The sequence below is a fragment of the Tenrec ecaudatus genome, chromosome 15 (assembly GCF_050624435.1).
Source record: "Tenrec ecaudatus isolate mTenEca1 chromosome 15, mTenEca1.hap1, whole genome shotgun sequence".
NCBI classification, from domain to species: domain Eukaryota; kingdom Metazoa; phylum Chordata; class Mammalia; order Afrosoricida; family Tenrecidae; genus Tenrec; species Tenrec ecaudatus.
Genome location: NC_134544.1, coordinates 116,593,494 through 116,737,672, shown reverse-complemented (window position 1 = coordinate 116,737,672; position 144,179 = coordinate 116,593,494).

Sequence of the window (144,179 nt, the reverse complement as noted above, 5' to 3'; positions counted from 1 at the left end):
TTAAAAAATCAAGGGAAAAGAATTGGGCCAAAAACATGACGTAAAATTTGCAACTATTTATAGATGATGTGATTTCATATATAAAAAGAAACATGTATTCTCTAAAAAGATGGCTGGAATGAATGGAGGTATTTTGGAAAACCCTTGAGATTAATACGTAAAAATATATTGGATTTCTGTATACTAGTCGAGAGAGCTCTGAAAAAGTTATTAAAAAGCAATACCACTTATCAAAGTTATACAAAGATGAATTACTTCGTGAGAAACCTAATTAAAGAAACAAATGACTCTCCAAAGTAAACTAGGTGACTTTATTACAAGAAACCAAGAGACCTACACAAATGCAAAAGCATCCAATGTTTATGGATATGGTGACTTATCATTGTGAAAATATCAATGCTACCCAGAGATTTTTATAAATACAATGCAATTGCAATGCAAATCCCAATGTCATTCTTTGTGAAATGGAAAAAAATAATTACCGACGTCATTTGGAGATATCAGAGACCTAGGATAAGCAAAGAACTCCTTAGACAGAACAACACAGGAACTCTTACGCTACCTACCTCAACACCTATGACAACCACATTAGTCCAAACAGGCTTGTAATGGTGTAATGATAGATGTATAGACTAATGCATGAGGGGGAAAAAATGCCCAGAGAAGTAAACCCATCCAAATACAGGCAAGTGATCTTTGACAAAGGACCAAATCCGTGAAATTGTTACGTGACAGCCTCTTCAACAAATGGGGCTGGAGAAATTAGATCTCCATCTCCATGTACCAGAGGACCCCTCCCTAATCCAAGGCACACAAATGAACTCAAGATGGATTAAAGACATGAGTTCAACCCCAGAGCAATAAGGATCATCAATGAGAACACTGGGAAAACCTGCACAGTTCTATTGCAGGGCATACACAGACTACCAAATATAATATAAAGGAAAGCGCACAAAGTGGGAGACAAAATAGATAACCGAGACCTACTGAAAACAAGTTACACACATTAAGACTTTACCAAAAGAGTAAAATGAGAGACCAATGTACTGGGAATAAATCTTGAGCAAAGACACAACAAACAAGGCCCGGATTACTAAAATCTATACAATTGTGTAATACCTCAATAAGGGGGGAAATCCCATTCAAAAGTGGGCAAAAGACATAGTACACCAAAGATGACACTCACGTGGCTCACAAACACATGTCAAAATGCTACTAGTGATCACTAATCATCTGAGAGATGTAAATTAAAATAAAGATGAGATCTCACCGTGAACCCATGATGATAGCCAAATAATGTTCAGTTTTGATAGTGTCCCAGGGTGTCCTTTAGACAGCGTCAGCCATGCAAGAAATATCTCAGCAGTCAGCAATCGCCATTCTCAGGAATCTGCCAGGTCTCCTTGACGTTTTAGATAACTTCCGTAACAGGACAGGGTCGCGTCACATATCAGCTTCTCTCCTTTCCTCTGGGCCTTGCTGGCAGAAGAGAAATCCACCTATCTATCTCCTTTGCCTGTGAAAAATATAAACAAATAGCCCCTCTCTCTGGGGAGTCATGAACCTGAAAAAGGAATTATGATGAATAGTGGGTGGCTTCTCTATCTCTTCCCTGTCCATCTTTCTCCAAACATGGTTGCGTCCTTCTAAGGAGAGGCCCACAGCTTTCTTCTGTAAAAACAGAATTGCATAGCCTCTTCTCCAGGTGAATGGACCTGGATCCCAAACGCGGTTTCCATCGTCTTCGGATTTCTTAGGATTAATTTCCTCTGTAGAATTGAAAACGTGTTTCTCTGCCCTCATTTTGTCACGCACTTTTAGTAAGGAGGAAAAAAAAATTTGCTTAAAATCACTAAATGAAATTTGTCACACACGATATTCGTCTTTTCCCACTTCTGTTTTACCAATGTAAATATTAAAATATTGCTAGCACTCTCCATTACCTGGCTAGGTCTTGAACCAGTGAAACTACTTGTTAGATAGCCTCCATTGTTAAGTGAATCTTGGCTTTCGGCTCTCAGAGAATTAAGAGAGCTAAATTGAGAGAACCTCTTACCATACTTTGAAAGACTGAAAGAATTTTTAAGCGATTTTGTTCAGCTGTTCTTTAAGTAATTTACCAAACAGACATTTTTTTCTCTCTCCAAGGTTACCAATAAGGTTGTAGGCTCAATTAAACCACTTTGCCCTTCAGGCTTCTTACACTGTATGATTTTACAATCTTGCAATCGTCTCTCTTGGTTAACTTCACTCATTCCTTCCATGCTGGATGTAGAGGAAGTTCTTGGGAGGGTCTTAGGTCCTCCTGAATGCCCTAAAGAATTGACCCTGTATCCAAAGTTTAAAACCATTTTCCCTTCAATCTCTAATTCCGTGGGAGGTGGTTAGGTGGGGGGGTAGGGGTGGGGGTGGTAAGCGCTGTCGTTTCCCCACAACAGCATTCCCAAAGACCCCTTGATTTAAAGGGTGGTCAGACTTCTCATGTACTCTTTCCTGATAGACATACAATTTTACTCTAGGGAAGAAAGGAAGCCAAAATTGGCTTAAGCGATCTTCTTTTATAAACCATGATATATCAGAATTCATCACTGCCTTAACTTTTTCATAATCTCGTTCAATAATTCCAGCAACCGCCAGAACACCTTGAGGATTTACATTAGACTTTCCTAATCGACATCCTTTAGTTCTTTGAGGTAGCGAACCCCAATTACTGCTCTTAACAATTTCTGATATAATCACAGCTTTTGGCTTTACTTCACAACTCTGATCGACTCCAGTATCAATTTGAATTTCTTGAGTACTCAGGTTAAAACTTCCTGATAAAAAGTGTATTCCTCTTTCAATAAGAGGCTCCTGTTCTTTAGCATCAGCAAACTGCTGTGAGGGCTCCTGAGCCTTCTCTTGGTTAATCAAGGTTATAGCAGCCAGAACAGGGGCTGGGGTTCTGCAAGTTTGGCTAGGTCTGGTCTCCTGCTGTGAGATTGGGGGATGCCTGCAGCTTCTCTTGAAGATCTTTGCTCGGGCCGGCAGACACCTTGCCTCCCATGTTCTGCTGGGTGGGGTCTGTATCCTCTATTACCTGCGCCCCGCTGCCCGTTTCTGGGCTTGGCGTTACTTCCAGGTAAATGGCCTCAATTGCTAAACTTTGAATGACCACCCTCTGCCCAGTGACTACCTCTCTCGCAGCAGGGGCAGAGTCCAGTTGCCTCGGACTCTCTCCCTGGATCTTCTCCGCTGTGAATCGTCCAGTTCTTTTGCGACATTCGCCTGCAGTCTCTCTGGTAATGTCCCTCGACTCCAGGTGGGCGTGGTCACGTGCGGAGGTTGGCGTGGTCAGGTGCGCTTGTGTCTGTGGTGAGGTACTCAGGTGCGCGTGGTCATGGTGGCAGGTGTCTGTGGGTAGGTGCACAGGCGAGCATGGTAAAGTGCGCAGGTGTACGCGGTCACGTGCAGAAGCCGGCATGGTCACGTGCGGAGGCGGGCGTGGTCCCTGTCGTGGGTGGGCGTGGCCTCGGTTGCGGCTGAGCGTGGCCACACGCGGGTGGGCGTGGCCACGAGTACGTGTGGGTGTGGTCATGTGCGCGGGTGGGCGTGGCCATCACCCCTTTACCCTGAACACTTTATACTTTATAAAGAATTATTTTATCTTATCTTACACTGCCCGGCGTCTCCGCTCACCCACCTCCCCATTGCCCATCTCCCAGAGAGGAGGTTCCCCATAGATCCCCAAGATCGGTTTTCTCTTTCTACACCCCCTTGCCTCCAGGTGTCGACACTGCCACCGCTGGTCCTGCGGGGCTCAAGCGTCGTAGGGCGTGACCAAGGCCAAGGTAACTGAGAGGAATTACTGAAACCAGAATGAAACTGAACATGGTATAGGTTGTAACTCTCCATGGGAGCAGAAAGCCTCATTTTTCTTGCATGAAGGTTTGGAGAGTTTGAACCGCTGACCCTGTGCTTCACAGTGCAATATGCTAAATCAGCTAATGAAAACTTTACGGTTCATAAGGATCTGATCTGCAATTACTTGGTGGAAGAGAAAAATAGCAAGAGGATAAAGCTGGAAGAGAATGAATTGTGGTTAAAATAACCAAAACAAAGCAAAAAAAAAAAATCTCTCCTACAAACTCACAGCCATCAAGTTGATTCAGACTCGTAGTGATCTTGTAGAACAGAGCAGGACTTCCCTCTTTTTCCCAGACTATAAGCAATCTTCAGAGGGACAGAGCTTCACCAGATGGAATGCAAAGAAACCAAACTGACTAAAAAAGACACCATGGAGAAGCTCAATATCAGCACCTTAAATGAAGGCAGGGGCTTAGTGTAATGCATCAGTTGCTCATGAGCATGATCAAATTCAAGTTGAAGAAGAATAAAACAAACCCACGAGAGTCCAAATACAACAGGTATATCTCACTTAAATTTTTCACAAAAATAAATTCATTCATTCAACACTAATGACAGAAGACCAAATGATCTGTGCAATGATACCAGATGAGAAAACTATTATAAAAGACAGAAAAAAATATATCAAAATGGATGTCAAAAGGGATTCTTTAACCTAGTCTTGACTACACCATAGCTAAAACATGAGTAAGAAATGATGACACACTAGCTCAAAAGCAATAAAGCACACAGGGAAGAAGCACACTAGCCTGTGCGATCACACGGTACCAAAGGGGAGAGGTGTAAGGTATCATGCAAAAAAAACCCCAATATATATCTATATATATGTGTGTGTGTGTGTGTGTGTGTGTATACGTATATATATGCCAAAGTGAATGAATGGGGAAGTGCAGAGTGGAGACCCAAGGCCCATTTGTCAGCCCCTGGAGATCCCCTCATAGAGGGGTTTAGGAGAGGAGATGGGTCAGTCAGGGTGTGATGTAGTACCGAGGAAGAACACAGATTTCCCCCAGATCCTGGATGCTTCCTCTCCCCAACTACCATGATCCGAATTGTACCTTGCAGGACTGGATGGGGCAGAGATTGTACACTGGTGCATATGGGAGAAGAGGCACAGGGAATCCAGGGTGGATGATACCTTCAGGACCAGAGCTGTGAGGGGCGGTGTTGGGAGAGTGGAGGGTTAGTGGGTTGGAAAGAAGGAACTGATGACAGGGATCCGCATGTGCCCACCTCCCTGGGAGAGTGACGGCCGGGAAGGCGGGGAAGGGAGATTTCGGATAGGGCAAAATATGACAAAATAGCAATCTATAAATTATCAAGGGCCCGTGAGGTAAGGGGGAGCAGGGAAGGAGGGAGAAAACAAAAGAGGACCTGATGCAAAGGGTTTACGTGGTGAGCAAATGCTTTGAAAATGATTAGGGCAAAGAATGTATGGATGTGCTTTATACAATTGATGTATGTATATGTATGCATTGTGATAAGAGTTGTATGAGGCCCTAATAAAATGTAATAAAAAAAGATTTTTAAAAAATGAAAGAAAAGAGGTGAACAGAAAATTTCAAAGGACAACATATGAAGACAAAATAAAGTACTAGAGTGAAATGTACAAATTGCTGGAGTTGGAAAGCCCAACATGAAGAATATGCACACCATTTATCGACCTCAAAAAAAGAAAAAAAGTAGTGAAAGCCTCACGTTTCAATATTGAAAGCTTTTCAGGGGCAAAATTCTACTGGCAAAGCCTTGGGATTATATGGATCATTAAAAAAAAACTACAGATAGCTTTGAGAAGAACGATAATTCCACAACACTTCGTTGTTGTCATGCGGGAGCTTTCCATTAATTGAGACTGCTGTGTGTTTCTGAACTGAACAAGAAAATACTGCATGGTTAATTTTGTATATTAAATTTTGAAAGGTATACATCATGGTTGAATCCTCTCACCATCGTCAATTAATCTGTATACTGAGCAAATCATCAGAGATGCTGGCTTATATGAAGAAAAATGTGGCATCAGGACTGGAAGAAGGCTTATTAACAACCTTCCATATGCACATGACAAACTGACTTGCTGAAAATAAGGAGGATCTGAAACACTTGCTGATGATAATCACGGATTTTCGGCTTCAATGTGGATTACTCCAGTAGTTTGGAAGATGTAGAAGAAATGGATTGATATCTTGAGATACACAATACACCCAAATCGACGGAGAAAATATGGAAAAATAACAGCTCAATAACAAAATATTAAATAGAATAGGTTATGAAGAAAGTTCCAACCAAGAAAAGCCCAGGACCAGAAGGCTTCTAAGGGGAATTCTACCAATTATTCAGGGAAGAGTTATCACCAAATCTACACAGACTATTCCCGAATATGAAAAGGGGAAGCAAACTCTGAGAGACATTCTATGAATTGAGGGTAACACTGATCCAGAAACTAGGCAAAGACCCCACAAATACAGAACACTATAGACCAATATGCCTCATCAACATAGACTCTAAACTTCTCTGTAAAATGTTGGCAAATAAAATCCAAGAGCTTTTTTTTTTTTTAAGTGGAAAAAAATCCACCATAGTCTGGTGGGATTCCGATAGGGACAAAAAATGTTGGCTCACCCTTTGAAAAATAATTATTGTAATACACCAAAGAAAAAGACAATGTGTAAGAAGGCATGATAATAACAATAAATACCGAAAAAGCATTTGAAAATATGCAACAGGCGTTTCTGTTATAAAAAACACTCTGGGAAATAGGAACAGAGAGAAATTCATGAACATAATAAAGGATAAAGCCATATATACTAAGAAAAAAAGGTCAAAATCATGCGCAAAGAGAAAAATATTGAAAACATACCCCTTCAGAACCAGAACCAAACAAGACTGTCCACATCACTACACTTATTTAACACTACCCTTTTGGCTCGAAGGCTTAGCCAGAACAATTAAAAAAGAATTAAGCCATTAAAAAATCAAGGGAAAAGAATTGGGCCAAAAACATGACGTAAAATTCGCAACTATTTATAGATGATGTGATTTCATATATAAAAAGAAACATGTATTCTCTAAAAAGATGGCTGGAATGAATGGAGGTATTTTGGAAAACCCTTGAGATTAATACGTAAAAATATATTGGATTTCTGTATACTAGTCGAGAGAGCTCTGAAAAAGTTATTAAAAAGCAATACCACTTATCAAAGTTATACAAAGATGAATTACTTCGTGAGAAACCTAATTAAAGAAACAAATGACTCTCCAAAGTAAACTAGGTGACTTTATTACAAGAAACCAAGAGACCTACACAAATGCAAAAGCATCCAATGTTTATGGATATGGTGACTTATCATTGTGAAAATATCAATGCTACCCAGAGATTTTTATAAATACAATGCAATTGCAATGCAAATCCCAATGTCATTCTTTGTGAAATGGAAAAAAATAATTACCGACGTCATTTGGAGATATCAGAGACCTAGGATAAGCAAAGAACTCCTTAGACAGAACAACACAGGAACTCTTACGCTACCTACCTCAACACCTATGACAACCACATTAGTCCAAACAGGCTTGTAATGGTGTAATGATAGATGTATAGACTAATGCACGAGGGGGAAAAAATGCCCAGAGAAGTAAACCCATCCAAATACAGGCAAGTGATCTTTGACAAAGGACCAAATCCGTGAAATTGTTACGTGACAGCCTCTTCAACAAATGGGGCTGGAGAAATTGGATCTCCATCTCCACGTACCAGAGGACCCCTCCCTAATCCAAGGCACACAAATGAACTCAAGATGGATTACAGACATGAGTTCAACCCCAGAGCAATAAGGATCATCAATGAGAATACTGGGAAAACCTGCACAGTTCTATTGCAGGGCATACACAGACTACCAAATATAATATAAAGGAAAGCGCACAAAGTGGGAGACAAAATAGATAACCGAGACCTACTGAAAACAAGTTACACACATTACGACTTTACCAAAAGAGTAAAATGAGAGACCAATGTACTGGGAATAAATCTTGAGCAAAGACACAACAAACAAGGCCCGGATTACTAAAATCGATACAATTGTGTAACACCTCAATAAGGGGGGAAATCCCATTCAAAAGTGGGCAAAAGACATACTACACCAAAGATGACACTCACGTGGCTCACAAACACATGTCAAAATGCTACTAGTGATCACTAATCATCTGAGAGATGTAAATTAAAATAAAGATGAGATCTCACCGTGAACCCATGATGATAGCCAACAATGTTCAGTTTTGATAGTGTCCCAGGGTATCCTTTAGACAGCGTCAGCCATGCAAGAAATATCTCAGCAGTCAGCAATCGCCATTCTCAGGAATCTGCCAGGTCTCCTTGACGTTTTAGATAACTTCCGTAACAGGACAGGGTCGCGTCACATATCAGCTTCTCTCCTTTCCTCTGGGCCTTGCTGGCAGAAGAGAAATCCACCTATCTATCTCCTTTGCCTGTGAAAAATATAAACAAATAGCCCCTCTCTCTGGGGAGTCATGAACCTGAAAAAGGAATTATGATGAATAGTGGGTGGCTTCTCCATCTCTTCCCTGTCCATCTTTCTCCAAACATGGTTGCGTCCTTCTAAGGAGAGGCCCACAGCTTTCTTCTGTAAAAACAGAATTGCATAGCCTCTTCTCCAGGTGAATGGACCTGGATCCCAAACGCGGTTTCCATCGTCTTCGGATTTCTTAGGATTAATTTCCTCTGTAGAATTGAAAACGTGTTTCTCTGCCCTCATTTTGTCACGCACTTTTAGTAAGGAGAAAAAAAATTTTGGTTAAAATCACTAAATGAAATTTGTCACACACGATATTCGTCTTTTCCCACTTCTGTTTTACCAATGTAAATATTAAAATATTGCTAGCACTCTCCGTTACCTGGCTAGGTCTTGAACCAGTGAAACTACTTGTTAGATAGCCTCCATTGTTAAGTGAATCTTGGCTTTCGGCTCTCAGAGAATTAAGAGAGCTAAATTGAGAGAACTTCTTACCATACTTTGAAAGACTGAAAGAATTTTTAAGAGATTTTGTTCAGCTGTTCTTTAAGTAATTTACCAAACAGACATTTTTTTCTCTCTCCAAGGTTACCAATAAGGTTGTAGGCTCAATTAAACCGCTTTGCCCTTCAGGCTTCTTACACTGTATGATTTTACAATCTTGCAATCGTCTCTCTTGGTTAACTTCACTCATTCCTTCCATGCTGGATGTAGAGGAAGTTCTTGGGAGGGTCTTAGGTCCTCCTGAATGCCCTAAAGAAATGACCCTGTATCCAAAGTTTAAAACCATTTTCCCTTCAATCTCTAATTCCGTGGGAGGTGGTTAGGAAGGGGGGTGGGGGTGGGGGTGGTAAGCGCTGTCGTTTCCCCACAACAGCATTCCCAAAGACCCCTTGATTTAAAGGGTGGTCAGACTTCTCAAGTACTCTTTCCTGATAGACATACAATTTTACTCTAGGGAAGCAAGGCAGCCAAAATTGGCTTAAGCGATCTTCTTTTATAAACCATGATATATCAGAATTCATCACTGCCTTAACTTTTTCATAATCTCATTCAATAATTCCAGCAACCGCCAGAACACCTTGAGGATTTACATTAGACTTTCCTAATCAACATCCTATAGTTCTTTTAGGTAGCGAAACCCAATTACTGCTCTTAATAATTTCTGATATAATCACAGCTTTTGGCTTTACTTCACAACTCTGATCGACTCCAGTATCAATTTGAATTTCTTGAGTACTCAGGTTAAAACTTCCTGATAAAAAGTGTATTCCTCTTTCAATAAGAGGCTCCTGTTCTTTAGCATCAGCAAACTGCTGTGAGGGCTCCTGAGCCTTCTCTTGGTTAATCAAGGTTATAGCAGCCAGAACAGGGGCTGGGGTTCTGCAAGTTTGGCTAGGTCTGGTCTCCTGCTGTGAGATTGGGGGATGCCTGCAGCTTCTCTTGAAGATCTTTGCTCGGGCCGGCAGACACCTAGCCTCCCATGTTCTGCTGGGTGGGGGTCTGTATCAAGCTCCTTCCTCTATTACCTGCGCCCCGCTGCCCGTTTCTGGGCTTGGCGTTACTTCCAGGTAAATGGCCTCAATTGCTAAACTTTGAATGACCACCCTCTGCCCAGTGACTACCTCTCTCGCAGCAGGGGCAGAGTCCAGTTGCCTCGGACTCTCTCCCTGGATCTTCTCCGCTGTGAATCGTCCTGTTCTTTTGCGACATCCGCCTGCAGTCTCTCTGGTAATGTCCCTCGACTCCAGGTGGGCGTGGTCACGTGAGGAGGTTGGCGTGGTCAGGTGCGCTTGTGTCTGTGGTGAGGTACGCAGGTGCGCGTGGTCACGGTGGCAGGTGTCTGTGGGTAGGTGCACAGGCGAGCATGGTAAAGTGCTCAGGTGGGCGCAGTCACGTGCAGAAGAAGGCGCGGTCACGTGCAGAAGCCGGCGTGGTCACGTGCGGAGCCGGGCGTGGCCCCGGTTGCGGCTGAGCGTGGCCAAACGTGAGTGGGCGTGGCCACGAGTACGTGTGGGCGTGGTCATGTGCGCGGGTGGGCGTGGCCATCACCCCTTTACCCTGAACACTTTATACTTTATAAAGAATTATTTTATCTTATCTTACACTGCCCGGCGTCTCCGCTCACCCACCTCCCCATTGCCCATCTCCCAGAGAGGAGGTTCCCCATAGATCCCCAAGATCGGTTTTCTCTTTCTACACCCCCTTGCCTCCAGGTGTCGACACTGCCACCGCTGGTCCTGCGGGGTTCAAGCGTCGTAGGGCGTGACCAAGGCCAAGGTAACTGAGAGGAATTACTGAAACCAGAATGAAACTGAACATGGTATAGGTTGTAACTCTCCATGGGAGCAGAAAGCCTCATTTTTCTTGCATGAAGGTTTGGAGAGTTTGAACCGCTGACCCTGTGCTTCACAGTGCAATATGCTAAATCAGCTAATGAAAACTTTACGGTTCATAAGGATCTGATCTGCAATTACTTGGTGGAAGAGAAAAATAGCAAGAGGATAAAGCTGGAAGAGAATGAATTGTGGTTAAAATAACCAAAACAAAGCAAAAAAAAAAATCTCTCCTACAAACTCACAGCCATCAAGTTGATTCAGACTCGTAGTGATCTTGTAGAACAGAGCAGGACTTCCCTCTTTTTCCCAGACTATAAGCAATCTTCAGAGGGACAGAGCTTCACCAGATGGAATGCAAAGAAACCAAACTGACTGAAAGAGACACCATGGAGAAGCTCAATATCAGCACCTTAAATGAAGGCAGGGGCTTAGTGTAATGCATCAGTTGCTCATGAGCATGTTCAAATTCAAGTTGAAGAAGAATAAAACAAACCCACGAGAGTCCAAATACAACAGGTATATCTCACTTAAATTTCTCACAAAAATAAATTTCATTCATTGAACACTAATGACAGAAGACCAAATGATCTGTGCAATGATACCAGATGAGAAAACTATTATAAAAGACAGAAAAAAATATATCAAAATGGATGTCAAAAGGGATTCTTTAACCTAGTCTTGACTACACCATAGCTAAAACATGAGTAAGAAATGATGACACACTAGCCCAAAAGCAATAAAGCACACAGGGAAGAAGCACACTAGCCTGTGCGATCACACGGTACCAAAGGGGAAGGTGTAAGGTATCATGCAAAAAAAAAACCCCAATATATATCTATATATATATGTGTGTGTGTGTGTGTATATGTATATATATGCCATAGTGAATGAATGGGGAAGTGCAGAGTGGAGACCCAAGGCCCATTTGTCAGCCCCTGGAGATCCCCTCATAGAGGGGTTTAGGAGAGGAGATGGGTCAGTCAGGGTGTGATGTAGTACCGAGGAAGAACACAGATTTCCCCCAGATCCTGGATGCTTCCTCCCCCCAACTACCATGATCCGAATTGTACCTTGCAGGACTGGATGGGGCAGAGATTGTACACTGGTGCATATGGGAGAAGAGGCACAGGGAATCCAGGGTGGATGATACCTTCAGGACCAGGGCTGTAAGGGGCGGTGTTGGGAGAGTGGAGGGTTAGTGGGTTGGAAAGAGGGAACTGATGACAGGGATCCGCATGTGCCCTCCTCCCTGGGAGAGTGACGGCCGGGAAGGGGGGGAAGGGAGATTTCGGATAGGGCATGATATGACAAAATAACAATCTATAAATTATCAAGGGCCCGTGAGGTAAGGGGGAGCAGGGAGGGAGGGAGAAAACAAAAGAGGACCTGATGCAAAGGGTTTACGTGGTGAGCAAATGCTTTGAAAATGATTAGGGCAAAGAATGTATGGATGTGCTTTATACAATTGATGTATGTATATGTATGCATTGTGATAAGAGTTGTATGAGGCCCTAATAAAATGTAATAAAGATTTTTAAAAAATGAAAGAAAATAGGTGAACAGAAAATTTCAAAGGACAACATATGAAGACAAAATAAAGTACTAGAGTGAAATGTACAAATTGCTGGAGTTGGAAAGCCCAACATGAAGAATATGCACACCATTTATCGTCCTCAAAAAAAGAAAAGAAGTAGTGAAAGCCTCACGTTTCAATATTGAAAGCTTTTCAGGGGCAAAATTCTACTGGCAAAGCCTTGGGATTATATGGATCATTAAAAAAAAACCACAGATAGCTTTGAGAAGAACGATAATTCCACAACACTTCGTTGTTGTCATGCGGGAGCTTTCCATTAATTGAGACTGCTGTGTGTTTCTGAACTGAACAAGAAAATACTGCATGGTTAATTTTGTGTATTAAATTTTGAAAGGTATACATCATGGTTGAATCCTCTCACCATCGTCAATTAATCTGTATACTGAGCAAATCATCAGAGATGCTGGCTTATATGAAGAAAAATGTGGCATCAGGACTGGAAGAAGGCTTATTAACAACCTTCCATATGCACATGACAAACTGACTTGCTGAAAATAAGGAGGATCTGAAACACTTGCTGATGATAATCACGGATTTTCGGCTTCAATGTGGATTACTCCAGTAGTTTGGAAGATGTAGAAGAAATGGATTGATATCTTGAGATACACAATACACCCAAATCGACGCAGAAAATATGGAAAAATAACAGCTCAATAACAAAATATTAAATAGAATAGGTTATGAAGAAAGTTCCAACCAAGAAAAGCCCAGGACCAGAAGGCTTCTAAGGGGAATTCTACCAATTATTCAGGGAAGAGTTATCACCAAATCTACACAGACTATTCCCGAATATGAAAAGGGGAAGCAAACTCTGAGAGACATTCTATGAATTGAGGGTAACATTGATCCAGAAACTAGGCAAAGACCCCACAAATACAGAACACTATAGACCAATATGCCTCATCAACATAGACTCTAAACTTCTCTGTAAAATGTTGGCAAATAAAATCCAAGAGCTTTTTTTTTTTTTTTTTAAAGTGGAAAAAAATCCACCATAGTCTGGTGGGATTCAGATCAGGGACAAAAAATGTTGGCTCACCCTTTGAAAAATAATTATTGTAATACACCAAAAAAAAGACAATGTGTAAGAAGTCATGATAATAACAATAAATACCGAAAAAGCATTTGAAAATATGCAACAGGCGTTTCTGTTATAAAAAACACTCTGGGAAATAGGAACAGAGAGAAATTCATGAACATAATAAAGCATAAAGCCATATATACTAAGAAAAAAAGGTCAAAATCATGCGCAAAGAGAAAAATATTGAAAACATACCCCTTCAGAACCAGAACCAAACAAGACTGTCCACATCACTACACTTATTTAACACTACCCTTTTGGCTCGAAGGCTTAGCCAGAACAATTAAAAAAGAATTAAGCCATTAAAAAATCAAGGGAAAAGAATTGGGCCAAAAACATGACGTAAAATTCGCAACTATTTATAGATGATGTGATTTCATATATAAAAAGAAACATGTATTCTCTAAAAAGATGGCTGGAATGAATGGAGGTATTTTGGAAAACCCTTGAGATTAATACGTAAAAATATATTGGATTTCTGTATACTAGTCGAGAGAGCTCTGAAAAAGTTATTAAAAAGCAATACCACTTATCAAAGTTATACAAAGATGAATTACTTCGTGAGAAACCTAATTAAAGAAACAAATGACTCTCCAAAGTAAACTAGGTGACTTTATTACAAGAAACCAAGAGACCTACACAAATGCAAAAGCATCCAATGTTTATGGATATGGTGACTTATCATTGTGAAAATATCAATGCTACCCAGAGATTTTTATAAATACAATGCAATTGCAATGCAAATCCCAATGTCATTCTTTGTGAAATGGAAAAAAATAATTACCGACGTCATTTGGAGATATCAGAGACCTAGGATAAGCAAAGAACTCCTTAGACAGAACAACACAGGAACTCTTACGCTACCTACCTCAACACCTATGACAACCACATTAGTCCAAACAGGCTTGTAATGGTGTAATGATAGATGTATAGACTAATGCATGAGGGGGAAAAAATGCCCAGAGAAGTAAACCCATCCAAATACAGGCAAGTGATCTTTGACAAAGGACCAAATCCGTGAAATTGTTACGTGACAGCCTCTTCAACAAATGGGGCTGGAGAAATTGGATCTCCATCTCCATGTACCAGAGGACCCCTCCCTAATCCAAGGCACACAAATGAACTCAAGATGGATTACAGACATGAGTTCAACCCCAGAGCAATAAGGATCATCAATGAGAACACTGGGAAAACCTGCACAGTTCTATTGCAGGGCATACACAGACTACCAAATATAATATAAAGGAAAGCGCACAAAGTGGGAGACAAAATGGATAACCGAGACCTACTGAAAACAAGTTACACACATTAAGACTTTACCAAAAGAGTAAAATGAGAGACCAATGTACTGGGAATAAATCTTGAGCAAAGACACAACAAACAAGGCCCGGATTACTAAAATCGATACAATTGTGTAACACCTCAATAAGGGGGGAAATCCCATTCAAAAGTGGGCAAAAGACATAGTACACCAAAGATGACACTCACGTGGCTCACAAACACATGTCAAAATGCTACTAGTGATCACTAATCATCTGAGAGATGTAAATTAAAATAAAGATGAGATCTCACCGTGAACCCATGATGATAGCCAACAATGTTCAGTTTTGATAGTGTCCCAGGGTATCCTTTAGACAGCGTCAGCCATGCAAGAAATATCTCAGCAGTCAGCAATCGCCATTCTCAGGAATCTGCCAGGTCTCCTTGACGTTTTAGATAACTTCCGTAACAGGACAGGGTCGCGTCACATATCAGCTTCTCTCCTTTCCTCTGGGCCTTGCTGGCAGAAGAGAAATCCACCTATCTATCTCCTTTGCCTGTGAAAAATATAAACAAATAGCCCCTCTCTCTGGGGAGTCATGAACCTGAAAAAGGAATTATGATGAATAGTGGGTGGCTTCTCCATCTCTTCCCTGTCCATCTTTCTCCAAACATGGTTGCGTCCTTCTAAGGAGAGGCCCACAGCTTTCTTCTGTAAAAACAGAATTGCATAGCCTCTTCTCCAGGTGAATGGACCTGGATCCCAAACGCGGTTTCCATCGTCTTCGGATTTCTTAGGATTAATTTCCTCTGTAGAATTGAAAACGTGTTTCTCTGCCCTCATTTTGTCACGCACTTTTAGTAAGGAGGAAAAAAAATTTGCTTAAAATCACTAAATGAAATTTGTCACACACGATATTCGTCTTTTCCCACTTCTGTTTTACCAATGTAAATATTAAAATATTGCTAGCACTCTCCGTTACCTGGCTAGGTCTTGAACCAGTCAAACTACTTGTTAGATAGCCTCCATTGTTAAGTGAATCTTGGCTTTCGGCTCTCAGAGAATTAAGAGAGCTAAATTGAGAGAACTTCTTACCATACTTTGAAAGACTGAAAGAATTTTTAAGAGATTTTGTTCAGCTGTTCTTTAAGTAATTTACCAAACAGACATTTTTTTCTCTCTCCAAGGTTACCAATAAGGTTGTAGGCTCAATTAAACCGCTTTGCCCTTCAGGCTTCTTACACTGTATGATTTTACAATCTTGCAATCGTCTCTCTTGGTTAACTTCACTCATTCCTTCCATGCTGGATGTAGAGGAAGTTCTTGGGAGGGTCTTAGGTCCTCCTGAATGCCCTAAAGAAATGACCCTGTATCCAAAGTTTAAAACCATTTTCCCTTCAATCTCTAATTCCGTGGGAGGTGGTTAGGAAGGGGGGTGGGGGTGGGGGTGGTAAGCGCTGTCGTTTCCCCACAACAGCATTCCCAAAGACCCCTTGATTTAAAGGGTGGTCAGACTTCTCAAGTACTCTTTCCTGATAGACATACAATTTTACTCTAGGGAAGCAAGGCAGCCAAAATTGGCTTAAGCGATCTTCTTTTATAAACCATGATATATCAGAATTCATCACTGCCTTAACTTTTTCATAATCTCATTCAATAATTCCAGCAACCGCCAGAACACCTTGAGGATTTACATTAGACTTTCCTAATCAACATCCTATAGTTCTTTTAGGTAGCGAAACCCAATTACTGCTCTTAATAATTTCTGATATAATCACAGCTTTTGGCTTTACTTCACAACTCTGATCGACTCCAGTATCAATTTGAATTTCTTGAGTACTCAGGTTAAAACTTCCTGATAAAAAGTGTATTCCTCTTTCAATAAGAGGCTCCTGTTCTTTAGCATCAGCAAACTGCTGTGAGGGCTCCTGAGCCTTCTCTTGGTTAATCAAGGTTATAGCAGCCAGAACAGGGGCTGGGGTTCTGCAAGTTTGGCTAGGTCTGGTCTCCTGCTGTGAGATTGGGGGATGCCTGCAGCTTCTCTTGAAGATCTTTGCTCGGGCCGGCAGACACCTAGCCTCCCATGTTCTGCTGGGTGGGGGTCTGTATCAAGCTCCTTCCTCTATTACCTGCGCCCCGCTGCCCGTTTCTGGGCTTGGCGTTACTTCCAGGTAAATGGCCTCAATTGCTAAACTTTGAATGACCACCCTCTGCCCAGTGACTACCTCTCTCGCAGCAGGGGCAGAGTCCAGTTGCCTCGGACTCTCTCCCTGGATCTTCTCCGCTGTGAATCGTCCTGTTCTTTTGCGACATCCGCCTGCAGTCTCTCTGGTAATGTCCCTCGACTCCAGGTGGGCGTGGTCACGTGAGGAGGTTGGCGTGGTCAGGTGCGCTTGTGTCTGTGGTGAGGTACGCAGGTGCGCGTGGTCACGGTGGCAGGTGTCTGTGGGTAGGTGCACAGGCGAGCATGGTAAAGTGCTCAGGTGGGCGCAGTCACGTGCAGAAGAAGGCGCGGTCACGTGCAGAAGCCGGCGTGGTCACGTGCGGAGCCGGGCGTGGCCCCGGTTGCGGCTGAGCGTGGCCAAACGTGAGTGGGCGTGGCCACGAGTACGTGTGGGCGTGGTCATGTGCGCGGGTGGGCGTGGCCATCACCCCTTTACCCTGAACACTTTATACTTTATAAAGAATTATTTTATCTTATCTTACACTGCCCGGCGTCTCCGCTCACCCACCTCCCCATTGCCCATCTCCCAGAGAGGAGGTTCCCCATAGATCCCCAAGATCGGTTTTCTCTTTCTACACCCCCTTGCCTCCAGGTGTCGACACTGCCACCGCTGGTCCTGCGGGGTTCAAGCGTCGTAGGGCGTGACCAAGGCCAAGGTAACTGAGAGGAATTACTGAAACCAGAATGAAACTGAACATGGTATAGGTTGTAACTCTCCATGGGAGCAGAAAGCCTCATTTTTCTTGCATGAAGGTTTGGAGAGTTTGAACCGCTGACCCTGTGCTTCACAGTGCAATATGCTAAATCAGCTAATGAAAACTTTACGGTTCATAAGGATCTGATCTGCAATTACTTGGTGGAAGAGAAAAATAGCAAGAGGATAAAGCTGGAAGAGAATGAATTGTGGTTAAAATAACCAAAACAAAGCAAAAAAAAAAATCTCTCCTACAAACTCACAGCCATCAAGTTGATTCAGACTCGTAGTGATCTTGTAGAACAGAGCAGGACTTCCCTCTTTTTCCCAGACTATAAGCAATCTTCAGAGGGACAGAGCTTCACCAGATGGAATGCAAAGAAACCAAACTGACTGAAAAAGACACCATGGAGAAGCTCAATATCAGCACCTTAAATGAAGGCAGGGGCTTAGTGTAATGCATCAGTTGCTCATGAGCATGTTCAAATTCAAGTTGAAGAAGAATAAAACAAACCCACGAGAGTCCAAATACAACAGGTATATCTCACTTAAATTTCTCACAAAAATAAATTTCATTCATTGAACACTAATGACAGAAGACCAAATGATCTGTGCAATGATACCAGATGAGAAAACTATTATAAAAGACAGAAAAAAATATATCAAAATGGATGTCAAAAGGGATTCTTTAACCTAGTCTTGACTACACCATAGCTAAAACATGAGTAAGAAATGATGACACACTAGCCCAAAAGCAATAAAGCACACAGGGAAGAAGCACACTAGCCTGTGCGATCACACGGTACCAAAGGGGAAGGTGTAAGGTATCATGCAAAAAAAAAACCCCAATATATATCTATATATATATGTGTGTGTGTGTGTGTGTGTATATGTATATATATGCCATAGTGAATGAATGGGGAAGTGCAGAGTGGAGACCCAAGGCCCATTTGTCAGCCCCTGGAGATCCCCTCATAGAGGGGTTTAGGAGAGGAGATGGGTCAGTCAGGGTGTGATGTAGTACCGAGGAAGAACACAGATTTCCCCCAGATCCTGGATGCTTCCTCCCCCCAACTACCATGATCCGAATTGTACCTTGCAGGACTGGATGGGGCAGAGATTGTACACTGGTGCATATGGGAGAAGAGGCACAGGGAATCCAGGGTGGATGATACCTTCAGGACCAGGGCTGTAAGGGGCGGTGTTGGGAGAGTGGAGGGTTAGTGGGTTGGAAAGAAGGAACTGATGACAGGGATCCGCATGTGCCCTCCTCCCTGGGAGAGTGACGGCCGGGAAGGGGGGGAAGGGAGATTTCGGATAGGGCATGATATGACAAAATAACAATCTATAAATTATCAAGGGCCCGTGAGGTAAGGGGGAGCAGGGAGGGAGGGAGAAAACAAAAGAGGACCTGATGCAAAGGGTTTACGTGGTGAGCAAATGCTTTGAAAATGATTAGGGCAAAGAATGTATGGATGTGCTTTATACAATTGATGTATGTATATGTATGCATTGTGATAAGAGTTGTATGAGGCCCTAATAAAATGTAATAAAGATTTTTTAAAAATGAAAGAAAATAGGTGAACAGAAAATTTCAAAGGACAACATATGAAGACAAAATAAAGTACTAGAGTGAAATGTACAAATTGCTGGAGTTGGAAAGCCCAACATGAAGAATATGCACACCATTTATCGACCTCAAAAAAAGAAAAGAAGTAGTGAAAGCCTCACGTTTCAATATTGAAAGCTTTTCAGGGGCAAAATTCTACTGGCAAAGCCTTGGGATTATATGGATCATTAAAAAAAAACCACAGATAGCTTTGAGAAGAACGATAATTCCACAACACTTCGTTGTTGTCATGCGGGAGCTTTCCATTAATTGAGACTGCTGTGTGTTTCTGAACTGAACAAGAAAATACTGCATGGTTAATTTTGTGTATTAAATTTTGAAAGGTATACATCATGGTTGAATCCTCTCACCATCGTCAATTAATCTGTATACTGAGCAAATCATCAGAGATGCTGGCTTATATGAAGAAAAATGTGGCATCAGGACTGGAAGAAGGCTTATTAACAACCTTCCATATGCACATGACAAACTGACTTGCTGAAAATAAGGAGGATCTGAAACACTTGCTGATGATAATCACGGATTTTCGGCTTCAATGTGGATTACTCCAGTAGTTTGGAAGATGTAGAAGAAATGGATTGATATCTTGAGATACACAATACACCCAAATCGACGCAGAAAATATGGAAAAATAACAGCTCAATAACAAAATATTAAATAGAATAGGTTATGAAGAAAGTTCCAACCAAGAAAAGCCCAGGACCAGAAGGCTTCTAAGGGGAATTCTACCAATTATTCAGGGAAGAGTTATCACCAAATCTACACAGACTATTCCCGAATATGAAAAGGGGAAGCAAACTCTGAGAGACATTCTATGAATTGAGGGTAACATTGATCCAGAAACTAGGCAAAGACCCCACAAATACAGAACACTATAGACCAATATGCCTCATCAACATAGACTCTAAACTTCTCTGTAAAATGTTGGCAAATAAAATCCAAGAGCTTTTTTTTTTTTTTTTTAAAGTGGAAAAAAATCCACCATAGTCTGGTGGGATTCAGATCAGGGACAAAAAATGTTGGCTCACCCTTTGAAAAATAATTATTGTAATACACCAAAAAAAAGACAATGTGTAAGAAGTCATGATAATAACAATAAATACCGAAAAAGCATTTGAAAATATGCAACAGGCGTTTCTGTTATAAAAAACACTCTGGGAAATAGGAACAGAGAGAAATTCATGAACATAATAAAGCATAAAGCCATATATACTAAGAAAAAAAGGTCAAAATCATGCGCAAAGAGAAAAATATTGAAAACATACCCCTTCAGAACCAGAACCAAACAAGACTGTCCACATCACTACACTTATTTAACACTACCCTTTTGGCTCGAAGGCTTAGCCAGAACAATTAAAAAAGAATTAAGCCATTAAAAAATCAAGGGAAAAGAATTGGGCCAAAAACATGACGTAAAATTCGCAACTATTTATAGATGATGTGATTTCATATATAAAAAGAAACATGTATTCTCTAAAAAGATGGCTGGAATGAATGGAGGTATTTTGGAAAACCCTTGAGATTAATACGTAAAAATATATTGGATTTCTGTATACTAGTCGAGAGAGCTCTGAAAAAGTTATTAAAAAGCAATACCACTTATCAAAGTTATACAAAGATGAATTACTTCGTGAGAAACCTAATTAAAGAAACAAATGACTCTCCAAAGTAAACTAGGTGACTTTATTACAAGAAACCAAGAGACCTACACAAATGCAAAAGCATCCAATGTTTATGGATATGGTGACTTATCATTGTGAAAATATCAATGCTACCCAGAGATTTTTATAAATACAATGCAATTGCAATGCAAATCCCAATGTCATTCTTTGTGAAATGGAAAAAAATAATTACCGATGTCATTTGGAGATATCAGAGACCTAGGATAAGCAAAGAACTCCTTAGACAGAACAACACAGGAACTCTTACGCTACCTACCTCAACACCTATGACAACCACATTAGTCCAAACAGGCTTGTAATGGTGTAATGATAGATGTATAGACTAATGCATGAGGGGGAAAAAATGCCCAGAGAAGTAAACCCATCCAAATACAGGCAAGTGATCTTTGACAAAGGACCAAATCCGTGAAATTGTTACGTGACAGCCTCTTCAACAAATGGGGCTGGAGAAATTGGATCTCCATCTCCATGTACCAGAGGACCCCTCCCTAATCTAAGGCACACAAATGAACTCAAGATGGATTACAGACATGAGTTCAACCCCAGAGCAATAAGGATCATCAATGAGAACACTGGGAAAACCTGCACAGTTCTATTGCAGGGCATACACAGACTACCAAATATAATATAAAGGAAAGCGCACAAAGTGGGAGACAAAATGGATAACCGAGACCTACTGAAAACAAGTTACACACATTAAGACTTTACCAAAAGAGTAAAATGAGAGACCAATGTACTGGGAATAAATCTTGAGCAAAGACACAACAAACAAGGCCCGGATTACTAAAATCGATACAATTGTGTAACACCTCAATAAGGGGGGAAATCCCATTCAAAAGTGGGCAAAAGACATAGTACACCAAAGATGACACTCACGTGGCTCACAAACACATGTCAAAATGCTACTAGTGATCACTAATCATCTGAGAGATGTAAATTAAAATAAAGATGAGATCTCACCGTGAACCCATGATGATAGCCAATAATGTTCAGTTTTGATAGTGTCCCAGGGTATCCTTTAGACAGCGTCAGCCATGCAAGAAATATCTCAGCAGTCAGCAATCGCCATTCTCAGGAATCTGCCAGGTCTCCTTGACGTTTTAGATAACTTCCGTAAAAAGACAGGGTCGAGTCACATATCAGCTTCTCTCCTTTCCTCTGGGCCTTGCTGGCAGAAGAGAAATCCACCTATCTATCTCCTTTGCCTGTGAAAAATATAAACAAATAGCCCCTCTCTCTGGGGAGTCATGAACCTGAAAAAGGAATTATGATGAATAGTGGGTGGCTTCTCCATCTCTTCCCTGTCCATCTTTCTCCAAACATGGTTGCGTCCTTCTAAGGAGAGGCCCACAGCTTTCTTCTGTAAAAACAGAATTGCATAGCCTCTTCTCCAGGTGAATGGACCTGGATCCCAAACGCGGTTTCCATCGTCTTCGGATTTCTTAGGATTAATTTCCTCTGTAGAATTGAAAACGTGTTTCTCTGCCCTCATTTTGTCACGCACTTTTAGTAAGGAGGAAAAAAAATTTGCTTAAAATCACTAAATGAAATTTGTCACACACGATATTCGTCTTTTCCCACTTCTGTTTTACCAATGTAAATATTAAAATATTGCTAGCACTCTCCGTTACCTGGCTAGGTCTTGAACCAGTGAAACTACTTGTTAGATAGCCTCCATTGTTAAGTGAATCTTGGCTTTCGGCTCTCAGAGAATTAAGAGAGCTAAATTGAGAGAACTTCTTACCATACTTTGAAAGACTGAAAGAATTTTTAAGAGATTTTGTTCAGCTGTTCTTTAAGTAATTTACCAAACAGACATTTTTTTCTCTCTCCAAGGTTACCAATAAGGTTGTAGGCTCAATTAAACCACTTTGCCCTTCAGGCTTCTTACACTGTATGATTTTACAATCTTGCAATCGTCTCTCTTGGTTAACTTCACTCATTCCTTCCATGCTGGATGTAGTGGAAGTTCTTGGGAGGGTCTTAGGTCCTCCTGAATGCCCTAAAGAAATGACCCTGTATCCAAAGTTTAAAACCATTTTCACTTCAATCTCTAATTCCGTGGGAGGTGGTTAGGTGGGGGGTGGGGGTGGGGGTGGTAAGCGCTGTCGTTTCCCCACAACAGCATTCCCAAAGACCCCTTGATTTAAAGGGTGGTCAGACTTCTCAAGTACTCTTTCCTGATAGACATACAATTTTACTCTAGGGAAGCAAGGAAGCCAAAATTGGCTTAAGCGATCTTCTTTTATAAACCATGATATATCAGAATTCATCACTGCCTTAACTTTTTCATAATCTCGTTCAATAATTCCAGCAACCGCCAGAACACCTTGAGGATTTACATTAGACTTTCCTAATCGACATCCTTTAGTTCTTTGAGGTAGCGAACCCCAATTACTGCTCTTAACAATTTCTGATATAATCACAGCTTTTGGCTTTACTTCACAACTCTGATCGACTCCAGTATCAATTTGAATTTCTTGAGTACTCAGGTTAAAACTTCCTGATAAAAAGTGTATTCCTCTTTCAATAAGAGGCTCCTGTTCTTTAGCATCAGCAAACTGCTGTGAGGGCTCCTGAGCCTTCTCTTGGTTAATCAAGGTTATAGCAGCCAGAACAGGGGCTGGGGTTCTGCAAGTTTGGCTAGGTCTGGTCTCCTGCTGTGAGATTGGGGGATGCCTGCAGCTTCTCTTGAAGATCTTTGCTCGGGCCGGCAGACACCTAGCCTCCCATGTTCTGCTGGGTGGGGTCTGTATCAAGCTCCTTCCTCTATTACCTGCGCCCCGCTGCCCGTTTCTGGGCTTGGCGTTACTTCCAGGTAAATGGCATCAATTGCTAAACTTTGAATGACCACCCTCTGCCCAGTGACTACCTCTCTCGCAGCAGGGGCAGAGTCCAGTTGCCTCGGACTCTCTCCCTGGATCTTCTCCGCTGTGAATCGTCCAGTTCTTTTGCGACATCCGCCTGCAGTCTCTCTGGTAATGTCCCTCGACTCCAGGTGGGCGTGGTCACGTGCGGAGGTTGGCGTGGTCAGGTGCGCTTGTGTCTGTGGTGAGGTACGCAGGTGCGCGTGGTCACGGTGGCAGGTGTCTGTGGGTAGGTGCACAGGCGAGCATGGTAAAGTGCGCAGGTGTACGCGGTCACGTGCAGAAGCCGGCATGGTCACGTGTGGAGGCGGGCGTGGTCCCTGTCGTGGGTGGGCGTGGCCTCGGTTGCGGCTGAGCGTGGCCACACGCGGGTGGGCGTGGCCACGAGTACGTGTGGGTGTGGTCACGTGCGCGGGTGGGCGTGGCCATCACCCCTTTACCCTGAACACTTTATACTTTATAAAGAATTATTTTATCTTATCTTACACTGCCCAGCGTCTCCGCTAACCCACCTCCCCATTGCCCATCTCCCAGAGAGGAGGTTCCCCATAGATCCCCAAGATCGGTTTTCTCTTTCTACACCCCTTTGCCTCCAGGTGTCGACACTGCCACCTCTGGTCCTGCGGGGTTCAAGCGTCGTAGGGCGTGACCAAGGCCAAAGTAACTGAGAGGAATTACTGAAACCAGAATGAAACTGAACATGGTAAAGGTTGTAACTCTCCATGGGAGCAGAAAGCCTCATTTTTCTTGCATGAAGGTTTGGAGAGTTTGAACCGCTGACCCTGTGCTTCACAGTGCAATATGCTAAATCAGCTAATGAAAACTTTACGGTTCATAAGGATCTGATCTGCAATTACTTGGTGGAAGAGAAAAATAGCAAGAGGATAAAGCTGGAAGAGAATGAATTGTGGTTAAAATAACCAAAACAAAGCAAAAAAAAAAATCTCTCCTACAAACTCACAGCCATCAAGTTGATTCAGACTCGTAGTGATCTTGTAGAACAGAGCAGGACTTCCCTCTTTTTCCCAGACTATAAGCAATCTTCAGAGGGACAGAGCTTCACCAGATGGAATGCAAAGAAACCAAACTGACTAAAAAAGACACCATGGAGAAGCTCAATATCAGCACCTTAAATGAAGGCAGGGGCTTAGTGTAATGCATCAGTTACTCATGAGCATGTTCAAATTCAAGCTGAAGAAGAATAAAACAAACCCACGAGAGTCCAAATACAACAGGTATATCTCACTTAAATTTTTCACAAAAATAAATTCATTCATTCAACACTAATGACAGAAGACCAAATGATCTGTGCAATGATACCAGATGAGAAAACTATTATAAAAGACAGAAAAAAATATATCAAAATGGATGTCAAAAGGGATTCTTTAACCTAGTCTTGACTACACCATAGCTAAAACATGAGTAAGAAATGATGACACACTAGCTCAAAAGCAATAAAGCACACAGGGAAGAAGCACACTAGCCTGTGCGATTACACGGTACCAAAGGGGAGAGGTGTAAGGTATCATGCAAAAAAAACCCCAATATATATCTATATATATGTGTGTGTGTGTGTGTGTATACGTATATATATATCCCAAAGTGAATGAATGGGGAAGTGCAGAGTGGAGACCCAAGGCCCATTTGTCAGCCCCTGGAGATCCCCTCATAGAGGGGTTTAGGAGAGGAGATGGGTCAGTCAGGGTGTGATGTAGTACCGAGGAAGAACACAGATTTCCCCCAGATCCTGGATGCTTCCTCTCCCCAACTACCATGATCCGAATTGTACCTTGCAGGACTGGATGGGGCAGAGATTGTACACTGGTGCATATGGGAGAAGAGGCACAGGGAATCCAGGGTGGATGATACCTTCAGGACCAGAGGTGTGAGGGGCGGTGTTGGGAGAGTGGAGGGTTAGAGGGTTGGAAAGAGGGAACTGATGACAGGGATCCGCATGTGCCCTCCTCCCTGGGAGAGTGACGGCCGGGAAGGCGGGAAAGGGAGATTTCGGATAGGGCAAGATATGACAAAATAACAATCTATAAATTATCAAGGGTCCGTGAGGTAAGGTGGAGCAGGGAGGGAGGGAGAAAACAAAAGAGGACCTGATGCAAAGGGTTTACGTGGTGAGCAAATGCTTTGAAAATGAGTAGGGCAAAGAATGTATGTATATGTATGCATTGTGATAAGAGTTGTATGATGCCCTAATAAAATGTAATAAATAAAGATTTTTAAAAAATGAAAGAAAAGAGGTGAACAGAAAATTTCAAAGGACAACATATGAAGACAAAATAAAGTACTAGAGTGAAATGTACAAATTGCTGGAGTTGGAAAGCCCAACATGAAGAATATGCACAACATTTATCGACCTGAAAAAAAGTAGTGAAAGCCTCACGTTTCAATATTGAAAGCTTTTCAGGGGCAAAATTCTACTGGCAAAGCCTTGGGATTATATGGATCATTAAAAAAAAACTACAGATAGCTTTGGGAAGAACGATAATTCCACAACATTTCGTTGTTGTCATGCGGAAGCTTTCCATTAATTGAGACTGCTGTGTGTTTACGAACTGAACAAGAAAATACTGCATGGTTAATTTTGTGTATTGAATTTTGAAAGGTATACATCATGGTTGAATCCTCTCACCATCGTCAATTAATCTGTATACTGAGCAAATCATCAGAGATGCTGGCTTATATGAAGAAAAATGTGGCATCAGGACTGGAAGAAGGCTTATTAACAACCTTCCATATGCACATGACAAAACTGACTTGCTGAAAATAAGGAGGATCTGAAACACTTGCTGATGATAATCACAGATTTTCGGCTTCAATGTGGATTACTCCAGTAGTTTGGAAGATGTAGAAGAAATGGATTGATATCTTGAGATACACAATACACCCAAATCAACGCAGAAAATATGGAAAAATAACAGCTCAATAACAAAATATTAAATAGAATAGGTTATGAAGAAAGTTCCAACCAAGAAAAGCCCAGGACCAGAAGGCTTCTAAGGGAATTCTACCAATTATTCAGGGAAGAGTTATCACCAAATCTACACAGACTATTCCCGAATATGAAAAGGGGAAGCAAACTCTGAGAGACATTCTATGAATTGAGGGTAACACTGATCCAGAAACTAGGCAAAGACCCCACAAATACAGAACACTATAGACCAATATGCCTCATCAACATAGACTCTAAACTTCTCTGTAAAATGTTGACAAATAAAATCCAAGAGCTTTTTTTTTTTTTTTTTAAGTGGAAAAAAATCCACCATAGTCTGGTGGGATTCAGATCAGGGACAAAAAATGTTGGCTCACCCTTTGAAAAATAATTATTGTAATACACCAAAAAAAAGACAATGTGTAAGAAGTCATGATAATAACAATAAATACCGAAAAAGCATTTGAAAATATGCAACAGGCGTTTCTGTTATAAAAAACACTCTGGGAAATAGGAACAGAGAGAAATTCATGAACATAATAAAGCATAAAGCCATATATACTAAGAAAAAAAGGTCAAAATCATGCGCAAAGAGAAAAATATTGAAAACATACCCCTTCAGAACCAGAACCAAACAAGACTGTCCACATCACTACACTTATTTAACACTACCCTTTTGGCTCGAAGGCTTAGCCAGAACAATTAAAAAATGCATGTGAATGGGATCGTCTAGATCAGAAAGGATTCAATTGGAATGTTTTCAGAATGTGTTTACTATCTGACTGTATTAGGATTACATCGATCTTTTCTATCTATTTTTATTGCTATAACGCATCATAGAAATGATTCGTGGGAAATATGAATCGAACATCTGGCCACGGACACCTGTGGACCTAGTTCACAGGGACTAGAGTTGCAAACAAGAGCAGATTGCCTGGTCTCAAGTTGAAAGAGCTGTGGGAACCTGAGCCTATGACATGACTTAGCACAAGGGGGCTAAGGTGGGTGAGTATTTGTGACAGGGACTCTCGGTCAAAAGTCAAGACAGCCCATGGGCACCTGAGTGAGGCCAAGTGAGGTGGCCCACAACGAGTCGACCAAATGAAGAAAAGATTTTTGAGCTTGTGAATCGGTGCATCTTCCTGCTGACTTTAGGGATGGCCTGTCCTGGTTTCACTTTGACGATGGATGCAGACACGCAGGTGCCAACTAGAATGAGATTCTTCACATCAACGAAAATGCTTGTATCCTCAGAGTACTGGCTTGCTAGAAGGGGCGGTAGAGACATTGGACACCCGGAATGTGGAAGATAAAGGCACGAAGATGGTGGCTTACCAACGTGGATGGGTGGGGGGAAATGTTGATAGGATTACAGAATGATGCTGTAGGTGTTCCCATAATTGCAATGTTCGGCCTAGAATATTTTTGTTTTGTTTACTTATAGAATTTAAATGGCCTACTTCTAGTATTTAAATTGTTTTGTTTACTTATAGTATTTCAATGAGGCTGGCACATTTTGAGTAGTATGCATTTTAGTTTGATACTGTTAGATGCAACCATGATTTTATGATTGTTTTGTTTTGAAATTATCTATGGTTAAAGAGTTGTGGAAAGGTGTTAAGTTCATCAGGGGTGGTCTGTGCTAGTTACATAAGTTCGTGTCAACTTGAAGGTTTCTAAAAGGACAGGAGGGGAGTCTAGCTTGTCAATCGGGTCACAGCATGGTGGTACCTCCTTGTGGGCATGGCCTTGTCATCAGGAAGGCCCTGGGAACCTCTTCCTATCTCTCTGCCTTCATTCTTGCCGCCTGACCCCGATGGCTGCAAGAGCTCCGGTGATGTGTACACAGCCATCGGATCCACACGACTTTGCATCCACTGGCCTGTGATATTCCTGCATCCGGCATTGTTTCATGTGGCTTTGTGAGTCTAAAGAGGAACTTATGGACTAGTGTAGGACTTAGGAACTTGAGTTTGCCTGGGCTGGGATGTTTTCTTGATATATAATGCTCCTCGATAGAAAGCTCCTTCTTATACATACATGAGTGTTGCTGGGTTTTTTTCTCTAGTCAACCTGGCCGAGCACACTCACTTTCATCTTTTTTTTTTTTTTTGGTAGAGCTACTTAACGTTTCAGATTTATTCTGCTTACCCTTATATATTATTCTCAAAATATATCAATTTAATGTATTTCAGGCTCAAAAAGATATACTTCTTTCAAGGAAACATTTGTAAAACAATATCCCTACCTTGCTTTATCTGTTTAGTGAAAAAAAAGTTTAAGCTGTGCACTCTCCATGTGTCTACCCAAAATCACTCTTTACAAGGCTCTCTGTGAATCTGACGATGACTTGACCCAGGAAGGGATTATTTGAAAATGACATATGCTACTCTAGGCAAGGGGAATTAGATGCAATTTGTGCGAAAGTAATTATACTATCATACAAATGAGATGTGTAATATGACCCATCAATAAAATATATTTATATATATGCAACAAAAATGTTCTGAGGGTTCTCGCTCCGATTTTTGGATTTCTCCATCTTAGAATTCTCTGAGAATTATTTCCAGGTGACATACATTTCATTTTCCTTCAAGTCACTTGATTGCATTATAACTTCAGTTATATTCTCAGAGAAGATCTCACTCATTACTGTTCATAGAAAGTAACTTATGGAATTATTTTCAGTGAAAATTCCCATACGGCATACCTTAATGAATAATATCTGAAGGTCTTTGCCTTATATGTATTTCAAATTGCTGCTCACTTTGATTAAATTGGTGAGCCCCAGTCTTGTTTTATTTGTAATATTTCCTTTTATCTGTTTATCAAGTTTATTCATTTATTTTACGTTAAAATATTTTCCCAGTAGGCTAAAAGTTTTAGACAATACTTTCTGATTGGAGCTGCAAACCCCACAGTCAGCAGTTTGAATCCACCACTCAATCCCAGTGGGAAAGATGGAGAGAGACCTCTGTCCCTCTGAAGATTTACAGTCTGGGAAAACGAGGGAGGTCCTGCTCTGTTCTACAAGATCGCTATGAGTCTGAATCAACTAGATGGCTGTGAGTTTGTAGGAGAGATTTTTTTTTGTTGCTTTGCTTTGGTTATTTTAACCACAATTCATCCTGTTCCAGCTTTATCCTATTTCTTTTTTGCTATTCCAACAAGTAATTGCAGATCAGATCATTATGAACCATAAAATTTTCATTAGCTGATTTAGCATATTGCACTGTGAAGCACAGGGTCAGCAGTTGAAACTCACCAACCCTTCCTGAAAGAAAAATGAGGCTTTCTGCTCACATTAAGAGTTACAACCTATCCCATGTTCAGCCTTCATTCTGGTTTCAGTAATTGCTCTCAGTTACCTTGGCCTTGGTCACTCCCTACGACGGATGAAACCCTCAGGAGCAGCGGTGGGAGTGGCGACACCGAGAAGCAAGGTGGTGTAGAAAGAGAGAACCGATCTTGGGGATCTATGGGGAAGCGCCTCGCTGGGAGATGGGCAATGGGAAGGTGGGTGAGGGGAGACGGCGAGCACTGTAAGATAAAAGAAAATAATTATTTATAAACTATTAAATGTTCAGGGAAAAGGGGGGCGTGACCAGGCCCACTTGCTCACGTGACCACCCCCACATCCGCAGGTAACCCTGCCCGCCTGCGCACGTGACCACGCCCACCCCCACACGGACCACCCCTACGAGCGCACGTGACTCCGCGCACCTGCGCACGTGACCAGGCTCACCCGCGCACGTGATCATGACTACACCTGCACGTGACCACGCCACCTGCGCAGGTGACCCGTCAACCAGCGCACGTGACCACGCCCACCTGTGCACATAACCGCGCCCGCCTGGGCACGTGACCGCGCCAAACAGCTCACGTGACCGCTGGCGCGAGTGCACGTGACCACGCCCACTTGCGCACATGGCCTGCCAACCAGCGCACGTGACCACGCCCACCTGTGCACGTGACCTGCCAACCAGCGCACGTGACCAGGCCCGCTTGTGCACGTGGCCCGCCAACCAGAGCACGTGACCACGCCGCCTGGGCACGTGACCTGCCAACCAGCTCACGTGACCAAGCCCACCTAAGCACGTGACCCGCCAACGAGTGCACGTGACCACGCCGCCTGGGCACGTGACCCACCAACCAGCTCACGTGACCACGCCCGCCTGGGCACGTGACCCGCCAACCAGTGCACGTGACCACGCCAGCCTGTGCACGTGACCTTCCAACCAGCTCACGTGACCAAGCACGCCTGAGCACGTGACCCGCCAACCAGCGCACGTGACCAAGCCAGCCTGGGCACGTGACCCTCCAACCAGCTCACGTGACCACGCCCATCTGAGCATGTGACCCGCCAACCAGCGCACCTGACCACGCCCGCCTGGCCACGTGACCCGCCAACCAGCGCACGTGACCACGCCCACCTGCGCACGTGACCACGCCCACCTGCGCACGCGACCAAGCCCACCAGGGCACGTGACCACGCCCACCTGTGCACGTGACCTGCCAACCAGCGCACGTGACCAGGCCCGCTTGTGCACGTGGCCCGCCAACCAGCTCACGTGACCACGCCCACCTGAGCAAGTGACCCGCCAACCAGCGCACGTGACCACGCCGCCTGGGCACGTGACCCGCCAACAATCTCATGTGACCACGTCCCACCTGAGCACGTGACCCGCCAACCAGCGCACGTGACCACGCCCACCTGCGCACGTGACCACGCCAACCAGGGCACGTCACCACGCCCACCTGTGCACGTGACCTGCCAACCAGCGCACGTGACCAGGCCCGCTTGTGCACGTGGCCCGCAAACCAGCTCACGTGACCACGCCCACCTGAGCACGTGACCCGCCAACCAGAGCACGTGACCACGCCGCCTGGGCACGTGACCCGCCAACCAGTGCACATGACCACGCCAGCCTGTGCACGTGACCCTCCAACCAGCTCACGTGACCAAGCCCACCTGAGCACGTGACCCGCCAACCAGCGCACGTGACCAAGCCAGCCTGAGCACGTGACCCGCCAACCAGCGCACGTGACCACGCCCGCCTGGACACGTGACCCGCCAACCAGCGCACGTGACCACGCCCACCTGCGCACGCGACCAAGCCAAACAGGGCACGTGACCACGCCAATGTAATTAACATTAATTTCATTATCAGTATGTTCATGCCACTCTATAAAATAATTCTATACATTAGTTAGCAATATTATTATTCATATTTTTCTGAACATTACATGGGAAATTAACTTAGCAAAGCCTAGAAACTAATAACTTCATAGCTGTTTTTTTTAAAACTTACTCTGTCTTCTTTAGATGTCTACATCATCTTATTAGCATCTTACTTCCCAGTACGAATACAAATGCACATCATCTCATGTCAACTTGAAGATTTATCAAAGTACAGGGTGGAGTGCAGCCTTCCAATTATGCCTGATGGTATCTCCTTGTGTTGTGTGCGTGGCCTCCTACTACGGAGAGTTCTGGGAACCTCCTCCTCTCTCTCTGGCTTCAGCTTCCTGTTGCCTGACCCTGATGGCTGCAAGACCTCTGGAGATGTGCGCACAGCCATTAGATCCACAAGAAGTTGCACCCACCAACCTGCGACATTCCTGCATTCAGCGACAGTGCATGTTGCTTCACGAGTCTGGGAAGAACTAGTATTAGGCTTATGGACTAGTATTAGACTTATGGACTTCAGTTGGACTGGGTTGGGATGTTTTCCTGATTCACAATTACTTCTTGATAGAAAGCTTTTTCTTCCACATATATGAATCTCACTGCATTTGTTTCTCTAGTCAACCTGGCCTTACACCATATGGTACCTAGGGAGTGGAATACTAGAGAAACAAATCATGAAGGCGGAGAGAGGATGCTTGCCTGACCTCTGCTTTCTGGTAGTCTTTTCTCTTTGACTAGTTGGAGGTCAAATACAGTCCTGTATCTTACTTGTTCTCCTCAGGAGAAGGACATGGGAAGTGAAGGTTCTGATGCCCAGAAGTTGTATTTGGTTATTTCTGTCTGAAACTTTGTAAAAATGAATGTGACGGGTGTAAATTTGGAGTGCGTGGGGGCAAAAATACCCTTCGAACGTCTCTGAGGCCATGCTGGTTAGTCAAACTGGGTGACCAAAGGCCTGGTCCTAGCTTGGTGCCACCAGAGGCCCAAGACCATAATGCATGTGAATGGGATCGTCTAGATCAGAAAGGATTCAATTGGAATGTTTTCAGAATGTGTTTACTATCTGACTGTATTAGGATTACATCGATCTTTTCTATCTATTTTTATTGCTATAACGCATCATAGAAATGATTCGTGGGAAATATGAATCGAGCATCTGGCCACGGACACCTGTGGACCTAGTTCACAGGGACTAGAGTTGCAAACAAGAGCAGATTGCCTGGTCTCAAGTTGAAAGAGCTGTGGGAACCTGAGCCTATGACATGACTTAGCACAAGGGGGCTAAGGTGGGTGAGTATTTGTGACAGGGACTCTCGGTCAAAAGTCAAGACAGCCCATGGGCACCTGAGTGAGGCCAAGTGAGGTGGCCCACAACGAGTCGACCAAATGAAGAAAAGATTTTTGAGCTTGTGAATCGGTGCATCTTCCTGCTGACTTTAGGGATGGCCTGTCCTGGTTTCACTTTGACGATGGATGCAGACACGCAGGTGCCAACTAGAATGAGATTCTTCACATCAACGAAAATGCTTGTATCCTCAGAGTACTGGCTTGCTAGAAGGGGCGGTAGAGACATTGGACACCCGGAATGTGGAAGATAAAGGCACGAAGATGGTGGCTTACCAACGTGGATGGGTGGGGGGAAATGTTGATAGGATTACAGAATGATGCTGTAGGTGTTCCCATAATTGCAATGTTCGGCCTAGAATATTTTTGTTTTGTTTACTTATAGAATTTAAATGGCCTACTTCTAGTATTTAAATTGTTTTGTTTACTTATAGTATTTCAATGAGGCTGGCACATTTTGAGTAGTATGCATTTTAGTTTGATACTGTTAGATGCAACCATGATTTTATGATTGTTTTGTTTTGAAATTATCTATGGTTAAAGAGTTGTGGAAAGGTGTTAAGTTCATCAGGGGTGGTCTGTGCTAGTTACATAAGTTCGTGTCAACTTGAAGGTTTCTAAAAGGACAGGAGGGGAGTCTAGCTTGTCAATCGGGTCACAGCATGGTGGTACCTCCTTGTGGGCATGGCCTTGTCATCAGGAAGGCCCTGGGAACCTCTTCCTATCTCTCTGCCTTCATTCTTGCCGCCTGACCCCGATGGCTGCAAGAGCTCCGGTGATGTGTACACAGCCATCGGATCCACACGACTTTGCATCCACTGGCCTGTGATATTCCTGCATCCGGCATTGTTTCATGTGGCTTTGTGAGTCTAAAGAGGAACTTATGGACTAGTGTAGGACTTAGGAACTTGAGTTTGCCTGGGCTGGGATGTTTTCTTGATATATAATGCTCCTCGATAGAAAGCTCCTTCTTATACATACATGAGTGTTGCTGGGTTTTTTTCTCTAGTCAACCTGGCCGAGCACACTCACTTTCATCTTTTTTTTTTTTTTTGGTAGAGCTACTTAACGTTTCAGATTTATTCTGCTTACCCTTATATATTATTCTCAAAATATATCAATTTAATGTATTTCAGGCTCAAAAAGATATACTTCTTTCAAGGAAACATTTGTAAAACAATATCCCTACCTTGCTTTATCTGTTTAGTGAAAAAAAAGTTTAAGCTGTGCACTCTCCATGTGTCTACCCAAAATCACTCTTTACAAGGCTCTCTGTGAATCTGACGATGACTTGACCCAGGAAGGGATTATTTGAAAATGACATATGCTACTCTAGGCAAGGGGAATTAGATGCAATTTGTGCGAAAGTAATTATACTATCATACAAATGAGATGTGTAATATGACCCATCAATAAAATATATTTATATATATGCAACAAAAATGTTCTGAGGGTTCTCGCTCCGATTTTTGGATTTCTCCATCTTAGAATTCTCTGAGAATTATTTCCAGGTGACATACATTTCATTTTCCTTCAAGTCACTTGATTGCATTATAACTTCAGTTATATTCTCAGAGAAGATCTCACTCATTACTGTTCATAGAAAGTAACTTATGGAATTATTTTCAGTGAAAATTCCCATACGGCATACCTTAATGAATAATATCTGAAGGTCTTTGCCTTATATGTATTTCAAATTGCTGCTCACTTTGATTAAATTGGTGAGCCCCAGTCTTGTTTTATTTGTAATATTTCCTTTTATCTGTTTATCAAGTTTATTCATTTATTTTACGTTAAAATATTTTCCCAGTAGGCTAAAAGTTTTAGACAATACTTTCTGATTGGAGCTGCAAACCCCACAGTCAGCAGTTTGAATCCACCACTCAATCCCAGTGGGAAAGATGGAGAGAGACCTCTGTCCCTCTGAAGATTTACAGTCTGGGAAAACGAGGGAGGTCCTGCTCTGTTCTACAAGATCGCTATGAGTCTGAATCAACTAGATGGCTGTGAGTTTGTAGGAGAGATTTTTTTTTGTTGCTTTGCTTTGGTTATTTTAACCACAATTCATCCTGTTCCAGCTTTATCCTATTTCTTTTTTGCTATTCCAACAAGTAATTGCAGATCAGATCATTATGAACCATAAAATTTTCATTAGCTGATTTAGCATATTGCACTGTGAAGCACAGGGTCAGCAGTTGAAACTCACCAACCCTTCCTGAAAGAAAAATGAGGCTTTCTGCTCACATTAAGAGTTACAACCTATCCCATGTTCAGCCTTCATTCTGGTTTCAGTAATTGCTCTCAGTTACCTTGGCCTTGGTCACTCCCTACGACGGATGAAACCCTCAGGAGCAGCGGTGGGAGTGGCGACACCGAGAAGCAAGGTGGTGTAGAAAGAGAGAACCGATCTTGGGGATCTATGGGGAAGCGCCTCGCTGGGAGATGGGCAATGGGAAGGTGGGTGAGGGGAGACGGCGAGCACTGTAAGATAAAAGAAAATAATTATTTATAAACTATTAAATGTTCAGGGAAAAGGGGGGCGTGACCAGGCCCACTTGCTCACGTGACCACCCCCACATCCGCAGGTAACCCTGCCCGCCTGCGCACGTGACCACGCCCACCCCCACACGGACCACCCCTACGAGCGCACGTGACTCCGCGCACCTGCGCACGTGACCAGGCTCACCCGCGCACGTGATCATGACTACACCTGCACGTGACCACGCCACCTGCGCAGGTGACCCGTCAACCAGCGCACGTGACCACGCCCACCTGTGCACATAACCGCGCCCGCCTGGGCACGTGACCGCGCCAAACAGCTCACGTGACCGCTGGCGCGAGTGCACGTGACCACGCCCACTTGCGCACATGGCCTGCCAACCAGCGCACGTGACCACGCCCACCTGTGCACGTGACCTGCCAACCAGCGCACGTGACCAGGCCCGCTTGTGCACGTGGCCCGCCAACCAGAGCACGTGACCACGCCGCCTGGGCACGTGACCCGCCAACCAGCTCACGTGACCAAGCCCACCTAAGCACGTGACCCGCCAACGAGTGCACGTGACCACGCCGCCTGGGCACGTGACCCACCAACCAGCTCACGTGACCACGCCCGCCTGGGCACGTGACCCGCCAACCAGTGCACGTGACCACGCCAGCCTGTGCACGTGACCTTCCAACCAGCTCACGTGACCAAGCACGCCTGAGCACGTGACCCGCCAACCAGCGCACGTGACCAAGCCAGCCTGGGCACGTGACCCTCCAACCAGCTCACGTGACCACGCCCATCTGAGCATGTGACCCGCCAACCAGCGCACCTGACCACGCCCGCCTGGGCACGTGACCCGCCAACCAGCGCACGTGACCACGCCCACCTGCGCACGTGACCACGCCCACCTGCGCACGCGACCAAGCCCACCAGGGCACGTGACCACGCCCACCTGTGCACGTGACCTGCCAACCAGCGCACGTGACCAGGCCCGCTTGTGCACGTGGCCCGCCAACCAGCTCACGTGACCACGCCCACCTGAGCAAGTGACCCGCCAACCAGCGCACGTGACCACGCCGCCTGGGCACGTGACCCGCCAACAATCTCATGTGACCACGTCCCACCTGAGCACGTGACCCGCCAACCAGCGCACGTGACCACGCCCACCTGCGCACGTGACCACGCCAACCAGGGCACGTCACCACGCCCACCTGTGCACGTGACCTGCCAACCAGCGCACGTGACCAGGCCCGCTTGTGCACGTGGCCCGCAAACCAGCTCACGTGACCACGCCCACCTGAGCACGTGACCCGCCAACCAGAGCACGTGACCACGCCGCCTGGGCATGTGACCCGCCAACCAGTGCACATGACCACGCCAGCCTGTGCACGTGACCCTCCAACCAGCTCACGTGACCAAGCCCACCTGAGCACGTGACCCGCCAACCAGCGCACGTGACCAAGCCAGCCTGAGCACGTGACCCGCCAACCAGCGCACGTGACCACGCCCGCCTGGACACGTGACCCGCCAACCAGCGCACGTGACCACGCCCACCTGCGCACGCGACCAAGCCAAACAGGGCACGTGACCACGCCAATGTAATTAACATTAATTTCATTATCAGTATGTTCATGCCACTCTATAAAATAATTCTATACATTAGTTAGCAATATTATTATTCATATTTTTCTGAACATTACATGGGAAATTAACTTAGCAAAGCCTAGAAACTAATAACTTCATAGCTGTTTTTTTTAAAACTTACTCTGTCTTCTTTAGATGTCTACATCATCTTATTAGCATCTTACTTCCCAGTACGAATACAAATGCACATCATCTCATGTCAACTTGAAGATTTATCAAAGTACAGGGTGGAGTGCAGCCTTCCAATTATGCCTGATGGTATCTCCTTGTGTTGTGTGCGTGGCCTCCTACTACGGAGAGTTCTGGGAACCTCCTCCTCTCTCTCTGGCTTCAGCTTCCTGTTGCCTGACCCTGATGGCTGCAAGACCTCTGGAGATGTGCGCACAGCCATTAGATCCACAAGACGTTGCACCCACCAACCTGCGACATTCCTGCATTCAGCGACAGTGCATGTTGCTTCACGAGTCTGGGAAGAACTAGTATTAGGCTTATGGACTAGTATTAGACTTATGGACTTCAGTTGGACTGGGTTGGGATGTTTTCCTGATTCACAATTACTTCTTGATAGAAAGCTTTTTCTTCCACATATATGAATCTCACTGCATTTGTTTCTCTAGTCAACCTGGCCTTACACCATATGGTACCTAGGGAGTGGAATACTAGAGAAACAAATCATGAAGGCGGAGAGAGGATGCTTGCCTGACCTCTGCTTTCTGGTAGTCTTTTCTCTTTGACTAGTTGGAGGTCAAATACAGTCCTGTATCTTACTTGTTCTCCTCAGGAGAAGGACATGGGAAGTGAAGGTTCTGATGCCCAGAAGTTGTATTTGGTTATTTCTGTCTGAAACTTTGTAAAAATGAATGTGACGGGTGTAAATTTGGAGTGCGTGGGGGCAAAAATACCCTTCGAACGTCTCTGAGGCCATGCTGGTTAGTCAAACTGGGTGACCAAAGGCCTGGTCCTAGCTTGGTGCCACCAGAGGCCCAAGACCATAATGCATGTGAATGGGATCGTCTAGATCAGAAAGGATTCAATTGGAATGTTTTCAGAATGTGTTTACTATCTGACTGTATTAGGATTACATCGATCTTTTCTATCTATTTTTATTGCTATAACGCATCATAGAAATGATTCGTGGGAAATATGAATCGAGCATCTGGCCACGGACACCTGTGGACCTAGTTCACAGGGACTAGAGTTGCAAACAAGAGCAGATTGCCTGGTCTCAAGTTGAAAGAGCTGTGGGAACCTGAGCCTATGACATGACTTAGCACAAGGGGGCTAAGGTGGGTGAGTATTTGTGACAGGGACTCTCGGTCAAAAGTCAAGACAGCCCATGGGCACCTGAGTGAGGCCAAGTGAGGTGGCCCACAACGAGTCGACCAAATGAAGAAAAGATTTTTGAGCTTGTGAATCGGTGCATCTTCCTGCTGACTTTAGGGATGGCCTGTCCTGGTTTCACTTTGACGATGGATGCAGACACGCAGGTGCCAACTAGAATGAGATTCTTCACATCAACGAAAATGCTTGTATCCTCAGAGTACTGGCTTGCTAGAAGGGGCGGTAGAGACATTGGACACCCGGAATGTGGAAGATAAAGGCACGAAGATGGTGGCTTACCAACGTGGATGGGTGGGGGGAAATGTTGATAGGATTACAGAATGATGCTGTAGGTGTTCCCATAATTGCAATGTTCGGCCTAGAATATTTTTGTTTTGTTTACTTATAGAATTTAAATGGCCTACTTCTAGTATTTAAATTGTTTTGTTTACTTATAGTATTTCAATGAGGCTGGCACATTTTGAGTAGTATGCATTTTAGTTTGATACTGTTAGATGCAACCATGATTTTATGATTGTTTTGTTTTGAAATTATCTATGGTTAAAGAGTTGTGGAAAGGTGTTAAGTTCATCAGGGGTGGTCTGTGCTAGTTACATAAGTTCGTGTCAACTTGAAGGTTTCTAAAAGGACAGGAGGGGAGTCTAGCTTGTCAATCGGGTCACAGCATGGTGGTACCTCCTTGTGGGCATGGCCTTGTCATCAGGAAGGCCCTGGGAACCTCTTCCTATCTCTCTGCCTTCATTCTTGCCGCCTGACCCCGATGGCTGCAAGAGCTCCGGTGATGTGTACACAGCCATCGGATCCACACGACTTTGCATCCACTGGCCTGTGATATTCCTGCATCCGGCATTGTTTCATGTGGCTTTGTGAGTCTAAAGAGGAACTTATGGACTAGTGTAGGACTTAGGAACTTGAGTTTGCCTGGGCTGGGATGTTTTCTTGATATATAATGCTCCTCGATAGAAAGCTCCTTCTTATACATACATGAGTGTTGCTGGGTTTTTTTCTCTAGTCAACCTGGCCGAGCACACTCACTTTCATCTTTTTTTTTTTTTTTGGTAGAGCTACTTAACGTTTCAGATTTATTCTGCTTACCCTTATATATTATTCTCAAAATATATCAATTTAATGTATTTCAGGCTCAAAAAGATATACTTCTTTCAAGGAAACATTTGTAAAACAATATCCCTACCTTGCTTTATCTGTTTAGTGAAAAAAAAGTTTAAGCTGTGCACTCTCCATGTGTCTACCCAAAATCACTCTTTACAAGGCTCTCTGTGAATCTGACGATGACTTGACCCAGGAAGGGATTATTTGAAAATGACATATGCTACTCTAGGCAAGGGGAATTAGATGCAATTTGTGCGAAAGTAATTATACTATCATACAAATGAGATGTGTAATATGACCCATCAATAAAATATATTTATATATATGCAACAAAAATGTTCTGAGGGTTCTCGCTCCGATTTTTGGATTTCTCCATCTTAGAATTCTCTGAGAATTATTTCCAGGTGACATACATTTCATTTTCCTTCAAGTCACTTGATTGCATTATAACTTCAGTTATATTCTCAGAGAAGATCTCACTCATTACTGTTCATAGAAAGTAACTTATGGAATTATTTTCAGTGAAAATTCCCATACGGCATACCTTAATGAATAATATCTGAAGGTCTTTGCCTTATATGTATTTCAAATTGCTGCTCACTTTGATTAAATTGGTGAGCCCCAGTCTTGTTTTATTTGTAATATTTCCTTTTATCTGTTTATCAAGTTTATTCATTTATTTTACGTTAAAATATTTTCCCAGTAGGCTAAAAGTTTTAGACAATACTTTCTGATTGGAGCTGCAAACCCCACAGTCAGCAGTTTGAATCCACCACTCAATCCCAGTGGGAAAGATGGAGAGAGACCTCTGTCCCTCTGAAGATTTACAGTCTGGGAAAACGAGGGAGGTCCTGCTCTGTTCTACAAGATCGCTATGAGTCTGAATCAACTAGATGGCTGTGAGTTTGTAGGAGAGATTTTTTTTTGTTGCTTTGCTTTGGTTATTTTAACCACAATTCATCCTGTTCCAGCTTTATCCTATTTCTTTTTTGCTATTCCAACAAGTAATTGCAGATCAGATCATTATGAACCATAAAATTTTCATTAGCTGATTTAGCATATTGCACTGTGAAGCACAGGGTCAGCAGTTGAAACTCACCAACCCTTCCTGAAAGAAAAATGAGGCTTTCTGCTCACATTAAGAGTTACAACCTATCCCATGTTCAGCCTTCATTCTGGTTTCAGTAATTGCTCTCAGTTACCTTGGCCTTGGTCACTCCCTACGACGGATGAAACCCTCAGGAGCAGCGGTGGGAGTGGCGACACCGAGAAGCAAGGTGGTGTAGAAAGAGAGAACCGATCTTGGGGATCTATGGGGAAGCGCCTCGCTGGGAGATGGGCAATGGGAAGGTGGGTGAGGGGAGACGGCGAGCACTGTAAGATAAAAGAAAATAATTATTTATAAACTATTAAATGTTCAGGGAAAAGGGGGGCGTGACCAGGCCCACTTGCTCACGTGACCACCCCCACATCCGCAGGTAACCCTGCCCGCCTGCGCACGTGACCACGCCCACCCCCACACGGACCACCCCTACGAGCGCACGTGACTCCGCGCACCTGCGCACGTGACCAGGCTCACCCGCGCACGTGATCATGACTACACCTGCACGTGACCACGCCACCTGCGCAGGTGACCCGTCAACCAGCGCACGTGACCACGCCCACCTGTGCACATAACCGCGCCCGCCTGGGCACGTGACCGCGCCAAACAGCTCACGTGACCGCTGGCGCGAGTGCACGTGACCACGCCCACTTGCGCACATGGCCTGCCAACCAGCGCACGTGACCACGCCCACCTGTGCACGTGACCTGCCAACCAGCGCACGTGACCAGGCCCGCTTGTGCACGTGGCCCGCCAACCAGAGCACGTGACCACGCCGCCTGGGCACGTGACCCGCCAACCAGCTCACGTGACCAAGCCCACCTAAGCACGTGACCCGCCAACGAGTGCACGTGACCACGCCGCCTGGGCACGTGACCCACCAACCAGCTCACGTGACCACGCCCGCCTGGGCACGTGACCCGCCAACCAGTGCACGTGACCACGCCAGCCTGTGCACGTGACCTTCCAACCAGCTCACGTGACCAAGCACGCCTGAGCACGTGACCCGCCAACCAGCGCACGTGACCAAGCCAGCCTGGGCACGTGACCCTCCAACCAGCTCACGTGACCACGCCCATCTGAGCATGTGACCCGCCAACCAGCGCACCTGACCACGCCCGCCTGGGCACGTGACCCGCCAACCAGCGCACGTGACCACGCCCACCTGCGCACGTGACCACGCCCACCTGCGCACGCGACCAAGCCCACCAGGGCACGTGACCACGCCCACCTGTGCACGTGACCTGCCAACCAGCGCACGTGACCAGGCCCGCTTGTGCACGTGGCCCGCCAACCAGCTCACGTGACCACGCCCACCTGAGCAAGTGACCCGCCAACCAGCGCACGTGACCACGCCGCCTGGGCACGTGACCCGCCAACAATCTCATGTGACCACGTCCCACCTGAGCACGTGACCCGCCAACCAGCGCACGTGACCACGCCCACCTGCGCACGTGACCACGCCAACCAGGGCACGTCACCACGCCCACCTGTGCACGTGACCTGCCAACCAGCGCACGTGACCAGGCCCGCTTGTGCACGTGGCCCGCAAACCAGCTCACGTGACCACGCCCACCTGAGCACGTGACCCGCCAACCAGAGCACGTGACCACGCCGCCTGGGCACGTGACCCGCCAACCAGTGCACATGACCACGCCAGCCTGTGCACGTGACCCTCCAACCAGCTCACGTGACCAAGCCCACCTGAGCACGTGACCCGCCAACCAGCGCACGTGACCAAGCCAGCCTGAGCACGTGACCCGCCAACCAGCGCACGTGACCACGCCCGCCTGGACACGTGACCCGCCAACCAGCGCACGTGACCACGCCCACCTGCGCACGCGACCAAGCCAAACAGGGCACGTGACCACGCCAATGTAATTAACATTAATTTCATTATCAGTATGTTCATGCCACTCTATAAAATAATTCTATACATTAGTTAGCAATATTATTATTCATATTTTTCTGAACATTACATGGGAAATTAACTTAGCAAAGCCTAGAAACTAATAACTTCATAGCTGTTTTTTTTAAAACTTACTCTGTCTTCTTTAGATGTCTACATCATCTTATTAGCATCTTACTTCCCAGTACGAATACAAATGCACATCATCTCATGTCAACTTGAAGATTTATCAAAGTACAGGGTGGAGTGCAGCCTTCCAATTATGCCTGATGGTATCTCCTTGTGTTGTGTGCGTGGCCTCCTACTACGGAGAGTTCTGGGAACCTCCTCCTCTCTCTCTGGCTTCAGCTTCCTGTTGCCTGACCCTGATGGCTGCAAGACCTCTGGAGATGTGCGCACAGCCATTAGATCCACAAGACGTTGCACCCACCAACCTGCGACATTCCTGCATTCAGCGACAGTGCATGTTGCTTCACGAGTCTGGGAAGAACTAGTATTAGGCTTATGGACTAGTATTAGACTTATGGACTTCAGTTGGACTGGGTTGGGATGTTTTCCTGATTCACAATTACTTCTTGATAGAAAGCTTTTTCTTCCACATATATGAATCTCACTGCATTTGTTTCTCTAGTCAACCTGGCCTTACACCATATGGTACCTAGGGAGTGGAATACTAGAGAAACAAATCATGAAGGCGGAGAGAGGATGCTTGCCTGACCTCTGCTTTCTGGTAGTCTTTTCTCTTTGACTAGTTGGAGGTCAAATACAGTCCTGTATCTTACTTGTTCTCCTCAGGAGAAGGACATGGGAAGTGAAGGTTCTGATGCCCAGAAGTTGTATTTGGTTATTTCTGTCTGAAACTTTGTAAAAATGAATGTGACGGGTGTAAATTTGGAGTGCGTGGGGGCAAAAATACCCTTCGAACGTCTCTGAGGCCATGCTGGTTAGTCAAACTGGGTGACCAAAGGCCTGGTCCTAGCTTGGTGCCACCAGAGGCCCAAGACCATAATGCATGTGAATGGGATCGTCTAGATCAGAAAGGATTCAATTGGAATGTTTTCAGAATGTGTTTACTATCTGACTGTATTAGGATTACATCGATCTTTTCTATCTATTTTTATTGCTATAACGCATCATAGAAATGATTCGTGGGAAATATGAATCGAGCATCTGGCCACGGACACCTGTGGACCTAGTTCACAGGGACTAGAGTTGCAAACAAGAGCAGATTGCCTGGTCTCAAGTTGAAAGAGCTGTGGGAACCTGAGCCTATGACATGACTTAGCACAAGGGGGCTAAGGTGGGTGAGTATTTGTGACAGGGACTCTCGGTCAAAAGTCAAGACAGCCCATGGGCACCTGAGTGAGGCCAAGTGAGGTGGCCCACAACGAGTCGACCAAATGAAGAAAAGATTTTTGAGCTTGTGAATCGGTGCATCTTCCTGCTGACTTTAGGGATGGCCTGTCCTGGTTTCACTTTGACGATGGATGCAGACACGCAGGTGCCAACTAGAATGAGATTCTTCACATCAACGAAAATGCTTGTATCCTCAGAGTACTGGCTTGCTAGAAGGGGCGGTAGAGACATTGGACACCCGGAATGTGGAAGATAAAGGCACGAAGATGGTGGCTTACCAACGTGGATGGGTGGGGGGAAATGTTGATAGGATTACAGAATGATGCTGTAGGTGTTCCCATAATTGCAATGTTCGGCCTAGAATATTTTTGTTTTGTTTACTTATAGAATTTAAATGGCCTACTTCTAGTATTTAAATTGTTTTGTTTACTTATAGTATTTCAATGAGGCTGGCACATTTTGAGTAGTATGCATTTTAGTTTGATACTGTTAGATGCAACCATGATTTTATGATTGTTTTGTTTTGAAATTATCTATGGTTAAAGAGTTGTGGAAAGGTGTTAAGTTCATCAGGGGTGGTCTGTGCTAGTTACATAAGTTCGTGTCAACTTGAAGGTTTCTAAAAGGACAGGAGGGGAGTCTAGCTTGTCAATCGGGTCACAGCATGGTGGTACCTCCTTGTGGGCATGGCCTTGTCATCAGGAAGGCCCTGGGAACCTCTTCCTATCTCTCTGCCTTCATTCTTGCCGCCTGACCCCGATGGCTGCAAGAGCTCCGGTGATGTGTACACAGCCATCGGATCCACACGACTTTGCATCCACTGGCCTGTGATATTCCTGCATCCGGCATTGTTTCATGTGGCTTTGTGAGTCTAAAGAGGAACTTATGGACTAGTGTAGGACTTAGGAACTTGAGTTTGCCTGGGCTGGGATGTTTTCTTGATATATAATGCTCCTCGATAGAAAGCTCCTTCTTATACATACATGAGTGTTGCTGGGTTTTTTTCTCTAGTCAACCTGGCCGAGCACACTCACTTTCATCTTTTTTTTTTTTTTTTGGTAGAGCTACTTAACGTTTCAGATTTATTCTGCTTACCCTTATATATTATTCTCAAAATATATCAATTTAATGTATTTCAGGCTCAAAAAGATATACTTCTTTCAAGGAAACATTTGTAAAACAATATCCCTACCTTGCTTTATCTGTTTAGTGAAAAAAAAGTTTAAGCTGTGCACTCTCCATGTGTCTACCCAAAATCACTCTTTACAAGGCTCTCTGTGAATCTGACGATGACTTGACCCAGGAAGGGATTATTTGAAAATGACATATGCTACTCTAGGCAAGGGGAATTAGATGCAATTTGTGCGAAAGTAATTATACTATCATACAAATGAGATGTGTAATATGACCCATCAATAAAATATATTTATATATATGCAACAAAAATGTTCTGAGGGTTCTCGCTCCGATTTTTGGATTTCTCCATCTTAGAATTCTCTGAGAATTATTTCCAGGTGACATACATTTCATTTTCCTTCAAGTCACTTGATTGCATTATAACTTCAGTTATATTCTCAGAGAAGATCTCACTCATTACTGTTCATAGAAAGTAACTTATGGAATTATTTTCAGTGAAAATTCCCATACGGCATACCTTAATGAATAATATCTGAAGGTCTTTGCCTTATATGTATTTCAAATTGCTGCTCACTTTGATTAAATTGGTGAGCCCCAGTCTTGTTTTATTTGTAATATTTCCTTTTATCTGTTTATCAAGTTTATTCATTTATTTTACGTTAAAATATTTTCCCAGTAGGCTAAAAGTTTTAGACAATACTTTCTGATTGGAGCTGCAAACCCCACAGTCAGCAGTTTGAATCCACCACTCAATCCCAGTGGGAAAGATGGAGAGAGACCTCTGTCCCTCTGAAGATTTACAGTCTGGGAAAACGAGGGAGGTCCTGCTCTGTTCTACAAGATCGCTATGAGTCTGAATCAACTAGATGGCTGTGAGTTTGTAGGAGAGATTTTTTTTTGTTGCTTTGCTTTGGTTATTTTAACCACAATTCATCCTGTTCCAGCTTTATCCTATTTCTTTTTTGCTATTCCAACAAGTAATTGCAGATCAGATCATTATGAACCATAAAATTTTCATTAGCTGATTTAGCATATTGCACTGTGAAGCACAGGGTCAGCAGTTGAAACTCACCAACCCTTCCTGAAAGAAAAATGAGGCTTTCTGCTCACATTAAGAGTTACAACCTATCCCATGTTCAGCCTTCATTCTGGTTTCAGTAATTGCTCTCAGTTACCTTGGCCTTGGTCACTCCCTACGACGGATGAAACCCTCAGGAGCAGCGGTGGGAGTGGCGACACCGAGAAGCAAGGTGGTGTAGAAAGAGAGAACCGATCTTGGGGATCTATGGGGAAGCGCCTCGCTGGGAGATGGGCAATGGGAAGGTGGGTGAGGGGAGACGGCGAGCACTGTAAGATAAAAGAAAATAATTATTTATAAACTATTAAATGTTCAGGGAAAAGGGGGGCGTGACCAGGCCCACTTGCTCACGTGACCACCCCCACATCCGCAGGTAACCCTGCCCGCCTGCGCACGTGACCACGCCCACCCCCACACGGACCACCCCTACGAGCGCACGTGACTCCGCGCACCTGCGCACGTGACCAGGCTCACCCGCGCACGTGATCATGACTACACCTGCACGTGACCACGCCACCTGCGCAGGTGACCCGTCAACCAGCGCACGTGACCACGCCCACCTGTGCACATAACCGCGCCCGCCTGGGCACGTGACCGCGCCAAACAGCTCACGTGACCGCTGGCGCGAGTGCACGTGACCACGCCCACTTGCGCACATGGCCTGCCAACCAGCGCACGTGACCACGCCCACCTGTGCACGTGACCTGCCAACCAGCGCACGTGACCAGGCCCGCTTGTGCACGTGGCCCGCCAACCAGAGCACGTGACCACGCCGCCTGGGCACGTGACCTGCCAACCAGCTCACGTGACCAAGCCCACCTAAGCACGTGACCCGCCAACGAGTGCACGTGACCACGCCGCCTGGGCACGTGACCCACCAACCAGCTCACGTGACCACGCCCGCCTGGGCACGTGACCCGCCAACCAGTGCACGTGACCACGCCAGCCTGTGCACGTGACCTTCCAACCAGCTCACGTGACCAAGCACGCCTGAGCACGTGACCCGCCAACCAGCGCACGTGACCAAGCCAGCCTGGGCACGTGACCCTCCAACCAGCTCACGTGACCACGCCCATCTGAGCATGTGACCCGCCAACCAGCGCACCTGACCACGCCCGCCTGGCCACGTGACCCGCCAACCAGCGCACGTGACCACGCCCACCTGCGCACGTGACCACGCCCACCTGCGCACGCGACCAAGCCCACCAGGGCACGTGACCACGCCCACCTGTGCACGTGACCTGCCAACCAGCGCACGTGACCAGGCCCGCTTGTGCACGTGGCCCGCCAACCAGCTCACGTGACCACGCCCACCTGAGCAAGTGACCCGCCAACCAGCGCACGTGACCACGCCGCCTGGGCACGTGACCCGCCAACAATCTCATGTGACCACGTCCCACCTGAGCACGTGACCCGCCAACCAGCGCACGTGACCACGCCCACCTGCGCACGTGACCACGCCAACCAGGGCACGTCACCACGCCCACCTGTGCACGTGACCTGCCAACCAGCGCACGTGACCAGGCCCGCTTGTGCACGTGGCCCGCAAACCAGCTCACGTGACCACGCCCACCTGAGCACGTGACCCGCCAACCAGAGCACGTGACCACGCCGCCTGGGCACGTGACCCGCCAACCAGTGCACATGACCACGCCAGCCTGTGCACGTGACCCTCCAACCAGCTCACGTGACCAAGCCCACCTGAGCACGTGACCCGCCAACCAGCGCACGTGACCAAGCCAGCCTGAGCACGTGACCCGCCAACCAGCGCACGTGACCACGCCCGCCTGGACACGTGACCCGCCAACCAGCGCACGTGACCACGCCCACCTGCGCACGCGACCAAGCCAAACAGGGCACGTGACCACGCCAATGTAATTAACATTAATTTCATTATCAGTATGTTCATGCCACTCTATAAAATAATTCTATACATTAGTTAGCAATATTATTATTCATATTTTTCTGAACATTACATGGGAAATTAACTTAGCAAAGCCTAGAAACTAATAACTTCATAGCTGTTTTTTTTAAAACTTACTCTGTCTTCTTTAGATGTCTACATCATCTTATTAGCATCTTACTTCCCAGTACGAATACAAATGCACATCATCTCATGTCAACTTGAAGATTTATCAAAGTACAGGGTGGAGTGCAGCCTTCCAATTATGCCTGATGGTATCTCCTTGTGTTGTGTGCGTGGCCTCCTACTACGGAGAGTTCTGGGAACCTCCTCCTCTCTCTCTGGCTTCAGCTTCCTGTTGCCTGACCCTGATGGCTGCAAGACCTCTGGAGATGTGCGCACAGCCATTAGATCCACAAGAAGTTGCACCCACCAACCTGCGACATTCCTGCATTCAGCGACAGTGCATGTTGCTTCACGAGTCTGGGAAGAACTAGTATTAGGCTTATGGACTAGTATTAGACTTATGGACTTCAGTTGGACTGGGTTGGGATGTTTTCCTGATTCACAATTACTTCTTGATAGAAAGCTTTTTCTTCCACATATATGAATCTCACTGCATTTGTTTCTCTAGTCAACCTGGCCTTACACCATATGGTACCTAGGGAGTGGAATACTAGAGAAACAAATCATGAAGGCGGAGAGAGGATGCTTGCCTGACCTCTGCTTTCTGGTAGTCTTTTCTCTTTGACTAGTTGGAGGTCAAATACAGTCCTGTATCTTACTTGTTCTCCTCAGGAGAAGGACATGGGAAGTGAAGGTTCTGATGCCCAGAAGTTGTATTTGGTTATTTCTGTCTGAAACTTTGTAAAAATGAATGTGACGGGTGTAAATTTGGAGTGCGTGGGGGCAAAAATACCCTTCGAACGTCTCTGAGGCCATGCTGGTTAGTCAAACTGGGTGACCAAAGGCCTGGTCCTAGCTTGGTGCCACCAGAGGCCCAAGACCATAATGCATGTGAATGGGATCGTCTAGATCAGAAAGGATTCAATTGGAATGTTTTCAGAATGTGTTTACTATCTGACTGTATTAGGATTACATCGATCTTTTCTATCTATTTTTATTGCTATAACGCATCATAGAAATGATTCGTGGGAAATATGAATCGAGCATCTGGCCACGGACACCTGTGGACCTAGTTCACAGGGACTAGAGTTGCAAACAAGAGCAGATTGCCTGGTCTCAAGTTGAAAGAGCTGTGGGAACCTGAGCCTATGACATGACTTAGCACAAGGGGGCTAAGGTGGGTGAGTATTTGTGACAGGGACTCTCGGTCAAAAGTCAAGACAGCCCATGGGCACCTGAGTGAGGCCAAGTGAGGTGGCCCACAACGAGTCGACCAAATGAAGAAAAGATTTTTGAGCTTGTGAATCGGTGCATCTTCCTGCTGACTTTAGGGATGGCCTGTCCTGGTTTCACTTTGACGATGGATGCAGACACGCAGGTGCCAACTAGAATGAGATTCTTCACATCAACGAAAATGCTTGTATCCTCAGAGTACTGGCTTGCTAGAAGGGGCGGTAGAGACATTGGACACCCGGAATGTGGAAGATAAAGGCACGAAGATGGTGGCTTACCAACGTGGATGGGTGGGGGGAAATGTTGATAGGATTACAGAATGATGCTGTAGGTGTTCCCATAATTGCAATGTTCGGCCTAGAATATTTTTGTTTTGTTTACTTATAGAATTTAAATGGCCTACTTCTAGTATTTAAATTGTTTTGTTTACTTATAGTATTTCAATGAGGCTGGCACATTTTGAGTAGTATGCATTTTAGTTTGATACTGTTAGATGCAACCATGATTTTATGATTGTTTTGTTTTGAAATTATCTATGGTTAAAGAGTTGTGGAAAGGTGTTAAGTTCATCAGGGGTGGTCTGTGCTAGTTACATAAGTTCGTGTCAACTTGAAGGTTTCTAAAAGGACAGGAGGGGAGTCTAGCTTGTCAATCGGGTCACAGCATGGTGGTACCTCCTTGTGGGCATGGCCTTGTCATCAGGAAGGCCCTGGGAACCTCTTCCTATCTCTCTGCCTTCATTCTTGCCGCCTGACCCCGATGGCTGCAAGAGCTCCGGTGATGTGTACACAGCCATCGGATCCACACGACTTTGCATCCACTGGCCTGTGATATTCCTGCATCCGGCATTGTTTCATGTGGCTTTGTGAGTCTAAAGAGGAACTTATGGACTAGTGTAGGACTTAGGAACTTGAGTTTGCCTGGGCTGGGATGTTTTCTTGATATATAATGCTCCTCGATAGAAAGCTCCTTCTTATACATACATGAGTGTTGCTGGGTTTTTTTCTCTAGTCAACCTGGCCGAGCACACTCACTTTCATCTTTTTTTTTTTTTTTGGTAGAGCTACTTAACGTTTCAGATTTATTCTGCTTACCCTTATATATTATTCTCAAAATATATCAATTTAATGTATTTCAGGCTCAAAAAGATATACTTCTTTCAAGGAAACATTTGTAAAACAATATCCCTACCTTGCTTTATCTGTTTAGTGAAAAAAAAGTTTAAGCTGTGCACTCTCCATGTGTCTACCCAAAATCACTCTTTACAAGGCTCTCTGTGAATCTGACGATGACTTGACCCAGGAAGGGATTATTTGAAAATGACATATGCTACTCTAGGCAAGGGGAATTAGATGCAATTTGTGCGAAAGTAATTATACTATCATACAAATGAGATGTGTAATATGACCCATCAATAAAATATATTTATATATATGCAACAAAAATGTTCTGAGGGTTCTCGCTCCGATTTTTGGATTTCTCCATCTTAGAATTCTCTGAGAATTATTTCCAGGTGACATACATTTCATTTTCCTTCAAGTCACTTGATTGCATTATAACTTCAGTTATATTCTCAGAGAAGATCTCACTCATTACTGTTCATAGAAAGTAACTTATGGAATTATTTTCAGTGAAAATTCCCATACGGCATACCTTAATGAATAATATCTGAAGGTCTTTGCCTTATATGTATTTCAAATTGCTGCTCACTTTGATTAAATTGGTGAGCCCCAGTCTTGTTTTATTTGTAATATTTCCTTTTATCTGTTTATCAAGTTTATTCATTTATTTTACGTTAAAATATTTTCCCAGTAGGCTAAAAGTTTTAGACAATACTTTCTGATTGGAGCTGCAAACCCCACAGTCAGCAGTTTGAATCCACCACTCAATCCCAGTGGGAAAGATGGAGAGAGACCTCTGTCCCTCTGAAGATTTACAGTCTGGGAAAACGAGGGAGGTCCTGCTCTGTTCTACAAGATCGCTATGAGTCTGAATCAACTAGATGGCTGTGAGTTTGTAGGAGAGATTTTTTTTTGTTGCTTTGCTTTGGTTATTTTAACCACAATTCATCCTGTTCCAGCTTTATCCTATTTCTTTTTTGCTATTCCAACAAGTAATTGCAGATCAGATCATTATGAACCATAAAATTTTCATTAGCTGATTTAGCATATTGCACTGTGAAGCACAGGGTCAGCAGTTGAAACTCACCAACCCTTCCTGAAAGAAAAATGAGGCTTTCTGCTCACATTAAGAGTTACAACCTATCCCATGTTCAGCCTTCATTCTGGTTTCAGTAATTGCTCTCAGTTACCTTGGCCTTGGTCACTCCCTACGACGGATGAAACCCTCAGGAGCAGCGGTGGGAGTGGCGACACCGAGAAGCAAGGTGGTGTAGAAAGAGAGAACCGATCTTGGGGATCTATGGGGAAGCGCCTCGCTGGGAGATGGGCAATGGGAAGGTGGGTGAGGGGAGACGGCGAGCACTGTAAGATAAAAGAAAATAATTATTTATAAACTATTAAATGTTCAGGGAAAAGGGGGGCGTGACCAGGCCCACTTGCTCACGTGACCACCCCCACATCCGCAGGTAACCCTGCCCGCCTGCGCACGTGACCACGCCCACCCCCACACGGACCACCCCTACGAGCGCACGTGACTCCGCGCACCTGCGCACGTGACCAGGCTCACCCGCGCACGTGATCATGACTACACCTGCACGTGACCACGCCACCTGCGCAGGTGACCCGTCAACCAGCGCACGTGACCACGCCCACCTGTGCACATAACCGCGCCCGCCTGGGCACGTGACCGCGCCAAACAGCTCACGTGACCGCTGGCGCGAGTGCACGTGACCACGCCCACTTGCGCACATGGCCTGCCAACCAGCGCACGTGACCACGCCCACCTGTGCACGTGACCTGCCAACCAGCGCACGTGACCAGGCCCGCTTGTGCACGTGGCCCGCCAACCAGAGCACGTGACCACGCCGCCTGGGCACGTGACCCGCCAACCAGCTCACGTGACCAAGCCCACCTAAGCACGTGACCCGCCAACGAGTGCACGTGACCACGCCGCCTGGGCACGTGACCCACCAACCAGCTCACGTGACCACGCCCGCCTGGGCACGTGACCCGCCAACCAGTGCACGTGACCACGCCAGCCTGTGCACGTGACCTTCCAACCAGCTCACGTGACCAAGCACGCCTGAGCACGTGACCCGCCAACCAGCGCACGTGACCAAGCCAGCCTGGGCACGTGACCCTCCAACCAGCTCACGTGACCACGCCCATCTGAGCATGTGACCCGCCAACCAGCGCACCTGACCACGCCCGCCTGGGCACGTGACCCGCCAACCAGCGCACGTGACCACGCCCACCTGCGCACGTGACCACGCCCACCTGCGCACGCGACCAAGCCCACCAGGGCACGTGACCACGCCCACCTGTGCACGTGACCTGCCAACCAGCGCACGTGACCAGGCCCGCTTGTGCACGTGGCCCGCCAACCAGCTCACGTGACCACGCCCACCTGAGCAAGTGACCCGCCAACCAGCGCACGTGACCACGCCGCCTGGGCACGTGACCCGCCAACAATCTCATGTGACCACGTCCCACCTGAGCACGTGACCCGCCAACCAGCGCACGTGACCACGCCCACCTGCGCACGTGACCACGCCAACCAGGGCACGTCACCACGCCCACCTGTGCACGTGACCTGCCAACCAGCGCACGTGACCAGGCCCGCTTGTGCACGTGGCCCGCAAACCAGCTCACGTGACCACGCCCACCTGAGCACGTGACCCGCCAACCAGAGCACGTGACCACGCCGCCTGGGCACGTGACCCGCCAACCAGTGCACATGACCACGCCAGCCTGTGCACGTGACCCTCCAACCAGCTCACGTGACCAAGCCCACCTGAGCACGTGACCCGCCAACCAGCGCACGTGACCAAGCCAGCCTGAGCACGTGACCCGCCAACCAGCGCACGTGACCACGCCCGCCTGGACACGTGACCCGCCAACCAGCGCACGTGACCACGCCCACCTGCGCACGCGACCAAGCCAAACAGGGCACGTGACCACGCCAATGTAATTAACATTAATTTCATTATCAGTATGTTCATGCCACTCTATAAAATAATTCTATACATTAGTTAGCAATATTATTATTCATATTTTTCTGAACATTACATGGGAAATTAACTTAGCAAAGCCTAGAAACTAATAACTTCATAGCTGTTTTTTTTAAAACTTACTCTGTCTTCTTTAGATGTCTACATCATCTTATTAGCATCTTACTTCCCAGTACGAATACAAATGCACATCATCTCATGTCAACTTGAAGATTTATCAAAGTACAGGGTGGAGTGCAGCCTTCCAATTATGCCTGATGGTATCTCCTTGTGTTGTGTGCGTGGCCTCCTACTACGGAGAGTTCTGGGAACCTCCTCCTCTCTCTCTGGCTTCAGCTTCCTGTTGCCTGACCCTGATGGCTGCAAGACCTCTGGAGATGTGCGCACAGCCATTAGATCCACAAGACGTTGCACCCACCAACCTGCGACATTCCTGCATTCAGCGACAGTGCATGTTGCTTCACGAGTCTGGGAAGAACTAGTATTAGGCTTATGGACTAGTATTAGACTTATGGACTTCAGTTGGACTGGGTTGGGATGTTTTCCTGATTCACAATTACTTCTTGATAGAAAGCTTTTTCTTCCACATATATGAATCTCACTGCATTTGTTTCTCTAGTCAACCTGGCCTTACACCATATGGTACCTAGGGAGTGGAATACTAGAGAAACAAATCATGAAGGCGGAGAGAGGATGCTTGCCTGACCTCTGCTTTCTGGTAGTCTTTTCTCTTTGACTAGTTGGAGGTCAAATACAGTCCTGTATCTTACTTGTTCTCCTCAGGAGAAGGACATGGGAAGTGAAGGTTCTGATGCCCAGAAGTTGTATTTGGTTATTTCTGTCTGAAACTTTGTAAAAATGAATGTGACGGGTGTAAATTTGGAGTGCGTGGGGGCAAAAATACCCTTCGAACGTCTCTGAGGCCATGCTGGTTAGTCAAACTGGGTGACCAAAGGCCTGGTCCTAGCTTGGTGCCACCAGAGGCCCAAGACCATAATGCATGTGAATGGGATCGTCTAGATCAGAAAGGATTCAATTGGAATGTTTTCAGAATGTGTTTACTATCTGACTGTATTAGGATTACATCGATCTTTTCTATCTATTTTTATTGCTATAACGCATCATAGAAATGATTCGTGGGAAATATGAATCGAGCATCTGGCCACGGACACCTGTGGACCTAGTTCACAGGGACTAGAGTTGCAAACAAGAGCAGATTGCCTGGTCTCAAGTTGAAAGAGCTGTGGGAACCTGAGCCTATGACATGACTTAGCACAAGGGGGCTAAGGTGGGTGAGTATTTGTGACAGGGACTCTCGGTCAAAAGTCAAGACAGCCCATGGGCACCTGAGTGAGGCCAAGTGAGGTGGCCCACAACGAGTCGACCAAATGAAGAAAAGATTTTTGAGCTTGTGAATCGGTGCATCTTCCTGCTGACTTTAGGGATGGCCTGTCCTGGTTTCACTTTGACGATGGATGCAGACACGCAGGTGCCAACTAGAATGAGATTCTTCACATCAACGAAAATGCTTGTATCCTCAGAGTACTGGCTTGCTAGAAGGGGCGGTAGAGACATTGGACACCCGGAATGTGGAAGATAAAGGCACGAAGATGGTGGCTTACCAACGTGGATGGGTGGGGGGAAATGTTGATAGGATTACAGAATGATGCTGTAGGTGTTCCCATAATTGCAATGTTCGGCCTAGAATATTTTTGTTTTGTTTACTTATAGAATTTAAATGGCCTACTTCTAGTATTTAAATTGTTTTGTTTACTTATAGTATTTCAATGAGGCTGGCACATTTTGAGTAGTATGCATTTTAGTTTGATACTGTTAGATGCAACCATGATTTTATGATTGTTTTGTTTTGAAATTATCTATGGTTAAAGAGTTGTGGAAAGGTGTTAAGTTCATCAGGGGTGGTCTGTGCTAGTTACATAAGTTCGTGTCAACTTGAAGGTTTCTAAAAGGACAGGAGGGGAGTCTAGCTTGTCAATCGGGTCACAGCATGGTGGTACCTCCTTGTGGGCATGGCCTTGTCATCAGGAAGGCCCTGGGAACCTCTTCCTATCTCTCTGCCTTCATTCTTGCCGCCTGACCCCGATGGCTGCAAGAGCTCCGGTGATGTGTACACAGCCATCGGATCCACACGACTTTGCATCCACTGGCCTGTGATATTCCTGCATCCGGCATTGTTTCATGTGGCTTTGTGAGTCTAAAGAGGAACTTATGGACTAGTGTAGGACTTAGGAACTTGAGTTTGCCTGGGCTGGGATGTTTTCTTGATATATAATGCTCCTCGATAGAAAGCTCCTTCTTATACATACATGAGTGTTGCTGGGTTTTTTTCTCTAGTCAACCTGGCCGAGCACACTCACTTTCATCTTTTTTTTTTTTTTTGGTAGAGCTACTTAACGTTTCAGATTTATTCTGCTTACCCTTATATATTATTCTCAAAATATATCAATTTAATGTATTTCAGGCTCAAAAAGATATACTTCTTTCAAGGAAACATTTGTAAAACAATATCCCTACCTTGCTTTATCTGTTTAGTGAAAAAAAAGTTTAAGCTGTGCACTCTCCATGTGTCTACCCAAAATCACTCTTTACAAGGCTCTCTGTGAATCTGACGATGACTTGACCCAGGAAGGGATTATTTGAAAATGACATATGCTACTCTAGGCAAGGGGAATTAGATGCAATTTGTGCGAAAGTAATTATACTATCATACAAATGAGATGTGTAATATGACCCATCAATAAAATATATTTATATATATGCAACAAAAATGTTCTGAGGGTTCTCGCTCCGATTTTTGGATTTCTCCATCTTAGAATTCTCTGAGAATTATTTCCAGGTGACATACATTTCATTTTCCTTCAAGTCACTTGATTGCATTATAACTTCAGTTATATTCTCAGAGAAGATCTCACTCATTACTGTTCATAGAAAGTAACTTATGGAATTATTTTCAGTGAAAATTCCCATACGGCATACCTTAATGAATAATATCTGAAGGTCTTTGCCTTATATGTATTTCAAATTGCTGCTCACTTTGATTAAATTGGTGAGCCCCAGTCTTGTTTTATTTGTAATATTTCCTTTTATCTGTTTATCAAGTTTATTCATTTATTTTACGTTAAAATATTTTCCCAGTAGGCTAAAAGTTTTAGACAATACTTTCTGATTGGAGCTGCAAACCCCACAGTCAGCAGTTTGAATCCACCACTCAATCCCAGTGGGAAAGATGGAGAGAGACCTCTGTCCCTCTGAAGATTTACAGTCTGGGAAAACGAGGGAGGTCCTGCTCTGTTCTACAAGATCGCTATGAGTCTGAATCAACTAGATGGCTGTGAGTTTGTAGGAGAGATTTTTTTTTGTTGCTTTGCTTTGGTTATTTTAACCACAATTCATCCTGTTCCAGCTTTATCCTATTTCTTTTTTGCTATTCCAACAAGTAATTGCAGATCAGATCATTATGAACCATAAAATTTTCATTAGCTGATTTAGCATATTGCACTGTGAAGCACAGGGTCAGCAGTTGAAACTCACCAACCCTTCCTGAAAGAAAAATGAGGCTTTCTGCTCACATTAAGAGTTACAACCTATCCCATGTTCAGCCTTCATTCTGGTTTCAGTAATTGCTCTCAGTTACCTTGGCCTTGGTCACTCCCTACGACGGATGAAACCCTCAGGAGCAGCGGTGGGAGTGGCGACACCGAGAAGCAAGGTGGTGTAGAAAGAGAGAACCGATCTTGGGGATCTATGGGGAAGCGCCTCGCTGGGAGATGGGCAATGGGAAGGTGGGTGAGGGGAGACGGCGAGCACTGTAAGATAAAAGAAAATAATTATTTATAAACTATTAAATGTTCAGGGAAAAGGGGGGCGTGACCAGGCCCACTTGCTCACGTGACCACCCCCACATCCGCAGGTAACCCTGCCCGCCTGCGCACGTGACCACGCCCACCCCCACACGGACCACCCCTACGAGCGCACGTGACTCCGCGCACCTGCGCACGTGACCAGGCTCACCCGCGCACGTGATCATGACTACACCTGCACGTGACCACGCCACCTGCGCAGGTGACCCGTCAACCAGCGCACGTGACCACGCCCACCTGTGCACATAACCGCGCCCGCCTGGGCACGTGACCGCGCCAAACAGCTCACGTGACCGCTGGCGCGAGTGCACGTGACCACGCCCACTTGCGCACATGGCCTGCCAACCAGCGCACGTGACCACGCCCACCTGTGCACGTGACCTGCCAACCAGCGCACGTGACCAGGCCCGCTTGTGCACGTGGCCCGCCAACCAGAGCACGTGACCACGCCGCCTGGGCACGTGACCCGCCAACCAGCTCACGTGACCAAGCCCACCTAAGCACGTGACCCGCCAACGAGTGCACGTGACCACGCCGCCTGGGCACGTGACCCACCAACCAGCTCACGTGACCACGCCCGCCTGGGCACGTGACCCGCCAACCAGTGCACGTGACCACGCCAGCCTGTGCACGTGACCTTCCAACCAGCTCACGTGACCAAGCACGCCTGAGCACGTGACCCGCCAACCAGCGCACGTGACCAAGCCAGCCTGGGCACGTGACCCTCCAACCAGCTCACGTGACCACGCCCATCTGAGCATGTGACCCGCCAACCAGCGCACCTGACCACGCCCGCCTGGGCACGTGACCCGCCAACCAGCGCACGTGACCACGCCCACCTGCGCACGTGACCACGCCCACCTGCGCACGCGACCAAGCCCACCAGGGCACGTGACCACGCCCACCTGTGCACGTGACCTGCCAACCAGCGCACGTGACCAGGCCCGCTTGTGCACGTGGCCCGCCAACCAGCTCACGTGACCACGCCCACCTGAGCAAGTGACCCGCCAACCAGCGCACGTGACCACGCCGCCTGGGCACGTGACCCGCCAACAATCTCATGTGACCACGTCCCACCTGAGCACGTGACCCGCCAACCAGCGCACGTGACCACGCCCACCTGCGCACGTGACCACGCCAACCAGGGCACGTCACCACGCCCACCTGTGCACGTGACCTGCCAACCAGCGCACGTGACCAGGCCCGCTTGTGCACGTGGCCCGCAAACCAGCTCACGTGACCACGCCCACCTGAGCACGTGACCCGCCAACCAGAGCACGTGACCACGCCGCCTGGGCACGTGACCCGCCAACCAGTGCACATGACCACGCCAGCCTGTGCACGTGACCCTCCAACCAGCTCACGTGACCAAGCCCACCTGAGCACGTGACCCGCCAACCAGCGCACGTGACCAAGCCAGCCTGAGCACGTGACCCGCCAACCAGCGCACGTGACCACGCCCGCCTGGACACGTGACCCGCCAACCAGCGCACGTGACCACGCCCACCTGCGCACGCGACCAAGCCAAACAGGGCACGTGACCACGCCAATGTAATTAACATTAATTTCATTATCAGTATGTTCATGCCACTCTATAAAATAATTCTATACATTAGTTAGCAATATTATTATTCATATTTTTCTGAACATTACATGGGAAATTAACTTAGCAAAGCCTAGAAACTAATAACTTCATAGCTGTTTTTTTTAAAACTTACTCTGTCTTCTTTAGATGTCTACATCATCTTATTAGCATCTTACTTCCCAGTACGAATACAAATGCACATCATCTCATGTCAACTTGAAGATTTATCAAAGTACAGGGTGGAGTGCAGCCTTCCAATTATGCCTGATGGTATCTCCTTGTGTTGTGTGCGTGGCCTCCTACTACGGAGAGTTCTGGGAACCTCCTCCTCTCTCTCTGGCTTCAGCTTCCTGTTGCCTGACCCTGATGGCTGCAAGACCTCTGGAGATGTGCGCACAGCCATTAGATCCACAAGACGTTGCACCCACCAACCTGCGACATTCCTGCATTCAGCGACAGTGCATGTTGCTTCACGAGTCTGGGAAGAACTAGTATTAGGCTTATGGACTAGTATTAGACTTATGGACTTCAGTTGGACTGGGTTGGGATGTTTTCCTGATTCACAATTACTTCTTGATAGAAAGCTTTTTCTTCCACATATATGAATCTCACTGCATTTGTTTCTCTAGTCAACCTGGCCTTACACCATATGGTACCTAGGGAGTGGAATACTAGAGAAACAAATCATGAAGGCGGAGAGAGGATGCTTGCCTGACCTCTGCTTTCTGGTAGTCTTTTCTCTTTGACTAGTTGGAGGTCAAATACAGTCCTGTATCTTACTTGTTCTCCTCAGGAGAAGGACATGGGAAGTGAAGGTTCTGATGCCCAGAAGTTGTATTTGGTTATTTCTGTCTGAAACTTTGTAAAAATGAATGTGACGGGTGTAAATTTGGAGTGCGTGGGGGCAAAAATACCCTTCGAACGTCTCTGAGGCCATGCTGGTTAGTCAAACTGGGTGACCAAAGGCCTGGTCCTAGCTTGGTGCCACCAGAGGCCCAAGACCATAATGCATGTGAATGGGATCGTCTAGATCAGAAAGGATTCAATTGGAATGTTTTCAGAATGTGTTTACTATCTGACTGTATTAGGATTACATCGATCTTTTCTATCTATTTTTATTGCTATAACGCATCATAGAAATGATTCGTGGGAAATATGAATCGAGCATCTGGCCACGGACACCTGTGGACCTAGTTCACAGGGACTAGAGTTGCAAACAAGAGCAGATTGCCTGGTCTCAAGTTGAAAGAGCTGTGGGAACCTGAGCCTATGACATGACTTAGCACAAGGGGGCTAAGGTGGGTGAGTATTTGTGACAGGGACTCTCGGTCAAAAGTCAAGACAGCCCATGGGCACCTGAGTGAGGCCAAGTGAGGTGGCCCACAACGAGTCGACCAAATGAAGAAAAGATTTTTGAGCTTGTGAATCGGTGCATCTTCCTGCTGACTTTAGGGATGGCCTGTCCTGGTTTCACTTTGACGATGGATGCAGACACGCAGGTGCCAACTAGAATGAGATTCTTCACATCAACGAAAATGCTTGTATCCTCAGAGTACTGGCTTGCTAGAAGGGGCGGTAGAGACATTGGACACCCGGAATGTGGAAGATAAAGGCACGAAGATGGTGGCTTACCAACGTGGATGGGTGGGGGGAAATGTTGATAGGATTACAGAATGATGCTGTAGGTGTTCCCATAATTGCAATGTTCGGCCTAGAATATTTTTGTTTTGTTTACTTATAGAATTTAAATGGCCTACTTCTAGTATTTAAATTGTTTTGTTTACTTATAGTATTTCAATGAGGCTGGCACATTTTGAGTAGTATGCATTTTAGTTTGATACTGTTAGATGCAACCATGATTTTATGATTGTTTTGTTTTGAAATTATCTATGGTTAAAGAGTTGTGGAAAGGTGTTAAGTTCATCAGGGGTGGTCTGTGCTAGTTACATAAGTTCGTGTCAACTTGAAGGTTTCTAAAAGGACAGGAGGGGAGTCTAGCTTGTCAATCGGGTCACAGCATGGTGGTACCTCCTTGTGGGCATGGCCTTGTCATCAGGAAGGCCCTGGGAACCTCTTCCTATCTCTCTGCCTTCATTCTTGCCGCCTGACCCCGATGGCTGCAAGAGCTCCGGTGATGTGTACACAGCCATCGGATCCACACGACTTTGCATCCACTGGCCTGTGATATTCCTGCATCCGGCATTGTTTCATGTGGCTTTGTGAGTCTAAAGAGGAACTTATGGACTAGTGTAGGACTTAGGAACTTGAGTTTGCCTGGGCTGGGATGTTTTCTTGATATATAATGCTCCTCGATAGAAAGCTCCTTCTTATACATACATGAGTGTTGCTGGGTTTTTTTCTCTAGTCAACCTGGCCGAGCACACTCACTTTCATCTTTTTTTTTTTTTTTTGGTAGAGCTACTTAACGTTTCAGATTTATTCTGCTTACCCTTATATATTATTCTCAAAATATATCAATTTAATGTATTTCAGGCTCAAAAAGATATACTTCTTTCAAGGAAACATTTGTAAAACAATATCCCTACCTTGCTTTATCTGTTTAGTGAAAAAAAAGTTTAAGCTGTGCACTCTCCATGTGTCTACCCAAAATCACTCTTTACAAGGCTCTCTGTGAATCTGACGATGACTTGACCCAGGAAGGGATTATTTGAAAATGACATATGCTACTCTAGGCAAGGGGAATTAGATGCAATTTGTGCGAAAGTAATTATACTATCATACAAATGAGATGTGTAATATGACCCATCAATAAAATATATTTATATATATGCAACAAAAATGTTCTGAGGGTTCTCGCTCCGATTTTTGGATTTCTCCATCTTAGAATTCTCTGAGAATTATTTCCAGGTGACATACATTTCATTTTCCTTCAAGTCACTTGATTGCATTATAACTTCAGTTATATTCTCAGAGAAGATCTCACTCATTACTGTTCATAGAAAGTAACTTATGGAATTATTTTCAGTGAAAATTCCCATACGGCATACCTTAATGAATAATATCTGAAGGTCTTTGCCTTATATGTATTTCAAATTGCTGCTCACTTTGATTAAATTGGTGAGCCCCAGTCTTGTTTTATTTGTAATATTTCCTTTTATCTGTTTATCAAGTTTATTCATTTATTTTACGTTAAAATATTTTCCCAGTAGGCTAAAAGTTTTAGACAATACTTTCTGATTGGAGCTGCAAACCCCACAGTCAGCAGTTTGAATCCACCACTCAATCCCAGTGGGAAAGATGGAGAGAGACCTCTGTCCCTCTGAAGATTTACAGTCTGGGAAAACGAGGGAGGTCCTGCTCTGTTCTACAAGATCGCTATGAGTCTGAATCAACTAGATGGCTGTGAGTTTGTAGGAGAGATTTTTTTTTGTTGCTTTGCTTTGGTTATTTTAACCACAATTCATCCTGTTCCAGCTTTATCCTATTTCTTTTTTGCTATTCCAACAAGTAATTGCAGATCAGATCATTATGAACCATAAAATTTTCATTAGCTGATTTAGCATATTGCACTGTGAAGCACAGGGTCAGCAGTTGAAACTCACCAACCCTTCCTGAAAGAAAAATGAGGCTTTCTGCTCACATTAAGAGTTACAACCTATCCCATGTTCAGCCTTCATTCTGGTTTCAGTAATTGCTCTCAGTTACCTTGGCCTTGGTCACTCCCTACGACGGATGAAACCCTCAGGAGCAGCGGTGGGAGTGGCGACACCGAGAAGCAAGGTGGTGTAGAAAGAGAGAACCGATCTTGGGGATCTATGGGGAAGCGCCTCGCTGGGAGATGGGCAATGGGAAGGTGGGTGAGGGGAGACGGCGAGCACTGTAAGATAAAAGAAAATAATTATTTATAAACTATTAAATGTTCAGGGAAAAGGGGGGCGTGACCAGGCCCACTTGCTCACGTGACCACCCCCACATCCGCAGGTAACCCTGCCCGCCTGCACACGTGACCACGCCCACCCCCACACGGACCACCCCTACGAGCGCACGTGACTCCGCGCACCTGCGCACGTGACCAGGCTCACCCGCGCACGTGATCATGACTACACCTGCACGTGACCACGCCACCTGCGCAGGTGACCCGTCAACCAGCGCACGTGACCACGCCCACCTGTGCACATAACCGCGCCCGCCTGGGCACGTGACCGCGCCAAACAGCTCACGTGACCGCTGGCGCGAGTGCACGTGACCACGCCCACTTGCGCACATGGCCTGCCAACCAGCGCACGTGACCACGCCCACCTGTGCACGTGACCTGCCAACCAGCGCACGTGACCAGGCCCGCTTGTGCACGTGGCCCGCCAACCAGAGCACGTGACCACGCCGCCTGGGCACGTGACCCGCCAACCAGCTCACGTGACCAAGCCCACCTAAGCACGTGACCCGCCAACGAGTGCACGTGACCACGCCGCCTGGGCACGTGACCCACCAACCAGCTCACGTGACCACGCCCGCCTGGGCACGTGACCCGCCAACCAGTGCACGTGACCACGCCAGCCTGTGCACGTGACCTTCCAACCAGCTCACGTGACCAAGCACGCCTGAGCACGTGACCCGCCAACCAGCGCACGTGACCAAGCCAGCCTGGGCACGTGACCCTCCAACCAGCCCACGTGACCACGCCCATCTGAGCATGTGACCCGCCAACCAGCGCACCTGACCACGCCCGCCTGGGCACGTGACCCGCCAACCAGCGCACGTGACCACGCCCACCTGCGCACGTGACCACGCCCACCTGCGCACGCGACCAAGCCCACCAGGGCACGTGACCACGCCCACCTGTGCACGTGACCTGCCAACCAGCGCACGTGACCAGGCCCGCTTGTGCACGTGCCCCGCCAACCAGCTCACGTGACCACGCCCACCTGAGCAAGTGACCCGCCAACCAGCGCACGTGACCACGCCGCCTGGGCACGTGACCCGCCAACAATCTCATGTGACCACGTCCCACCTGAGCACGTGACCCGCCAACCAGCGCACGTGACCACGCCCACCTGCGCACGTGACCACGCCAACCAGGGCACGTCACCACGCCCACCTGTGCACGTGACCTGCCAACCAGCGCACGTGACCAGGCCCGCTTGTGCACGTGGCCCGCAAACCAGCTCACGTGACCACGCCCACCTGAGCACGTGACCCGCCAACCAGAGCACGTGACCACGCCGCCTGGGCACGTGACCCGCCAACCAGTGCACATGACCACGCCAGCCTGTGCACGTGACCCTCCAACCAGCTCACGTGACCAAGCCCACCTGAGCACGTGACCCGCCAACCAGCGCACGTGACCAAGCCAGCCTGAGCACGTGACCCGCCAACCAGCGCACGTGACCACGCCCGCCTGGACACGTGACCCGCCAACCAGCGCACGTGACCACGCCCACCTGCGCACGCGACCAAGCCAAACAGGGCACGTGAACACGCCAATGTAATTAACATTAATTTCATTATCAGTATGTTCATGCCACTCTATAAAATAATTCTATACATTAGTTAGCAATATTATTATTCATATTTTTCTGAACATTACATGGGAAATTAACTTAGCAAAGCCTAGAAACTAATAACTTCATAGCTGTTTTTTTTAAAACTTACTCTGTCTTCTTTAGATGTCTACATCATCTTATTAGCATCTTACTTCCCAGTACGAATACAAATGCACATCATCTCATGTCAACTTGAAGATTTATCAAAGTACAGGGTGGAGTGCAGCCTTCCAATTATGCCTGATGGTATCTCCTTGTGTTGTGTGCGTGGCCTCCTACTACGGAGAGTTCTGGGAACCTCCTCCTCTCTCTCTGGCTTCAGCTTCCTGTTGCCTGACCCTGATGGCTGCAAGACCTCTGGAGATGTGCGCACAGCCATTAGATCCACAAGACGTTGCACCCACCAACCTGCGACATTCCTGCATTCAGCGACAGTGCATGTTGCTTCACGAGTCTGGGAAGAACTAGTATTAGGCTTATGGACTAGTATTAGACTTATGGACTTCAGTTGGACTGGGTTGGGATGTTTTCCTGATTCACAATTACTTCTTGATAGAAAGCTTTTTCTTCCACATATATGAATCTCACTGCATTTGTTTCTCTAGTCAACCTGGCCTTACACCATATGGTACCTAGGGAGTGGAATACTAGAGAAACAAATCATGAAGGCGGAGAGAGGATGCTTGCCTGACCTCTGCTTTCTGGTAGTCTTTTCTCTTTGACTAGTTGGAGGTCAAATACAGTCCTGTATCTTACTTGTTCTCCTCAGGAGAAGGACATGGGAAGTGAAGGTTCTGATGCCCAGAAGTTGTATTTGGTTATTTCTGTCTGAAACTTTGTAAAAATGAATGTGACGGGTGTAAATTTGGAGTGCGTGGGGGCAAAAATACCCTTCGAACGTCTCTGAGGCCATGCTGGTTAGTCAAACTGGGTGACCAAAGGCCTGGTCCTAGCTTGGTGCCACCAGAGGCCCAAGACCATAATGCATGTGAATGGGATCGTCTAGATCAGAAAGGATTCAATTGGAATGTTTTCAGAATGTGTTTACTATCTGACTGTATTAGGATTACATCGATCTTTTCTATCTATTTTTATTGCTATAACGCATCATAGAAATGATTCGTGGGAAATATGAATCGAGCATCTGGCCACGGACACCTGTGGACCTAGTTCACAGGGACTAGAGTTGCAAACAAGAGCAGATTGCCTGGTCTCAAGTTGAAAGAGCTGTGGGAACCTGAGCCTATGACATGACTTAGCACAAGGGGGCTAAGGTGGGTGAGTATTTGTGACAGGGACTCTCGGTCAAAAGTCAAGACAGCCCATGGGCACCTGAGTGAGGCCAAGTGAGGTGGCCCACAACGAGTCGACCAAATGAAGAAAAGATTTTTGAGCTTGTGAATCGGTGCATCTTCCTGCTGACTTTAGGGATGGCCTGTCCTGGTTTCACTTTGACGATGGATGCAGACACGCAGGTGCCAACTAGAATGAGATTCTTCACATCAACGAAAATGCTTGTATCCTCAGAGTACTGGCTTGCTAGAAGGGGCGGTAGAGACATTGGACACCCGGAATGTGGAAGATAAAGGCACGAAGATGGTGGCTTACCAACGTGGATGGGTGGGGGGAAATGTTGATAGGATTACAGAATGATGCTGTAGGTGTTCCCATAATTGCAATGTTCGGCCTAGAATATTTTTGTTTTGTTTACTTATAGAATTTAAATGGCCTACTTCTAGTATTTAAATTGTTTTGTTTACTTATAGTATTTCAATGAGGCTGGCACATTTTGAGTAGTATGCATTTTAGTTTGATACTGTTAGATGCAACCATGATTTTATGATTGTTTTGTTTTGAAATTATCTATGGTTAAAGAGTTGTGGAAAGGTGTTAAGTTCATCAGGGGTGGTCTGTGCTAGTTACATAAGTTCGTGTCAACTTGAAGGTTTCTAAAAGGACAGGAGGGGAGTCTAGCTTGTCAATCGGGTCACAGCATGGTGGTACCTCCTTGTGGGCATGGCCTTGTCATCAGGAAGGCCCTGGGAACCTCTTCCTATCTCTCTGCCTTCATTCTTGCCGCCTGACCCCGATGGCTGCAAGAGCTCCGGTGATGTGTACACAGCCATCGGATCCACACGACTTTGCATCCACTGGCCTGTGATATTCCTGCATCCGGCATTGTTTCATGTGGCTTTGTGAGTCTAAAGAGGAACTTATGGACTAGTGTAGGACTTAGGAACTTGAGTTTGCCTGGGCTGGGATGTTTTCTTGATATATAATGCTCCTCGATAGAAAGCTCCTTCTTATACATACATGAGTGTTGCTGGGTTTTTTTCTCTAGTCAACCTGGCCGAGCACACTCACTTTCATCTTTTTTTTTTTTTTTGGTAGAGCTACTTAACGTTTCAGATTTATTCTGCTTACCCTTATATATTATTCTCAAAATATATCAATTTAATGTATTTCAGGCTCAAAAAGATATACTTCTTTCAAGGAAACATTTGTAAAACAATATCCCTACCTTGCTTTATCTGTTTAGTGAAAAAAAAGTTTAAGCTGTGCACTCTCCATGTGTCTACCCAAAATCACTCTTTACAAGGCTCTCTGTGAATCTGACGATGACTTGACCCAGGAAGGGATTATTTGAAAATGACATATGCTACTCTAGGCAAGGGGAATTAGATGCAATTTGTGCGAAAGTAATTATACTATCATACAAATGAGATGTGTAATATGACCCATCAATAAAATATATTTATATATATGCAACAAAAATGTTCTGAGGGTTCTCGCTCCGATTTTTGGATTTCTCCATCTTAGAATTCTCTGAGAATTATTTCCAGGTGACATACATTTCATTTTCCTTCAAGTCACTTGATTGCATTATAACTTCAGTTATATTCTCAGAGAAGATCTCACTCATTACTGTTCATAGAAAGTAACTTATGGAATTATTTTCAGTGAAAATTCCCATACGGCATACCTTAATGAATAATATCTGAAGGTCTTTGCCTTATATGTATTTCAAATTGCTGCTCACTTTGATTAAATTGGTGAGCCCCAGTCTTGTTTTATTTGTAATATTTCCTTTTATCTGTTTATCAAGTTTATTCATTTATTTTACGTTAAAATATTTTCCCAGTAGGCTAAAAGTTTTAGACAATACTTTCTGATTGGAGCTGCAAACCCCACAGTCAGCAGTTTGAATCCACCACTCAATCCCAGTGGGAAAGATGGAGAGAGACCTCTGTCCCTCTGAAGATTTACAGTCTGGGAAAACGAGGGAGGTCCTGCTCTGTTCTACAAGATCGCTATGAGTCTGAATCAACTAGATGGCTGTGAGTTTGTAGGAGAGATTTTTTTTTGTTGCTTTGCTTTGGTTATTTTAACCACAATTCATCCTGTTCCAGCTTTATCCTATTTCTTTTTTGCTATTCCAACAAGTAATTGCAGATCAGATCATTATGAACCATAAAATTTTCATTAGCTGATTTAGCATATTGCACTGTGAAGCACAGGGTCAGCAGTTGAAACTCACCAACCCTTCCTGAAAGAAAAATGAGGCTTTCTGCTCACATTAAGAGTTACAACCTATCCCATGTTCAGCCTTCATTCTGGTTTCAGTAATTGCTCTCAGTTACCTTGGCCTTGGTCACTCCCTACGACGGATGAAACCCTCAGGAGCAGCGGTGGGAGTGGCGACACCGAGAAGCAAGGTGGTGTAGAAAGAGAGAACCGATCTTGGGGATCTATGGGGAAGCGCCTCGCTGGGAGATGGGCAATGGGAAGGTGGGTGAGGGGAGACGGCGAGCACTGTAAGATAAAAGAAAATAATTATTTATAAACTATTAAATGTTCAGGGAAAAGGGGGGCGTGACCAGGCCCACTTGCTCACGTGACCACCCCCACATCCGCAGGTAACCCTGCCCGCCTGCACACGTGACCATGCCCACCCCCACACGGACCACCCCTACGAGCGCACGTGACTCCGCGCACCTGCGCACGTGACCAGGCTCACCCGCGCACGTGATCATGACTACACCTGCACGTGACCACGCCACCTGCGCAGGTGACCCGTCAACCAGCGCACGTGACCACGCCCACCTGTGCACATAACCGCGCCCGCCTGGGCACGTGACCGCGCCAAACAGCTCACGTGACCGCTGGCGCGAGTGCACGTGACCACGCCCACTTGCGCACATGGCCTGCCAACCAGCGCGCGTGACCACGCCCACCTGTGCACGTGACCTGCCAACCAGCGCACGTGACCAGGCCCGCTTGTGCACGTGGCCCGCCAACCAGAGCACGTGACCACGCCGCCTGGGCACGTGACCCGCCAACCAGCTCACGTGACCAAGCCCACCTAAGCACGTGACCCGCCAACGAGTGCACGTGACCACGCCGCCTGGGCACGTGACCCACCAACCAGCTCACGTGACCACGCCCGCCTGGGCACGTGACCCGCCAACCAGTGCACGTGACCACGCCAGCCTGTGCACGTGACCTTCCAACCAGCTCACGTGACCAAGCACGCCTGAGCACGTGACCCGCCAACCAGCGCACGTGACCAAGCCAGCCTGGGCACGTGACCCTCCAACCAGCTCACGTGACCACGCCCATCTGAGCATGTGACCCGCCAACCAGCGCACCTGACCACGCCCGCCTGGGCACGTGACCCGCCAACCAGCGCACGTGACCACGCCCACCTGCGCACGTGACCACGCCCACCTGCGCACGCGACCAAGCCCACCAGGGCACGTGACCACGCCCACCTGTGCACGTGACCTGCCAACCAGCGCACGTGACCAGGCCCGCTTGTGCACGTGGCCCGCCAACCAGCTCACGTGACCACGCCCACCTGAGCAAGTGACCCGCCAACCAGCGCACGTGACCACGCCGCCTGGGCACGTGACCCGCCAACAATCTCATGTGACCACGTCCCACCTGAGCACGTGACCCGCCAACCAGCGCACGTGACCACGCCCACCTGCGCACGTGACCACGCCAACCAGGGCACGTCACCACGCCCACCTGTGCACGTGACCTGCCAACCAGCGCACGTGACCAGGCCCGCTTGTGCACGTGGCCCGCAAACCAGCTCACGTGACCACGCCCACCTGAGCACGTGACCCGCCAACCAGAGCACGTGACCACGCCGCCTGGGCACGTGACCCGCCAACCAGTGCACATGACCACGCCAGCCTGTGCACGTGACCCTCCAACCAGCTCACGTGACCAAGCCCACCTGAGCACGTGACCCGCCAACCAGCGCACGTGACCAAGCCAGCCTGAGCACGTGACCCGCCAACCAGCGCACGTGACCACGCCCGCCTGGACACGTGACCCGCCAACCAGCGCACGTGACCACGCCCACCTGCGCACGCGACCAAGCCAAACAGGGCACGTGACCACGCCAATGTAATTAACATTAATTTCATTATCAGTATGTTCATGCCACTCTATAAAATAATTCTATACATTAGTTAGCAATATTATTATTCATATTTTTCTGAACATTACATGGGAAATTAACTTAGCAAAGCCTAGAAACTAATAACTTCATAGCTGTTTTTTTTAAAACTTACTCTGTCTTCTTTAGATGTCTACATCATCTTATTAGCATCTTACTTCCCAGTACGAATACAAATGCACATCATCTCATGTCAACTTGAAGATTTATCAAAGTACAGGGTGGAGTGCAGCCTTCCAATTATGCCTGATGGTATCTCCTTGTGTTGTGTGCGTGGCCTCCTACTACGGAGAGTTCTGGGAACCTCCTCCTCTCTCTCTGGCTTCAGCTTCCTGTTGCCTGACCCTGATGGCTGCAAGACCTCTGGAGATGTGCGCACAGCCATTAGATCCACAAGACGTTGCACCCACCAACCTGCGACATTCCTGCATTCAGCGACAGTGCATGTTGCTTCACGAGTCTGGGAAGAACTAGTATTAGGCTTATGGACTAGTATTAGACTTATGGACTTCAGTTGGACTGGGTTGGGATGTTTTCCTGATTCACAATTACTTCTTGATAGAAAGCTTTTTCTTCCACATATATGAATCTCACTGCATTTGTTTCTCTAGTCAACCTGGCCTTACACCATATGGTACCTAGGGAGTGGAATACTAGAGAAACAAATCATGAAGGCGGAGAGAGGATGCTTGCCTGACCTCTGCTTTCTGGTAGTCTTTTCTCTTTGACTAGTTGGAGGTCAAATACAGTCCTGTATCTTACTTGTTCTCCTCAGGAGAAGGACATGGGAAGTGAAGGTTCTGATGCCCAGAAGTTGTATTTGGTTATTTCTGTCTGAAACTTTGTAAAAATGAATGTGACGGGTGTAAATTTGGAGTGCGTGGGGGCAAAAATACCCTTCGAACGTCTCTGAGGCCATGCTGGTTAGTCAAACTGGGTGACCAAAGGCCTGGTCCTAGCTTGGTGCCACCAGAGGCCCAAGACCATAATGCATGTGAATGGGATCGTCTAGATCAGAAAGGATTCAATTGGAATGTTTTCAGAATGTGTTTACTATCTGACTGTATTAGGATTACATCGATCTTTTCTATCTATTTTTATTGCTATAACGCATCATAGAAATGATTCGTGGGAAATATGAATCGAGCATCTGGCCACGGACACCTGTGGACCTAGTTCACAGGGACTAGAGTTGCAAACAAGAGCAGATTGCCTGGTCTCAAGTTGAAAGAGCTGTGGGAACCTGAGCCTATGACATGACTTAGCACAAGGGGGCTAAGGTGGGTGAGTATTTGTGACAGGGACTCTCGGTCAAAAGTCAAGACAGCCCATGGGCACCTGAGTGAGGCCAAGTGAGGTGGCCCACAACGAGTCGACCAAATGAAGAAAAGATTTTTGAGCTTGTGAATCGGTGCATCTTCCTGCTGACTTTAGGGATGGCCTGTCCTGGTTTCACTTTGACGATGGATGCAGACACGCAGGTGCCAACTAGAATGAGATTCTTCACATCAACGAAAATGCTTGTATCCTCAGAGTACTGGCTTGCTAGAAGGGGCGGTAGAGACATTGGACACCCGGAATGTGGAAGATAAAGGCACGAAGATGGTGGCTTACCAACGTGGATGGGTGGGGGGAAATGTTGATAGGATTACAGAATGATGCTGTAGGTGTTCCCATAATTGCAATGTTCGGCCTAGAATATTTTTGTTTTGTTTACTTATAGAATTTAAATGGCCTACTTCTAGTATTTAAATTGTTTTGTTTACTTATAGTATTTCAATGAGGCTGGCACATTTTGAGTAGTATGCATTTTAGTTTGATACTGTTAGATGCAACCATGATTTTATGATTGTTTTGTTTTGAAATTATCTATGGTTAAAGAGTTGTGGAAAGGTGTTAAGTTCATCAGGGGTGGTCTGTGCTAGTTACATAAGTTCGTGTCAACTTGAAGGTTTCTAAAAGGACAGGAGGGGAGTCTAGCTTGTCAATCGGGTCACAGCATGGTGGTACCTCCTTGTGGGCATGGCCTTGTCATCAGGAAGGCCCTGGGAACCTCTTCCTATCTCTCTGCCTTCATTCTTGCCGCCTGACCCCGATGGCTGCAAGAGCTCCGGTGATGTGTACACAGCCATCGGATCCACACGACTTTGCATCCACTGGCCTGTGATATTCCTGCATCCGGCATTGTTTCATGTGGCTTTGTGAGTCTAAAGAGGAACTTATGGACTAGTGTAGGACTTAGGAACTTGAGTTTGCCTGGGCTGGGATGTTTTCTTGATATATAATGCTCCTCGATAGAAAGCTCCTTCTTATACATACATGAGTGTTGCTGGGTTTTTTTCTCTAGTCAACCTGGCCGAGCACACTCACTTTCATCTTTTTTTTTTTTTTTGGTAGAGCTACTTAACGTTTCAGATTTATTCTGCTTACCCTTATATATTATTCTCAAAATATATCAATTTAATGTATTTCAGGCTCAAAAAGATATACTTCTTTCAAGGAAACATTTGTAAAACAATATCCCTACCTTGCTTTATCTGTTTAGTGAAAAAAAAGTTTAAGCTGTGCACTCTCCATGTGTCTACCCAAAATCACTCTTTACAAGGCTCTCTGTGAATCTGACGATGACTTGACCCAGGAAGGGATTATTTGAAAATGACATATGCTACTCTAGGCAAGGGGAATTAGATGCAATTTGTGCGAAAGTAATTATACTATCATACAAATGAGATGTGTAATATGACCCATCAATAAAATATATTTATATATATGCAACAAAAATGTTCTGAGGGTTCTCGCTCCGATTTTTGGATTTCTCCATCTTAGAATTCTCTGAGAATTATTTCCAGGTGACATACATTTCATTTTCCTTCAAGTCACTTGATTGCATTATAACTTCAGTTATATTCTCAGAGAAGATCTCACTCATTACTGTTCATAGAAAGTAACTTATGGAATTATTTTCAGTGAAAATTCCCATACGGCATACCTTAATGAATAATATCTGAAGGTCTTTGCCTTATATGTATTTCAAATTGCTGCTCACTTTGATTAAATTGGTGAGCCCCAGTCTTGTTTTATTTGTAATATTTCCTTTTATCTGTTTATCAAGTTTATTCATTTATTTTACGTTAAAATATTTTCCCAGTAGGCTAAAAGTTTTAGACAATACTTTCTGATTGGAGCTGCAAACCCCACAGTCAGCAGTTTGAATCCACCACTCAATCCCAGTGGGAAAGATGGAGAGAGACCTCTGTCCCTCTGAAGATTTACAGTCTGGGAAAACGAGGGAGGTCCTGCTCTGTTCTACAAGATCGCTATGAGTCTGAATCAACTAGATGGCTGTGAGTTTGTAGGAGAGATTTTTTTTTGTTGCTTTGCTTTGGTTATTTTAACCACAATTCATCCTGTTCCAGCTTTATCCTATTTCTTTTTTGCTATTCCAACAAGTAATTGCAGATCAGATCATTATGAACCATAAAATTTTCATTAGCTGATTTAGCATATTGCACTGTGAAGCACAGGGTCAGCAGTTGAAACTCACCAACCCTTCCTGAAAGAAAAATGAGGCTTTCTGCTCACATTAAGAGTTACAACCTATCCCATGTTCAGCCTTCATTCTGGTTTCAGTAATTGCTCTCAGTTACCTTGGCCTTGGTCACTCCCTACGACGGATGAAACCCTCAGGAGCAGCGGTGGGAGTGGCGACACCGAGAAGCAAGGTGGTGTAGAAAGAGAGAACCGATCTTGGGGATCTATGGGGAAGCGCCTCGCTGGGAGATGGGCAATGGGAAGGTGGGTGAGGGGAGACGGCGAGCACTGTAAGATAAAAGAAAATAATTATTTATAAACTATTAAATGTTCAGGGAAAAGGGGGGCGTGACCAGGCCCACTTGCTCACGTGACCACCCCCACATCCGCAGGTAACCCTGCCCGCCTGCACACGTGACCACGCCCACCCCCACACGGACCACCCCTACGAGCGCACGTGACTCCGCGCACCTGCGCACGTGACCAGGCTCACCCGCGCACGTGATCATGACTACACCTGCACGTGACCACGCCACCTGCGCAGGTGACCCGTCAACCAGCGCACGTGACCACGCCCACCTGTGCACATAACCGCGCCCGCCTGGGCACGTGACCGCGCCAAACAGCTCACGTGACCGCTGGCGCGAGTGCACGTGACCACGCCCACTTGCGCACATGGCCTGCCAACCAGCGCACGTGACCACGCCCACCTGTGCACGTGACCTGCCAACCAGCGCACGTGACCAGGCCCGCTTGTGCACGTGGCCCGCCAACCAGAGCACGTGACCACGCCGCCTGGGCACGTGACCCGCCAACCAGCTCACGTGACCAAGCCCACCTAAGCACGTGACCCGCCAACGAGTGCACGTGACCACGCCGCCTGGGCACGTGACCCACCAACCAGCTCACGTGACCACGCCCGCCTGGGCACGTGACCCGCCAACCAGTGCACGTGACCACGCCAGCCTGTGCACGTGACCTTCCAACCAGCTCACGTGACCAAGCACGCCTGAGCACGTGACCCGCCAACCAGCGCACGTGACCAAGCCAGCCTGGGCACGTGACCCTCCAACCAGCCCACGTGACCACGCCCATCTGAGCATGTGACCCGCCAACCAGCGCACCTGACCACGCCCGCCTGGGCACGTGACCCGCCAACCAGCGCACGTGACCACGCCCACCTGCGCACGTGACCACGCCCACCTGCGCACGCGACCAAGCCCACCAGGGCACGTGACCACGCCCACCTGTGCACGTGACCTGCCAACCAGCGCACGTGACCAGGCCCGCTTGTGCACGTGGCCCGCCAACCAGCTCACGTGACCACGCCCACCTGAGCAAGTGACCCGCCAACCAGCGCACGTGACCACGCCGCCTGGGCACGTGACCCGCCAACAATCTCATGTGACCACGTCCCACCTGAGCACGTGACCCGCCAACCAGCGCACGTGACCACGCCCACCTGCGCACGTGACCACGCCAACCAGGGCACGTCACCACGCCCACCTGTGCACGTGACCTGCCAACCAGCGCACGTGACCAGGCCCGCTTGTGCACGTGGCCCGCAAACCAGCTCACGTGACCACGCCCACCTGAGCACGTGACCCGCCAACCAGAGCACGTGACCACGCCGCCTGGGCACGTGACCCGCCAACCAGTGCACATGACCACGCCAGCCTGTGCACGTGACCCTCCAACCAGCTCACGTGACCAAGCCCACCTGAGCACGTGACCCGCCAACCAGCGCACGTGACCAAGCCAGCCTGAGCACGTGACCCGCCAACCAGCGCACGTGACCACGCCCGCCTGGACACGTGACCCGCCAACCAGCGCACGTGACCACGCCCACCTGCGCACGCGACCAAGCCAAACAGGGCACGTGACCACGCCAATGTAATTAACATTAATTTCATTATCAGTATGTTCATGCCACTCTATAAAATAATTCTATACATTAGTTAGCAATATTATTATTCATATTTTTCTGAACATTACATGGGAAATTAACTTAGCAAAGCCTAGAAACTAATAACTTCATAGCTGTTTTTTTTAAAACTTACTCTGTCTTCTTTAGATGTCTACATCATCTTATTAGCATCTTACTTCCCAGTACGAATACAAATGCACATCATCTCATGTCAACTTGAAGATTTATCAAAGTACAGGGTGGAGTGCAGCCTTCCAATTATGCCTGATGGTATCTCCTTGTGTTGTGTGCGTGGCCTCCTACTACGGAGAGTTCTGGGAACCTCCTCCTCTCTCTCTGGCTTCAGCTTCCTGTTGCCTGACCCTGATGGCTGCAAGACCTCTGGAGATGTGCGCACAGCCATTAGATCCACAAGACGTTGCACCCACCAACCTGCGACATTCCTGCATTCAGCGACAGTGCATGTTGCTTCACGAGTCTGGGAAGAACTAGTATTAGGCTTATGGACTAGTATTAGACTTATGGACTTCAGTTGGACTGGGTTGGGATGTTTTCCTGATTCACAATTACTTCTTGATAGAAAGCTTTTTCTTCCACATATATGAATCTCACTGCATTTGTTTCTCTAGTCAACCTGGCCTTACACCATATGGTACCTAGGGAGTGGAATACTAGAGAAACAAATCATGAAGGCGGAGAGAGGATGCTTGCCTGACCTCTGCTTTCTGGTAGTCTTTTCTCTTTGACTAGTTGGAGGTCAAATACAGTCCTGTATCTTACTTGTTCTCCTCAGGAGAAGGACATGGGAAGTGAAGGTTCTGATGCCCAGAAGTTGTATTTGGTTATTTCTGTCTGAAACTTTGTAAAAATGAATGTGACGGGTGTAAATTTGGAGTGCGTGGGGGCAAAAATACCCTTCGAACGTCTCTGAGGCCATGCTGGTTAGTCAAACTGGGTGACCAAAGGCCTGGTCCTAGCTTGGTGCCACCAGAGGCCCAAGACCATAATGCATGTGAATGGGATCGTCTAGATCAGAAAGGATTCAATTGGAATGTTTTCAGAATGTGTTTACTATCTGACTGTATTAGGATTACATCGATCTTTTCTATCTATTTTTATTGCTATAACGCATCATAGAAATGATTCGTGGGAAATATGAATCGAGCATCTGGCCACGGACACCTGTGGACCTAGTTCACAGGGACTAGAGTTGCAAACAAGAGCAGATTGCCTGGTCTCAAGTTGAAAGAGCTGTGGGAACCTGAGCCTATGACATGACTTAGCACAAGGGGGCTAAGGTGGGTGAGTATTTGTGACAGGGACTCTCGGTCAAAAGTCAAGACAGCCCATGGGCACCTGAGTGAGGCCAAGTGAGGTGGCCCACAACGAGTCGACCAAATGAAGAAAAGATTTTTGAGCTTGTGAATCGGTGCATCTTCCTGCTGACTTTAGGGATGGCCTGTCCTGGTTTCACTTTGACGATGGATGCAGACACGCAGGTGCCAACTAGAATGAGATTCTTCACATCAACGAAAATGCTTGTATCCTCAGAGTACTGGCTTGCTAGAAGGGGCGGTAGAGACATTGGACACCCGGAATGTGGAAGATAAAGGCACGAAGATGGTGGCTTACCAACGTGGATGGGTGGGGGGAAATGTTGATAGGATTACAGAATGATGCTGTAGGTGTTCCCATAATTGCAATGTTCGGCCTAGAATATTTTTGTTTTGTTTACTTATAGAATTTAAATGGCCTACTTCTAGTATTTAAATTGTTTTGTTTACTTATAGTATTTCAATGAGGCTGGCACATTTTGAGTAGTATGCATTTTAGTTTGATACTGTTAGATGCAACCATGATTTTATGATTGTTTTGTTTTGAAATTATCTATGGTTAAAGAGTTGTGGAAAGGTGTTAAGTTCATCAGGGGTGGTCTGTGCTAGTTACATAAGTTCGTGTCAACTTGAAGGTTTCTAAAAGGACAGGAGGGGAGTCTAGCTTGTCAATCGGGTCACAGCATGGTGGTACCTCCTTGTGGGCATGGCCTTGTCATCAGGAAGGCCCTGGGAACCTCTTCCTATCTCTCTGCCTTCATTCTTGCCGCCTGACCCCGATGGCTGCAAGAGCTCCGGTGATGTGTACACAGCCATCGGATCCACACGACTTTGCATCCACTGGCCTGTGATATTCCTGCATCCGGCATTGTTTCATGTGGCTTTGTGAGTCTAAAGAGGAACTTATGGACTAGTGTAGGACTTAGGAACTTGAGTTTGCCTGGGCTGGGATGTTTTCTTGATATATAATGCTCCTCGATAGAAAGCTCCTTCTTATACATACATGAGTGTTGCTGGGTTTTTTTCTCTAGTCAACCTGGCCGAGCACACTCACTTTCATCTTTTTTTTTTTTTTGGTAGAGCTACTTAACGTTTCAGATTTATTCTGCTTACCCTTATATATTATTCTCAAAATATATCAATTTAATGTATTTCAGGCTCAAAAAGATATACTTCTTTCAAGGAAACATTTGTAAAACAATATCCCTACCTTGCTTTATCTGTTTAGTGAAAAAAAAGTTTAAGCTGTGCACTCTCCATGTGTCTACCCAAAATCACTCTTTACAAGGCTCTCTGTGAATCTGACGATGACTTGACCCAGGAAGGGATTATTTGAAAATGACATATGCTACTCTAGGCAAGGGGAATTAGATGCAATTTGTGCGAAAGTAATTATACTATCATACAAATGAGATGTGTAATATGACCCATCAATAAAATATATTTATATATATGCAACAAAAATGTTCTGAGGGTTCTCGCTCCGATTTTTGGATTTCTCCATCTTAGAATTCTCTGAGAATTATTTCCAGGTGACATACATTTCATTTTCCTTCAAGTCACTTGATTGCATTATAACTTCAGTTATATTCTCAGAGAAGATCTCACTCATTACTGTTCATAGAAAGTAACTTATGGAATTATTTTCAGTGAAAATTCCCATACGGCATACCTTAATGAATAATATCTGAAGGTCTTTGCCTTATATGTATTTCAAATTGCTGCTCACTTTGATTAAATTGGTGAGCCCCAGTCTTGTTTTATTTGTAATATTTCCTTTTATCTGTTTATCAAGTTTATTCATTTATTTTACGTTAAAATATTTTCCCAGTAGGCTAAAAGTTTTAGACAATACTTTCTGATTGGAGCTGCAAACCCCACAGTCAGCAGTTTGAATCCACCACTCAATCCCAGTGGGAAAGATGGAGAGAGACCTCTGTCCCTCTGAAGATTTACAGTCTGGGAAAACGAGGGAGGTCCTGCTCTGTTCTACAAGATCGCTATGAGTCTGAATCAACTAGATGGCTGTGAGTTTGTAGGAGAGATTTTTTTTTGTTGCTTTGCTTTGGTTATTTTAACCACAATTCATCCTGTTCCAGCTTTATCCTATTTCTTTTTTGCTATTCCAACAAGTAATTGCAGATCAGATCATTATGAACCATAAAATTTTCATTAGCTGATTTAGCATATTGCACTGTGAAGCACAGGGTCAGCAGTTGAAACTCACCAACCCTTCCTGAAAGAAAAATGAGGCTTTCTGCTCACATTAAGAGTTACAACCTATCCCATGTTCAGCCTTCATTCTGGTTTCAGTAATTGCTCTCAGTTACCTTGGCCTTGGTCACTCCCTACGACGGATGAAACCCTCAGGAGCAGCGGTGGGAGTGGCGACACCGAGAAGCAAGGTGGTGTAGAAAGAGAGAACCGATCTTGGGGATCTATGGGGAAGCGCCTCGCTGGGAGATGGGCAATGGGAAGGTGGGTGAGGGGAGACGGCGAGCACTGTAAGATAAAAGAAAATAATTATTTATAAACTATTAAATGTTCAGGGAAAAGGGGGGCGTGACCAGGCCCACTTGCTCACGTGACCACCCCCACATCCGCAGGTAACCCTGCCCGCCTGCACACGTGACCATGCCCACCCCCACACGGACCACCCCTACGAGCGCACGTGACTCCGCGCACCTGCGCACGTGACCAGGCTCACCCGCGCACGTGATCATGACTACACCTGCACGTGACCACGCCACCTGCGCAGGTGACCCGTCAACCAGCGCACGTGACCACGCCCACCTGTGCACATAACCGCGCCCGCCTGGGCACGTGACCGCGCCAAACAGCTCACGTGACCGCTGGCGCGAGTGCACGTGACCACGCCCACTTGCGCACATGGCCTGCCAACCAGCGCGCGTGACCACGCCCACCTGTGCACGTGACCTGCCAACCAGCGCACGTGACCAGGCCCGCTTGTGCACGTGGCCCGCCAACCAGAGCACGTGACCACGCCGCCTGGGCACGTGACCCGCCAACCAGCTCACGTGACCAAGCCCACCTAAGCACGTGACCCGCCAACGAGTGCACGTGACCACGCCGCCTGGGCACGTGACCCACCAACCAGCTCACGTGACCACGCCCGCCTGGGCACGTGACCCGCCAACCAGTGCACGTGACCACGCCAGCCTGTGCACGTGACCTTCCAACCAGCTCACGTGACCAAGCACGCCTGAGCACGTGACCCGCCAACCAGCGCACGTGACCAAGCCAGCCTGGGCACGTGACCCTCCAACCAGCTCACGTGACCACGCCCATCTGAGCATGTGACCCGCCAACCAGCGCACCTGACCACGCCCGCCTGGGCACGTGACCCGCCAACCAGCGCACGTGACCACGCCCACCTGCGCACGTGACCACGCCCACCTGCGCACGCGACCAAGCCCACCAGGGCACGTGACCACGCCCACCTGTGCACGTGACCTGCCAACCAGCGCACGTGACCAGGCCCGCTTGTGCACGTGGCCCGCCAACCAGCTCACGTGACCACGCCCACCTGAGCAAGTGACCCGCCAACCAGCGCACGTGACCACGCCGCCTGGGCACGTGACCCGCCAACAATCTCATGTGACCACGTCCCACCTGAGCACGTGACCCGCCAACCAGCGCACGTGACCACGCCCACCTGCGCACGTGACCACGCCAACCAGGGCACGTCACCACGCCCACCTGTGCACGTGACCTGCCAACCAGCGCACGTGACCAGGCCCGCTTGTGCACGTGGCCCGCAAACCAGCTCACGTGACCACGCCCACCTGAGCACGTGACCCGCCAACCAGAGCACGTGACCACGCCGCCTGGGCACGTGACCCGCCAACCAGTGCACATGACCACGCCAGCCTGTGCACGTGACCCTCCAACCAGCTCACGTGACCAAGCCCACCTGAGCACGTGACCCGCCAACCAGCGCACGTGACCAAGCCAGCCTGAGCACGTGACCCGCCAACCAGCGCACGTGACCACGCCCGCCTGGACACGTGACCCGCCAACCAGCGCACGTGACCACGCCCACCTGCGCACGCGACCAAGCCAAACAGGGCACGTGACCACGCCAATGTAATTAACATTAATTTCATTATCAGTATGTTCATGCCACTCTATAAAATAATTCTATACATTAGTTAGCAATATTATTATTCATATTTTTCTGAACATTACATGGGAAATTAACTTAGCAAAGCCTAGAAACTAATAACTTCATAGCTGTTTTTTTTAAAACTTACTCTGTCTTCTTTAGATGTCTACATCATCTTATTAGCATCTTACTTCCCAGTACGAATACAAATGCACATCATCTCATGTCAACTTGAAGATTTATCAAAGTACAGGGTGGAGTGCAGCCTTCCAATTATGCCTGATGGTATCTCCTTGTGTTGTGTGCGTGGCCTCCTACTACGGAGAGTTCTGGGAACCTCCTCCTCTCTCTCTGGCTTCAGCTTCCTGTTGCCTGACCCTGATGGCTGCAAGACCTCTGGAGATGTGCGCACAGCCATTAGATCCACAAGACGTTGCACCCACCAACCTGCGACATTCCTGCATTCAGCGACAGTGCATGTTGCTTCACGAGTCTGGGAAGAACTAGTATTAGGCTTATGGACTAGTATTAGACTTATGGACTTCAGTTGGACTGGGTTGGGATGTTTTCCTGATTCACAATTACTTCTTGATAGAAAGCTTTTTCTTCCACATATATGAATCTCACTGCATTTGTTTCTCTAGTCAACCTGGCCTTACACCATATGGTACCTAGGGAGTGGAATACTAGAGAAACAAATCATGAAGGCGGAGAGAGGATGCTTGCCTGACCTCTGCTTTCTGGTAGTCTTTTCTCTTTGACTAGTTGGAGGTCAAATACAGTCCTGTATCTTACTTGTTCTCCTCAGGAGAAGGACATGGGAAGTGAAGGTTCTGATGCCCAGAAGTTGTATTTGGTTATTTCTGTCTGAAACTTTGTAAAAATGAATGTGACGGGTGTAAATTTGGAGTGCGTGGGGGCAAAAATACCCTTCGAACGTCTCTGAGGCCATGCTGGTTAGTCAAACTGGGTGACCAAAGGCCTGGTCCTAGCTTGGTGCCACCAGAGGCCCAAGACCATAATGCATGTGAATGGGATCGTCTAGATCAGAAAGGATTCAATTGGAATGTTTTCAGAATGTGTTTACTATCTGACTGTATTAGGATTACATCGATCTTTTCTATCTATTTTTATTGCTATAACGCATCATAGAAATGATTCGTGGGAAATATGAATCGAGCATCTGGCCACGGACACCTGTGGACCTAGTTCACAGGGACTAGAGTTGCAAACAAGAGCAGATTGCCTGGTCTCAAGTTGAAAGAGCTGTGGGAACCTGAGCCTATGACATGACTTAGCACAAGGGGGCTAAGGTGGGTGAGTATTTGTGACAGGGACTCTCGGTCAAAAGTCAAGACAGCCCATGGGCACCTGAGTGAGGCCAAGTGAGGTGGCCCACAACGAGTCGACCAAATGAAGAAAAGATTTTTGAGCTTGTGAATCGGTGCATCTTCCTGCTGACTTTAGGGATGGCCTGTCCTGGTTTCACTTTGACGATGGATGCAGACACGCAGGTGCCAACTAGAATGAGATTCTTCACATCAACGAAAATGCTTGTATCCTCAGAGTACTGGCTTGCTAGAAGGGGCGGTAGAGACATTGGACACCCGGAATGTGGAAGATAAAGGCACGAAGATGGTGGCTTACCAACGTGGATGGGTGGGGGGAAATGTTGATAGGATTACAGAATGATGCTGTAGGTGTTCCCATAATTGCAATGTTCGGCCTAGAATATTTTTGTTTTGTTTACTTATAGAATTTAAATGGCCTACTTCTAGTATTTAAATTGTTTTGTTTACTTATAGTATTTCAATGAGGCTGGCACATTTTGAGTAGTATGCATTTTAGTTTGATACTGTTAGATGCAACCATGATTTTATGATTGTTTTGTTTTGAAATTATCTATGGTTAAAGAGTTGTGGAAAGGTGTTAAGTTCATCAGGGGTGGTCTGTGCTAGTTACATAAGTTCGTGTCAACTTGAAGGTTTCTAAAAGGACAGGAGGGGAGTCTAGCTTGTCAATCGGGTCACAGCATGGTGGTACCTCCTTGTGGGCATGGCCTTGTCATCAGGAAGGCCCTGGGAACCTCTTCCTATCTCTCTGCCTTCATTCTTGCCGCCTGACCCCGATGGCTGCAAGAGCTCCGGTGATGTGTACACAGCCATCGGATCCACACGACTTTGCATCCACTGGCCTGTGATATTCCTGCATCCGGCATTGTTTCATGTGGCTTTGTGAGTCTAAAGAGGAACTTATGGACTAGTGTAGGACTTAGGAACTTGAGTTTGCCTGGGCTGGGATGTTTTCTTGATATATAATGCTCCTCGATAGAAAGCTCCTTCTTATACATACATGAGTGTTGCTGGGTTTTTTTCTCTAGTCAACCTGGCCGAGCACACTCACTTTCATCTTTTTTTTTTTTTTTGGTAGAGCTACTTAACGTTTCAGATTTATTCTGCTTACCCTTATATATTATTCTCAAAATATATCAATTTAATGTATTTCAGGCTCAAAAAGATATACTTCTTTCAAGGAAACATTTGTAAAACAATATCCCTACCTTGCTTTATCTGTTTAGTGAAAAAAAAGTTTAAGCTGTGCACTCTCCATGTGTCTACCCAAAATCACTCTTTACAAGGCTCTCTGTGAATCTGACGATGACTTGACCCAGGAAGGGATTATTTGAAAATGACATATGCTACTCTAGGCAAGGGGAATTAGATGCAATTTGTGCGAAAGTAATTATACTATCATACAAATGAGATGTGTAATATGACCCATCAATAAAATATATTTATATATATGCAACAAAAATGTTCTGAGGGTTCTCGCTCCGATTTTTGGATTTCTCCATCTTAGAATTCTCTGAGAATTATTTCCAGGTGACATACATTTCATTTTCCTTCAAGTCACTTGATTGCATTATAACTTCAGTTATATTCTCAGAGAAGATCTCACTCATTACTGTTCATAGAAAGTAACTTATGGAATTATTTTCAGTGAAAATTCCCATACGGCATACCTTAATGAATAATATCTGAAGGTCTTTGCCTTATATGTATTTCAAATTGCTGCTCACTTTGATTAAATTGGTGAGCCCCAGTCTTGTTTTATTTGTAATATTTCCTTTTATCTGTTTATCAAGTTTATTCATTTATTTTACGTTAAAATATTTTCCCAGTAGGCTAAAAGTTTTAGACAATACTTTCTGATTGGAGCTGCAAACCCCACAGTCAGCAGTTTGAATCCACCACTCAATCCCAGTGGGAAAGATGGAGAGAGACCTCTGTCCCTCTGAAGATTTACAGTCTGGGAAAACGAGGGAGGTCCTGCTCTGTTCTACAAGATCGCTATGAGTCTGAATCAACTAGATGGCTGTGAGTTTGTAGGAGAGATTTTTTTTTGTTGCTTTGCTTTGGTTATTTTAACCACAATTCATCCTGTTCCAGCTTTATCCTATTTCTTTTTTGCTATTCCAACAAGTAATTGCAGATCAGATCATTATGAACCATAAAATTTTCATTAGCTGATTTAGCATATTGCACTGTGAAGCACAGGGTCAGCAGTTGAAACTCACCAACCCTTCCTGAAAGAAAAATGAGGCTTTCTGCTCACATTAAGAGTTACAACCTATCCCATGTTCAGCCTTCATTCTGGTTTCAGTAATTGCTCTCAGTTACCTTGGCCTTGGTCACTCCCTACGACGGATGAAACCCTCAGGAGCAGCGGTGGGAGTGGCGACACCGAGAAGCAAGGTGGTGTAGAAAGAGAGAACCGATCTTGGGGATCTATGGGGAAGCGCCTCGCTGGGAGATGGGCAATGGGAAGGTGGGTGAGGGGAGACGGCGAGCACTGTAAGATAAAAGAAAATAATTATTTATAAACTATTAAATGTTCAGGGAAAAGGGGGGCGTGACCAGGCCCACTTGCTCACGTGACCACCCCCACATCCGCAGGTAACCCTGCCCGCCTGCGCACGTGACCACGCCCACCCCCACACGGACCACCCCTACGAGCGCACGTGACTCCGCGCACCTGCGCACGTGACCAGGCTCACCCGCGCACGTGATCATGACTACACCTGCACGTGACCACGCCACCTGCGCAGGTGACCCGTCAACCAGCGCACGTGACCACGCCCACCTGTGCACATAACCGCGCCCGCCTGGGCACGTGACCGCGCCAAACAGCTCACGTGACCGCTGGCGCGAGTGCACGTGACCACGCCCACTTGCGCACATGGCCTGCCAACCAGCGCACGTGACCACGCCCACCTGTGCACGTGACCTGCCAACCAGCGCACGTGACCAGGCCCGCTTGTGCACGTGGCCCGCCAACCAGAGCACGTGACCACGCCGCCTGGGCACGTGACCCGCCAACCAGCTCACGTGACCAAGCCCACCTAAGCACGTGACCCGCCAACGAGTGCACGTGACCACGCCGCCTGGGCACGTGACCCACCAACCAGCTCACGTGACCACGCCCGCCTGGGCACGTGACCCGCCAACCAGTGCACGTGACCACGCCAGCCTGTGCACGTGACCTTCCAACCAGCTCACGTGACCAAGCACGCCTGAGCACGTGACCCGCCAACCAGCGCACGTGACCAAGCCAGCCTGGGCACGTGACCCTCCAACCAGCTCACGTGACCACGCCCATCTGAGCATGTGACCCGCCAACCAGCGCACCTGACCACGCCCGCCTGGGCACGTGACCCGCCAACCAGCGCACGTGACCACGCCCACCTGCGCACGTGACCACGCCCACCTGCGCACGCGACCAAGCCCACCAGGGCACGTGACCACGCCCACCTGTGCACGTGACCTGCCAACCAGCGCACGTGACCAGGCCCGCTTGTGCACGTGGCCCGCCAACCAGCTCACGTGACCACGCCCACCTGAGCAAGTGACCCGCCAACCAGCGCACGTGACCACGCCGCCTGGGCACGTGACCCGCCAACAATCTCATGTGACCACGTCCCACCTGAGCACGTGACCCGCCAACCAGCGCACGTGACCACGCCCACCTGCGCACGTGACCACGCCAACCAGGGCACGTCACCACGCCCACCTGTGCACGTGACCTGCCAACCAGCGCACGTGACCAGGCCCGCTTGTGCACGTGGCCCGCAAACCAGCTCACGTGACCACGCCCACCTGAGCACGTGACCCGCCAACCAGAGCACGTGACCACGCCGCCTGGGCACGTGACCCGCCAACCAGTGCACATGACCACGCCAGCCTGTGCACGTGACCCTCCAACCAGCTCACGTGACCAAGCCCACCTGAGCACGTGACCCGCCAACCAGCGCACGTGACCAAGCCAGCCTGAGCACGTGACCCGCCAACCAGCGCACGTGACCACGCCCGCCTGGACACGTGACCCGCCAACCAGCGCACGTGACCACGCCCACCTGCGCACGCGACCAAGCCAAACAGGGCACGTGACCACGCCAATGTAATTAACATTAATTTCATTATCAGTATGTTCATGCCACTCTATAAAATAATTCTATACATTAGTTAGCAATATTATTATTCATATTTTTCTGAACATTACATGGGAAATTAACTTAGCAAAGCCTAGAAACTAATAACTTCATAGCTGTTTTTTTTAAAACTTACTCTGTCTTCTTTAGATGTCTACATCATCTTATTAGCATCTTACTTCCCAGTACGAATACAAATGCACATCATCTCATGTCAACTTGAAGATTTATCAAAGTACAGGGTGGAGTGCAGCCTTCCAATTATGCCTGATGGTATCTCCTTGTGTTGTGTGCGTGGCCTCCTACTACGGAGAGTTCTGGGAACCTCCTCCTCTCTCTCTGGCTTCAGCTTCCTGTTGCCTGACCCTGATGGCTGCAAGACCTCTGGAGATGTGCGCACAGCCATTAGATCCACAAGAAGTTGCACCCACCAACCTGCGACATTCCTGCATTCAGCGACAGTGCATGTTGCTTCACGAGTCTGGGAAGAACTAGTATTAGGCTTATGGACTAGTATTAGACTTATGGACTTCAGTTGGACTGGGTTGGGATGTTTTCCTGATTCACAATTACTTCTTGATAGAAAGCTTTTTCTTCCACATATATGAATCTCACTGCATTTGTTTCTCTAGTCAACCTGGCCTTACACCATATGGTACCTAGGGAGTGGAATACTAGAGAAACAAATCATGAAGGCGGAGAGAGGATGCTTGCCTGACCTCTGCTTTCTGGTAGTCTTTTCTCTTTGACTAGTTGGAGGTCAAATACAGTCCTGTATCTTACTTGTTCTCCTCAGGAGAAGGACATGGGAAGTGAAGGTTCTGATGCCCAGAAGTTGTATTTGGTTATTTCTGTCTGAAACTTTGTAAAAATGAATGTGACGGGTGTAAATTTGGAGTGCGTGGGGGCAAAAATACCCTTCGAACGTCTCTGAGGCCATGCTGGTTAGTCAAACTGGGTGACCAAAGGCCTGGTCCTAGCTTGGTGCCACCAGAGGCCCAAGACCATAATGCATGTGAATGGGATCGTCTAGATCAGAAAGGATTCAATTGGAATGTTTTCAGAATGTGTTTACTATCTGACTGTATTAGGATTACATCGATCTTTTCTATCTATTTTTATTGCTATAACGCATCATAGAAATGATTCGTGGGAAATATGAATCGAGCATCTGGCCACGGACACCTGTGGACCTAGTTCACAGGGACTAGAGTTGCAAACAAGAGCAGATTGCCTGGTCTCAAGTTGAAAGAGCTGTGGGAACCTGAGCCTATGACATGACTTAGCACAAGGGGGCTAAGGTGGGTGAGTATTTGTGACAGGGACTCTCGGTCAAAAGTCAAGACAGCCCATGGGCACCTGAGTGAGGCCAAGTGAGGTGGCCCACAACGAGTCGACCAAATGAAGAAAAGATTTTTGAGCTTGTGAATCGGTGCATCTTCCTGCTGACTTTAGGGATGGCCTGTCCTGGTTTCACTTTGACGATGGATGCAGACACGCAGGTGCCAACTAGAATGAGATTCTTCACATCAACGAAAATGCTTGTATCCTCAGAGTACTGGCTTGCTAGAAGGGGCGGTAGAGACATTGGACACCCGGAATGTGGAAGATAAAGGCACGAAGATGGTGGCTTACCAACGTGGATGGGTGGGGGGAAATGTTGATAGGATTACAGAATGATGCTGTAGGTGTTCCCATAATTGCAATGTTCGGCCTAGAATATTTTTGTTTTGTTTACTTATAGAATTTAAATGGCCTACTTCTAGTATTTAAATTGTTTTGTTTACTTATAGTATTTCAATGAGGCTGGCACATTTTGAGTAGTATGCATTTTAGTTTGATACTGTTAGATGCAACCATGATTTTATGATTGTTTTGTTTTGAAATTATCTATGGTTAAAGAGTTGTGGAAAGGTGTTAAGTTCATCAGGGGTGGTCTGTGCTAGTTACATAAGTTCGTGTCAACTTGAAGGTTTCTAAAAGGACAGGAGGGGAGTCTAGCTTGTCAATCGGGTCACAGCATGGTGGTACCTCCTTGTGGGCATGGCCTTGTCATCAGGAAGGCCCTGGGAACCTCTTCCTATCTCTCTGCCTTCATTCTTGCCGCCTGACCCCGATGGCTGCAAGAGCTCCGGTGATGTGTACACAGCCATCGGATCCACACGACTTTGCATCCACTGGCCTGTGATATTCCTGCATCCGGCATTGTTTCATGTGGCTTTGTGAGTCTAAAGAGGAACTTATGGACTAGTGTAGGACTTAGGAACTTGAGTTTGCCTGGGCTGGGATGTTTTCTTGATATATAATGCTCCTCGATAGAAAGCTCCTTCTTATACATACATGAGTGTTGCTGGGTTTTTTTCTCTAGTCAACCTGGCCGAGCACACTCACTTTCATCTTTTTTTTTTTTTTTGGTAGAGCTACTTAACGTTTCAGATTTATTCTGCTTACCCTTATATATTATTCTCAAAATATATCAATTTAATGTATTTCAGGCTCAAAAAGATATACTTCTTTCAAGGAAACATTTGTAAAACAATATCCCTACCTTGCTTTATCTGTTTAGTGAAAAAAAAGTTTAAGCTGTGCACTCTCCATGTGTCTACCCAAAATCACTCTTTACAAGGCTCTCTGTGAATCTGACGATGACTTGACCCAGGAAGGGATTATTTGAAAATGACATATGCTACTCTAGGCAAGGGGAATTAGATGCAATTTGTGCGAAAGTAATTATACTATCATACAAATGAGATGTGTAATATGACCCATCAATAAAATATATTTATATATATGCAACAAAAATGTTCTGAGGGTTCTCGCTCCGATTTTTGGATTTCTCCATCTTAGAATTCTCTGAGAATTATTTCCAGGTGACATACATTTCATTTTCCTTCAAGTCACTTGATTGCATTATAACTTCAGTTATATTCTCAGAGAAGATCTCACTCATTACTGTTCATAGAAAGTAACTTATGGAATTATTTTCAGTGAAAATTCCCATACGGCATACCTTAATGAATAATATCTGAAGGTCTTTGCCTTATATGTATTTCAAATTGCTGCTCACTTTGATTAAATTGGTGAGCCCCAGTCTTGTTTTATTTGTAATATTTCCTTTTATCTGTTTATCAAGTTTATTCATTTATTTTACGTTAAAATATTTTCCCAGTAGGCTAAAAGTTTTAGACAATACTTTCTGATTGGAGCTGCAAACCCCACAGTCAGCAGTTTGAATCCACCACTCAATCCCAGTGGGAAAGATGGAGAGAGACCTCTGTCCCTCTGAAGATTTACAGTCTGGGAAAACGAGGGAGGTCCTGCTCTGTTCTACAAGATCGCTATGAGTCTGAATCAACTAGATGGCTGTGAGTTTGTAGGAGAGATTTTTTTTTGTTGCTTTGCTTTGGTTATTTTAACCACAATTCATCCTGTTCCAGCTTTATCCTATTTCTTTTTTGCTATTCCAACAAGTAATTGCAGATCAGATCATTATGAACCATAAAATTTTCATTAGCTGATTTAGCATATTGCACTGTGAAGCACAGGGTCAGCAGTTGAAACTCACCAACCCTTCCTGAAAGAAAAATGAGGCTTTCTGCTCACATTAAGAGTTACAACCTATCCCATGTTCAGCCTTCATTCTGGTTTCAGTAATTGCTCTCAGTTACCTTGGCCTTGGTCACTCCCTACGACGGATGAAACCCTCAGGAGCAGCGGTGGGAGTGGCGACACCGAGAAGCAAGGTGGTGTAGAAAGAGAGAACCGATCTTGGGGATCTATGGGGAAGCGCCTCGCTGGGAGATGGGCAATGGGAAGGTGGGTGAGGGGAGACGGCGAGCACTGTAAGATAAAAGAAAATAATTATTTATAAACTATTAAATGTTCAGGGAAAAGGGGGGCGTGACCAGGCCCACTTGCTCACGTGACCACCCCCACATCCGCAGGTAACCCTGTCCGCCTGCGCACGTGACCACGCCCACCCCCACACGGACCACCCCTACGAGCGCACGTGACTCCGCGCACCTGCGCACGTGACCAGGCTCACCCGCGCACGTGATCATGACTACACCTGCACGTGACCACGCCACCTGCGCAGGTGACCCGTCAACCAGCGCACGTGACCACGCCCACCTGTGCACATAACCGCGCCCGCCTGGGCACGTGACCGCACCAAACAGCTCACGTGACCGCTGGCGCGAGTGCACGTGACCACGCCCACTTGCGCACATGGCCTGCCAACCAGCGCACGTGACCACGCCCACCTGTGCACGTGACCTGCCAACCAGCGCACGTGACCAGGCCCGCTTGTGCACGTGGCCCGCCAACCAGAGCACGTGACCACGCCGCCTGGGCACGTGACCCGCCAACCAGCTCACGTGACCAAGCCCACCTAAGCACGTGACCCGCCAACGAGTGCACGTGACCACGCCGCCTGTGCACGTGACCCACCAACCAGCTCACGTGACCACGCCCGCCTGGGCACGTGACCCGCCAACCAGCGCAAGTGACCAAGCCAGCCTGGGCACGTGACCCTCCAACCAGCTCACGTGACCACGCCCATCTGAGCATGTGACCCGCCAACCAGCGCACGTGACCACGCCCACCTGCGCACGTGACCACGCCCACCTGCGCACGCGACCAAGCCCACCAGGGCACGTGACCACGCCCACCTGTGCACGTGACCTGCCCACCAGCGCACGTGACCAGGCCCGCTTGTGCACGTGGCCCGCCAACCAGCTCACGTGACCACGCCCACCTGAGCAAGTGACCCGCCAACCAGCGCACGTGACCACGCCGCCTGGGCACGTGACCCGCCAACAATCTCATGTGACCACGTCCCACCTGAGCACGTGACCCGCCAACCAGCGCACGTGACCACGCCCACCTGCGCACGTGACCACGCCAACCAGGGCACGTCACCACACCCACCTGTGCACGTGACCTGCCAACCAGCGCACGTGACCAGGCCCGCTTGTGCACGTGGCCCGCAAACCAGCTCACGTGACCACGCCCACCTGAGCACGTGACCCGCCAACCAGAGCACGTGACCACGCCGCCTGGGCACGTGACCCGCCAACCAGTGCACATGACCACGCCAGCCTGTGCACGTGACCCTCCAACCAGCTCACGTGACCAAGCCCACCTGAGCACGTGACCCGCCAACCAGCGCACGTGACCAAGCCAGCCTGAGCACGTGACCCGCCAACCAGCGCACGTGACCACGCCCGCCTGGACACGTGACCCGCCAACCAGCGCACGTGACCACGCCCACCTGCGCACGCGACCAAGCCAAACAGGGCACGTGACCACGCCAATGTAATTAACATTAATTTCATTATCAGTATGTTCATGCCACTCTATAAAATAATTCTATACATTAGTTAGCAATATTATTATTCATATTTTTCTGAACATTACATGGGAAATTAACTTAGCAAAGCCTAGAAACTAATAACTTCATAGCTGTTTTTTTTAAAACTTACTCTGTCTTCTTTAGATGTCTACATCATCTTATTAGCATCTTACTTCCCAGTACGAATACAAATGCACATCATCTCATGTCAACTTGAAGATTTATCAAAGTACAGGGTGGAGTGCAGCCTTCCAATTATGCCTGATGGTATCTCCTTGTGTTGTGTGCGTGGCCTCCTACTACGGAGAGTTCTGGGAACCTCCTCCTCTCTCACTGGCTTCAGCTTCCTGTTGCCTGACCCTGATGGCTGCAAGACCTCTGGAGATGTGCGCACAGCCATTAGATCCACAAGACGTTGCACCCACCAACCTGCGACATTCCTGCATTCAGCGACAGTGCATGTTGCTTCACGAGTCTGGGAAGAACTAGTATTAGGCTTATGGACTAGTATTAGACTTATGGACTTCAGTTGGACTGGGTTGGGATGTTTTCCTGATTCACAATTACTTCTTGATAGAAAGCTTTTTCTTCCACATATATGAATCTCACTGCATTTGTTTCTCTAGTCAACCTGGCCTTACACCATATGGTACCTAGGGAGTGGAATACTAGAGAAACAAATCATGAAGGCGGAGAGAGGATGCTTGCCTGACCTCTGCTTTCTGGTAGTCTTTTCTCTTTGACTAGTTGGAGGTCAAATACAGTCCTGTATCTTACTTGTTCTCCTCAGGAGAAGGACATGGGAAGTGAAGGTTCTGATGCCCAGAAGTTGTATTTGGTTATTTCTGTCTGAAACTTTGTAAAAATGAATGTGACGGGTGTAAATTTGGAGTGCGTGGGGGCAAAAATACCCTTCGAACGTCTCTGAGGCCATGCTGGTTAGTCAAACTGGGTGACCAAAGGCCTGGTCCTAGCTTGGTGCCACCAGAGGCCCAAGACCATAATGCATGTGAATGGGATCGTCTAGATCAGAAAGGATTCAATTGGAATGTTTTCAGAATGTGTTTACTATCTGACTGTATTAGGATTACATCGATCTTTTCTATCTATTTTTATTGCTATAACGCATCATAGAAATGATTCGTGGGAAATATGAATCGAGCATCTGGCCACGGACACCTGTGGACCTAGTTCACAGGGACTAGAGTTGCAAACAAGAGCAGATTGCCTGGTCTCAAGTTGAAAGAGCTGTGGGAACCTGAGCCTATGACATGACTTAGCACAAGGGGGCTAAGGTGGGTGAGTATTTGTGACAGGGACTCTCGGTCAAAAGTCAAGACAGCCCATGGGCACCTGAGTGAGGCCAAGTGAGGTGGCCCACAACGAGTCGACCAAATGAAGAAAAGATTTTTGAGCTTGTGAATCGGTGCATCTTCCTGCTGACTTTAGGGATGGCCTGTCCTGGTTTCACTTTGACGATGGATGCAGACACGCAGGTGCCAACTAGAATGAGATTCTTCACATCAACGAAAATGCTTGTATCCTCAGAGTACTGGCTTGCTAGAAGGGGCGGTAGAGACATTGGACACCCGGAATGTGGAAGATAAAGGCACGAAGACGGTGGCTTACCAACGTGGATGGGTGGGGGGAAATGTTGATAGGATTACAGAATGATGATGTAGGTGTTCCCATAATTGCAATGTTCGGCCTAGAATATTTTTGTTTTGTTTACTTATAGAATTTAAATGGCCTACTTCTAGTATTTAAATTGTTTTGTTTACTTATAGTATTTCAATGAGGCTGGCACATTTTGAGTAGTATGCATTTTAGTTTGATACTGTTAGATGCAACCATGATTTTATGATTGTTTTGTTTTGAAATTATCTATGGTTAAAGAGTTGTGGAAAGGTGTTAAGTTCATCAGGGGTGGTCTGTGCTAGTTACATAAGTTCGTGTCAACTTGAAGGTTTCTAAAAGGACAGGAGGGGAGTCTAGCTTGTCAATCGGGTCACAGCATGGTGGTACCTCCTTGTGGGCATGGCCTTGTCATCAGGAAGGCCCTGGGAACCTCTTCCTATCTCTCTGCCTTCATTCTTGCCGCCTGACCCCGATGGCTGCAAGAGCTCCGGTGATGTGTACACAGCCATCGGATCCACACGACTTTGCACCCACTGGCCTGTGATATTCCTGCATCCGGCATTGTTTCATGTGGCTTTGTGAGTCTAAAGAGGAACTTATGGACAAGTGTAGGACTTAGGAACTTGAGTTTGCCTGGGCTGGGATGTTTTCTTGATATATAATGCTCCTCGATAGAAAGCTCCTTCTTATACATACATGAGTGTTGCTGGGTTTTTTTCTCTAGTCAACCTGGCCGAGCACACTCACTTTCATCTTTTTTTTTTTTTTTGGTAGAGCTACTTAACGTTTCAGATTTATTCTGCTTACCCTTATATATTATTCCCAAAATATATCAATTTAATGTATTTCAGGCTCAAAAAGATATACTTCTTTCAAGGAAACATTTGTAAAACAATATCCCTACCTTGCTTTATCTGTTTAGTGAAAAAAAAGTTTAAGCTGTGCACTCTCCATGTGTCTACCCAAAATCACTCTTTACAAGGCTCTCTGTGAATCTGACGATGACTTGACCCAGGAAGGGATTATTTGAAAATGACATATGCTACTCTAGGCAAGGGGAATTAGATGCAATTTGTGCGAAAGTAATTATACTATCATACAAATGAGATGTGTAATATGACCCATCAATAAAATATATTTATATATATGCAACAAAAATGTTCTGAGGGTTCTCGCTCCGATTTTTGGATTTCTCCATCTTAGAATTCTCTGAGAATTATTTCCAGGTGACATACATTTCATTTTCCTTCAAGTCACTTGATTGCATTATAACTTCAGTTATATTCTCAGAGAAGATCTCACTCATTACTGTTCATAGAAAGTAACTTATGGAATTATTTTCAGTGAAAATTCCCATACGGCATACCTTAATGAATAATATCTGAAGGTCTTTGCCTTATATGTATTTCAAATTGCTGCTCACTTTGATTAAATTGGTGAGCCCCAGTCTTGTTTTATTTGTAATATTTCCTTTTATCTGTTTATCAAGTTTATTCATTTATTTTACGTTAAAATATTTTCCCAGTAGGCTAAAAGTTTTAGACAATACTTTCTGATTGGAGCTGCAAACCCCACAGTCAGCAGTTTGAATCCACCACTCAATCCCAGTGGGAAAGATGGAGAGAGACCTCTGTCCCTCTGAAGATTTACAGTCTGGGAAAACGAGGGAGGTCCTGCTCTGTTCTACAAGATCGCTATGAGTCTGAATCAACTAGATGGCTGTGAGTTTGTAGGAGAGATTTTTTTTTGTTGCTTTGCTTTGGTTATTTTAACCACAATTCATCCTGTTCCAGCTTTATCCTATTTCTTTTTTGCTATTCCAACAAGTAATTGCAGATCAGATCATTATGAACCATAAAATTTTCATTAGCTGATTTAGCATATTGCACTGTGAAGCACAGGGTCAGCAGTTGAAACTCACCAACCCTTCCTGAAAGAAAAATGAGGCTTTCTGCTCACATTAAGAGTTACAACCTATCCCATGTTCAGCCTTCATTCTGGTTTCAGTAATTGCTCTCAGTTACCTTGGCCTTGGTCACTCCCTACAACAGATGAAACCCTCAGGACCAGCGGTGGGAGTGGCGACAAGGAGAGGCAAGGTGGTATAGAAAGAGAGAACCGATCTTGGGGATCTATGGGGAACCGCCTCGCTGGGAGATGGGCAATGGGAAGGTGGGTGAGGGGAGACGGCGGGCACTGTAAGATAAAAGAAAATAATTATTTATAAACTATTAAGTGTTCAGGGAAAAGGGGGGCGTGACCAGGCCCGCTTGCTCACGTGATCGCCCCCACATCCACAGGTCACCGTGCCCGCCTGCGCACGTGACCCGCCAACGAGCGCACGTGACCACGCCCACCCCCACACGGACCACCCCTAGGAGCGCACGTGACTCCGCGCACCTGCGCACGTGACCATGACTACCCCCGCATGGGACCACGCCAAACAGCTCGCGTGACTGCTGGGGCGAGCGCACGTGACCACGCCCACCTGCGCACATGGCCTGTCAACCAGCACACGTGACCACGCCCACCTGCGCACGTGACCCGTCAACCAGAGCACGTGACCACGCCCGCTTGTGCACGTGACCCGCCAACCAGCTCACGTGGCCACGCCCCACCTGAGCATGTGACCCGCCAACCAGTGCACGTGACCACGCCCGCCTGGGCACGTGACCCGCCAACCAGTGCACGTGACCAAGCCAGCCTGGGCACGTGACCCGCCAACAAGCTCACGTGACCACGTCCCACCTGAGCACGTGACCCGCCAACCAGCGCACGTGACCACGCCCGCCTGGGCACGTGACCCGCCAACCAGTGCACGTGACCAAGCCAGCCTTGGCACGTGACCCGCCAACCAGCTCACGTGACCACGTCCCACCTGAGCACGTGAGCCGCCAACCAGTGCACGTGACCACGCCCACCTGCGCACGTGACCAGCCAACCAGGGGACGCAGCCACGCCTACCTGCGCACGTGACCATGGTAGCCTGCGCATGTGACCACCCCAAATTGTGCACGTGACTATGGGCACTTGCGCACGTGACCATGGCCACGAGCGCACGTGACCAAGCCAACCTCTGCACCTGACTACACCAATGTATTCACATTAATTTCATTATCAGTATGTTCATGCCACTCTATAAAGTAATTCTAAAGATTAGTTAGCAATATTATTATTCATATTTTTCTGAACATTACATGGGAAATTAACTTAGCAAAGCCTAGAAACTAATAACTTCATAGGTGTTTTTTTTTAAACTTACTCGGTCTTCTTTAGACGTCTACATCTTCTTATTAGTATCTTACTTCCCAGTACGAATACAAATGCACATCATCTCATGTCAACTTGAAGATTTATCAAAGTACAGGGTGGAGTGTCGCCTTCCAATTATGCCTAATGGTATCTCCCTGTGTGCGTGGCCTCCTACTACGGAGAGTTCTGGGAACCTCCTTCTCTCCCTCTCTGGCTTCAGCTTCCTGTTGCCTGACCCTGATGGCTGCAAGACCTCTGGAGAGGTGCACACAGCCTTTCAATGCACAAGACTTTGCACCCACCAACCTGCGACATTCCTGCATTCAGCGACAGTGCATGTGGCTTCATGAGTCTGGGAAGAACTAGTATTAGGATTATGGACTAGTATCAGACTTAGGGACTTCAGTTGGACTGGGTTGGGATGTTTTCCTGATTCACAATTACTTCTTGATAGAAAGCTTTTTCTTCCACATATATGAATCTCACTGCATTTGTTTCTCTAGTCAACCTGGCCTTACACCATATGGTACCTAGGGAGTGGAATACTAGAGAAACAAATCATGAAGGCGGAGAGAGGATGCTTGCCTGACCTCTGCTTTCTGGTAGTCTTTTCTCTTTGACTAGTTGGAGGTCAAATATAGTCCTGTATTTTACTTGTTCTCTTCTGGGAAGGACATGGGAAGTGAAGGTTCTGATGCTCAGAAGTTGTATTTGGTTATTTCTGTCTGAAATTTTGTAAAAATGAATGTGACAGGTGTACAGTTTGAGTTCAGGGGGCAAAAATACCCTTCGAACTTCTATGAGGCCATGCTGGTTAGTCAAACTGGGTGACCAAACGCTCACTTTCATCTTTTTGTAGAGCTACTTAACTTTTCATATTTATTCTGTTTAGCCTTATATATTATTCCCAAAAAATAATAAAGAATATATTTTAGAGGTGCTATTGACACAGTCGCTACAACAATGGGTGCAGCAAACATAAGAACAATGCAGGACCAAGGAGAATTTCCCTCAAATGTACACAGTGGTAGCTGAAATGACTGAATGGCACCTAACAACAAGACTGAAGGGCAAAGAAGCCCTGGGGGTGGGTAGTGGGTAAGGCAAATAGGTGCTAACCACCAAGCCAGCTCTATGCTAAGGCTTTCTGTTCCAGTAAAATCTCAGATAGCCAAAGGGGCAGTTCTGCTCTGTCCCATAGGGTCACTATGAGTTGTAATCAACCCACTGGCAAATGAATTAAGGATGACTTTCAAAACTCTTACCTTACAGGTTTGCGAGAGATACTGGTGCTTTTTTGTGTGAAAAGACTTCCGGAGGCAGGAGCTAGGCTGATGAGTGGAAATCTGGACACATTCAGATACCTAAAGACAAATCAAGCAAAGAGAGCTTTGAAACCCAGGTCTCAAGGAGATAAACATCAGAGGTAGACAGTTTACTGATAATATTCAAATCACTGGGCAAGATGAGCTCACCTGAGAATACAGGCAGAAAAGGACAAAGAGAGGCCAGAAGCCCTGTGGTGTCCTACAAGGAGAGGAAGAATAGAGGAGAGGGAAGATGGGGAAAAGGAGAAAAAACTAACAAGAGACAGAAAGAAAAATAAAGTAGGAAGACAGCAATAAAAAGGCCGTATCAAAGAGGAAACCGATTACAAGGATCTTCATGTGACCTCCTCCTTGGGGGATGGACAACAGAAAAGGGGGTGAACGCAGATGTCGGAGAGGGCAAGATATGACAAAACAATAATTTATAAATTTTCAAGGGTTCATGAGGGAGTGGGGAGAGAGGGGAAAAAATGAGGTCCTGATGCCAAGGGCTTCAGTGCAGAGCAAATGTTTTGAGAATGATGAGGGCAATCAATGTATAGATGTGCTTTACACAATTGATGTATGTATGATTATAAAAATAAAATAAAATACAAAAGAACTAAAAAAAAAGGCAGTATTCTGGGAATGTCCTTTATATGTTTCTCAAGTCCGGCCCACCCCCTCCTCCACCCAAATTCTATTAATTAATGTTTAAAAAAGGAGGGCCAGAAAGCCAGAGAGATGCAGTGACACTTTGTAAACTCCAGTCCAGAGCTTGAGCCAAGATCAAACTTCTGACACCAGTGTTTTCCATAATCCCTAGTAACGCTTCCGCTCTGGCGGTCCCCTCTTACAGGAGGACAGTCTGAATAACACAAAGAGGAACACAGGATAGACTACAAGGGTCCTATGTCCCCCACCCACCTCCCAATCGGTTTTGTTGATATTCAGAGCAAGCTGGATCTAAAATCAGAGGTGTAAAGCAGCCATAAATCAAAACTCTCATTTTCACCACTTCTAAATGGCACCCCTGCCACTAGAACATCCCCATGAACAGGGATGTAAAACAGAGTTGTTGATTTTGTATATCACTTTTGCTTTGGAGAAGTAAATTCGGTTAAGGTTTAGATTTGTTCGCACCTGCCTTGGGAAACTCGGTTAAGATTCTATCCTATGCTACAGTATTCTGAAATACTTCTGCTTTTCCACTAAAACCTTACAATGTAGCTTTTGGAAGAAAAAAAACCCCCACGATTAATGAACTGCTGAGAATTCTGACTCTCTGGAGATGATTTTATTAGGAATCCTATTTCCAAACAGCCATTCAGCGCTTCAAAATAAGTATTCATCTAATTTAATTATGATGACGTCGCCAGACAGTAACAGCCCAAGATGATGTTTACAAAAGCACTTGTCACTCCCTTTAGAAGTAGCAATGCGGTTGGGGGAGTGGGGTGCGGGGAGAGTGTTTCATATTTTCTGGGTGTTTATAGTCTGCAACCAGTGATAAAGTGACACTTAAGATTATTTAAAGAGCAAGGCACTTCAAGTTTGGGACCTCCCGTAAATTATCCTACGTTCACTGGGTTGCCTCAGCCCCCAGGTACCTGGGACAGGTACTCAGAGTCGCCATGTGCTTGTGCTAGGAAGCACTCTAGGAAGGGACCCCGGGATGCTATTTTACCTGCTGACCACAGGTTCCAACATTAGGAGCTACTCCAGCGGAGCTTGCAGCCACACCACAGCAGCTGGGAAATAAACGTGACCCGCACGGCAGCCAGGCTTCGGCCAGCGGAGCGAGGTGCAGCCTTCCCAGTCGCTACCATTCACAAACACTTGCGCTCTGGCCAGGCAACCTTTTGGAATCTACGCGGACAACCACCCCAAGGGGCACGCATTCTTACCCCGTTGGGCAAAGCAAGGCGTTGGGGGCGAGGCCCCAGGGCTCCTCGGCGGCGCTGGGATTTAAAAACACGTCCGTGGAGCCCACCACACAGGCTTCCCGCTCCTAACACACACTTCTGCGGGAAGAGACACCTGAGTGGCAGGCGGGCCGCGGCGTCCGCCTAGACGCTGTGGCGCGAACGCCGCTCTCCGCTGAGGCGCCCTCACGAGGCGCCCGCCCGCGACCTCCGGCCGCGCCTCAGCAAGGCGTCCCGCGGGCCGCCGGCGCGCGTGCTCCGAGCCGGCAGGAAGCGCGGCACGGGCGCCGGAGCCGCCGGCCGGGACCTGCAGGAGCTCGCCGCCCGCCAGCGCGGGGCCCCGTAGCCGCCGCGACCCCCGCCCTCGGCCGCCCTCAGCCGCGCCGCATCCGGGTCCCGCGCCGCTCTCACCTGCCCGGCGCCCCGCGCAGCGCGCTCCGGATCCTGTGCGCCGTCAGAAGCCCCCACCGCCGCGGCTGCCCCGCTCGTCACCTCGCGCCCGCCCGGCGCGGCACTCCGCCACCCGCCGCCCACGTTCAGGGCCCGCTCTGCCGCCGCCGCCGGGACCGACGGAGCACGCGCGCCCGCGCCTCCCAGCGAGCTGCACGGCCGGCCGGGGCCTCCAGCCGCCTTTCTGGAGCCTTTCCTGGCGGGTCCTGAGGGACCGCAGAGCCCCCGGACCCCTGCCTTCCGGAGCGGCCCGCAGCCGCCTCGCGGGGACCCCTCGCAGCCCTTCGCCCCACTTGTGCCCCGCGCCGCCGCAGACACCAGACCCTCCTTCCTGAGCGTGGGAGCGCGGGGATGTTGCCCCGCAGAGTGGATGCCCTTGAAAGGCTGAAATTCCCACTTCCAAGTTCAAGAATATTATTCTGTGTGTTCATTTTTGTGATAACAGCTAACACTTTGCTGCAGTTTCATCGTTTAACCAATCCTTTTCGTATTCTGCTCTCCTGTTCGCTTTTCTCTCAACCAGGAAATGTCACACCCCTCATTCTTGGATCACAGTTGAATTTTTTATTGATTATAAACCCTAATGTCGACTTACTGTAAAGCACCTGTACGAGGAGGCTTCAAAAATTCATGGGAAATTATCTTCTCTTTTCATTCCATTCTCCCACGATCTTTCCGAAGCTCCCGCGTATTGTGATGCCAGTGTACAATTAGTAAAACCCCTCTGGCAAATAAATCAGTAGTCTAGGATATAATTTAGAACTATATGCTATGCAAAGCAAAGGTGGCAAAACAATCCAGTGGTAAAGGAATACTTTGGTTAATGAGTGGTTGAATTGGCTGGATTTACAAGAAATCAAAGGAAGGAGCATACTACATTCAAAAATAAACTCCAGGAGGATTAGAGCGATAAAACATTCAAAGCATTAAAAACTTAGAGGGATTTTTTTTTTCAAGAGTAGCAATTTAGCTTTAGTAAGGTGGAAACTAAGCAAGACAGGAAGGCTCATGCCTTTAAAGGAAAGATAAAGCTATTTGACTACATACAAATATGTTTACCTTTTAGCATGGTATCACAATGACAAGAACAGTGTTTTAAAAGAACAACTGGCTATGCAAAACGCCTGGCAACCTAACAAAGAGTTTCTATAAATTATTTTATAAGACAAATAGCTCGGGTGTGTGTGTTTTTAATACAGGCAATGCATACAAATAGACAACTAACAGAAGAGCAGTTCATAAGCATGATTCACAAACATTGAAAAGAAGCCCAATGTCATTGAAAGCCCTGGAAACATAAAGGGTTGAGATATAAATATTAAAGTCATCGAGAGCATGAGCGATAGAAGAGATATTACAATAATGCAGTCACACACATATCATGGTAGCATTGCTCACCTCAGCCCCGCTTGGTGGCTTGGTGGTCCACGTGGAGAGAGGGGGAAGGGAAGGAGGACAAGGGGAAATGGAAACGGGAGGGTAAAGACATACATCACAGGAAGGACTTGCACTATGTTATACAGCAGTGAAAAGGGGTGGTCTAGGGGCACACCTGCAATAGGAAGAGGAGGGATTGGGGGTATACACGTGACAAAATGGGCGGATCCTACATTTAAAAATTTAGGATGACAGCTTAACTTTGACCTGTGTTCTGGATCTCCATATGAATCATTATCAGTAGGGTGTGAACTCCACCTACTGGAACCAAGCTAATGGTTCCAAGTTTTAGAGAAGCAATCCATTGTCTCCAGCAGCAGGGAGCAGAGACTGCAGTCTGGCAGCATTGCTTGAGGGACTTTGCAAGCATCTGACCCACACACATTATCCCTCTAGTAGGAATCGACCCAGTTAGCAACTTAAATTGGGTTTTTTTTTTATCTCCAGACTATATATTTTTATTGGAGTAGAAAGCCTCATCTTTCTTCCCTGGAACTGGCTGTTGGTTTTGAAAAGTGAAACCTTGTGGTTAACCGCCCACCCCATAACCTCCTATTGCACTAGAGCTCAATGACTCTGAACAACTAGCCAGGTAAAATGCTTTGCCCTCAGGCAGCATTTGTTTGCTTCCACCCACTCCCCTGGCCAGCCCTGTGAGGAGTAGTCTAGCCCTCAAGAACTTGCCTGAGTATGCCCTTGATGGGAACTGGGGTACTGAGGTTGCATGTTCATGCCCTGGCCAAGATGGTTGGAGGGCCCTGAACCAGTCCTGTAAACTTTTCTAATCTGCAATAATGTATTTACTCCAATCACGGTCCCTCTCCCATTTCTGTAGTCACATTTCCAACTGTGATGGTCTGATCTGCTGGGAATGTGACTTTTAAAGGGGCTTCCTTTGTTTTCCATGTGACTGAGCTGTTGTGGATCCCTCAGTCCCCATTATGGCCTCATTCTTACGGTCTCCCTCAACCAGATGATTTGTTTTGTCTGGACTTTGTCCCAATCAAGATTTAACAAGGGGGTCTCTGTAAATTATATTTGAACTTGGAGTCTTCTCCCTGCCCTAAAACAATGAACACAAAAATATATACCAATTCGATCATTTCTACATGTACAATTTGCTAACATTCATTATATTTCTGAAATTATGTAACCATTCTCATTGTCCTTTTCCAATTCCAAATTTCCATCATACACATAAGCTCACTGCCCCTTAAACTTTTCACCTAACCTTCCAAGTTCCTGTGTCAATCTGATCACAGACAGATTATTCTTTAAAAGAGCACAATGTCTAAAGCAGATCTTCTTTACTGATTCAGCTATTGGTTGGCTTTAAAAAGGCTTTCCAAAAATCAAACCTGCTGCTATCAAGTCAATGCTGACTCATAGTGAACACCCACTATGGGCTTCTGAGACTGTAACTGCTGGCGAGCGAGACCCTCACCCAGACCACTCACTGAAACAGAGATGGAAACAGTAAAGCCTTATTGAAACAGATTCGAATGTGGGCTCTCACTTGCAACCGAGGCAGGCTCAGTCTGTAAGGCGAGAGCCCTGAACAGCATCAAAAGAGAAGTTATTATACTTCCTTGTGAGGCGTCTTGCCAAGCAAGGGGAGGGGGAAGGCAAGTTCTTGTGTGAAACTGGCAAAGCATTCTCAGGAAAGTGAAACAAAACAGTTTTTAAGTCTAATAAAGTAAGTTCTACATTTAAGGTCAGTTTGTCCCCTGTGGTCTGCCAAATGATACTGTAGGTAGGCTAGGCTGCTTCTTGGAGCTTAAACATCCTGGGCTGGGCTACACCTGTTTCAGGCTGTACTTTAAAATTTTTCCATTTCTGACCCGGGAGGGGGGTGTGTGACCTGCCTGTTATTGTTATGGGCACAGTGTCACAGTAACTGTTTACAGGAGTAGAAAGGCCCACCTTTCTCCTGCAGAGCAGCTGGTGGTTTCAAACTGCTGACCTTGTGGATCGTAGCCCAACATGTAATCACTACACCAATAGTGCTCTTCAAAAGGACTTTAGGGGATGTTTTGGGTTTAAGGTTTTAGAATCTCCACTCTTTCTTTTTTCCCCCTTTCATTTCACCCAATTGATATTTGATTCATACTATTTCATACCTTGGTTTTACACATAAGATAGCTCTTGTTCATAACAGTTCATACAGTGCTTCTACATTCTCCTCCTATAGAATATGTGCAAAAATGTGGACATATCATAACACTTTTACAAAAGGAGCACACATGCATAACCAGTTCACAGATAGAAAAAGAGAACCTGATGACATTGCAGACTCCCACTTGAAACCCCTCCCAGTCACCCACTCTGTCCGCAACTTCTAACATCAGAAATCTGTTTTTCCTAGTTTTGATCCTTAATTAAGTGAATTCGTACAATGTGAGCTCTTTTTATGTCTGACTTCTTTTGCCATATATTGGTCCTGAGCTCTTGGTGATATACCTATACAACTGTGTGTAGCGATACGTTGTTCATTTTCAGTTGATAGGTATCATTGTGTCATTTTTTTTCATTCTCATTGTTTTATAGTATTTCATTACATCTCTAGCTCCAAGGGAGCCCTGGTGCCAGAGAGGTTCTACATTGGGCCTCTAACCTCAAAGTAGGCAGTTCCAAACCACCCGTCGTTCCATGGGAGAAAGGTAGGGTTTCTGCTCCGGTAAAGAGTCACAATCTCAGAAACTCACGGGCAGTTCTACCCTGTTCTACAGGGTCACAATAAATCGACATGCACTTATGGCAGTGAGTGAAATTTGTGTATTCTGTTCTACACGGTATCATGTTTCCCTTTAGGAATAGTTGTTATTTATTTGGTCCCTATATGTTTGTTTCAATGGTTTGATAAGCAAAAAAATTGTAAATTAAATCTCTAAAAGACTGTTTAAAATACAAACTGTCCATTCTTACATCATTGTCAATTGCTCTTCCATGCAGACATTGAACTGCTAACACCGAGGTCAGTGGTTCAAGCTTACCAGCCCCTCCGACGGAGAAAGATGAGCCTGTTTGCTCATGTAAAGATTCACAGCCTTGGTGTCTCCATGTAGGTTCACTATGAGTCCTGAGCACCACCTTTCTGTGGAAGCCAGTCATCTCTCCCCAGCCACTGCTGTCATTGCCCAGTGGGCACAGGAACAAAGGGGCCATGGTGGCAGGTATCAAGGTCGTCTTTTGGAATTACCATGTCCTGTGGTTAGAGTCCATGGTAAACTACAACAATACAATTCTGACAAGATTACTAATGGCACAGACTCTTCAGGAGTGACAGATTCGGTCACTGAGTCAGGCCAAGAACCAGGACCAGCTGCAGGACTTGTGAGGGCAAAGGGAATACAGAGTGGGTGGTGGAAGAAGGCAGCTCCAAAGAGCAGACCAGCCACATGATCAGTTACAGAGATGAGGACTACAGTTGTTATGAGGGCTTCCTCTTTGCATGTACACATCCAATATTTGGGGTTCATTTACACAATATCAGATGAAAATGGGGTTGTGTGCTGTCAGTTGTACTCGTGTTAGTTGTGTCATGTTACATGCGAGTATGTCTGTGTTTGGAGATCCTGTTTGGTTTACAGAGAAGTGTGTAGGTGCCAAATAGACAAGAGGTGGAGTGAGACCGATATGTTTGGTGTCAACTTGGCTGGGCCAGGGTTCTCAGTAGGATGTAATCTAATTGCATGGTGAGCAGCTATGCAGTTGTGGTCAGATGAGGGTGGAGGGCAATGGACAGGCAGTTTTCTCCTATTTCAGCAAACTCTGGGGGAAGCCATGCCTTTTCCTCCTGGTACGAATCCTGCAGCTGTCTCATCGACCTCTGGATCTTTGGACTTCAACCACTAGCCTGCCACCTTCCCTGCTCATCCTGTCATCTCTCAGTGCCTGCCAAGTTGCCATCTTGCTGGAGCACATAACTGTGGGAGAACAGCCTGAGGAGCAGGCTCCTGGGAGGGAGCGTGGGGATTGGCAGGCAGAATGCCCAGGCCCAACTCAGTGAGCTGTTTCATTTCATCCAGGCTGACGCTCCTCCCTGAGATGTCACAGAGGACAAGCTGAAAGCAGTTTGTAAATGACCAGGCACCTCACACCATGAGCTTTCTGTGAGTGTCCGAGATGGTGGGACCGTGGACTCTGATGCTTGGGCTCTCAGTCTAACCTGCCCAATGTGACTCTGAGGGACATTCCACTCAACCTCGAAGGTTCCTTGCCCCTGACCCTCACCACCATAGCCCACTCTCCTGATTTCCAGTCTTAAGAAGTTTCCACAAAGAGCGACATGAGGCTGGGCCCATTTGAGCTTCTTCAAACATAATTCATTGTGGCCCTCGTGTTCAGTGTCCACCTTCCTACCCAGGGGTCCTGAGTGGCCTGAGGGCACAAGGTGGCAAGTGCTGATGTGCAGGCTGTCTGAGGCAGGGAATGTGCAGGGAGTCCTGGGGAAGAAGAGCAGAAGCTCAGTGATGTCAGTGCTCGGTGAGAGGAGCAGTATGGCATGGCGGGCGGGGGGTGGGATGGGGAGCAGGTGATGTGTTTAACAAAAGGGCATGGGGAGAGGAGCAGTATGGCATGGGGGTGGGGAAGGGCAGGTCATGTAGTTAACAGAAGGACATGGGGAGAGGAGCAGTATGGCATGGGGAGGGCAGGTCATGTGGTTAACAGAAGGCATGGGGAGAGGAGCAGTATGGCATGGGGAGGGCAGGTCATGTAATTAACAGAAGTTCATGGGGAGAGGAGCAGTATGGCATGGGGACGGGGAAGGGCAGGTCATATAGTTAACAGAAGGACATGGGGAGAGGAGCATTATGGCATGGGGAGGGCAGGTCATGTGGTTAACAGAAGGGCATGGGGAGAGTAGTAGTATGGCACGGGGAGGGCAGGTCATACAGTTAACAGAAGGGCATGGGGAGAGGAGCAGTATGGCATAGGGAGGGCAGGTCACATAGTTAACAGAAGGGCATGGGGAGAGGAGCAGTATGGCATGGGGAGGGCAGGTGATGTGGTTAACAGAAGGGCATGGGGAGAGTAGTAGTATAGCATGGGGAGGGCAGGTCATATGGCTAACAGAAGGGCATGGGGAGAGGAGCAGTATGGCATAGGCGGGGCAGGTCATGTGGTTAACAGAAGGGCATGGAGAGGAGTAACTCAGTGGGATAAGGCCAGCTGCCATCAAGGTGAGGGGTGGGTAGGGGGTGGGGGTTCAGGAGGCTGTGGATGATGTAAGGGGTGAGGAGGGGCAGGGGTAATAGAGCCTGGGAAAGGACGTGACCATGCACTGCAGATGTCCCTGCCCCAGCCAGGGCTACTGTCCAAGTTGTTTGCTCCTGGCCACAGCGTGGCCTTCTGTCTCCTACAGCCACCAGGGACAGCCCCTAACAGAGGTCAATTTTGTCAGCAGACATGTCTAGAAGCTATTATTCCTGTGCAGGAAAGAGCACCCAGTGAAGCCCATTGGCAGCCACCCGAGGAGCAATGATCAGAACCCAAGACTGTGCTGCTTCCCTGCCGTCCATCCCCACAGCCACTCGCCATGTGGCTCCACTGCTTCAGCAGCCACCAAATGAGCCTTCTGAGGGGACAGCCACTGATTCACTGGGCTGGAAGACGGTCAGAGAGGTCTTCTTCAGGGAACTCATATCGTTTGGGCCTTCTGTCCCAACAAGCTCTGACCTTGACCCATCAAGCCAACCCAGTTCAGCTTCCTCTTGGGCAGCTTTCCCATGTGGAAACGCTGTGAATTTCCAGCCAGAGGACACTTCCAACCTCCCAGCAAAGGCTTCTTTCCATGAATTTCTCACAGACATGAGCTCTGAAGCTAGGGCCACACTTTCCTTGACCCTGACATCCAAAAAGTTCCTGTAAATACACATTGTCAAGAGAACAAGTGAGTTCTGACTGCCCCCCCCCCCGAAGTTCTTTGGGGATGTTGCAATCACTCAGGCAGAGCAGACCACCTCAGTCCCCAGTCCTCTGGAGCAAACTGGCGCAGCTGTCCAGCCCTGAGCAGCTCATCTCTTCAGGACCTGGGCCATTCACACTAGAAATGGAGCCAGCTCCTCAGGGGCATCTCCTCTTCACAGGGAGTCCCTGGGGACTACTGCCTGGGTCCCGAGGAGCTCCTCCCCACTGCAGTCTCCCTCTGTTCAGTCAAAGAATTTCCAGTGCTTCTCAGTTCAAATCTATCCATCATAGCTGAGGGAGTGAAATGGAACAGTCAATTGTGTTTCATTTGAGTGATTAACTAGAGATAATAAGCTCCTCTGTCCCACAGATAGCAGGGCCACATTAAGCACAGCTCTGTTGTTAAACGGGTCACATGGAATCCAGATGAAAAGTGGCCCAAATTCATCATATTGCGGATCCAGGAGTTCTGTCAACTCACCCTGGTCACATCCTTTGTCTAGGAAATGATGTTGGCTATAACGGCCATTTCTCTTAAGAATATGTTACTTTTTCTAGGAAGCAAGTATTGGACCCTTCCATCCTGGAACATAGGAGGACAACGAAAAACAAAGATTCAAGGAAGCAATTAGCCCCAAGGAATAACAGTACCCTTGGACCACAGCTTCCTGAAACCTAAGAAGAGAATAATTAGGTGGACCCCAATACCAACTACCAACCAAGACCATAATCGAGGATCTCTAACCAAGATCATAATCAAAGGACCCGGTTAAAATAGGTGGGAATGTAGAACAAAAGTTAAAGACCAGACTTACTGGATCGAAAGACACTGGAGGAACCTGGAAGACTGTTGCCCTGAGAGTACAACTTCTAACTTGAAACCCAAGGCACCTCTGTAAGTCAACTTTCCTAAAACCCACCACAAACCCAGTGAAAAATGTGGTCTGGGGGACAATCCATGCTACAAAACTAACAGGGTAACATTTTCCCAAAACCCAAGAGGAGGAGACTGGGAAAGTGGACAAAAGAAAATAGGGAGCCCAGGGAGTTAACAGGCAGCTGCTACCTCACTGCAAGAAGTGTGACCAAGGTCACTCAACAACGGTGTAGGAACTGTTGATTGGAAAACAAACTTGCTGTGTAAACCTTCACATAAAACACAACTATAATACAGGAAAAATGTTTCTATCAACTCTGTGGAAGGAGGATCAAAAGCTTGTTGCCTGTACCTGGGTAAGTAAGCAGTTCATGTCCACCTCTTTCTACAACCATGACAACATTTCTTGTCTATGAAACAATATCAACCAAAGGGATCGTCAGTAGTTTGTGATTCCCATTTAGTTATATTTGTAATTCTCTATTTAGTTTCTTTGATAGTTCTATTTGTGTTTCTCTTTCACTTTTATTTATGAAAAATCTTCTTATTGGGGTTTTTTTTGGGTATTGTATTGGGGGCTCTTAAGGCTTTTACCACAATCCATGTATCAATTGCATCAAGCATATTTGTACATGTTGCTATCATAAGTTTCTAAACATCGACTTTCTATTGAGCCCTTCTCTTTTACTTTTATATCATAAAAACCTGAGTTTCTAAGGTTTGTGAGGGAGTGTAGTAGGTACATAATTTCATGCCAAGTTGAAGCTTTATATAGACGTGTAGGGGTGGAATTGAGCTTGTCAACCAGGTTACAGCCTGATGGTGCTTCCTTGTGGACGTGGCCTTCTCCCTCCCTCTCTGCCTTCACCTTCCTGCTAGCTGACCCTGGTTGCTACCACTGCCCTGCAGATGCTTCCACCACCATTGGATCCATAGGACTTAGAATCCACAGGCCTATGATCTTGCATTCTGCATCATTGCATGTGACTTTATGAGTCTGAAGAGGGACCTATGGATTAGTATCAGACTTTTGGACTTGAGTTGTACTGGACTGGGATGTGTCTTTGATATATAAACACTTATTGGTATAAAGCTCTTTCTTACACATATATGAGTGTCTCTGGCTTTGTTTCTCTAGTCAACCTGGCCTAACACAGGAAGTATATGGAACTGGAGTTCCTGGGTGGCACAAAGAGTTGAGTGCTCAACCACCACTATGAAAAGATTTACAGTTCAAATTAGAGCTTGGAATTGACTCCAACTGGTTCGGTCATGGCAGACAAATCAAAGCAGAACATACACAAGTTTTTAAAATTTGGGTGAACCTAAACAGTAACTAAAATGGGAAGTTTAGAGGCTGAAGTCCTGTCATGAGAGTCCCTGGATAGACATAATGGCTCCTTCAAGGAGCGTGGTGCAGTAGCTGGGTTAGTGATAGAACTGTGGAGAGCGACATGCATTCAAAGCCCAATGTTTGGCCACCATCTTTGAGAGGGCCGCCAGAGCTGTTTCTGAATGTTCAAGTTTGAAACTGCAAGAGATTTGGTTGCTATACCATGCATACGGTGCCTGTGGTAGTTATGTAATATGGTGTGAACTTGAGACTACTAAGAGTGAAGGGGTGGAATTTACCCTACCAATCAGGTTGCAGCTTGATGACCTCATTTGGAGGCGCTCCGGAGATAAATAGCCTGCTGAAGGAGGGACACAGACACTCTGCTTGGTATTCCTGATGGCAAGACACATGGAATTATGCTAGAGCTCTGGAGCTGGAGGAGCCATGTGGAGGCCCACACCAGCACTGAGATGCTTCCACTGCCACTGGATCCACAAGACTTTCCACCCACTGGCCTGTGTTCTTCCTGCATTTGGCATCATTGCATGTGTTTGAAGACAGATGATTGATAGGTAGATGATAGATAACCTCACCAGGAAGGCCTCACAAGGCTCTGAGAGGAAAGACTCACATTCTCTGTGATAGGGCTATTTTGCCAAGTAGGCCAATCAGAACATGTGGGCAGAGTTTAATCATGTTGAAACTTGATCAGAGGACAAAGAGAGAAATGGCTTTCCTAGGCCCCTTCCCTTTTCTCTTCCTGCCTGGTCATGGGACCAGCTTGAGCTATGCTTTACCCCAACCTGGACTGCACTACCTGTGGGCCAAGCCAACCCATGGATGGTATGGCTAGAGCTTGAGGCTTCTTTGAGACCTGCTTTGCCAGGCTGCTGCTGTGTACATTGCTTGAGCTTCAGGCTGGTGGATCCTGTGGCAGTATAGGGGGCTTTCCTAAGCTCCTGTGCTACTGACAATTGCTGACTAACCCTGCTGTCTGCTGCCTTCAGGCAGACTTGGCCTGTCTTGCCTGAGGGAAGATTCCAATGTCTGCTTCATTGACCTTGGACTGGCATCCCAGTTCAGTTGAAGGATTTCCAGTATGTTAACGGTTGCATGAAAGTGAGTTCAACTAAGTCTTCTACACTGCTCAGTTAATGTTATATTCATTCTCAATGTATAAACCCATCCTTTATATATAATCATAAGTTTTGGCTCACTCCCTGCAAGATATTCTAGAGGAAAAGCCAAATGGACTTACCATGATGTAGCCAGAGCCCTGGCAGCTGGAGAAAACATGTGGACACCCCTACCAGCACTGAGATGCTTACACCACCACTGGATCCACAAGACTGCCCACCCACTGGCCAGTGATTTTCCTGCATTCGGCATCATTGCATGTGTTTAGTGAGTCTAAAGAGGACTTTATAGATTGTTATTGGACATATGGGCTAATAACGTACTTAACGACTTGATCTGGACTGGGCTGGAATGTTTTCTCAATATGAAATTGCCCTTGTATATAAAGCTCTTTCCTATTTAAAAAAAAACCAAAACAAACGCAAATGTCCTGGTTTTGTTTCTCTAGTGAACCCTGCATAACACACTGTCCAAGCTCTCATAAGCCATAAATCAAATATGGAGCAAAACAGTCAAGCAACTGAAAGGTCAGCAAGAGAAAATTTCCACTGGTTCAGGCCAGTAGATGTTGTCTATCAGGGTCTTCCAAGGAGATCAGATCATTCATCGGTTCTGGAAGGGTACTGGGAGCTTTCTTCAGGAAAGGAACCCTGCACAGCAGCGGACTCACACATCTACACACAGGGCAGTAAACTTGCTGGGAGGAGGCAGGCATTAACCACTTTACTCAAGAAAAAACAACCATTTTATTCACTGAAGAAGAATTATTTTTCCTGTGGTTTTAGGGAGGCTGGTTCCAAACATGGGATATGGAATCATCCTTTGTCTAAAGCATCCCCTTAGGTGGAGAGTCTGCTTGTTCTGTGCCATCAGCAAGGGCTTAAAGTTTTTCTGGAACCCAATCTGTGAGCACCTCCGAAGCATATGCGTGCCGGAGTACACACCCAACTCATGAAGTGCTAGCCAAGGATGCAAAGAGACTCTGCTCTGACAATGACCCCAGTGGGTGCTGCTGACAGGGAGGCTGGTAGTTCCAAAGGCACCTGTTTCTCTGCAGGTAAAGGGTACAGTTGCCTGCTTCTGTAAAGATCTGGTCTTTGAAACCCTACATTGGGACTCTGAATCCGGCTGAAAGGACCACAGACCTGCTGAACAGCAAACCAGTCGCCTTGGAAGCAGGACTGCCAGAATGCTCCTCAGAAGCAAGGATGGTGAATCTTTGTCTCATAGTCGGACATGACATCATCAGACAAGTGCCTGGGAAAGATATCCTGTTCAGTAAAGCAGAGGGCCAGTGAAAAAGAGGAAGACCCTCAAGGACATGGACGGACACACTGAAGGCCACAACGGGCTCAAACCCAGTAACAGTGAAGACGGTGCTGCACAGGCCGTGTTTCACAATGTCGAACATTGAAAGTCGACAGGGGTCAAGCCCACTCAACAGCACCTGACAACTGGGATGGGGTGACTGGATGGCGGTGTGGATGGCTGGATGGAAAGCTGTGCATGCACATAGTGGTGAGACGGAAATGAAGAGGAGAGTTCAGATCATGAATGCTTTCATAAATTTTCATTTAATGCTAGTGAACATTTTTATCATAAACTCAATGAACTACAACCGGAAGTGGAAACCCCTTATCCTACTCTACCTGGGCCATCACCAAAGGGTTTGCCTCTAGGTTTCTCAGAAGAGAAGCAATCAAAACACACAAATGTTGAACGTTGACAACCACAAAGAGAACTGGGGGAGGTTTGGCCTTGCACCACAGTGCAGGTGGGAAGGTGGCTGGCAGTGCAGTGTGAACTGATCAGATCTTGTCCAAAGAGTGGACTCTGGTCTGTCCCTGCCTGAGTGAAACTAAATTGCCTTTACCTTGTGATCTCAGGAACAGTCTCAAATACCAAACTAGTCCAAGATCAAACTGTCCTAAAACAGCCGTGTGCAGGAACATCACTATGTTTCTCAAGGAGTCTGGGAGATGCTTCTTCTGTGGATCAGAAGCTGCAGCTTGTCTTCATCATCCAGACGAGGCACATGTGCTCCCCATGAAGTGCCAGCCACATCCCCAAGAGAAGCTCAGTCCAGACTGCTGCTGGAGAATTCACAGAGCATCTGCACCCCTCAGACAGCATCACTGGAGGCTTGGCCAGCAGGCCGCTGCACCTGTAACCAAGCACAGCACCTTCCTCTGCCTCCAGGTGTCCTCAGAGTCCTGACTTTCCAGCCCAGAGGACGTCCTGGATGCCAGACTCCACCAGCTTCCTGAGCCCAGTGGCTCCCACACAGTGCACTCCCTCCTCTCCTCAAAAACCCCTCCTCCACTTCCACCTACAAGCCCTCACCACCACCAAGTACTAAGTTCCTCTGCACCTCAGGGGCGATATGCACAGGCAGGAGCAGTGTCTCTCCTCTGGGCCAGGCACTGGGACTGCAGGAGAGGTCACACAGGGCCTGGGGGAGGCCTCACCTGGCCGGTTAGAAGGGGTGGGCTCAGCTCCACAGCAGACGTGACTCCGGGGAAGAAGGACACAGCCTGGGCCAACTCTGGTCTGAAAAACAAACAGGCAGGATGTCAGGACAGGCTGTCTCAAGTGTCCAGGGAGGCTTGGGAGTAGCATCCATGCACTCAGTGAGATGGCAAAGAGTGGGTTTGGAGATTAGTTTTATTATAAACTGAAATTTACATAATTTTATTATTTCCATATGCTTCATCCAAGTTTTCTTTTAGCAATGAAAATTTAAATAGTGGAGGGAAGGTAGGGTGTAAAGGGGGAACCGATTACAGGCATCTACATATAACCTCATCCCTGGAAGACCAACAACAGAAAAGTTGGTGAAGGGAGACATTGGAAAGTGTAAGATAAGACAAAATAATAATTTATAAATTATCAAGGGTTCATGAGGGAGGGGGGAATGGGGAGGGCGGGGGGGAATGAGGAACTGATGCCAGGGGTTTAAGTGGCAAGCAAATGTTTAAAGAATGATGAGGGCAATGAATGTACAAATGTGCTTTACACAATTGATCTGTATGGATTGTAATGATTTGTATGAGCCCCAAATGAAATGATTTTTAAATTTTTAAATAGATCATTACTTTTTGATTTTCAAACAGAAATAAGAATGCTTAAGAAAAACTTCACTAAAACTGATGATATTGAGTCAGAGAGAACTGAGAAAAACCACTACACTGTGCTGTCTTGGTGGTCTCACTGCCTGGACACGAGGACCACTGCCCAGGGATGACCCCCCCTACTGAAAGCATGACACTGACTGACCAATGCACAAACCCCACTTCAACGTTCTCCACACTCTCTCCCCAGTGACTCAATGTCCCTCCTGTCTGCATTCAGGAAGGCGGTTTGAAGAATCCCTCTGTGTCCTGTGCTAGTCTGCTCCCAATAAAACGCTCTCTTCTCACCAAAGTCTGCACTGGAGCAGACATTTTGGCTTGACTTCAGCAGCAGGCAGAGACCCAACTTCTGTGGCAACACATGTGGGGGTTCATCCAAGCCCCCCTTCCTACCTGTGACGCATGGACCCTGCAGCTGGAGTGGGCCAATGCCAGTCCCAGCCCCAGGGAGTTTGTTACTGTCCCAAGACCTGGACAGGCATTTCCAAGGAAGAAAAAGAGAAAGAAAAGGCACAGGGCTGTCACACACTTGTGGTGTGTGTGTGTGTGTGTGTGTGTGTGTGTGTGTGTGTGTACACACCACAAGGGGGGACTGTCACACATCACCCAGCTGTCTGTCACACACCACACAGGGAGTTGTCACACATCACCCGAGCTCCAAAATGTCAAGACACCTCAGGTCCTGGGCAACCACTGGGCCGATGCCCTGGCTACTGCCTGCCTCTGCCTGAAGCTCGCTGCTCAAGTAGCAGCAGAGACCCTCCAGCTCAAAGCCTCAACTCTGAACCCCAACTGAAAATTAGACTTGTCTGAACTTGAATACACCCCTGAAGACCTAGAGAGCTGACAAGCAGACACTCAACAGGACACTGTCTGTGTACCCCACAAGGCAGACCACCTGCAAGTCTGCATGGAGGACTTGTGGTCCCCACACACTGAAGACAAATCCCATCTGGCTCTTGGTCCCTGCACCCAGTATAGAAGGGATGTGGTGCCTCCCCTGGATCAGGTCCAGGAACAACTGGGCAGTGCCCTGCTGGATTTGCCAGTCAGCATCCCTATAATAGAAAAGGCCACTGAAGCGTTGAAGGCAACGCTGATGGCACTCATCCCACCTCTGAGCAGCATCTGAGCAGAGGCGCAGCTGGGGTGAGCACACTCCTCACACAAGTGCCCTGGGGCATCCGCCAAGCTTTAGGGGCTCAAGCAATTTCACTGCTGGAAGAAGAACCACACTGTGAAAAAGCCTCTGGCAGAGCTGTGTCTACAAAGGGAGTAACCAGGGACCAAGAACTTCCCTCTCCTGTGTAGAAACCAGAGCCACGTTAGGGAGTGATTTCACCAGGGACTGAGAACTTCCCCTCCATTAAAGTGATTTCACCAGGGACTGAGTACTTCCCTCTCCTGTGCAGAAACCCAGAGCTGCCAGAGAAGTTGGCTCAAGCCCCTATGAGATAGTATTTTTACAAAGGTTGCCACTGGGTCAATTCTGACCCAAATGACACTGTGTCAGACAGAGCAGAAGTTTCCCAATTAGGGTTTTAAGACTGAACATATTTATGGCAGCAGACTGCCACATCTCTCTCCTGGGGTGCAGCTGGTGGGTTTGAACCTCTGACCAGCAGAGAAGTGCATTCTGCAGGCAGGGTCCCTCAGGAAATGCCATGAGGAAGGTGCACATCAAACCCACCCTCCATCAAGAGGAAAACCTTTTCCAGGTTGCCTGCAACCCCCTGAAGCCCTTTCAAAACCAAAGTCTGAAATGCAGAACCAGGATGCTGCTGCTCAGAGCCCCACAACCTGTGTGGAGACAGGAAAACACCAAGAAGAGGCTGCTGGGAACCTGGGCAGCCTCATGGGCAAGTGAGCCCAAGCTCTCCTCAGACACAGGCCAGGGATGGTGCCCACATAAGCCTGGGTATTTGTGGGTGCCTTTCCTGTTTACCAGAAAGCCAAACTCTTTGTAGAAGCAACCTGGAATGAATGCTGTTAACTTTCAGAAATGTTTAATCTGTGTGCTCTGAGGGGTGAAGAGAAGGCTGGACCCCCTCCTACTGGGCCTTTGTTGCCTTTACTTTCCAGGGTCCGTGGTGGAAAGGGTATCCCAGACTGTGGGGTTGTACGGGGCCATCTTTGCGGAAGGATGAACTCCCACCGTGGGTTTCTACAGGACTATCTTTGAGGAAGAAGGAACTCTGAACATTGGGTTCTGTGGCAGAAGCTTTGGGGAAGGATGGACAGCAATCTTTGGGGAAGAATAAATTCTGAGCATGGGGTTTTTTGGGACACTCTGAGGAAGGACGGACTCTGACCTTGGGATTCTGTGAGACTGCCTTTGGGGAAGGATGAACTCCAGAGGTGGCAAAGCAGGCTGTGTCACCTGTAGCTCCACGTGTCCACCACTGGTACCTGGGCCTTCCTCCAGACACATGGTCTGGGTGCTCCCACGGGGCATGTCAGTGAATCCTGGGGAAATAAGGGTTCACAGATTACACAGGGAAGAAGCAGGGAATATGAGGCAGCGACTCCACATTGAGGCTGGCCACGCTGAGCCAGGCTCACTTCCTGCAGAAGCCTCTGAATCGACACAGTAGCAACACCTATGTTCGAGCAACCAAACAACAGGCTAACTTGCCTCCCTAAACCTCCTGACCCAGACCACCTGATCAGGCTGGTTTATGAGGGCACATCTGCTTTCTCCCATTCTCTCTCCCCTGGGGACCTCTCCAGTGCAGGACATAAGGCTTAAGTGCCGATCAGACCACCTCTGTCTCAGCACAGTGTTATACTTCTCCCTCTGAGACGGAGATGATCAAAAGGCCATGAACCAAACCAGCAAAGGGGGGCAACAGAAACAGGAGAAACAGGTGCGAGACGACTACAGGCCTGCAGCATTGGGAAGCCAACGGAGCCCACTAGATGATGGTGCGGGGCACAAGGCAAGGTGTCAGGCACCAGGAGCCCTGAGAAAGGTGAGCATGAAGGAAAAGCAGGGGGTACTGGTCAAATCACCTCCACACAGCGGAAGGAAACCATGCCAAGTCCTGTGCCTTCCTCACACCTGTGGCTGTGTCTCAGCCCACTGCAGCAGCCAATATGTCTCTGAGTCCATTTTGTTGATGGACCCTTCTTTTTGGATGACGCTCTTCTTTACTGGGCATAACGTCCTTCATCAGAGACTGGCCCCTTCTGATGCGACATTCAAAGTATGTAAGACGGAATACCACCATTCCCTCTTCCAAGGAGCTTTCTGGATATTCTTTTTCCTCTTGTTCAAACTTCTCAGAGTCCATGCAGTTGGTATGACATGCCAATACCACAATCCAGAGAAATTAATTCTTCATTTGTCTTCTGTTATCATGTAAATCAATAGAAAATTCCATGAATTGGGTCAGGTGCACATCAGTCCTCAAAATAACATCTTTGATTTAAAGAGGTATTTGGCAGCAGGTTTGCCCATGCAATCCATCATCTGCTTTCTTGACTTCTGCTTCCATGAGAGGGAACTGTGGATACCAGCAAGCTGAAATCCTTCAGGTTCACATTTTCTCTGTTAATCGTGTTGCTGCCGAAAGGTGTCCAGTTATGAAGAATTTTTGAGATGCAACCCATCCTGAGTGAAGGCTGCAGCTTTATCTTCTTCAGTCAGCGCTCCATGTCCTTGTGACTTTCCACATGTAACCACGGCTGTGGCACCTGCATGCTGCAGGTTATTGATGAATCACCCTCTAATCCCGAAGCTGCGCTCTCCTTCACAGAGTCCCTCTTCTCAGATGATCTGTTCATGTGCAGAGTGAATATGTGCAGGGGCACCGCCTTAGCGAGCACCTCCTCTGACTGTAAGCCATGTGACTGTAAACTGTGTGACTGGCTGACTGCCTCTTGGTCTATGGGGAGTTTCCAGATGAACACAACAGTATGTTCCGGCATTCTCATTCTTGGCAATGTTATCCATAGGCTATTCGAAGGGTATTTTTGCCCACTGAACTCAAAATTTACACCTGTCACATTCATTTTTGGCTCGGTCACGTGCACAGGTGGGCGTGGTCCCATGCGCGGGCGGGCCTGGTCACGAGCACGGGCGGGTGTGGTCACGTGCAGAGGTTGGCATGGTCACATGCGTAGATAGGCCTTGTGATGCGCACCCGTGCGAGTGGTTACATACATGCCATGCGCGGTGGGTTTGGTCACGTGCGTGAGTGGTCACGTGCGCGGGTAGGCGTGGTCACGTGCTGGGGTGGTCGTGGTCACGTGCGCGGGTGAGCCTGGCCATGTGCGCAGGTACTCGGGGTCACGTGCGCGGGTGGGTGGGTTTGGTCACGTGCGCGGGTGGGCGGGTCACGTACGCAGGTGAGCCTGGTTGCATGCAGAGGTGCCAGTGGTCACGTGCGCGTTGTTTTGGTCACGTGCGTGGGTGGTCACGTGCGCGGGTGGGCGTGGTCGCGTGCGGGGGTGGGCGTGGTCAGGTGCGCGGGTGAGCCTGGTCACAATCGCAGGTGCACGGGGTCACGTGCGTGGGTGGGTTTGGACATGTGCGCTGGTTGGCGGGACACGTGCGCAAGTGGGCATGGGTACGTGCGCGGGTGGGCGCCTTAAGGTGCACAGGTCGGCGTGGTCACGTGCGCCAGGCGGGCATGGTCATGCTCCCCTTTCTCCTGAACCCTTAAGAGTTTATAAATAATTATTTTATCTTATCTTACACTGCCCAGCCTCTCCGCTCACCCACCTTCCCATTGCCCATCTCCCAGCGAGGAGGTTCCCCATAGATCCCCAAGATCAGTTCTCTCTTTCTACACCCCCTTGCCTCTCGGTGTCGCCATTCCCACCGCTGGTCCTAAGGGGTTCATCCGTTGTAGGGAATGACCAAGGCCAAGGTAACTGAGAGGAATTACTAAAACCAGAATGAAGGCTGAACTTGGTATAGGTTGTAACTCTTAATGGGAGCAGAAACTCTCATTTTTCTGTCATGAAGGGTTGGTGAGTTTCAACTGCTGACCCTGTGCTTCACAGTGCAATATACTAAATCAGCTCATGACAATTTTATGGTTCATAATGATCTGATCTGCAATTACTTGTTGGAATAGAAAAAACAAAGAGGATAAAGCTGGAACAGGATGAATCATAGTTAAAACAACCAAAGCAAAGCAAAAAAAAAAATCCCTCCTACAAACTCACAGCCATCAAGTTGATTCAGACTCATAGCGATCTTGTAGAACAGAGCAGTACTTCCCTCTTTTACCCAGACTGTAAATCTTCAGAGGGACAGAGGTCTCTCTCCATCTTTCCCACTGGGATTGAGTGGTGGATTCAAACTGCTGGCTGTGGGGTTTGTAGCTCCAATCAGAAATTATTGTCTAATAGTTTTAGCCTACTGGGAAAATATTTTAATGTAAAATAAATAAATAAATAGAATTGATAAACAGATAAAAGGAAAAATTACAAATAAAACAATTCTGGGGCTAACCAATTTAATCAAAGTGAGCAGCAATTTGAAATACATATAAGGAAAAGACCTTCAGATATTATTCATTAAGGTATGCCATATGGGAATTTTAACTGAAAATAATTCCATAAGTTACTCTCTATGAACAGTAATAAGTAAGATCTTCTCTGAGAATATACCTTAAGTTATAATGCAATCAAATGACTTGAAGGAAAATGAAATGTATGTCACCTGTTAATAATTCTCAGAGAATTCTAAGATGGAGAAATGCAAAAATCAGAGCAAGAACCCTCATAAAAATTTTGTTGCATATATATAAATATAATTTATTGATGGGTCATATTACACATCTCATTTGTATGATAGTATAATTACTTTATCACAAATTGCATCTAATTCCCCTTGCCTAGAGTAGCATATGTCATTTTCAAATAACCCCTTCCTGGGTCAAGTCATCGTAAAATTCACAGAGAGCCTTGTAAAGAATGATTTTGGATAGACACATGGAGAGTGCACAGCTTAAACTTTTTTTTCACTAAACAGATAAAGCAAGGTAGGGATATTGTTTTACAAGTGTTTCCTTGAAAGAAGTATATCTTTTTGAGCCTGAAATACATTAAATTTATATATTTTGGGAATAATATATAAGGCTAAGCAGAATAAATCTGAAAAGTTAAGTAGCTCTACAAAAAAGATGTAAGTGAGTGTGTTAGGCCAGGTTGACTAGAGAAAAAAAACCCAGCAACACTCATGTATGTATAAGAAGGAGCTTTCTATCGAGAAGCATTATCTATCAAGAAAACATCCCAGCCCAGGCAAACTCAAGTTCCTAAGTCCTACACTAGTTCATAAGTTCCTCTTTAGACTCACAAAGCCACATGAAACAATGCCGGATGCAGGAATATCACAGGCCAGTGGGTGCAAAGTCGTGTGGATCTGATGGCTGTGTACACATCACCGGAGCTCTTGCAGCCATCGGGGTCAGGCAGCAGGAATGAAGGCAGAGAGATCCAGGAAAAGGTCCAGGGATAGAGTCTGAGGCAACTGGACTCTGCCCCTGCTGCGAGAGAGGTAGTCACTGGGCAGAGCGTGGTCATTCAAAGTTTGCAATTGAGGCCATTTACATGGAAGTAACGCTAAACCAAGAAATGGGCAGCGGGGCGTGCTCCCATACCCTTTGAACTGGAGAGCAGGTAATAAAGGAAGGAGCTTGATACAGACCCCACCCAGCAGAACATGGGAGGCAAGGTGTCTGCCGGCCAGAGCAAAGATCCTAAAGAGAAACTGCAGGCATCCCCCAATCTCACAGCAGGAGAGCAGACCTAGCCAAACTTGCAGAACCCCAGCCCCTTTTCTGGTTGCTATAACCTTGATTAACCAAGAGAAGGCTCAGGAGCCCTCACAGCAGTTTGCTGATGCTAAAGAACAGGAGCCTCTTATTGAAAGAGTAATACCGTTTTTATCAGGAAGTTTTAACCTAAGTACTCAAGAAATTCAAATTGATACTGGAGTCGATCAGAGTTGTGAAGTAAAGCCAAAAGCTTGGATTTTATCAGAAATTATTAAGAGCAGTAATTGGGTTTCGCTACCTAAAAGAACTATAGGATGTCGATTAGGAAAGTCTAATGTAAATCCTCAAGGTGTTCTGGCGGTTGCTGGAATTATTGAATGAGATTATGAAAAAGTTAAGGCAGTGATGAATTCTGATATATCATGGTTTATAAAAGAAGATCGCTTAAACCAATTTTGGCTTCCTTGCTGTCCTAGAGTAAAATTCTATGTCTATCAGGAAAGAATACTTCAGAAGTCTGACCACCCTTTAAATCAAGGGGTCTTTTGGAATGCTGTTGCGGGGAAACGACAGTGCTTCCCCCCCCCCTGCCCCCCCCCAGGGAATTAGAGATTGAAGAGAAAAGGGTTTTAAACTATGGATACAGGGTCATTTCTTTAGGGCATTCAGGAGGGCCTAAGACCCTCCCATGAACTTCCTCTAAATCCAGCATGGAAGGACTGAGTGAAGTTAACCAAGAGAGATGATTGCAAGATTGTAAAATCATACAGTGTAAGAAGCCTGAAGGGCAAAGCGGCTTAATTGAGCCTACAACCTTATTGGTAAACTTGGAGAGAGAAAAAAATGTCTGTTTGGTAAGTTACTTAAAGAACAGCTGAACAAAATTTCTTAAGAATTTTTTCAGTCTTTCAAAGTATGGTAAGAGGTTCTCTCAATTTAGCTCTCTTAATTCTCTGAGAGCCGAAAGCCAAGATTCACTTAACAATGGAGGCTATCTAACAAGTAGTTTCACTGGTTCAAGACCTAGCCAGGTAACTGAGACTGCTAGCAATATTTTAATATTTACATTGTTAAAACAGAAGGGGGAAAAGACGAATCTCGTGTGTGACAAATTTCATTCAGTGATTTTAACCAAATTTTTTTTCTCCTTACTAAAAGTGCGTGACAAAATGAGGGCAGATAAACACCTTTTCAATTCTACAGAGAAAATTAATCCTAAGAAATCCTAAAATGATGGAAACCGCGTTTGGCGCTGCCCGGGGAGCAGGGCAGGTGAGACCTGAGGCTCTGGACCTGGATGCGGCAACAAGTGAGGGTGGCCTAGGGGGGTTGGGGGATCGCGGAGGCTCCTGTGCCTGTGCTGGCCAGCAGCGAGCTTCTGGGGGTCCTGGCCCATGGCTCGGAGGACGCCCCTGGCGACCCGCGGGACGCCTTGCTGAGGCGAGGCCTGAGGTCGCAGGCAGGCGCCTCCTCAGGGCGCCTCAGGGGAGAGCGGCGTTCCTGCCATAGCGTCTACTCCGGCGCCCCGACCCACCTACCACTCAGGTGTCTTTTCACGCAGAAGTGTGTTTTAGGAGCGGGAAGCCTGTGTGGTGGGCTTCACGGACGTGTTTTTAAATCCAAGCGCTGCCGAGGAGCCCTGGGGCCTCGCCCCCAACGCCCTGCTTTGCCCAAGGCGGGTAAGAATGCGTGTCCAAAAGGCTGCTTGGCCAGAGCGCAAGTGCTTGTGAATGGTAGCAACTGGGAAGGCTGCACCTTGCTCCGCTGGCCAACGCCTGGCTGCCTTGCGGGTCACGTTTATTTCCCAGCTGCTGTGGTGTGGCTGCAAGCTCCGCTGGAGTAGCTCCTAATGTTGGAACCTGTGGTCAGCAGGTAAAATAGCATCCCGGGGTCCCTTCCTAGAGTGCTTCCTAGCACAAGCACATGGCGACTTGGAATACCTGTCCCAGGTACCTGGGGGCTGAGGCAACCCAGTGAACGTAGGATAATTTACGGGAGGTCCCAAACTTGAAGTGCTTTGCTCTTTAAATAATCTTAAGTGTCACTTTATCACTGGTGGCAGACTATAAACACCCAGAAAGTATGAAACACTCTCCCCGCACCCCACTCCCCCATCCTCATTGCTACTTCTAAAGGGAGTGACAAGTGCTTTTGTAAACATCATCTTGGGCTGTTACTGTCTGGCGAAGTCATCACAATTAAATTAGATGCGTACTTATTTTGAAGCACTGAATGGCTGTTTGGAAATAGGATTCCTAATAAAATCATCTCCAGAGAGCCAGAATTCTCAGCAGTTCATTAATCGTGGGTTTTTTTTCTTCCAAAAGCTACATTGTAAGGTTTTAGTGGAAAAGCAGAAGTATTTCAGAATACTGTAGCATAGGATAGAATCTTAACCGAGTTTCCCAAGGCAGGTGTGAGCAAATCTAAACCTTAACCGAATTTACTTCTCCAAAGCAAAAGTGATATACAAAATCAACAACTCTGCCTTACATGGGGATTTTCTACTGGCAGGGGTATATTTAGAAGTGGGGAAAATGGGAGTTTTCATTTACTGTTGCTTTACACCGCTGACCTGTATTTCTTGGAGACTTATCCATAAAAGTTTTAGATCCAGCTTGCTATGAATATCAACCAAACCGATTGGGAGGGGAGTGGTGGACATATGAACCTTGTAGTCTATCCTGTGTTCCTCATTGTGTTATTCAGACTGTCCTGTAAAAGGTGAAACGCCACAGCAGAAGCATTAATAGGCATTATAAAAGAGACAGGTGTCTGAAGTCTGATCTTGGCTCAAGCTCTGGACTGGAGTTTAAACAATGTCACTCCATCTCTCTGGCTTTCTGGATATCTTTTTTTAAACATTAATTAATTCAAACTGAAAATGATACTTAATTAGCCTCCTTTCCTCGGGTCTTCTCTCTTGGAGTTATTTAAGATTTCTTTCTTTTTTCTTGTTTTATCATTTTATTAGGGCTCTTTCAGCTCTTATCACAATTTATGATTTCTTTCTTCCACCTTCATATAAGGTATGTGAATATAGGCACTTTGCCTTCTTTAGAGTATCCCCAGCATCCAGAATAGTGCCTGAAACATTTAACCAATGTCGAATGTGAACTGAATGTATATATGAAATCTGTAATAACATCTTCTGATCCCACATATAGCATGTACTGAAAGGTCTCAGATTTGTACAACTGAGGAAATAACCAGGAGACCTAGAGTTAACTTCTTAGATGTTCTTACTCAATCTTCATTAACAGCTGCTGGAAGGTACTCTATCCATAAAGAAGTTAAGTATTTAGACGCTGTCATTGATTACAAAAGCAACTGTGAATTTCTCAGTCATGCTCATGTATACTAGATTATTAGCATTTTGGCAACAAGGGACTCAACAAGCTTTCTCAGTTTTGATCTTTTGGTGCATCAAATGACAGTTGATTGGTTCTAGGATGTGGTAATTTGATCAACATCACAATCCTATTGGGAACTTTTCAGATTTGTGCAGGGGATAGATTTAATTCACTTTCATTGTTTCTCTTTTTCATCTAAAAATTACCCACTGTGTATATATGTGTGTAACTGTGCATGTGCACGTATGTATCCTTGGAACCACAGCCATCAAGGTGGCTCTGGTTCATAGTGACCCTATATACTAACTACTTCTTTGAGAGCTCTGTTTGGTTATAGTAGAGGCCCTGGGCAGCACAAACATGTTCCCACTTAGCTACTAACTAGGCTAAGAATGGAAAGATTGGTGGATCAAAGCAGCCAGAAGTGCCTTGCAGGAAAAGGCCTGGCAGTGTACTTAACAGAGCAGAGTGATTGAGAATCATATGGAGCAGTTACAAAGCTCACTGTGAATCAGAATCGACTTGATTGCAGCTGCTTGTGGTGGTGTGACCCACAGGGGCAGTTCCACCCTACCCAGTAGGGTCATTATGCATCAGAATTGAGTCCGTGGCACTGAGTTTGGTTTGTTTTTGATTCAGTGGAAGATGTAAAGAGGCTTTCTACTTCCGTGAACAGTGACAATCTCAGAAACTCACAGGGGCAGGAGTTCTGCCCGTACAGGGTCCAAGTGAGTCAGCATGGACTCAATGGCTGTAAGTTTATATTAATTTAAATCATGGTTTTGATCTGATTCAATCATGTGTGAAGAAGCAAAATCAGAAGAGTCTCAACATTTTAAAATTTGGATGAAGCAGAAAGAAAACCGGAACGGGAAACCTTGTAGATTTTATCCCTGGATTAGAGGATTTGGAAGAGGAAGAGGGTTAGGGAGTCCTTTTAGGAACCTAATTTAGGAGATTGGATTGTTACCAGGTGGGTGGATAATACACTTTCTAAATGGTGCATTTGCTGCCATCTTTGAGCAGGGCAGCGCTGTTTCTGATTGCAGGCTAAGAGATGTGGTGGCTAGGCGTTGCTTGGGCTGCCCTTATTTTCTAAGAGGCAGATTAACTTTCCAGCAGAGCATAGACTGTAATTCTTTCCAGTCTGTTTCAGTTTTGCTTCCTGGGTTATAACTGAACTGTGAAGACGGTTTCAAATCCCTGATTAAAAGTGTTATTTTTTAAATTTTATTATTTTTAAAGTGTTATCTTAAAAAGTGTAATTAATAATCACCATTTTAATTTTATGATACATATATATTTGTAAACAGGAAGGACTTTTCCAGTCAGTCAGCAACTTTCTCTCTGTCACCACTGTTAGGTTAATTGATCCATTTTTATGGATAAGAGTTAAGTAATAAATTAGGCATTTGATGTTAGTGTACCTTTGTTTGGAAGTATGATCAGCTTTGTTTTGGCCTGACTTTAAAAATAGAACGACTGTGGTTTAATGAATCTGTATATATATGTAATTAAGGAAAATGTTTAATGTATGACATGATGTAGTTACATGTTCTTATAAGTTGTGTTGCTCATATGTATAGAATTTTCAAATAAGAACGGTCTAACCCAGTGGTTCTCAACCTGTGAGTCACCACCCCTTTCAGTGTTGAACAACACTTTGACAGGGGTTGTCTAAGACCATTGGAAAATACATGCTTCTGATCTGGTGAGAAAAAAAGCTATCTCAAACATCACATTGATGTTGACGTTTTGTGCATACTTTTGCAAAATGTATCAATTTATTTTACTTTTGGCACCCATGATATACCATACTTCAAGACAAAAATTCATTTATTTGTCATTAGAAAAAATATTTAGCAATATATAATTACATATTTTGTGATTAATCACTATGCTTTAATTATGTTCAATTTGTCACAATGAAAATATATCCTGAATATCAGATATGTACATTATAATTCATCAAAGTATCAAAATTACAGTTATGAAGTAGCCACGAAAATAATTTTGTGTTTGGGGGGTCACCACAACACGAGGAACTGTATTAAAGGGGGTTTGCGGCATTAGGAAGTTGAGAACCACAGGTGTAACCAAAAAAGCCAATTCCACCACCACTGAGTAAATTCTGACCCATAGTCATCCTATGTAGGGTTTCCAAACTGTAAATCTTTGCTAGAGCAGAAAGCCTCATCTTTTTTCTGTGGAGTGGCTGGTGGGTTTGAATTGCTGACCTTGTGCTTTCACCAGCCCAATATTTAACCACAGTGTCATGTGGAATCCTTAAGAAAATTCTCAAAGTACTTACACCCACTCAACACTTGTGATTTGTTTGGATGGTGTATTGACAGGTTACTAAACTTGATCTTTAAGTTCAATTGACTATTTGTATCTCAGGGTTTTGCATCATTGTTACATCCAACTCCTGATGGAAAATACTTGGTGGGGGAGAGCAACTGAGTGATGAGTGCTCAAGCAATCCTTCAGAGACGGAGGGAGCATAAAGTATTCCTTATATAGCATGTATAGTGGTTTAGGTGTTACCGTTACTCTGGAGGTGATTTAAAGTACACAGGAGATGTGCATGCAAACAATATATCATTTTATGTAAGAGACTTATACCTTCAGATTTTGGTACCTGCTGGGAGTCCTGGTCCCCCTCTCCGTGTATACGGAGGGAAGACTATTTTAGGAGTAGGAGAAGGTAAACATAAATTTACTTTTTTGTAAATGAGCCAATAGATAGACTATAGATAACACCCCTCTCACTTGAAAAAGGAGATTAAAAAACCTGAGTAGAGCAAGTGTTTATATTATTTAGCTTTGTTTTCCATATTCCCGTGTGAGAAAGAAATGTGAGCATTAATACTACATCTTTTATTAAGTTGTACTCTAACTTGTGCCAAGTATGCTCAGAATTCCACGATTTTATGGTCAATAGTTTCATATATCTGAAGGTTGGATTCAGTAGTAAATATAATACGCACACACACATGCACACGGCTTTTTACCGGTTTGGAAACCTGGGTAGGAATGTAACTTGTTTCAGGCAAGTTTCTGGTGTGTTGATATTAAAGTCACTATGACAGGCTATCCAATCCCACAAATAGGGGATTTGTGATTAATTGTTTCACTGCCAAAGAGTTAAGCGACTCTATAGCTGTATAATTAAAAAAATATTATTCTATCATTACTAAACATGGAGATTTAGAACTTCTGAAGTATTCTCCGTTTTAGAAGTGAGCTATATATAATGAATTGAAATGAATGAATTGCCTTTGACTACGTCCTGTTGTGTACTATGGGTGAGATCTGATTTCAGTAAAGGAAAAGGAAAATATTTTCAAAGATCCCAATCTTTATATCATGGGACAATGTCAGTAATACTGAAAAAAAAAGTAGCAGGTTTTTTTAACCTGTGTACTTAGTAACATCATGTATGAGGATACGTAGAAAGTGTTGCTTTTAGGGTTCCAGATCATACACAAAAACATAAAAATGCCTCTGCAATTAGTGGATGATTGCAGACAAGTTCTCTTGGAAATTCACTTGTAAAATGAAACAGAATGAAACAAAGCAAAACACAGTTATTCAAAACCGTGGCCTCTGATGGGACCTGCTCAGCCAGTTCAGGGCAGGGGAACTCTCAGGGGTCATCTTACTAGACTTTCTTGAAGACACAATGCAATCACAAAGCTTATTAGGAAGAAGTTTAAAAAAATTAAAAAATTTCATTGATGAGAAAAAGGTCAGAAAAATTTTGCTGTAGAATTGTTTTCCATTCTGACAATGCACCTGCACATTCTTTGAGGTAACCAATGGCTGTCCTTGGAGGATTTCACTGGGGAGCCTTACCCCATCCCCTTCCAGTCTGATTTTTCTCCTTCAAACTTTATTCTAATTCACCAGACTCAAAGAATATTTAAAAGAAAACCTGATTTGAGTCTTTGAAATATGTCAAAATGTGGTGACGGTGTGAACCTGTTTGTTGTAATTTATGTGAACATAATTGAGTGATGTAGACCAAGTGAGCTGACTGGTCAAAAATCAGACCTGTGGATTGCCAAATTGGTTCTGCTGAGATCGGGGCTTTCCTGGATCCACAGGCTTCCTGAAAGCTGTGTCCGAGAAGCTCTGCATTTTACAGCTACATTTTATAGTTGAAAGAGAGGCCTAAGGAGGGAGGGAGTCTTTAAGCTCTAAGACCTTAATGCTGTCGTTGCTGTGCTCTTTTAGTGTACGTGCAGTTTCCCCACTGCAGTGGGAATCATTGAAACATCTGTTCTCATCCTCTGAGATGGTGTGCCACCCCACTCCACACCACCACCACCTCATCCCTTTCTCTTATTGTAGAGATAATCCCCCTTCCATATGTATCTCAGATATCCAATTAGTGAACACTTCTGGATATGCGGGTCTTCAAAAATTTATGAATAATATTTCATTGTCTTTCTATTTCATTTACCACAAACTTTTTGAAGCCATTTTGTTTACTGGTTAAGCATTACTAGGTATACATGAGAGAAACAAAATTGTGTCTAATCTTTGGTAAACTCTGCACAGGATCTCTTAAAGGTTTTGAAGAACCAGGATGCTACTTTGAGAATTAAGGTGAATCTGACCTAAGCTATGGCATTTTCAGTCATATCGTATACATGTGAAAGCTGGAAAACGAATAAAGGTGACTCTGGAAGAACTAATTATTCTGCTGGCAAAGAATATTGAAAGTATCTTAGGTTGCCAAGGGAACACACAAATCTATCTTGGAAGAAGCACAGCCAGAATACTCCTTAGAGGCAGCAGGGGTAGACATCTCAGGTACTTTTTAACTCATGGCAAATTATCAGGGGATCTCCCCCACCTTCCCCTCCTGACATCTCTACTCTCATTATTGGTCCTGAGAGGTTTATCAGGGTTATTCCCTGTGTTTCCGGCTCTGAGCTGTACCTGTGTACATCCTCTGGTCTTGCCAGATTTGTAAGGTAGAATTGGGATCATGATAGTGGTAAGGAGGAAGCATTAAAAAAACTAGAAGAAAGTTATATGTTTCATGGTGCTATACTGCACCTTGACTGGCTCATATTTTCCCTGTGCCCTTCCAGAAGAGGATATCCAGTTGCCTACAGACGGACTTTGGGTCCCCAGTCTGCACTCCCCCTCATTCACAGTGATATGGTTCTTTGATGCCTGATACTTGAGCCTATGGACCCCTTGTGATCACACAGACTGGTGTGCTTCTTCCATGTGGGCTTTGTTGCTTCTCAGTTAGATGGCTGCTTGTTTATATTCAAGTCTTTAAGACCCCAGATGTTATATCTTTTGAGAGCTGGACACCATTAGCTTTCTTCACATTTGCTTACGCACCTGCTTTGTGTTCATTGAACATGTCAGGAAGGTGAGCATCATGGAACGCCAGTTTAGTAGAACAAGGTGTTCTTGCATTGAGGGAGTTCTTGAGTTAGAGACCCAATAATGTTCATCTATGTTCACACTAAACCTATAAATATATGCACATATCTATTTCCCCATCATCATATATAATTATATCTACATATGTACTTGCCTGCATTTAGACCTCTATTTCCTTTTACCTTCCTCTTGTGCTACTTTCATGTTCTGCATTAATTTGGGTTTCAGTAATTACTCTTGGTTATATTGCCCTTGATAAAGCCCTACCAGGCCTCCTATACCACACCTTCCATCCTATTGATTTTTGGATCACTTGTTCCCTAGTCCCTGGGGTTGTTGACACCCACTTCCTTTCCCCTGCCTCCCTTTGCCAGCCCCCCTGCTTCCAACTGTAGATCTCATTGTTTTCTTCTCCAGATTGTTTATCCCACCTATCTTATCTAGATAGACCTGCAGAGATAATAATATTCATAAAAAACCAAGACAGAGCAAAGCAACAAAACAACAAAAACCAACCACAAAAAAAGAAAAAAACCTGTAAATAGTTCAAGGTCTGTTTTTTGACCTTTAGGAGTGTTTTCCAGTCAAGTCTAATGGGGTGTCACGCCCTGGCCCCACTGTCTATTTTTGGTATTCCTTAGGGACCTCGTTGCTCTATCCCCCTTGCATGCCCTTAGTGTTTCGCCTCAGTGTGGTGGGGTCAGATTGGTCACAATCCTGCACTGTGTCTCCAGTGTTGTCCCCCATAGCACAATGGGTCAGTGAGGGACGTCATGTCTCCTAGTGGGGCCGGCCCTATGGTCAGTCCTCTCTGTGCTTTGGCTGCTCTGAGCCAGAATATCGTCCTCGGGCCTTGGTGGACCAGGATGTGTTCCACTCTCTCTTCCTCTTCCTTCATTTGTTCCTGTGTGCTCTGATCAGATATGACTCTCTCCTAGAGCTGTATAGCTTCAGTACTGTACTCTGAAATGAAATCTTCTGCAGAGAGGGGAGGCTGGCCCCTCAGACCTCTCTATGATTTTAAGGAGATAAGTGTAGGGATAATGGGAAGTGACTGGGAAATTTTATGCTGTTTTATTTTTAGGGTAATGAAATATGTGAAAATCTATAGCGATGGTTATACAACTACAAGTCTTCATATGCTAAAACCCACCACACATTTAAAAGGATGATATAATTTCTTCTTTTTTGTGTGCTAGTCCTTTTCTGCCGGGTGATATAATTTCGTAAGATACCCAAAAAGCTACCCATTCTTTTTTTCCCCAAGTCACCCATACTTTATGTACTCTGTACCTTTGTCAGATAATATAATTTGCATGCACACTTTCCTATTTTGAGTTTTTTTATTTTCAAAAGAAAATTTCAAAATTAACGTAGTCCTATTTATCTTTCCATTTGCCACTTAAGCTTTTGGTGTCAGGTTTAAAAACAAAGTTCCCTGATTCAAGATTTACTTCTATATTTGTTCCCCTGAGTTATGCTTTTAGCTTTTACATTGAGGATTATGGTCCATATTGAGTTAATTTTTCCATGTGGTACAAGAAAAGGGTCACCTCTTATTCTTTTGTGGGTATCAGTTTTCCAACATTATTTGCCTCATCAGTAAATTGATCTGGCAACCTTGTTGTAAATCAGTTGATCATAAATATGTTTAGTTCATTGATATTTGCGCATGTTCTATTTTTCAGTTTTACCTTAAGCTACGTAAATAAACCTATGGTTCAGATGGACTCACTTGAAGCACATTGTCAGTTACTTAAAAAAATTCAGGCCTTTGGAAGGAGAAAGATTTAAAGAGAAAGATCATAAGGGCAACACAATGGTGCTTTCTAATCAAAACCCAAAGGTAGCTCTGGCGGTGCAGTAGTTACTTGTAGGGCTGTGACTCCACAAGGTCTGAAGTTGGAAAGCTGACTCTACTCCTGTAAACAGTTACAGTCTCAGAAAGGAACGGGGCAGTTCAACCCTGTCCTAGAATGTCATTATGAGTCAGCATTGAATCGATGGTAGTGAGTTGTTGAAGTGAAACCAAAAAATTTAATGGTTGACCAACTAGGCATTAGTGTCAGTCTTCAGCCCAAGACATTGCCCTTTTCATTACTTAGCAGCAACTTGGTAATTTTACCCATCCGTTTTAATGATGATTGAGGAAGACAGAATGATCATAAAATGGAATGCTGTGAACTAGAAGCCATCGCGCCAGTTGAACCAGGTTCCACAATCTAGTGACCAGCGGTCTCTCATATATAGCATGTCTTAAATATATTTAAAACAGTCGCTGATTCCAACTAATGTCATGAAAGAAATAGTTGGCTGTTAATTAAAAGGTTGGAGGTTCAAATCCACCCATTGATAACCTTGGAAGAAAGACTTGTTTTCAATTGATTATGAAAAACTAGATGTAGAAAACCCTGATGATTGTCAACTGGATTAAACTCAATATGTAAAAATAAATGCATTATATAAAACTAGAATGAATTTTGCCCAAAATGGTAAAGAAATTGGGTAAAAGATGGTTGTTAGATACCATTCAGTTTGTTCCTACTATAAGTGACCCTGTGTACAAAAGAAGAAAGCAATAACCAACCCAGCACCATCTCTGTTATTGTTTTCTCCTCTTGTTGGAACTATTGTGTCAGTCCACCTTGTTGAGCCTTCTTTTTCTCAGCCCTCTACTTTACCAAGCATCATGATGTCTTTCTCGAGGGACTGCTGTGTCGTGGTGACATATCCAAAGTAAATGAGACAAGAGTCGTGCTACCCTCCCAACTGTATGTGGGAAGAAGTACAAGCTGAATGCTTTGTTTGTTTCTTGCAGTTCGTGGCATAGTCAGTATTCTTCACCAACACCATAATTCATAGAATCAACTTTCCAATCTTTGTCCAGCTTTCATAAGCATATGAGGTGAATGAAAATAGTGTGACTTGGGTCAGGCACACTCAAGGTGGCATCTTTACTTTTTACACTTTAAAGAGGTACTTTGCAGCAGATTTCCCCAGTGGAAATGGGTCATCTGCTTAGCATTGGTTAGTCTGTATATTGAAAGAACTGAAATCTACTTTGTTATACTTTTCAATTCTTTTCTTTTTTTACATTTTATTAGGGGCTCATACAACTCTTATCTCAATCCACACATATACATACATCAATTGTATAAAGCACATCCATACATTCTTTGCCCTAATCACCCTCAAAGCATTTGCTCTCCACTTAAGCCCTCTGCATCAGGTCCTCTTTTTTTTCCCCTCCCTCCCCGCTCCCCCCTCCCTCATGAGCCCTTGATAATCAACAGATTGTTATTTTGTCATATCTTGCCCTATCCAGAGTCTCCCTTCCCCCCCCCCCTTCTCTGCTGTCTATCTCCCAGGGAGGAGGTCACATGTGGATCCTTGTAATCAGTTCCCCCTTTCCAACCCACTCACCCTCCACTCTCCCAGCCTCGCCCCTCATACCCCTGGTCCTGAAGATATCGTCCACCCTGGATTCCCTGTGCCTCCAGCTCCCATATGCACCAGTGTACAATCTCTGTCCTATCCAGTCCTGAAAGGTAGAATTCGGATCATGGTAGTTGCGGGGAGGAAGCATCCAGGATCTGTGGGAAAGCTATGTTCTTTGTCGGTACTACATCGCACCCTGACTGACCCGTCTCCTCTCCTAAACCCCTCTGTGAGGGGATCTCCAGTGGTCGACACTTGGGCCTTGGGTCTCCACTCTGCACTCCCCCTTCATTCACTATGGTATATATATATATATATATATATATATATATATATATATATATACACACACACACACATATATATATTCTCTCTTTTTTTTTTTTGCATGATGCCTTATACCTGGTCTGTTTGGCACCTCGTGATCGCACCGGCTGGTGTGCTTCTTCCGTGTGGGCTTTATTGCTTCTGAGCTAGATGGCCGCTTGTTCACCTTCAAGCCTTTAAGACCCAGACACTATCTCTTTTGATAGCCGGGCACCATCAGCTTTCTTCGCCACATTTGCTTATGCACCCATTTGTCTTCAGCAATCGTATCATGGAGGTGTGCAGTCAATGATATGATTTTTTGTTCTTTGATGCCTGATAACTGATCCTTTCGGGACCATGCAATCACACAGGTTGGTGTGTTCTTCCAAGTAGGCTTTGTTGCTTCTGAGCTAGATGACCGCTTGTTTATCTTCAAGCCTTTAAGACCCCAGTCACTATCTCTTTTGATAGCCGGGCACCATCCGCTTTCTTCACCACATTTACTTGTTCACCCGCTTTGGCTTCAGCAGTTGTGTCAGGAGAGTGAGCATCATAGATTGCCAATTTAATAAACGAAAGTATTCATGCATTGAGGGAGTGCTTGAGTAGAGGCCCAAGGTCCTTCCGCCCCCTTAATACTAAACCTATGAATGTAGACACTTAGATCTATTTCCCCATCCTCATATATATGTTTGCATGTACATGTCTTTGTCTAGACCTCCATAAATGCCCCTTGACTCCCAGCTCCTTCCTCCATCTCCCTTGACTTTCCTCCTGCCCCACTACCATGCTCCGTCCCTACCTGGGCTACAGCTATACCTCTTCTCTACACAACCTTACCCTTGATCATTTCCCACCAGGCCTGCCACTCCCCCCTCACTACCATTTTGGGTCCCATGTTGTTCCCTTGTCCCTGTGTTTGTTAACACCACTTCCTTCTCCCCCTCCCCCACCCCAAGTCCCCCTGGAACTGTCGGTCCAGTTGTTTTCCTCCAGATAGTTCATCCAGCCTGTCCTATTCAGACAGACCTTGGAGACACTAACATGCATGAAAGCAAGACAGAGGAAAACAAAGCAACAGTATACAACCAGTCAACAAAACAACAAAAACAAACCACTGACAAAGAACAAAACAAAACACTTCACAAAAGAAAAGCTTGTAGTTCGTTCAAGGATCGTTTGCTGGCCCTTAGGAGCGTTTTCCAGTCTAGTCTGTTGGGGCACCACGCCCTGGTCCCAAAGTCTACTTTCAGCATTCCCTGGGGACCTTGCCACTTTTTTAAAAGAAAGACAAAAAGAAAGAAAGCACCTCCATTGAGTCCATGCCAACACACAGTGCACATGACCAAGCCAACTTACAGATGCTAAGTCTTTGGCAGTCCCATGTTGCTTCTTGCTCAGATGGAGTAGAGCCCTTCAGGATCACTGCACATGTGCACGTTACCACGCCCCTGTAGCAAAATATGCATGCCCTGTACCACCAGAACTAGCAACCCAGCGTAATAACCTCTGAAGCACCTGGACAAGAAACCTGTTGAGCACATCCCTGAAACACCAGGGTTAGCAATGCAGAGTACTAACCACTGAACTAGCAGGACTAGCAACCCGTCGACCAACTCCCTGAACCAGACTAGCAAGCCTACACACTGACAACTGAACCACCAGAACTAGCATCCCAAGGAACAACACTCTGAACCACCAGAACTAGCATCCCAGGGAACAACACTCTGAACCATCAGAGCTAGCAACCCAGGGTACTAACCACTCAAATGCCCAGAGAAGCCAGCCAGTGATCAACACTTCGAATCACCAGAACTAGAAATCCAGTGTACTAACCTCTCAACTGCCAGCACTAGCAACCCGGGGTACAACTCCTGAACCACGTGTGTGTGAGCAGGTACCCTGCGTCTGGGAGAAAGTCCAGTGCGTCTGGGAGCAGGGGCCCTTTGTCTGTGAAAGGCCCCGTATGTGAGGAGTCCAGTGTGCCTTTGTGCAGGTACGGCATCTGGGAGCAGGTACCATGTTTTTGTGAGGAAGGGCAGTGTGTGTCTGTGAGCAGGTACCATGCTGTCTGCGCAAGTCCTGTGTGTCTCTGACCAGGTACTGTGTGTCTGAGAGCAGGCAACCTGTGTCTGTGAGCAGGTACCGTCAGGGGAGCCAGCTCCTAAGAAATCATCACAGGCCCAGCAGGTGCAATCGTACAGTGATAATAAGTGAAGATTATAGGAAAGTCATAGAGAATAAGAGAGATAGGGGGGAGGGAGAGAGTGAAATAAAGAAGTCAGACACATTTCATGGTAACATGCTCACTTCAGACCCGCTTGGTGATCCACTTGAGGATGTGCAAGGTGGGAATTGCAGGAGTGAGAGAGTGAGATTTATTACTAACTGAGGCTTCTATACCTATAGGGGGCGTGCAAGCCCCCTAATTACAGGTAAAGACATAAGTCACAGGAAGGAGTTGTACTATAGGTAATACAGTAATGAGAGGGGGACAATCTAGGAGTATACACGCAATAGGAAGGGGAGGGATTGGAGTATACATGTGACAAGATGGGCGGGTCCTAGATTCAGGATGGCAGCCTAACTCTGGATGTCCCTGAGCCGGTTTGACTACTTCTCTGTCTCTCCATGGAACCGATTACTGTCCTTATCAGTAGGGTGTGAGCCCCTCCTGCAGTGGAGCAGACAGTAGTCTGATGGCTGAATGCCTTCAGGGAGAACATCTCCAGGCATCAGACTTCCCACCATGTGCTGGCAAACAGCCTCTAAGGTTTGGCATAGCTTTGGAGGAGACAAAGCTGGGGTAAGGTCTTTCTGTATCCCACAAGGTACCATGTGTGTCTGTGGGCATGTGCCCTTGTCTCTGAGCAGGTTCCGTGTTGTCTGTTAGCAGTTACTGTGTGTCTGTGAGCAGGTACCCTGTGTATGTCTATGATCAGGTATCATGTGTGTGTCTGTGAGCAGGTGCCCTGTGACTGTGCGCAGGTAGCATGTTGTTTGTGTGCAGGTACCATGAGTCTGTTAGGAGGTTCAAATTATGTTGCTGTGTTATCATTTTCACCTCTTTCTCTTATGCCTTTGTATAAAGAGATATAGTTGATTTCATCTATGTTACAAACTGTGTGTCGCTTAGGCAACTCTTCCTCAGCAAGAGACCTGGCTCCTGATCACATTGGTCCCTGCACAGCCCCAACCCGCTCAGACCCCACGTCTCACCTCAGACATCGGGCAGCAGCCCGGAATCATAGTTCGCCAGCCCTGGACTCCTCAGCTCTCTGGACATCCTGCTGCCAACAGCCACCAAGATGCCTGAGCCTGCCCGCCTGCCTGCCTGCTGTGTTCACCACTCCTGGGGGATGGAGGGCAGGCTGGCCACAGCTGGGCTCGGCTCAGCGGCCCTGACCAACATCAGAGTCAGGAAGGGGGTCCTACAGGGAGCTGCAGGGATCGCCGACACCCCCGTGGGAGACTATGATCCCTTCATCCCCTTTTCCATCATGTGTTACTGTCTGTGCTCTTACGGAGCAGGGTGGCCTCCTGCTTATAAGTCACCAGTTTGAAACCACCCACTGGCTCCAGGGGAGAGAGATCAGCTGCCCCCGCCCATACAGAGTCACCAACCTGGAGCCTGCAGGGGCAGGTCTGCTATCCCATAGGGTCCTTGAGTTCAAATCCAGAAGACAGCAGTGAGTTTGGGTCTGTCATGCAACTCAATCTACATCCCACTCTGATGACCCTGTATGTGTGCTGCTGTTTCAATTTTATACATACACTATGTTAATATGTGTCTGCTCACCTGTATGTCTCTGTGTTATTACATGTCTCTTTCTATGCAAACTCTGTTAGGATGTATCTGTGTGCCTATAGCTGCTGCTCTCTCTGTCTCTACCCATGTGTGTGATTACCTAGGTATCTTTTCTGGGGATTATTTACGCCCCCTCCTTTTACTTTCCCTTCCACACTGATTTTCCACGAGCACTAGCATCTGCTTCTCTCTGTGGGAAAACCATTTTTCCTTGCGTTTATTTTCCTTTGGTAACAGTGGCCTCCGACAGTGACTGTCTTCAGGGACTGCCTGATTTTGCTCAGCACAATAGCTTCCAAACATGTCCGTGTTGTGAGGAGCGTGACAGTGTCATGATCATTCTTTAGAGACACACAGGACTCCATTCCACACAAAACTCTCATCATTCTTGAGATACAGAGTATTCCGTTCCCTGGGACCACGGGGGACCCCAGACTCCTGTACACGTGAGGTACAGGACAGGTCAGGACTTTCCGTGGTCAGGGACCGGTGAGAACAGAGAGGATGGGGGTGGGGTGTTGCCCTCCTGCCTGGGTCCCTGCATGATAGCTGACTGGGTCAACTCCACCTTCACTCATTCGTTCATTTGGAGTCCCTAGGGCCATCTGTCCCTAGTGGACTCAGGCCCCGGTTTCATCTGCGGGTCCTTAGCCCCCAAAGCTCCGAAGCAGGAGCCAAACCCACAGCCGCTGCCCCGCCCCCGCCCCCACCCTATGCCTAGTGGGGTCCCTGAGCCTTTGACACTGCACCACCCCCACCCAGCCCAGGGAAGCTGCCTTTAGTGTGACATCCCTGCTGGCCCTACCCCCAGCTGTGCTCCTGCATCCCTCCCTCCGCCCATGCGTTGGGGCCAGTGAGTGCCCTGTTGGAGTGGCCATATTTCCAGCCTTCCAGGATGCCTGGTCCCTGACATGGCCATTCCTGCAGGGTAACCAACCTTTCCCCGCCCCTTCTCTTCCCCCAAGACCCAGCTGCCACCACCAGCCAACTTACCTTCCTTACCGCACCCAGGCCATGGCAGGACCCTCATGGCCTTACCCCACCCAGCTCCATGCACCCTCATGGACCCACAGTGGGCATGCTGCCCTCAGGCTGCAGGGTCCCCAAGGCTTCCTGTCCTGTCCCCAACCCAAGTACAACTTGCTCCACCGTGGCTGCCCAAGGGGGGCAGCAGCCCAGGGAGTGCATGGCTGCTCATGCTCCCTCCTGCGAGCCTCAGGGGACCCTCCACAAGCAAACATTGGCAGATTGCCCCCAGCCCACAGGGCCACTTCCAGGGTTGCACCTTAGACCCTGAGCAAGCCAGGTCAAAGGGGGCTCCTGCTAGTTCCCTGAGATTGTCTGCCCGGGGTGAGGGCATCTTCGAGGAGCGCTGGGTCCACCCCTCTGGCCACCGCCCAGCTCCTCCCCTCCCCTGCCTGTCCCCAGCAATTTTCAGCCAAAACACATGAATGAAAGAGTATTTAAAAGATGACTTGAGGACTTCCGAGAAGATGGCAACGGAGTGACACATACCAGAGGGACTCCGCAGAATCTAGCCCAGGAGAGTTGCTCAGAGAGAAATTCAACGCCACTGGATCGCAGGAGGCACATCATAAAGATAAGTAGGCACAGATCCACGGGGTTTTGAGGGGCTGGGGGCTTTTGGCTTACCTCAGTGGAAGTCGGCTGGGGCTCGACCCTAGGCTGGGGCTCGACCCTAGCCTAGCCGCTGTGTCCGCCCAAGCCGGGACCATTTGGAGCCTGTAGCAGGGCTCGGCCTCTGTGCAGCCAGTTTTCCCCTGCCTGCCTCAGGGCAGGGACAGGACGCTTGAGGCTCCACTGGCAGGGATTGGTGTTCAGCTGCATTGTTGCTCCTGTTTGCGTCTCTGCTCTATATTCCCACGCAGCCTTGGAGGGCTGCGCAGGGGCTTTTTCGGGGTACAGCCACAGCTTGCCGCGCTGCTTGGGCTGAGCAGGGACTGAACCCAAACCCCCACAGCTCCATAGGTAGGGATCAAGCTTCAGCTACACCGTGGCGTCGGTTAACATCTCTGCTCTCTTTCCCCCTACTTCTCTGGGGGCTGCTCAGCAGCTTTCTTGTGACTCTTCTTGGGGCTCAGCTGCGGATTGCCGCTGGGGCTTGGGGCAGGGAGTGGGCCCTTGCAGGTCCACAGGCAGGGAGTGGGACTCAGCTGCCTAGTTTCTTTTCCTTCCCTTGCTTCCCTGTACCCTGGTACAGTCTGGTCTCACTTTTTAATTTTTTCTCCCCCTCTTGTTCCTGAACTGCTCTCTCACACTCCATTGCAGACTTATGGGACACTCCCATTGCCCTAGGGCATTTGCGCCTGGGCCACACCCAGCTAGGTGAGCTCCACCCTGCATAGATAGCCCAAGGCTAGGGAAAGTCCTGCTTGCTCTCCAGGGGATACTCCTCGGACTCCTCACCAGGGAGTTCCTGCCTGTGTACCTGGAGACATAAGGCAGCTCAGCCAACACTTATCAATATTCAAACCAATAGCAGGAACTTCAGCCCAGCCTCTGCAACACTGGGGCAGGCAACCGACCTGCCATCTGGGGCACTCCACTGATAGGGAAGTCACAGGAAGATAAAGTGGTAGGTTAATAACCTATCAAAATCAGCTGTAGGCAGTTTGAAGACGCATTCCTAGAAGTCTTCCAGAGAGAGACTAGAAAATGGCACCTGGCCCCTCAAAAACAACTCAATGCAAACAGCCATCACCCCCAACGACCTCAACAAAAAAACAGGAGAAACAAAAGACAAGGGCAGAAGATGTCCTGAACATAGCAACATACATAGAAGAAGCAGACATTGAGAGGGATATACAAAGAAACTCTCAGAATGCTGCTTGGAGCCATGCAGGATATGAGGGAAACAATACAGAAAAAGGATGAAATGATAGAGGAGATAAAAGCCATACACCAAAGGGAAATACAGGAGCTTAGGTTGGAAATAACGAAAAACAATAGCCAAATCATGTTCCTTGAGAATCGATTGGAGGAATCAGAGAACCGCATCAGTGTCTTGGAGGACAGCCAAGCAGACTTTAATAAACGTGAACAAAAATCTAATACGAGCATCAGAGAAGCCGAAGAAAGCCTAAGAGCTATGTCTGATGCTATGAAGAGAAACAACATTAGAATTATTGGCCTACCGGAGGAAGACACAACAAAGAAGTCATCTGCAACAATAGCGAGAGAATTATTGGAGGAAAACTTCCCCAGCCTAATGAATGAAAACCAAGCAACCATCCAGGAGGCTGAAAGAACACCAGCACGACGGGACCCCAAGAAGAAATCACCAAGGCACATAATAGTTAAACTATCCAACTTTGAGGAAAAGGAGAAAATCATGAGAGCAGCTAGGGCAAAAACAAGCAATCACATATAAAGGTCACCACATAAGGATATGCTCAGACCTATCAGCAGAAACTATGAAAAAAAGGAGAGAGTGGAGTAACATATTCCAAAAGTTGAAGGAAAACAATGCAAAACCAAGAATACTCTACCAAGCCAAATTATCGATCAAGATCGGTGGAGAAGTAAAAGTCTTCCCAGACAAGGAAAAACTCAAAAAATACGCTACAACAAACCCAGCCTTACAAAAGATCCTCGCCAACTCAGTATGGGCAGAAGAACAACACTCACCAAGCACACATAAGAGACCAACACATAGAACAACTTCACCCAGAGCACAACAAAGAGAAAACAGGCCCCAAGATAGCAATGGCTTAAGGATGGAAAGAAGTCAAGAATGAAACACACAAAAAACACATACTATAAAAAAAATAAAAAAAAAACACATACTAATGAGAAAGGAAAGTAGGAAAACTCCCAACACAAAAGGTATAAAATGGCATCACAGAATCCGCACATGGAGATAATAACCCCGAATATCAATGGCCTGAACGTAGGCATTAAAAGACTGAGACTAGCAGAATGGCTTAGAAAACACAACCCATCAATTTGCTGCCTACAGGAGACACATCTCAAGGCTACAGACAAAAATAGGCTGAGAATCAAAGGCTGGAAAAGGACCTACCAAGCAAACAGCAATACAAAAAAAGCAGGGGTTGCAATCCTTATCTCGGATAAAATTGACCTCAAAGTGCAAACCATAAAAAGAGATAAGGAGGGACACTATATAATGCTCAAGGGAATGATAGACAATGAACCACTAAGCATTGTAAACATATATTCCCCGAATGAGAGACCAGCTCAATACGTGAACCAAACACTCCAAAAGATTATGAAAGAAATCACAGACTCCACAATTATAGTGGGCGACTTCAACACACCACTCACTGAGAAAGATAGATCACAGGGAAAGAAACTCAATAAGGAGACTAGAGAGCTAATCTCCACAATTAGACAATTTGACCTAATAGATATTTACAGAGCTTTTCATCCAAATAAAAAAATTTTCACATTCTTTTCAAGTCCCCATGGCACATATTCGAAGACAGACCACATGCTGGGGCATAAGGCAAATCTACATAAATTTAAGCACATTGAAATAATACAGACCTCTCTCTGACCACTGTGCCATAAGACTGGAAATCAACAAAAAGAAGACAAAGAAAATAAGAGCAAATAATTGGAGGATGAATAACTCTCTACTGCAAAAGGAGTGCATACTGGTGCAGATCAGAGACGAAATCAGGAAATTTCTCGAAACCAACGAAAATGAGCACACGACGTACCAAAACTTATGGGACATAGCAAAGGCAGTCATCAGAGGAAGGTTCATAGCAATACAAGCACACCTAAGAAAGGAAGAGAGACTCATGACGGATACGCTGACGCAAAATTTACAAACACTAGAGTTGAGTCAGCAGGACAACCCTACTAATAGCAAAAGAAAAGAAATTATAAAAATCAGGGCTGAGATTCAGGAGAGGGAAAAAAAACTATGGAAAAAATTAATATCGCTAAAAGTTGGTTCTTTGAAAGCATAAACAGGATCGATAGATCATTGGCAAACCTAACCAAAGAAAGGAGGGAACAAATCTCAATAGCAAGAATAAGGGATGAAAGAGGGGTGATTACAACAGACCCTAATGAAATCAAAAGGATAGTTACACAGTACTATGAAGGATTGTACTCCAATGAATTCAACAATTTGGAAGACATGGACAAATTCCTGGAAAAACAATCCGTCCCTAGAAAATCCTCGGTGGACATCAAGAATCTCAACAGACCCATAGCAATAGAAGAAATAGAAAGGGTTGTCAAGGGATTACCAACAAAAAAATCCCCTGGACCAGATGGCTACACTGGAGAATTCTACCAAGCATTCAGAGAAGAACTAATACCAATCCTACACAAACTTTTCCAGAACATAGAAAAAGATGGCAAACTCCCAAACTCCTTCTATGAAGCTAGTATAACTCTGATACCCAAAACGGGCAAGGATCCCACAAGAATCGAGAACTACAGACCAATATCCCTAATGAACATTAATGCAAAAATCCTTAACAAAATACTAGCCAAAAGAATACAAAAGTATATAAAACAAATAATTCACCATGACCAAGTGGGATTCATACCAGGGATGCAGGGATGGTTCAACATATGAAAGGCCATTAGTATTATTCGTCACATTGACATAAAAAAGTATAAGAATCACATGATTATATCAATAGACGCAGAAAAAGCATTCGACAACACCCAACACCAATTCCTGTTTAAGACACTAGCGAAGATAGGAATGGAAGGAAAGTTCCTCAAGACAATACAAGCTATATATGAAAAACCAACAGCCAACGTGGTAGTAAATGGAGAAGAGACTAACACAATCCCACTGAAAAAGGGGACCAGACAAGGATGCCCCTTGTCCCCACTCCTATTTAATATCGTGCTGGAGGTTTTAGCTAACAGCATAAGGCAAAGAAATGACATCAAAGGTATTCGACTGGGGAAGGAAGAGGTGAAACTATCGTTATTTGCAGATGATATGATTCTATATATGGAAAATCCCAAAAGTTCCACAAGGGGAGTACTGGAAGCAATAGAGGAGTTTGGCAGAGTGGCAGGATACAAGATCAACAAACAGAAGTCCATCGGACTGTTATACACATCAGATAAGACCACAGAAGAAGAGATAAAAAAGGTGGTACCCTTCACAATAGCCAAACACAAATTGAAATATCTAGGGATACACCTGACTGAAAAAACAAAAGATCTATATAGGGAAAACTATAGAACACTATTACAAGAAACCAAGAGCGACCTCAACAAATGGAATAATATTCCATGCTCTTGGTTTGGGAAACTTAATATAGTTAAGATGTCAGTTCTGCCAAAAGCACTATATAAGTTTAATGCCATCCCGATACAATTACCATCATCTTTCTTCAAAGAAATGGAAAAACTGATTACCAACTTCATATGGAGAGGGAAGAAACCCAGAATTAGCAGAGAACTCCTCAAGAAGAAGGACACTGTGGGAGGGCTTGCTTTACCTGACTTTGGCACATACTATGCAGCCACATTTCTCAAAACTGCATGGTATTGGTACAATGACAGATACTCATGGTATTGGTACAATGGAAAAGAACTGAAAACCCAGAAATAAAAGCATCAGCATACACAAGCTGATCTTTGATAAGGGCCCCAAATATATCAAATGGGAAGCCAATGCCCTCTTTAACAAGTGGTGCTGGAAAAAATGGATATCCACATGCAGAA